General features: G+C 42.9%; 1 protein-coding gene across 2 annotated transcripts; it reads right to left on the bottom strand.

Annotated features, from left to right (window-relative positions):
* Positions 1 to 59,149: 59,149 nt before the first annotated feature.
* Positions 59,150 to 105,448, bottom strand: txnrd3 (thioredoxin reductase 3). 2 transcript variants are annotated; one of them, XM_034167418.1, is made up of 17 exons: positions 105,114 to 105,448; positions 99,837 to 99,897; positions 97,010 to 97,119; positions 88,201 to 88,299; positions 79,038 to 79,110; positions 78,834 to 78,953; positions 78,597 to 78,739; positions 78,081 to 78,196; positions 75,480 to 75,705; positions 73,185 to 73,277; positions 72,738 to 72,814; positions 69,420 to 69,576; positions 64,684 to 64,791; positions 64,368 to 64,463; positions 62,057 to 62,191; positions 59,891 to 59,986; positions 59,150 to 59,793 (listed from the first exon to the last, which is right to left on the bottom strand). In XM_034167418.1, exons 1-16 carry the CDS (start codon positions 105,228 to 105,230, stop codon positions 59,924 to 59,926), a joined length of 1,794 nt encoding a protein of 597 aa, XP_034023309.1. In that variant the 5' UTR covers positions 105,231 to 105,448; the 3' UTR covers positions 59,150 to 59,793; positions 59,891 to 59,923. The 2 variants fall into 2 exon arrangements, with proteins under 2 accessions (XP_034023309.1, XP_034023308.1); XM_034167417.1 differs by having other exon boundaries at positions 59,150 to 59,986; positions 105,114 to 105,447.
* Positions 105,449 to 144,179: the final 38,731 nt, after the last annotated feature.

Genomic DNA, 144,179 nt, shown 5'->3' with positions numbered 1-144,179 from the left:
AAGCCTTTATGCTTCTCCAACTCCAGAACTCTGTGGCCACGCAATGACATTGATGTGTGAGTGTGACCCTTTTAAAGTTCTCTGTCACGTTGTTCGGTACCTTAATGCAATTTACCACTGGAAGAGTAGCCTGTTCTGGATCAATTTGTCCCTCAATGAGCTCCATTTCTTTGCACAATCAACACATCAATTGCACAATCGGTACATACAATTTCCCTGCATGAATTGCAGGTCATTGAGTGGCTTTTTCTAACTCTGTGTTGCAAAGTTCGTCATATTTGTAGACTTTTCTGCCAAATATATGTAATCCATAATCAAAATGTAATCAGCAGGTGCACTCCAAAAACTATTAAAATATGACAGGAGAGGAAGGAATGAAAACGTAAAAGTGACCAATCGTGGCCTTTGCTGTCTCCTTCGTTTAGCAGGTGTGTATCAGGCTCCGGAGGAGGTTCGCAGCCATGCAGAGGGCTCTGATCTAAAGTACTTGTGTTTGTTTCGTCACACCCAGGGATGTGTGTGAAACTTAACACCGTATTACAGTGCAGACAGCAAGCAGCATTTTGTTAATAAACGCCAGCCTTGAATTACAGTCTGCCTCGTGAAAAAAAAAAATTTTTAAAATGGAAAAAAAAAAAAAACGGCCGGGCATTTAACCCTCTGGGGCCGACGCCGTCATATACGATGGCTAAGACCAAGCTTTAATAAATTATAAATATACTATATAATATAAATAAACTTTTTAATGATATGAGATAGAAACTTACTTTTTTTTTTGCTGAAAAGTTAACTCCGCGGACTTTCAAGCCAGCAATCTGTCATCTTTATACTCCTCATAGAAGCTGTGTGATGACGTGTGCAATGTGAGTGTCCAATCGCAATTGGTTCACCGTCACGTGGTTTTCCAAAATCCAATCGTAGGTCAGATTTACCCCACATGAAAAGCCAAAAATCGTTTTTAGGAGTGATATTTTACTAGTTGGCCCGTTTGAATAGCCCCCTGGGTGCTCCAATGAGTACATACTATTAGTACATACTCACACAGCAATCAGTGAAAGTGAAAATCATTACACACAGCAGTGAGTGAAAGCAGACGGAGAGCCTCTGATGACAATCTCACGTGAAAGCTGCTTTAGGAGCAGCACAGACGTGTAATAGCAGACAGAAATTGCTTTGAGATGAAGACAAAAAAAAAAAAAACGCATAGACCATTTTGTATATGTTGTTCAAAATATGCATTTGTGTTTATTGTCTGAACCTTTTTGTTGTACAGTCTTTCACACAAGACCTCAAATTACCTTTATAAAGTGTCAAAACAGTTGTTTATTATAGTTTGCTGTGTGTTTTGAATAAATGTGTGTGGAAAATTATTTTCTGCTTCTCTTTTTTCTTTCTTATTTTTGTTTGTAAACCTTTATTACACTTATAAAACACAACAAAAGCATATACAACCCCTGGCAAAAATTATGGAATCACCGGCCTTGGAGGATGTTCATTCAGTTGTTTAATTTTGTAGAAAAAAAAGCAGATCACAGACATGACACAAAACTAAAGTCATTTCAAATGGCAACTATCTGGCTTTAAGAATCACTATAAGAAATCAGGAAAAAAAATTGTGGCAGTCAGTAACGGTTACTTTTTTAGACCAAGCAGAGGGAAAAAAATATGGAATCACTCAATTCTGAGGAATAAATTATGGAATCACCCTGTAAATTTTCATCCCCAAAACTAACACCTGCACAAATCAGATCTGCTCATTAGTCTGCATCTAAAAAGGAGTGATCACACCTTGGAGAGCTGTTGCACCAAGTGGACTGACATGAATCATGGCGCCAACACGAGAGATGTCAATTGAAACAAAGGAGAGGATTATCAAACTCTTAAAAGAGGGTAATCATCATGCAATGTTGCAAAAGATTTGGTTGTTCACAGTCAGCTGTGTCTAAACTCTGGACCAAATACAAACAACATGGGAAGGTTGTTAAAGGCAAACATACTGGTAGACCAAGGAAGACATCAAAGCGTCAAGACAGAAAACTTAAAGCAATATGTCTCAAAAATCGAAAATGCACAACAAAACAAATGAGGAACGAATGGGAGGAAACTGGAGTCAACGTCTGTGACCGAACTGTAAGAAACCGCCTAAAGAACATGGGATTTACATACAGAAAAGCTAAACAAAAGCCATCAACACCTAAACAGAAAAAAACAAGGTTACAATGGACTAAGGAAAAGCAGTCGTGGACTGTGGATGACTGGATGAAAGTCATATTCAGTGATGAATCTTGAATCTGCATTGGGCAAGGTGATGATGATGCTGGAACTTTTGTTTGGTGCCATTCCAATGAGATTTATAAAGATGACTGCCTGAAGAGAACGCGTAAATTTCCACAGTCATTGATGATATGGGGCTGCATGTCAGGTAAAGGCACTGGGGAGATAGCTGTCATTACATCATCAATAAATGCACAAGTTTACGTTGATATTTTGGACACTTTTCTTATCCCATCAACTGAAAGGATGTTTGGGGATGATGAAATCATTCTTCAAGATGATAATGCATCTTGCCATAGAGCAAAAACTGTGAAAACATTCCTTGCAAAAAAGACACATAGGGTCAATGTCATGGCCTGCAAATAGTCTGGATCTTAATCCAATTGAAAATCTTTGGTGGAAGTTGAAGAAAATGGTCCATGACAAGGCTCCAACCTGCAAAGCTGATCTGGCAACAGCAGTCAGAGAAAGTTGGAGCCAGATTGATGAAGAGTACTGTTTGTCACTCATTAAGTCCATGCCTCAGAGACTGCAAGCTGTTATAAAAGCCAGAGGTGGTGCAACAAAATACTAGTAATGTGTTGGAGCGTTCTTTTGTTTTTCATGATTCCACAATTTTTTCCTCAGAATTGAGTGATTCCATATTTTTTTCCCTCTGCTTGGTCTAAAAAAGTAACTGTTACTGACTGACACAATTTTTTTTCCTGATTTCTTACAGTGTTTCTTAAAGCCAGAAAGTTGCCATTTGAAATGACTTTAGTTTTGTGTCATGTCTGTGATCTGCTTTTTTTCTACAAAATTAAACAACTGAATGAACATCCTCCGAGGCCGGTGATTCCATAATTTTTGCCAGGGGTTGTATATTCTGAAAGCACAGGTTGTCCTGAAAAAAAAGAGACATAAACTTGATGTGGGGATGCAGGTAGAGGCTGTTAACAGCAATAATAAAACATTTATGCCAGGCGAGTGAACTGTCCAAAAAATGCCCTCAGACCCAAGAGGGTTAATCAAGAAAATACGGTGTCACTTTTCTTGAATCGGCGAGTGTCAGTGCTGAACTTCATTTCGTACCTCGGTTACTGGGCACATCCAGACTGCTCTGTGCCGTACATGCGAGACGGGATTACAATGGGACGGGGACGTTTTGTCTGATGTGAGCGAAAATACGTCATACAAAAATCCGTTATATACAGTGGGAAACCATACAACAGCATTGGGACTTTTGCTTTTGTCCGGTGAGTGCGAATATCCGGTTTATACAATGATGGTTTCGGTGAGTTTTACTGTACTTTGAAATACAATCAGTTACTGAACACAAAACACAATACAATCAAAACACTTTTGAATAACTTACAATGTAATCTGAATACTTTTGATTTTCTTCTGAATCCATTCCTGAAAATGATCTAATTCATAGTAAAAATGGACACAGCCACAGATACTCATTTATCTGATATAATATTAATAAAATAAAAAGAATCTCACAACATCCATCCAATTTCTAAACGCTTACTTTGTTTTAATTAGAATTTGTAGTTGACAAAAAACATTTGTATTACACTTGCATCCATTCTTAGTATGAAGTGAATTAATCTGAGTTATTGATTTTCAAGTTTTCAAAAGTAGTAATTCGAAAGTATTCTGATTTTACTGTAAGTTTTTATTGTATTTGGGATTTTTAATGTGTGTTGCTCACCTGTCCTTGAGGTTGCTGTGGAAGGACAGATGACCATCAGAAAGCAGCCCAGACACAGAGCACAGACCACGCGCACGGGTTTGGGTTTTCCTCATGGTGACACCTCTTGCGCGCTGGGCTGCGTGGACTTTAGACTGAGGGCGGCATCGATCCCACGGCCTCACCTTCGTCTTCACGTGCATCCTCACGCGTGGACGAGTCTGCAGCAGGCACGCTGTAACAGCAGCAGAGTCCGGTTGGTGGCTCTGGAGGATCTGAGCGCTGAGACTCTTCACAAACCTCAACTCTCTCAGCACAGACAAGCTGGACAAACTTAAAACGATTAACATCCGGTACGGCATTTCAAAATAAGATCCAACGCGTGATCCTCACCTCCCAACAACCTCTGCGCTCCAAAAATAATAAATATAGAAATAATACAATGCTATTTTTCCAGGAACCCTCCTCAATCTGTAAGTATGAATTTTACTGAAATAAAACAAATGTGGCTTTAATAATAGATCACAGCAGACGTTTCATTATTTCAGTGTCAGAAACATTTAATTAAGCCTTTAATGGTCAAATCCACCTTTGCTTGAGCATATTGATACTATACAAATAATTAATGTTTATGAGTTCAATGGTACGAATATTTCATGAGGTGAAAGCTGGAACATACCATTCAACGAGGTCAGAGGTCAGGCTGATCCAGGAATGCAATTATTGAAAGAATGCAAAAACATTCATTATTTGTTTCATATAACGGCTAAAATAGATCCTTGTCATTTGATATTATATTAACTTATAAACAACAGTAAAGGGACTTACATTTTTGGTGCATCGCTTAACTGACTTTGTGTACTTCCAAAAAAAAAAAGAAAAAATGTTTGTGTACTTCCTCACCCCAGCAAAATATTACATCAGAAATTTGTCCAGTTTTGGTGCTTCACTGCTGCTCTGACATGCAAAAGTAATTCTGACATGTCATCCGCGATGCCATGCACCAACTTTGTGTACTTTCAATAAAAAAAAAGACTGTGTACTTCCTCAGTGCAGCGAAAAAAATCACGTCAGAAATTAGTCCAGCTTTTCATTCTAACTTCCTGCTAACAGCTCTTCATGCATCCAGACGGCTTACAGCGCAGTGGATTTGTTTTGTGTGTGTACGTGCGCACGTGTGTGTGTGCAGATGCAATGGTACCAAACATATGGAACCAATTGCACTCTAAATGCAACGCAACGTAAATGGGACAAATAATCCATGTCACATGAACATACAATCAATGACAAGGATCCACTCAGCCGTTATATAACTACTAATATTTAATAGTAATAATAATAATTTCCTTTTCCTTCTGGCGCCCAGGGACCAACTCCAGATGTAGAGGCTCTGCTTTGATCAGGGGCAGAGAAAGGAGCAGACCCTAAATAAGCATGTTTTTGATTGTGGGAGGAACCCGGAGTGTCCAGAGGAAACCCAAGCAGACACGGGGAGAACATGCAAACTCCACACAGAAAGGGCTGGAAGTGTCAGTGCTAACTACTAATTCACAGTGCCATCTACATCCATCCATCCATCCACCCATCTTCTATACCCGATTACTCCATTAAGGGTCCTGGGGGTGCTGGAGCCAGTCCCAGAAGTGACATCTACCACATTCTGTTGAAAAATGTGAGGATGTTAAAGGGTTAAAGTTCTACGGCCTGTACATGTTTTGAAGTTAAGTCAAAAATAATTTGCTTTGCCAGCACGATTTTATTCCTTTACAATGAAATAAGGGGTTCATTGCCAATTATGATCAAAATTTGTACCATCTGGAAACAATTTATAATTTTGCAGGTCAAAGTTCAAGTGATCAGACACAATGACCGACATTGGTAGTGACGTTATAGATCGCATGGGGGGCTTCCCCCCTATTTGGGAAGGAAACGGCGACTATCAATCTGAGTAAAGAAAGGCAGCGTGATGTCAGCTGGCTGCTCGAACAAAATAAACCGAGATGGTGGAAAACAATCAGAAACAGCTTATTTCTGATCTAATATATTTCTCATATATTTGGTCAAATTTAGTGAGAAATAAACACTCCTAAATCTAACAATGCTGGTAACTAGATAACACCTCTGAAGTGATTTACAAAACATCTTACAGATGTTAGCGTGCACGCCCCGGGAACATGCATCAAGCAGGTCAGGTCACAGATGATCTCAAAACCTCACACAGGCGCACATCTGCTTCCTCCTGCAGTTTTTCTACACAACAGCTTTAAAGAAAGACACAATGTTCACCATGAAATTCCCCCCAGATAAATATGTTCATTAAAATGAGCTACCATTTTTTAACATGTTACAAAATAACTGACATTATAATGCTTGGAATTCAGTAAAAAACAAAATTTTGCCCTTTTGTGAAATTTGAAAGGCAGTACAAATGAATGGCTGTAATATTAGATACACATAGACAAAATACATACTGAGAATACTTGCATAGTGAGTCTGAAGGACACGCAAAACATTTGTCACCACTCAGGAAACAGAATAAAACGTCAAATAAAGTTTACAGCTTGAAATACCAAAAGGTGATGTGTCCATATAAGAACACTTTCCAAAAAACAAAGTACTGATGGGTTTCCACTGGGTGCTCAGTTGATCATGGACAGGTTTTAGGTGTTGGAATCACTGTTCCTTTCGTGTATTTGTCTCCATCTAGTGCAGAGGTCTCAAACTGGTTCCGAAAGGGCCGAGAGGGTGCAGGCTTCTTTGCAACCACCCACTCCAGCAGGTGATTTCACTGATTAACTGCTGGAGTGAGTAGTTGCACAGAAAACCTGCACCCTCTCAGCCCTTTCTGGAACCGGTTTGAGACCTCTGATCTAGTGTCTGCGTGATGAGTTGGTCTGCATGTTGACACTGATTTTGCACAAGATTTATACACATAATCCTACATGCACGCACATGTGCCACACACACACACGTATATATATATATATATATATATATATATATATATATATATATATATATATATATATATATGTGTGTGTGTGTGTGTGTGTGTGTGTGTGTAGGGTGTCTCAAATAAATGCACCCAAAAGTATTTTGACAGCATAGAAAAACTTATGGTTAACTGTGCATTGTTCCTGGACTTGCAGAACAAACTTTAGGGTTCCTGAAATGAGATAAACACCATTAATTCCCAATAAAACCATTTCCAGGTATTCATATTTCAGAGAACTTTTGGGTACATTTTTTTTAAACACCCTATTGTTTTTGTTGTTTTTGTTTTGTTTTACAAGATTTTTTGTTGTGTGTGGTGTGTGGTGTGCTGAATAAATTCATTCATTCATATATATATATATATATATTCATATATATTGAACAGCAATATAGACAACACTTTCTTTTTGCTCCCATTTTTCATGAGCTGAACTCAAAGATCTAAAAGATTTTCTATATACACAATAGACCTATTTCTCTCAAATATTGTTCACAAATCTGTCTAAATTCAGCACCTTAATAAATTTGCGGCACCTATTTCTGTGTTGCACCAGCTGCTTTCTCTTTTACCTGTCCTAAAATCTGTGTTTGTGAGCACTTCTCCTTTGCCAAGATAATCCATCACACCTCATAGATGTGGCATATCAAGATGCTGATTACACAGAATGATTATCGCAGAGGTGTGCCTTGGGCTGGCCACAAGAAAAGGCCTGTATATATCAATTGAATACACCACAAAGGCAAGATATTAATGTTCAAACTGATAGACATTTTGTTTTTGTGCAAATACTTGCTCATTTTGAAATGAGTGCCTGCAACACATTTCAAAAAAAGTTGGGACGGGGCAACAAAAGACTGGGAAAGTTGATGAATGCTCAAAGAACACCTTAATTGGAAACAGCTGAGTGTCATGATTGGGTATAAAGGAGTTATGTTATGGGGTAACATATGTCACATGTCATTGAATCCAATGGACGTCGACCTTGTTTGGAGACCAAACATTCAGCACAATCAAAACTATTCTATTTATTAATCCTATTAGCTCAACCAACAATTTACATCTTTTTACCAAAATTGGAGTAACTTTAACTTTTGACCACTGTACAAACTGACACTGACCTTTGTCCACCATTTTTGCTGTTTTACTCCAGAACTCCTGATCAGTTCAGTCATAGATAGTCCAAACAATACCTTTTTGGAATCTTTACGATCAGACAAATAATGTGGTGTAGTTTTCAATGTGATCTGAGCATTTTTATTTTTGACCCCTGTGTAATTCTTCAATTGACCCCTACCTGGCCGCCTATTGAAAATTCAAGTGGCCAGTCGGTTTGTTCAAAGAGTAATGTCTAAGGAGTATTTGTGCCAACTTTGGTGCTTGGATCACCATTTGCACGATTGTTTCAGTGACCTGCTGCACTAGCAGGTTGAGATGAGTCTGGATAGGTGAAGATATGCTCTAGAGAGAAGGGGAATGAAAGTCAGTCAAAGCAAGTCAGAGTACATACCGTATGTGTGAATGAGAGGGAACCTGGTGGAAAAGTGAAGCTGCTAAGAGTTGAGGTGGTGAAGGTGCATGAGTTTAAATATTTCAGTCATCTGTCCAGCATAATGGAGTGTGGTAAAGAAGTGAAGAAGAGAGTGAAGACAGGGTGGTGTAGGTGGCAAAGCCAAAAATGCTGCAATTCTCTTTGGGAGTGATGAGGACAGACGGTCTGAAATGAACATATCAGAGGGACAGCACAAGTAGGATGGTTTGGAAACAAAGTCAGAGAGGTAAAAATGAGAGGGTTTGGGCATATGCAGAGGAGGGACCCAGGGTACATAAGGAGAAATGGTAAATGGACTGCATTTATAGAGCGCTTTTCCATCTGAATCAGAAGCTCAAAGCACTTTATGCCTCACATTCACCCATTCACACAGACACACTCACGTCAAGGTGCTGCCATGCAAGGCACTCACTACACACCAGGAGCACCTTGGGGATTAAGGACATTGCCCAAGGGCCCTTAGTGATTTTCCCGTCAGTCTGGTGTTTGAAGAAAGAATCCTCTGGTCTCAATCCCAACACTTAATCACTAGAACATCACCTCCCTGTGAGAAGGATGCTGATGATGGAGCTACCAGGCAGGAGGGGAAGAGGGAGGCCAAAGACAAGATTTATGGATGTGCTGAGGGAGGACATGCAGGTGGTTGTTGTGACAGAGGAAGATGCAGAAGACAGGGTGAGATGGAAACGATTGATTTGCTGTTGCGACCCCTAACACGAGGAGCTTAAAGAAGAAAAATAAGAAGAAACTGACCAGACGTTCATTGCAAAACACTTGTGAAATTAAAAAGTACAATATTTCTATAAATTAATGTAATTTGTTGCTTTGCTACACTGGTATGAATAAATGGCCCCTGGTATGAGTGTGACAGACGACTGGAGAAAACTGACTGATAAAAGGGAGCATAAAGTCCCCAGTCAACTTTAGCTATCTGGAACATCTGATTCCACTTTGATAAATATTCTCCTGTTGGGCCAAACTATGACAAGTTGCTAAAGTTTATGAAAAACTTGGTTCATAATTTCATTTCTTTGGTAATTTATTCTGCTGCATTTGCTTTCCAGCTGTCTGCGAGGGAAGCTCTTTGTGTCATGTTGAAATATAAAGGTCATTTGGATAAAACCAGGGGCCTCATGTTCAAAGCCTGTGCACACACAGAAACGTTGCATATGTCCTTCTCCACACTAATGTTCAGATGTATCAAAAGTAATATGACTGTGTAAATGTGCAGTCCGCCACGCCAAAGTTCTGGCTGGCGTACGCACGTTTCTACACCTATTGTTCTACTGCCGACAAGCCGAGGCACCTCTGGACTGATAGTATTGCACACCGGGCATTTGCCCGCTGGCCTGATGGCCTACTGGCCTGCGGATTGTTTTTTTTTTGGGTTTTTTTTTGTTTTTTTACGAAGTAAAGCGAGCTGTGAGCTTTTCATCTGCGTTTTTTTTTTTTTTTGTAGCAGCTGCGACTCGTCCTCACCTCCTAAAACACGGTGACAACAGCACACCTGCACTGAGCTTTACAAAGACATTTTTATGCTTTTTTCCTCCTTTATTTAGAATTCTGAGCTGATCCGCTCCGTATCTGCACGTTAAAACAGCTGATCCTCCGACGTATCAACAACTAACTCTATTTTCCACTCAAATGCACCTAAACTCTCTTTCTGGGGACCACATGATGTGAAAACACAATAAAACTTTCTGACCTATAAATCTGGTCATGTTTTCTGCATAAATAAATGTTATCCATTCTTTCTGCTCAAATGCCAAAGCAGGGGAGAATCCAGATGGAATGGGGGCGTGGGGCAAGGATGTGCCCCCCCCACAACACCCCTAGATTAAAGGTCCAGTTTTGAAGCCTTTTTTTTACTACAGCTACTAATACTACTTAAAATAATAATAATTTCGATAAGTAAAATGTTTAGAGAAAATTTAAATGTTAGAAAAATGTTAGAAAGAACTTAATAGTTACATTTATTAACAATGTAGGTTAGAAATTACAAGTTTTACTGTTACAGTGCTGTCAACAGTTAAATATGAGGTCAAGAAAGAGGTCTTTATTTTACTTTTTATAAAACAAGTATATATTTTCATTGAAGTCAAGAAAGGGTGACTATAAAATGAGTTTTGGCAAAACAAGTATTGTCATGTTGAGGTGGCAGAGGGTTGTTGTCGGCAGCTGGGGAAAGTAACTAAAAAGTAACTAGTAATCTAACTTAGTTACTTTTACAATTGAGTAATCAGTAAAGTAACTAAGTTACTTTTACAAGGAGTAATAAGTAATCAGTAATTGGATTACTTTTTCAAAGTAACTGTGGCCACACTGGATACCGGTATATAAACCCTCCTATTGGTGCATAAACTGGTAGATCGGCCCTTTAGTCATGACTGATTGTGACCTGGACCAATGAGGTGAGGGGCAGGCCAATTACCCCTCCATCTCAGGCCTCGGTTGGGCTACACAGTGTGCCAGTGCCGGACAGAGCGATAACGAGCGATATGGATGGTGGCAAGAAGAGGAAAGGTGGCGCTGAAAGAGCCAGGGATCAGAAGAGAGTAGCCCTTCAGGCAGATGCTGCAAAATGTCTTAAAATAACAGACATGTTTGCTTCGCGTGGACGCGGAGCATCCACATCTGCGGCAGGCAGCCTCAGCAAGTGGCGGAGAAGAAGTTCAACAGGTGGACGAGGCGGGGACCACTACGGCCATGACGGTAAGTGATGGTTAACTTCAGCTATTAATTGATGAACAGTAACCTAACTTGTTCATAAATCAGACATCTGTGTGTGAGAGAGACATTCTGATCTTCTGGTCCGAAGTAAAGTGCTGTCTAACTGGGTCACTCAGATATGAATTAAGGTTGGATATAATTTTTGTTCGTGCTAACTCTGCCAGTCACGTAACCTAGCCTAGCAATGTAACCTGTGCAAATGGTGTGCATGGCTAGCTACCATGCTGCCGCCGCCAGGTTGTTTCTTTATTCTATTTGTGTGACGGTCGTGCGTCGGTCATACGAAGTATGCTGTTTTGCACAGTCTGCGGTGCGGTGGCGTGGTATAACGGCGTCCTTGTCTAAAATGTACTTTCCCAATTCCTGGCATAATTTCACATACCTAACATTTTACTTTAAATTGAGAGTCATTCTGTAAGTTGATTAGCAACACAAATTGGTAATAAAAGAAATCCTTGATGTTACTTGTAGCTTGTAGTGAGATAGACAACTGTCTCCATCTTGTGGCCTTTTTGTGTATTGCAGCCTCAAAAGTTCAACCTTTGTATCCAGTCATTGGTCCAGTCATCCAGTCATTTCTTGCTTTATATGATGAATTGTATAACACAAGTAATGATATATTATTTATAGTATAGCCTACAGTATTTCTATAACAAATGTTTTTATATAATTTCTATTTCTAAATTTAAGTAACAAGGCTGAATGAAATGACGGCTTATTATGTCTAAAATGTAATGTGACCTACTGTCGTACGTATCATACTTTTATAAGCCTATGATAACTGTATTTTGGGAGAACTTTTCATAATGCTTCTTATAGTGTTAAAATGTATGTGTCTCCTGGTGCACATTGATCGGTTAAGGCAGTGATTCTCAACCGGGGTGCCGCGGCACCCTAGGGTGCCGTGATCGATAGTCAGGGGTGCCGTGGGTATTTTTCATATTCGCGATTACCGTGAATTATTTATTTTATCCACAAAGCATAAAACGACTCAGAATCTGATGTCAAACGTGCTGCAGCCTCGCTCTCATCTTAAGGCGGGACAATAACAAGGAGGCTGACGGCTGATTAAAACAGTGCCGTCTGCTTCAAAAGCCTTCTAAAATGCGGAGCTGTCGGTGTGTGTGTCAGTGCCTGTGTGTGTGCGCGCGCGGACTTAACAGGCTGCAGACTGCGAGGGAGGGGGGCTGGGTGAGGGAGATTCCTGAATGCAGGCGCGACACGTTCAGTGCACAGCGAGCGCGGAGCAGAGAGAGGATTGTACGAGGTCTGTCCGTAAAGTATCGTACCTTTTTATTTTTTTCAAAAACTATATGGATTTCATTCATATGTTTTTACGTCAGACATGCTTGAACCCTTGTGCGCATGCGTGAGTTTTTCCACGCCTGTTGGTGACGTCATTCGCCTGTGAGCACGCCTTGTGGAAGGAGTGGTCCCGCCCCCTCGTCAGATTTTCATTGTCTGGAAATGGCGGAATGAAAAGGACTTTTTTCCATCAGAATTTTTTCAGAAGCTGTTAGAGACTGGCACCTGGAAACCATTCGAAAAATTTATCTGGCTTTCAGTGAAAATTTTACGGGCTTCACAGAGAATAAGGACTTTAACTACAGGTTTAAGGACCCCTTTAAAGGATGGTCGTTTGCGCCGCGCTGCAAGCTGCGACGATGCGGCACAAACCACTGGATCATTTCTAAGCTGATGGCTCTGTGGATACGAGACCGTCGTGTGCTCTTTCTCTGGTTATCACAAGACCTGGACATCAGCCATTTTCCGGCAGATTTCACTTTTAACAAGAGATTTTGTCATGGAAAGCCGCGCGGAGGCTTCGCGCGTCACGACCGATTCGCTGATGAAGCGAGACAAAGGAACACCTCCGTTTCGGAGTGTTAGAGGACAAGTTGGGACATGTCTATCTCGGCTTTCAGTGCTTACCAGTCGAGTGAGTATAAAAGAACTTGTGGAGAGCTGGACATGTCCCAACTTGTCCTCTAACACTCCGAAACGGAGGTGTTCCTTTGTCTCGCTTCATCAGCGAATCGGTCGTGACGCGCGAAGCCTCCGCGCGGCTTTCCATGACAAAATCTCTTGTTAAAAGTGAAATCTGCCGGAAAATGGCTGATGTCCAGGTCTTGTGATAACCAGAGAAAGAGCACACGACGGTCTCGTATCCACAGAGCCATCAGCTTAGAAATGATCCAGTGGTTTGTGCCGCATCGTCGCAGCTCGCAGCGCGGCGCACCGACCGTCCTTTAAAGGGGTCCTTAAACCTGTAGTTAAAGTCCTTATTCTCTGTGAAGCCTGTAAAATTTTCACTGAAAGCCAGATAAATTTTTCGAATGGTTTCCAGGTGCCAGTCTCTAACAGCTTCTGAAAAAATTCTGATGGAAAAAAGTCCTTTTCATTCCGCCATTTCCAGACAATGAAAATCCGACGAGGGGGCGGGACCACTCCTTCCACAAGGCGTGCTCACAGGCGAATGACGTCACCGACAGGCGTGGAAAAACTCACGCATGCGCACGAGGGTTCAAGCTTGTCTGACGTAAAAACATATGAATGAAATCCATATAGTTTTTGAAAAAAATAAAAAGGTACGATACTTTACGGACAGACCTCGTAAACCCGAGTGAACGTTAACAAACCGGAAACATGAAGCTGCCTTTACTTCTCTCTGAACTTTCTCTAAAGGTGTGATTCTGCCGTTACCGTCCTGTTCACACCATGTGCGCGTCGTATGCTGAATTTATGAGATCATGAGATGAAATAAATGGTCAAATATCTTTACAAAATGAGAATATATGAATGAACTGAGCCACAAAAAAAAACAATGTTCAGACGCACAGATGAATGAATGAATGAATGAAAACTGTTTATTTCGAACATTTGATACAACAACAATTACAAGATAGATCAGTAAAGACAACAACAAAAAAGTTCCTACTGTGTACCCAACATGTCCGAAAAGGGGTAGGGTGAAGCATCAGCTTATTTATCCCTACCCCTTCTTCCCCACAACCAGTAATACCCTTTGCCACATATACACATAGATTCCTACACACCTAATATATATATATATATATATATATATATATATATATATATATATATATATATATATACACACACATATACATATATATACACATATATATACACAAACATAAATATACACCTACACATACCTACTTACATACAAAATACTATATATTTACAAGCCGAAGCAAAAAACAAAAACACCCTAACCCTCATTACCCTTCCTCCTCCCTATACCTAGAAAAAACCATATTTTTGTACCGCTGTTTGAACTGGTTCATGCTTGGACATTGCTTGAGCCCCACTCCCAATCTGTTCCACATCCTCACCCCACAGACAGAAATACAGAAACCTTTTAATGTTGTTCGTGCCCACTGATGCTTTAAATTAAATTTCCCCCTCAGACTGTAATCCCCTGATCTGTTAAAAAACATATTTTTAATATTTGGTGGAAGTAAATTGTTTATTGCTTTATACACAATTTGTACTGTTTGAAAATGAACCAAGTCTGTGAATTTTAAGAATTTGGATTGTAAAAATAGTGGATTTGTATGATCTCTATAGCCAGTATTATGAATAATTCTTATAGCTCTTTTCTGCATTACTGATAGTGATTGTGTTGTACCTTTATAAGTATTACCCCATACCTCTGCACAGTACTGTAAATATGGTAAAACCAGTGAGCAGTAAAGAATGCGGAGTGAGTTGTGGTCCAGAATATGTTTCGCTTTGTTTAGAACTGAAATGCTTCTTGACAGTTTACTTTGTATATGTTTTATATGAGTCTTCCAGTTTATCTTATCATCTATTATCACCCCCAGAAACTTATTTTCATGTACCCTTTCAATATCTACCCCTCGACTTGTAACTGAACCTGTATGTCTGTATTACAATAGCCAAATAACATGTATTTTGTTTTACTTAAGTTTAATGATAATTGTTTCTGTCAAACCATATTTTCAATTTTCCCATTTCTATACTGATCCTCCTCAGTAACTCCTGCAAATCCCCCCCTGAACAAAAATGCTTGTGTCATCTGCAAATAATACTAATTTTAATATTTTGGAAACATTGACAATATCATTTATATAAATTAGAAACAGTTTTTGGACCCAATACTGACCCCTGTGGGACGCCACAAGCATTGTCCAAGCATGATGATGTATGTTCCCCCAACTTAAACTGTTTTCTGTTACTTAAGTAGCTTCTCACCCAGTGCAACACCAACCCCCTAATCCCATACTGTTCACGTTTATTGATTAATATGTCATGATTGATTGTATCAAAAGCCTTTTTAAGGTCTATAAATATTCCAACTGAATGTAATTTGTGGTCTATGGCGTTTGTAATCTCCTCAACTGATTCTATTAATGCAAGTGATGTTGAACTATGTGCTCTGAATCCATATTGACTATCAGTAAGTAATTTATGTTTATTTATGAATTTGTCTAATCTATTATTGAATAACTTTTCTAATAATTTGGAAATTTGTGGAAGCAAAGAAACAGGTCTATAATTTGTGAAGTGGTGTCTATCCCCAGTCTTATACAGCGGCACAACCTTAGCTATTTTCATTTGATTGGGAAATTTACTGGTTTGAAATGATAAGTTACAGATGTATGTTAATGGTTCTACAATCCATTCAATGACCTGTTTTAACACCACCATATCAATTTCATTTAAATTGGTAGATGTTTTATATTTACAATTATTCACAATGTCTATAATTTCTTTTCCATCCACTGCTGTGAGGAAGCAGGTGAGAACTCTGAACTTTAACAGCTGTTATTTTCCAAAGGTATTTATTTGTTCAATCTTGAGCTTAATGCAGTGTTTAAGCACAAAACGCGACTGATGAGGAGAAACAATTTCAGAAATGCAACAGAAACAACCACAAATCAGAAAAAGTTGGGACTGTATGTAAAATGAAGATAAAAATAAAAATGTTGCACCCATTCCCAGTTTCTCCACTCACAGAAGCCAAACGTTCTTCCAGAGTTGTGTAATTATACTACAATAGTAGAATATAAAGAAGGGGAAAAAAGAAAAAAAAAAAAAGACAATATATTCGTCAATCGCAATTATTTGTCAGACAATTAATCGTCTCCAGAAATTCCTAATCGTGACAGCCCTACTTGAGATCAGAGTGCAAAATGCTTGAGGATTTCGAAATGCGGTGTTTTCTGTATCGAATTTCTATTGCGATAATTGGGGTTTTGCGCAAAACCAGAGGTAATAGCATTATAATATTATTTTGGTTGGTGGTGTGCTGCAGGATTTTGTAAATAAAAAGGGTGCCGCGGTTCAAAAAGGTTGAAAATCACTGGGTTAAGGGACCAAAAAAAAAAACCACACTGTCACAGCAGGCTTAATTTTTTTCCCCTTTGATACCTGGTGGTGGCCTGGTCTTGGTTAAAAATGCCGGCCTGAAAAATTTCCCCAGTCCAGCCCTGAGTAGAGGTCATGCTGGGGAAACTGTTAATAGTGTGAAAACAAGAAGTCCTCAGAGTGATGTGCACACCAGAGGACACACTTATAAACAATTACTACACTCACGTGTTTGCAGTTACAGTGGTCCATCGTTTTATCGCGGGAGTTATGTTCTAAAATAGCATGCGATAGGTGAATTCCGCGAAGTAGTCAGTGTTATTTTTTACAATATTATAGAGGTTTTAAGGCTTGTAAAACCCCTCACTACACACATTTTCTCACTTTTCTCTCCTGTGTAAATGCTCTCAAAGTTCAAACCTTAGTAGAAAATAAGTCCAGTATTATAGAATTAAACCAAAGATCAAAACCTGTTTTCAGGCCCAAACATTTGTTGAGAAATAAAAATAGAATGTTTTCCTATAAATCATTATGATGGCTTTTAGAACTAACAAATTTATTTTACGATCAACCTACGAGGTTGGACCCATAAGAAATTATAATAGTGACTGACCAGTATTTCACAGTTCTTCTGATCGCGCCTCTTGTCCTGATGCCGCTGCGCAGCGTGTTTTTCCACCTCGGTGCAGGTGTCTTTTTCTGAGTGAAGAACACAGTTATGGGTAGTTGCTGGCGCTCTTTTTTTCTTCTGAGCGAGAAGATTCTTATAAACAGACACACGCAGAACACAATGCGCGTGCTGTTTCTTTACTCACTGGACGGATGCGGGACCTGCAAAGAATCCAAGTCATTAAAAAAGATACAAACTTCTCTCAGTGGCCACCGAGACCATGCAGCGCTGCTGAATTCTATCCTTGCAGGCTGCTGGAGCGATCTGCATCAAAACAGCGAGTGTAGTCTCTGGACCTGTTGCCAGATTTTGGCTGCAACTAAGCACAGCAGACAGTTTAAAAAAAAAGAATGCAAAATTGCACTAAAAAAAATCCGTGAAACAGCGAGACCGCGAAAGGTGAACCGCGATATAGCGAGGGACCACTGTATATGGTGGACATAAAAACATGCACAAAGTGATGAAGAAAATGGCATGAACAATGGCTGTGTTAGCGTTGTTAGGGGACCTTGCAAATGGTGCAATCCAAGGTGAGCGTGTATTCAAGGAATGCAAGGATTTACTTGCAAATGATAATAATTGGCTCATAAGCCGATTTCGGTTACCAAGGCCACTGTTACTGGAATTGTGCTCAGAACGCAGCCGGGCCAGAACGCAATCCGGCGAGGAGCCAGGGTTGTCTGACCTCAGACAGGTGCTGACCACACTGGGCTTCCTGGCAACAGGGGGATTCCAGCGGGGACTGGCCGATCGGTCAGGAGTGTGCCAGTCAGCACTGAGCCAAGCTATGCCAGCTGTGTGGAACACAATCATCTGAATTACATCCAGGTCTCAAATGTAATCTGAGCTACTGACTGCAGACATATTGTCATAAAGGTGCCATCACATGATGAATTTGTTTTTGTTAATAGGAAACAATTTCATTCCATCAATGTACATATCATATGTGATGCACAAAAATGTTGGGCTGGGAACAGGCTAGGGGCTGGCAGGGTGCGCAATGTGTGGCTGCTTAGTGAGTACAGTGGTCCCTCCCTATAACGCGGTTCACCTTTCGCGGCCTCGCAGTTTCTAGATTTTTTAGTCCAGTTTTTGCATGCTTTTTTTTTTTTTTTTTTCCAGCACATTGTGTTCTGCGTCCTCATCAAGCAGGCCAGTCACGGCACCGGTCAGCATCACTGCAAAGGGAGAGCACGCGCATTGTGTCTGCGTGTGTCTCTTTATAAGAATCTTCTCACCCAGAAGAAAAAAGAGTGCCAACAACTACCCAAACTGTGTTTTTCACTCGCAAGAAGACACCTGCACCGAGGTGTCACTCAGTGTTAAAAAGACACTGACAGCGGAGCGATGCCAGGACACAGAGGCGCGGTCAGAGGAACTGTGAAATACTGGTGAGTTACTATTAATATTTCGATGTGTCCAACTCGTAGGTTGATCATTAAAATCAAATTTGTTAGTCCTAAAAGCCATCATAATTAATTTATAGGAAAACATTCTATTTTTTCTACTAAGGTTTGGAACTTTGAGTGTTTACACAGGAGAGAAAAGTGAGGAAACATGCCTGTTTGAGAAAAGTGTATAAAGTGTGTAATGAGGGTTTTACAGCCTTTAAAACATCTATAATAATTGTAAAAAATAACGCTGGACTACTTCGCAGATTTCGCCTATTGCGGGTTATTTTTAGAACGTAACTCCTGCGATAACGAGGGACCACTTATAGAGTTTATTCATGTAACATGCTCCGAACGGAAACCAGGCGGACACAATTGGCATGTGCGCATTCAATCTGTTTTTTGTATTTTATCAATGTCTTTGTTTTGCTTCATGGTGAAACTAGAGCTGCGAGCTTCTTAACAGCCCCCGATTGTTCCCTGTGTTCAGTATTTGTCCAATAAAGCATGTGTAAAATTTTGAATGTCACACACTGTCAGCCATGACACACCTCAGTTATTTTAACTTCAGTGTGTGTGTGCTGCTCACAGGACTGACAGGGAACCAATTAACTATCCTGTGTGTCTCACACATCATTTCCAGTCATCTGTAGCTCACACTCGTTATAATAATTTCTTTTGTGTTCATGTGGAATGATCAGACAGAGGGGAATCACACATTCCAGGGCTATTTACAGGAATTTGCATATTTAAAGAGAGGCGTGGTGAGGGTACGAGCAAATGGAGCATGCTTGGATCTACACTTGATACATCTGGATATTTTTGTGCATACGCCCTAGTTTCTGGGTTTTAGCGTACGCCACGTTTCAGTAGGAAATCCACACAATCTTTGTACATGAGGCCCTGGTGATTCTCTTCTTCTTCTCTCTAAGCCGCTGGCAGTACTCTTAGGTCCATATCTATTTAGACATTGACAGAGATGTGGTTATGAAGCCTTCTATTAGCTCATGATGTGCTTTATTTTAAATATGTTGTGATATTTAAAATAAAACAACGTACAATCTATAATATGGACAACACACTAGATTCATTACAAACATATTTCTGCAGACAGGGAGGAGGAGAAGGAGCCTGGAGTGGTTTATAGGGAACAGCATGTTCCAAGCAACACATGGAGTGATGCTTACCAGCACAAAGACAAAGAAAAAAACAAAACAACAACAACAAAAAAAAAAAAAACGGGAAATTAACACGGTGTCTTGCAGACATGCAACTGGTATTAATGAACAGAAAAAAGTTGGTTTAAAATCGTTTGAAAATGTGGCATTCCTTACCTTCCAGCTAAGTGATTAGAGAGTCTTTCTGTGAACTTTTAAACCTCTAAGCAGTGAGCACATGCTATGGTGTAACGTTTTATCAAGTTACACAGCATGTGATCTGCTTATTAAGAGGTGAAAGGTCAAAAGATCACATAAGCACAGCTGATTACAATGTTGAGAAAACCGGTCTCCCATTTCTCATTTTTGGCCCTGATTGACATCCTAATTCCAAAAATGAGGAAATCAACCCCGACTGTCCACAACAGCAGTCTAAAGTTGTGTCATAGGTATTATACATGATCATACACCAAGTTAGGGCCAATTACAACCAACGCTGAATCCAGCCCATGACATTAGTTTTTCAGTATGCTCATAACCATACTGTATGCAGTCTGTGGGCTGTCTGTGGTTTTCAACAAGAAATTACTACAAAAGCTAAAATGTATCCATACCATCTAAAAACTGTAAATGTGCCATGCCTTTTGGGGGGTTACAGACATGTATTGGTCCTTCCAGAGGAGATTTTAAAGAAGTCAGCAACCAGTGGCTCCTTGATCACCCACAACTTGCTTGAAAAATAACACATCCTGCATTGTATTTTAATTTTAGTTTACATTGTAGCTTGGCATCAAAATAACTGTGCAGCCAAATCCATATTCAAGCAGAAACAATTTATTTCCAGATGCACTTGTGGCGGCTCCAGAGATTTTTTTTCTGCAGGTGCTATGGGGGAGCTTGGCATTTTTATGAGGGTGCTATGGGCTTGTGTGTCGTGACAGGTCTCTGCGACACCTCTGCCACATTCACGGGCGTGCGTACACATAGCCACATTCTGATCTGCGACAGTCACTATAACATACAGAACGACCAAATCACATCACAACCCTAGGCTACTGTTTAATACAAATAGCCAAGACCTCTACATGTAGCCTACAGCCTCAGGGAAAATGCCAACAGCAGCAGAGAGAAAATCTTTCAACAACCATTGATGTCTTCATAACAGTACAATGTCCTGCCGTTATCGTAATTACCAGGAGTGACACCAGGTCATTGGTTTGTCTGTGCCTTCTGCTGTTCCTCAGGTAGTTCTTTAGGTGACACAAACTTCACTTCTTTCAAATTCCACTCATGGATATTTGGCAGCAAAAACTGAACCATTTCACAAATTGAAACTACACTCATGCAGTACGACGTCATCATTGATGCTGAAAAACTTGTCCATGGCCTTTGTCTCCTCTAGGTTTGACTACTGTAACTCCCTAGTTCTTTGGGATCCTCTGAAAAAACTTTCAAAGGCTCCAATACATTCAAAACAGTGCAGCTAGAATTCTGATGCGAGTACTTAAACAGGAACACATTACAATTATTCTCCATAACCTTCACTGGCTCCCTATCACCTACAGAATCCATTTGAAGATTGCTCTCCATCGCTCACCAATGCATCCATGGCAATGCCCCTACATACCTCAAAGACTCCCCACACATCCTCCTGTTCCCTCCCTTCATACAACACTAATCTTTTCCATCCCACTTTCACCAAACATCACAAACATGGGAAACATGGCCTTCTGTTCAGCTGCCCCTAATATTTGGAACTCCCTCCCTGACCACCAAAGGGCTCCACAAACTGTAGAAGCTTTAAAAAAGCCTCAAGACATACCTGTTTAGACAGGCCTTTCTCAGGTCTCAATAATTTGAATCTGTTGCATCAGTCTTTTTATTCTACTTTATTATTTATTTTTGGGTTTTATTCTATTCTGCTGACTGTTTTATCTTAAGATGTTCTGTTTTAATTTTAATATTTTTTTATTATTATTCTTTATCCTTGGGTTTATTTTATTATTTTTCCTGTAGCACTCTGAGATTTTATTAAATGAAAGGTGCATTATAAGTGAAATGTATTATTATCATGACATTGTGAAGGTGATGTCATTAAACATCACGTTACACTCATTTTGTGTAAAACAATATCTGTTGATGAATGTTTATTTTCTTTTATGAGTGAAATATTTATCTAGTCACATAAATCTGAAAAACGCCAGAAGTGTCTTACTGTGGAAAACACCCCGAAGGATGATGTCATCACCCCTGCCTCTGTAACAGTGTAATTTAACAGTCTAATTTAGCATATTTTGGTTTGTTTTTTTTTTCATTTTTGTTGGTGGTGGGACAAAGCCCCAGCATCCTCCAGCTGAGAAACTCACCCAGAGTAGAAGGACGCTGAGGGACTTCTTAAAAAAAAACAAACCCCTGAACAAGTAACTTCTGTCGTCACGAATTAACGCATTTCCAGACGTCATCTGCCAAAACAAGGGTGTCATGTGGAGAACAGTTTTTATCTGTTGATGATGCAGCAGGTCAGGTTTAAAAGAATTTATTTGATCTGTGAGCCGGTTTCTAAAGTTTTAGCTTCGTTGCTCCACTGATAGCTCCACGTCTTCTTTAATTTTTGTAGACGCATTACAACGCCACATACAGGCCTGGCATAGTACTACAGCATTTTCACGTGGTTTCACAGGATCTGTGAGAAAGGAGATATTTATTGAATGGAACACTTTTTGAAATCACAAAGAAAAAGATTGTATAGCAGAAGTTCAGTTTCAGTGTAGACAAGGCCTTAAAACATGGATGAAATTAAATTAAAATAATAATGAGGAATTATTTTCTTGGGGGTGCTATGGGGGGTGTTATGACAAATCCAGGGGTAGCTCTAGCACCCCCTAGTGCCCCCTGGTGCCGCCCATGCACAAACAATAAAAAAGCAAAGCCATCTGTAAGCTAAAAAGACACATATTACCCCCTATACACACAAATTGTATCCAATTATTCACTTTTGTTGAACATGTTCAAAATTTTCCTGACTGGTCACTACGTTCTAAAACACCACTATTTTTTTGCTTTCTGTTCTCTTCTTCAATATTTATTTCATTCATTGAAAAGAAAAAAAAAAAACAGAAAAGCAGAAATAAAGCATCTCAATTACCAGAATGAAAAGGAGCAGAGAGAAGAACAAGTCTTATATTTTCTGCCCCTTTTTACAATACAATCTTCAATATCCAGCGTCATTATGCAACATTATTTAACAAATTGTATTTCTTTAACTTGTCACCTACCACTGACTTATTTCATAATTATGACCATTATTAATAGATTACATCTCTGACAGGTTACATTTTTAAACTTAAAACATTTTAAACATTATTAACAAATTACCTTTTTAACTTCCTTCAGCCCACTGACTTATTTCATAGTTTCATACTTACTTAATACGTTTTTTAAATAATTTAAGCTACCTTAATTCTTTCATTTCTTTGTTGAGATTGTTCCATAATTTGACACCATTTACTGCAATACTCCGTTCCTTTACTTTGGTTCTAAATCTTGGTTTTTCTAAAGACTTCTATTCCTTTCAATTTATAACTAACTCTTTTCTAAAACATATTTTGAATGTTTGTTTGGTAAAGCATTTTATTAGCTTGGTACATTGTTTGTAATATTTTCAAATCGACCAAATCACGAAATTTAAGTACCCTATACTTAATGAACATGGATTAGATGGATCTCTAAAACCACTGTTACTATCACCCTTAAAAGCCCTTTTCTGCAGAATAAACAAATGTTGTATATAAGTTGTATATGTTGATCCCCAGATTTCTACACATAAGTTAAATATGGGAAAATCAATGAATTGTACAATGTTAATAAACCATAACTATTTAATGAATTTTACTTTATGCAAAACAGCAATGGCTTTCGCTATTTTTCCTTTATGTAATTTATGTGTGACTTCCATGTAAGATCTTCATCAATCATGACTCCTAAAAATTTCGTTCTTTTACCCTTTGTATATCCATTCCATCTATTTGTAATGACACGTTATTTTTATTTTTTTTGGTCTGTCATTAAACAATATGAAAGTTGTCTTATTAATATTTAGTGACAGTCCTGTTTATATCAAACCAATGTTTAACCTTTTCCAATTCTGTATTTATCACTTGTGCTACTTCCTGTATATCTGATCCAGAGTAAAACAGTGTTGTATCATCGCAAATAAAATGCTACCAAGCACATTAGATACATTCACAAAATCATTGATATACAAAATAAACAAGTACAAGTACCAATCCTTGTGGTACTCCATAAGTAATATTATACAATTCTGATTTGGTATTATTTATCTGAACAAACTGTTTCTGTTTTCTAAGTAGCTTTTTACCCACTGATGTGTAATACCTCTTATTCCATATTGTTGTAACTTGTGAAGCAATCTTGAGTGGTCAATAACATCAAAAGCCTTTTTTCAAGTCAATAAAAATACTTACAAAATAATCCTTATTTTCTATGGCTGTTGATATTTTCTCTATTAATTCCATAATTGCCATAGCTGTCGAATGTTTGTTCTGAATCCATACTGAGCATTATTAAAATATGATGTTTCTCATGAATTTATCCAACCTTGTCACAAAACTTTTCCATAATTTTAGAAAACTGTGGAAGCAATGATTACTGACCTGTAATTAGAGGAATTATGTTTGTCTCCATTTTTATATAATGGGACTACCTTGGCAATTTTCATTTCATCTGGAAAAAATCCTTGTTGACAGAGACAGATTGCAAATATAAGTGAATGGTTCAATAACAGTTTCTATTATACTTTTTACAGTCATCATGTCTAAATCTTCATGGTCAGTTGATCTTTTGCTTACACAGTTTTTTTACAATATTTCTTATTTCATCTTTTTCCACATTGACCAGGAAAATACTATCGACCGTAATTTACAAGTGTATGTAATGTATCTTCTAATATTGGTTTATTTCCCACCAGACTTGATCCTACATTTGAAAAATAATCATTAAACCCATTTGCCACTTCTTTTATGTCATATATCTCTTTATTTTCTTTGACAAAGTAATTTGGAAAAGTTGCTTTTGCTCCATCACTTTCAATCACAGTTTTTATAATTCCCCATGTTGCCCTTATATTATCTTTACTCTTATTTAATTGTTCACTATAATAATCTTTTTTTTTTGTTTCCTAATTATTGTCAATAGTTTATTTTTGACAATAATTAAGGTTAAAGATAAACATATATTTATATGTTTATCTTTAACCTTAATTTGTGATATTTGATATTGTTGATTCCCAGCAGAATATTGGAGTTTATAATACCTGTGAACGAAGCGCTGGCTGCAAAGGAAAAGACCGGAAGTAAAGAACCCCATGTCCTCTCGTGCGCAGCGCAACCTCAGCCCCCAAAATGAGAAGTGGGCATTCCATCGCTCTACTTCTATGGCTATACATAGCCCGTAACACTCAGAATTCAAACTTTAATTCAAATTAAGCATCATATTCAAACTAAAACATTATGATATCACAAAGTGCATCTGAGTGTTTCCGGTGTTTTACGTAGATTTTGAGGAAGTAAATGCAATTTTCCATCAAAACGAGTGGAAATTAAACAACAAAGTAGTCAACTTTCAGCTTTAATTCAAAGGGCTTAACAAAACTCACTTAACCATTTAGGAATTACAGCTATTGGAATACACAGTCCCTGCATTTTCAGGAACCATAAATAATTGGACAAATGCAATATCGGGATTACTTTTAATTTAAAAATCATCAGTTTCATGGCCAATTTTCTTTTGACTAGTCATATTTAACATCACAAAATTTATTTTCAGGACCTGGTTTGTTGTGTTTGTGAAATACCCATTTTAAAAAATGTATAATTTCATCTAAACTCCTCTGTCAAAATATTTTAGTCTTCTTAATCATCATTATTGAACCTGAGAATGTTTGAAACTGAGACCAACTCATTTTTGTCAGTTACAAAGTATAATGTTCTCATACGTTGAGGAGTTCTACAAGTCTTTTGTTTTGGCGATGTTGCTGAGGTACATCACTCATAAATCCTAAAAGAGTTAAATATCCAATTAACTGAAGGATCTGTGGTATTTGCTCTGATGAAAGGGTGACGTGTAAATGTTTGGAAGATGTTTCCAGACGTTTGGGAGGTGGTGTTGAACTCTCCTAACAGAATAAAATACAATAATAAATAGTATCAATCAATCAATTCAATCAATTTTATTTATATAGCGCCAAATCACAACAAACAGTTGCCCCAAGGCGCTTTATATTGTAAGGCAAGGCCATACAATAATTATGGAAAAAAACCCAACGGTCAAAACGACCCCCTGTGAGCAAGCACTTGGCGACAGTGGGAAGGAAAGTATGCTAAAATATTATAATTAAACTACCTAATATATAATAACACAAACGTTTCTGTGGCAGGAAACCTTTTTATTGCAGTTTAAGAGTGTCATTGTACAGCAAACACCTGTGTGGGTGTCAATGTGACCAGCAGAGGGCGCTGCTCACCTTCAACCACAGCTCGAACTGAAACCTTAGATTTCCAGACAGTAATGACTCAGCTACTTTTAACTTCCTGTGACTCATTAACCATCTCAAGTACTGCAATTGAACATTTAATCCCCGTGTTCAGCACTCACACGTGTACCTGAACTCGTTCTCTTTCCTGGGGGTCAGTTAATTATTTCCAGCGGTGCTGGATTACGTAAAACGCAGTTTCACTGTGACATTGAAAACGGCAAGTCATAATGAAACAGGGCCAACCTTTGACCTGTGTCTCAGCAGGCGTGAACTTGCTTCTGGAAAACTACAGCTTTTCCACAGATCCTAGTTCCTGAATCACAAACAGAAGGCTTTGTTTCAGCATAAACATCTACATCATGTGTCAGAGGGTTGGTGTTTGTTTTAATTTTGGGTTTTGTTTGTTTGTTCCATACATGTTCCAACATTAACCGTCTCGTGTCAATTCCTAATTCCAGGATTGTGTCACTGCAGCAGTTTCAGCTTTGCTCTCCAAAGATATTCTCTGAAACAAGGAACAATAAAGGAAGAACTGAAAAGTTCTAGTTTAACCAAATGATATCAGAATCAATAACCCCTGAGCGTGGGTGCATTAATTCACACAGTCACCACAAAAATATACACACTCTCTCTGTCTCTTTGGACAAGCAGACAGTTGGACACGTGATGTCTGGGTTCTACAATTTATTTAAAGTGATTTTATCCTCTCAGAAAAAAAAAAGTTTCAGGACTTCATATTGGTAGAAAACGTGATACTATTAAAAATGTCATCAAATTTCACAAAACTGACAAAATTTCATTTCTGCTAAATCCAAGTGTCATAAAGTCAGTTTATTTTGCCATGCATTGCAAAATTAAAGCTCATTTTAATGAAGAGATGATATTTAAGGGGGGGGGGGGGTTACAGATTACCTTTGACCTTGCGTGATGCATATAGAATGATTGAGGGAAGTCTGCTCCCTTGTAACTCGGCTAATTAGCTCCACTGAACAGAACAGCGCACAGTGACTAACACTCCTCACGCACACTCCCGTAAAACGTTCCTGTCGTAAAACTGTCTTGTGAACCCATATATGACATCTTCCCCCCTTTTATGTTATTTCCAATAACACAAGGCTCATATAACAGCCTCAAATATTCTATGGCAACCAATACATCCGCCAGGAAAATATGCTAAACGGACCTTTTGGGCAAATGTAAAAAATATCTTCAGCACCTTAGTTAGTGTTACTTCTCTAATAAACGCATTTCTCCTGTAACTGAAATAGTTCTGTAACCACAATCAAAGTGTAATCAGCTGTAATCGCATCTTTTCAAACACAAAATGTAATGTCTTTAACTTAGAACTAAATGAACATTGCAACATTTACGTAGGTCACTCTTAAGCTTAACCAAGGCATCGCAATATTAGTGTCACAGTTTTCACAAGGATTCCAACAATACTGTCAGCATACATCTTTCCCCCTCACCCCCCTTTTTTTTAACTCTCCACCCAACGGGCACATGAAAATATTTTGATGCCAGTCTACAGGTCTAGCCTGTCAACTGGTTTGCACACCCGCGCAGCTCTGGTGCAAAATCGCCCAGCTGTCTGTGCCGGGGTGCGAGTGCGACCCGTGACCTCACTCAGGGTAGAAAGAACCTTCTCTGGGGTGGTGACTCTGGCAGATTGAGAAGTCTCTCCCACACTCTCAGCTGATGCAAGAAGGGTGTCTTGCACAGGCTGTGGAGACAGCTCTGCCGCAGGACCGTACCTTGTGGTGTGTTGATCAGGTATGACCTTGGAGTAACACTTTCCTTTGAAACGACCGCTGGTGTCACCCAGGCCTTTCCCTCATTTAGCTTGGTGACGACTGCGTCTCCGGTTGAAGTGGCGGAAGGGGTCTGGTTCTGTGGTGGCGGTTGTAGTAGAAAGCTTGTTTTGCTTTCTCACCGCATCCTTTTGTTCATCCATCTTTTTGTTGGGCCACTTGGGCTGAAGATTCTTCTCTAATATAGGGAGCGTTGTTCTGATCTTTCTCCCCATTAAAAGTTCTGCTGGACTGACTCCCATGGTGGTGCAGGGGGTTGATCTATAGCACATGAGGGCTATTACTCAGTCTTCTTGTTGGAGGATTCTCTTTGCAGTCTGTACTGCTCTCTCCACATGACCATTCCCTTGAGGATGGTGAGGACTAGGTGTGATGTGTCTGAAATCTGTTTTGCCAGCTCCTGAAATTCTGCGCTGGAGAACTGAGGACCATTGTCACGCACTACATCATCCAGGACCCCGAACCTGGCAAAGGTTGCTTTAAGTCTCTGAATAACTTGCGTGCTGGTAGTGGACGGTAGGTGCAGCACCTCCAGGAACCGTGAGTAGTAGTCTGATATGACAAGGTAATTCTTTTTGTTGTGTTCACAGAGGTCCATGGCTTTTCTTTTCCACAGGCGATCAGGCAGGGGCGTAGAGTTGAGTGGCTCTTTTTGTTGGGATGGCTTTAGTTTTTGGCAAGTGTGGCATGACGCCACCGTGGTCTGCCAAAAGTCCTGGCCACCAAACTGATGAGTTTACCCTGTCTCTACACTTCGTGAGCCTCTGATGTCCATCATGTATTTTCTTTAAGATGTCGGCTCTCAAAGGCTGTGGGATGATGATCCTGTTTCCATGTAAGCGCAAAGCATTAGCTTTGGATAGTTCATTTTTCACCTTTATGTAGGCTCTGATATTCTCGGTAGGACATTTCCACTGTATTCCAGCCATCCTCTTCTCACAAGATTAATGACAGACTGCAACTGTACCACTCAAAGCTTTGTTTCCAGTTCGGCCATTCTGTCGACTTATCAAAAGGAAAGTTTGCTGGAGGATTATACGTTCCCATTTGGTGCCGCCCGTCTTCAGTCTGTGTCACTTTGTGTGTTGAAACACTTCTGACACCATGTAGAATGCTTCCTTGTAACTCAGCTTTTATTATTAGCTCCACTGAACAGAACAGCACACAGTGACTAACATTCCTGCTCCGTTCCTCATGCACACTAATTTATCCTTTCCTGGTGCAGTTACTGAAGAGATAAAACCAGGAACTTCCGGGTGAGTCCCGACATTGGAGAAGAATGAGGAAGTGGCATCAGCTCCGGAACCATTATCTTAACAGTCCCATGAATTTATGGATTTTTACAGGCTACTGACAGCCCTGTTTCCACTGAGTGGTTCGGGTCGGAGCTGCACGGTGTTTTCGGTGTCAGACCAGTTAATTCTCGCTGGCAGAATCCTTTTGATTGGCAGGTGGAACACATGTTGACAAGCGCGCACGCATGGTGTCTGCAGTTTCTCCACTCCACACGGAGGCAAAACTGAGTATTTTTGCATTATTTTATTTTATTGTTATTGTTTTGTGGATCATGGGATAATTTCGTTGCGTGCAGACTGAGACGTTATGAGCAGATGAGTCTTTTAACTTATCGACTTTTATTGTTCGGGACATTTAAAATAAACATTTCATCATTTTTTTGTGATTATTTGTGCACATTTTTAGGTGTCACCTACACTTTAAAGGCTAAAGACAAAATTACAGTGGTGCCAAAGAATACTTTAAGGATATCACTATCAGTTTTTACTTTGGTGTAACACACAGTGGGACAGCTTGAGAGTTTGGTGAAAGTGTAGAACAGAAAAGTGATTTCTAACACAGCAGCAGTCATGTGACTTATTTCAATCACTGAAATAATTTCTTATTTAAGAATTGTTCTTACATTTTCTGTGTGTGGCTTCTTACCAGTTGTAGAAAATTCAGTCAAAGATGTGAATTATTTAATGTTGCCAGTATGATGTCAAATGTCAACAGATCACTTCTCATTTGGCCTCCTTGTGCATCACTCATGCATGAGCCCACAGCCACACAGCGGGGTTGAACAGCGTGGACAGTAACAGCTGATGGTTTCCAACCCAAAAACTGACAATGTATCATCAAAGATTAGATCTATATATGTTCAGTAATCCATCAATAATGAACATGCAGATTGCAAAAAAATGATAGAGGAAATCTGAGCTCAGATTCAGCACCCCAAAATTACCCTAAATCAGTTAAAGTCCATGCAAGAATTTTTGACCAGTGTTATTATTATTACTGTTATTATTTTATTATTACTTCTATTTTGTCATTTGATTTTTAAATGGACCGCAATGGAAATAAGTGTTTTCACTTGCTTGTGTCATCCATGTATTTTTAACATATTTACAATTATATCATGGGTTAAAGCAATAAATTTTCATCCTACTGAAATTTTTTCCTGGCTACATCAGTACCAGTAATTCCCTAAAATGTGGCGCAGTGGGGGCACACACTCTTTTTTCCTCAATAAATACAATAAACACATTATACAGTATACAAATCTATTCTAAATAGCCTCTAAGGAGAGACAGACAAAGCATAAAAAGAATGCAACACCTGAACATAAAGGTACATAAAAGGGTGGTGGGGGGTGGGGTGTAGTCTTGATTCTGGGGGGAGGGGGGGTTCCCCAGAACATTTTTATAAGTGTAATTCAAATTTTGTGTATTCTGGTGAATTTTAATAGGTATGAAGCCCTCTGAAACAAAAAAAACTCACTTCAAACTGTTAAGTAAAAACACATTATTGATTATGGGGGGGTCTGGGAGATCTCCCACAGAATTTTTTTAAAAGAGCAAGTCAAATTTTGTATATTTTATCCATCCATCCATTTTCTTCCGCTTATCCTAGGTCGGGTCGTGGGGGCAGCAGCTCAAGCAAAGCTGCCCAGACCTCCCGATCTACACACACCTCCCCCAGCAACTCTGGGGGAACCCCAAGGAGTTCCCAAGCCAGCCGAGAGACGTAGTCCCTCCAGCGTGATCTGGGTCTTCCCCGGTAGTGAATTTTAATGGGTATGAAGTCCTCTGAAACAAAGAAAACTCACTTCAAACTGTCAAGTAAAAATTCTTTGTCTTCTGCAGTATTTTGATCAGTTCTAATCTGGTAGATGCGCCAAAAGGGTGCTGTATCGCTGGTTGTACAGTCAGTAAAATACAAAATTAGGGCCTAAACCAATTGACAACATTGTTCTGCTGTGCACAAAGTAACACTGTCACCCGTTTTGAAAACGCATGCACACTGAGAAACTCAAAACTGGCTTATTCACATTTAAATGGTAAACATCGGTCAAACAAAGAACCAATGAAGCACTGCTTCATTTTTCGTGGGTCATGGCAAGCAGTAAAACAGAGTGGAGAGGAGTGAAAATTGACACAGTCCCTTCCCCCACGGTGCGGCACCATCCACGTTGACATTGCTGCTGCTTTGATTAGCGCTGAATGGGATGTTGCTTTGACAGTGAGAGGATCATATTTCAGCCACAAAACACACATGACAACACGTGTTTTGGTGCACGTGGTGCGCGCACGTGTGGTTAAATTTTCCAAATGACAGAAATCTGTCGTGGTGACGGAGAACTTTAAACCATGAATTATATTATGTATTTACATTGAACTTACAAAATCACACACGCAGAGCTTTTTGTCTTTTCTGCATTCTACTGCAAGCAGGTGCTTTCATTTTACACACTCACAGAGACGGTGGCGGAGGCATCAAAAGCGCTACAGTTTTCACTCATGGTAACGGCAACAGGACACTTAACTGCAACCCCAATTCCAATGAAGTTGGGACGTTGTGTAAAATGTAAATAAAAACACAATACAATGATTTGCAAATCCTCTTCAACCTATATTTTAATCAAATACACCACAAAGACAAGATATTTAATGTTCAAACTGATATTTGCTCATTTTGAAATGGATGCCTGCAACATGTTTCAAAAAAGCTGAGACAGACGGCATTTCTGGATGTTGTTGATGTATGGCTTTCACTTTGCATGGCAGAGTTTTAACTTGCACTTGTAGATGTAGCAACGAACTGTGTTAACTGACAATGGTTTTCTGAAGTGTTCCTGAACCCATGCAGTAAGATCCTTTACACAATGATGTCGGGTTTTAATGCAGTGCTGCCTGAGGGATCGAAGGTCACGGGCATTTAATGTTGGTTTTCGGCCTTGTCACTTACGTGTAGAAGGTTCTCCAGATTCTCTGAATCTTATGATTATATGATGGACTGTAGATGATGGAATCCCTAAATTCCTTGTGTAACCCAGTCAAATTTTCCAGTTAACCTCATTTAACAGTTTCTATTATATTTCCTATGTGCTGTTTATCTATGTACTTGAAATTCCATTCCCGTCCACTAGGGGCAGTAGTAACACTGTTGGGAAGGGAGATTAGTAGATGAAGAGCACTTGTTGCTGTGAACAGAGCGAGATCCCAAACGTGAAGGAAAACGTTTGCATTGAAGAATAGTGGTGAAGCAAAGACTACTATGAGTTAAATTATTATTTTATTTTCATGATTCAGTTAAAAAAAAAACTACTTTTGTTTTGAGTGATTAATCCTGTGAGAACCAAGATTCGTGCAAGAAAAGACCCGGACAGCATTATGGTGTATATACTTTCCTTTGCTCCGGTTGTTTTTTTTCCTGAGAGATTGATTTCGTCAGTGAACTTCCCTGGATGCACGCGCGGCTAGTAGAGAGAAGAGGAGCGTCTTGCCACTTGCCTACTTCCCGTTTCTCTATCCAAAGGCTCCAGATAAGGAGATTTAACGCACACACCCGCACGTGGGACACATTAAAAAACAAACAAACAAACAAAAAAAAACATACTACCCGGGTAGATGAACATTGATGGACTTTGGGGTTTATTCATTTTATTTTATTTTATTCAGAGCTCTGAGGGGTTTTTTTTTTTCTACTTTTCTATTTTTCCTATTTCCCTCTTTGATGATTCAAAGGACAATTTAAAGAGACTATATAGAAAAAAAAAAACCAAGATAAGAGTTTTCATGTGTTCTTTATTATTTAAATAAATGCCGGCAATGTTTTTCAACTTTACTTACTGGTCATAATTGTATTATTCTCCTCCTTGAAAAGAACCTTAGATCAAGGGAGCTCAGTTAATATCTCTGATAACTTCTAAAGAGCCATCCCTTACCTTACATAATTTGGCGAGCCTGCTGCCAGGAGTAGTATATGTTTATTGTTGACTATTTTTATTGCCGGTTTGACTGATAAGATACATTGTACTACTTTTTTTCCATTTTCAATAGTTTGAAGTTTATACTGTGAATTGAATTTACACTTTATGGGTTACCAAGGATACTGAGAATGCATATGGTGTTAACTTGAGAAATGCTGTGTATGTTAAGGGTATTACATTGCATGACACTGACGAGCAGATTACCAAATTTTGTTCCACTTATGGAACGGTGAAAAAGGTGCTATGAGTTAGATAGACAGGGCAAGCGAATGGTGTTAAAGCCCTTGTGGAGTTTGCATCAGAGGAATCAGCTAACCTACTATCTGAAGCAGCTGAATACTTTTCCAGTCCTAGAAATTCTGAGATATTGTGGCATGTAGATAAGGCTTATAGAATGACTCCCACTCCTCAGAGAATGACCCCCACTCCTCCGAAACCCCCCAAGGCCGAACCCCTAGAGTTAAGTAGCGACAATAGCTCTAATAGCGAAGCTGACTCTGATGACAGTAGCACCCCCCTAGTTTGTAAAAAACACATCAGTGCATGCCCACCTCATTCCCTTGAACACACCCCTAAAAGCAAGTACACTACAGGGCATTCATTCCAAACTCCCCAAAGAGTATTCAGTGAAGACATTGTCAACCCACCAGATGTGCAGAAGATAATAGTAGAGCATGTCATTAAAAACAACAAAGTTGATACTTCAAACCAAGGATTCAATCGCCTTTGTCCATTCTCAGGCAAACTCCCCAAGCCTGCTAACGAAGCAGATTTTCAGACATGGTCTCTCCACGTGCAACTCATGATTCAGGACAAAACCCCCCGTGACATACAGCGACGTAAAATCCTAGAAAGCCTCCTCCCCCCAGCCTCCGATTTAGTGAGACAGTTTGGCCCAGATTCAGCCCCCTCTGACTATGTGAAGCTTCTCGAGTCAGCTTATGGACTAGTGGAGGACGGGCAAGAGATTTTTGCAAGATTTCTCAGCACTCATCAGAATGCTGGAGAGAGAGCCTCAGAGTACCTGCAGCGACTGCAGGTGTTGATCACTACAGTCATAAAGAGGGGCGGTATTGCCAAAGCTGAAGACAACAATCAGGTGCTGCGGCAGTTCCAACATGGATGCTGGGACCAGTCTCTCATTTTGTCCTTGCAGTTAGGCCTGAAAACAGAGACGCCCCCAGATTTTTCTGAATTACTGCTTCAAGTAAGAACAGAGGAAGACCGCAGAGCGGCCAAGCAAGATCGTATGCACCGCCATCTAGGCAGCACAAAGACCAGATCCATGAACATGCAGCTAGTGGAAGAAGCATCTTTCTGTCATGACCCGAGCCCTAATGTTCTCCAGACATACATTAACGAAACTGAGGCTTTACGTAAGCAGGTTGCTGAACTAAAAATGCAGCTCACAAGCAAGAGAGAACAACGAAAGCAAAAACCCCCAGACTACAGTTACTGGAACCCCTTCAGCTAGTGCTGTAGCTGCAGTTCACTCCCAACAGACACTTTCAAAGCCCATGCCAAAGGCTTGGTTCTGCTTCAAGTGTGGCAATGACGGTCACTTGGCCAGACAGTGTGAAAATCCCCCCAACAAACCACTGGTGGACCAGAAATACAGAGAACTGAAGACAAAACAAGATCAATGGCAAACTCAGTATGGGCATTTAAACTGGACAGCGTTGCAGTAGAGGGACTCACTGCACCCCCACAGGAACCAAAACGTCCCCCAGAACACCGGACAAGAGAAACTGCATTATGTGAAAGCCATTCCCCAAGCCAGCCACTGGGTGGTGCTCTTCCAATAGGTTTAATAGGGCCAAAGTGTACCTCTGCTGTTGTCATTGAGGGTGTTCAGTGTGATAGCCTCCTAGATTCAGGTTCTCAGGTCACCACAGTTTCCCAATCCTTTCACAAGACACACCTCTCACACCTGCCCATTTACCCCATTCAAGATTTGTTAGACATAGAAGGGGCTGGTGGTCATGAAGTGCCCTACTCTGGTTACATCCAGGTTAGCATTGATTTCCCAGAGAACATCATGGGGAAACCTGTGAAGATCTACACCCTTGCACTTGTGGTGCCTGACGACAGAACCAACATGCATGTCCCCTTCTTGATTGGCACAAACGCTCTGGATCCTCTTTACGAGAACTGTGCACCCACCCAGAATGAGAAACACAGAAGCGACAGTGGCAACTGTTCCCCACTTGTAAAAAGTTTGTACAACAGATTCAAGATAAACCAGCAGAATGGATGAGTAGGGACTGTGAAGTTACAGAGCAAAAAGTGTGTCATCATTCCTGCAGGAGAAAGGTTGGCTTTGAATGGATACGCCAGACATGTCCCTGTATCAACTAACGCCACCCTCTTAGTTGAGCCCCCTCAGTCCAGCCTACCTGCCTGCCTCCTGTTCTGTAGCTATGTCATGACAAGTCCCTCAGTCCCCTCTTTTAAGTTGCCTGTCCTAGTTAAGAATGAGACCGCACATGACATCAGGCTTTCCAGAGGCCATGACATAGCAAAGCTTTCATTCCTCGCGGCTGTATCATGCTTACCTGCACAGGGCAACAAAGTCACCCAGAGTGAGCCACCATGTCTCAGCTCAGCCTCTGCAACTTGCAACACCATGCATGTGTCTGATGGTGGCAAACTCACCTTCGACTTTGGTGACTCTCCTCTGTCTGCAGAATGGAAGGACAGAATTACTAAGAAACTCAATTCAGCATCCGATGTCTTTCCATTCAATGACCTCGACTTTGGTCACACAACTGAAATCAAACACAAGATATACTTGTCAGATCCAACTCCATTTAAACAGACACCCAGACCAATCCATCCTTCCGACTATGAGGCTGTTCGGAGACACCTGAAGGAACTTCAAGATGTTGGTGTGATACGTGAGTCCGAGAACCCCGTCGCGTCTCCAATCGCTGTGGTTAAGAAGAATGGTGACATCCGACTGTGCGTAGATTACAGGAAATTGAACAGACAGACAATCAAGGACGCATATGCTTTACCCAACACTGAAGACGCCTTCTCAGTCCTCACCGGGTCAAAGTGGTTCTCAATCATGGACCTCAAGTCTGGCTACTATCAAGTTGACATGGATGAGGATGATAGGTGTAAGACAGCGTTTGTGACACCAATGGGGTTCTGGGAATTTAACCGGATGCCTCAAGGGGTTACCAATGCCCCCAGTACATTTCAGAGAGTCATGGAGAAGTGTATGGGCGGAATGAACCTGAGAGAGGTCTTAGTCTTTCTCGATGATGTCATTGTGTTCTCAGAAACACTTGAGGAGCATGAAGACCGTCTACTGAGAGCTCTTCAGAGGTTGAGAGAATTTGGCCTAAAACTCTCGCCAGAGAAATGTCAGTTCTTTAGAACATCTGTGAAGTACCTTGGACATGTTGTGTCCGCAAATGGAGTAGAAACTGACCCCCAAAAGATTGCTGCCCTGACCACGTGGCCCCGACCTAACAACATCAAAGAGCTGAAATCATTCCTTGGATTTGCCGGATATTACCGGAGAGTCATAAAAGACTACTCCAAAATCGCAAGGCCTCTGAATGACTTGACTGCTGGGTACCTGCCGCCAAAGAGAAAGCTGGTCTCCCCACACAGCAGCTCTCATCGCCCCTCGACTGCCGACTACAAAAAGTCTTTTGATGAGAAATGGACACCAGTCTGTGAGGATGCATTTAAAGCTCTCATTCAGAAACTCACCTCAGCTCCAATCCTTGCCTTTGCTGACATGAAAAAGCCCTACATAGTAAACACTGATGCCAGCACTCATGGACTTGGTGCCGCATTATACCAAGAACAAGAAGGCAAATTGAGAGTGATAGCCTATGCGAGCAGAGGACTGAACCGTTGTGAGCGAAGATACTGTTGGGTATTTTCTCCTCCAAACATTCTTAAAACCTTTAGCAAGACAAACAGAGTCAAGAACACCAGTGAGACAGAATATCAATTGAAGCTCGCGAGGAGTGCAGACAGTCCGTACGCGTAGTACCACTGAGAGCACTCAGGACTGCTGCATGCTCACTCTTTTTATTAGGAGAAGCCCTACCCACATTGTGAAACTTGTCCTAAGGGTGGGGGGAACATCGCATGACAAGTTTCCTCCCGTAATACAAAACATCTCATGGCACGTATGCCAATGATTGCAGCTGCGTGGAGAAACAGTTTCGTTTCCTTTTGTTTAGTCTATCAGTGGCGGTCAGCACATCCTGTTCTTTGTGGTTGACCCAGCCGTTAGTTGGGTGTCGGCTGCACATCTTGTTCTTACAGGCTTGTCTGGTTGCACTTATCATCTGTTCTGCATCTGCTTGGAAGTTCCTGTTTGCACAGCACTTGCACAGCATAAGGTCATAAAGCCACAACAACCAAAATAACGGTGTCACAGATACCACACAGCAGGCCTGTACAAATAAATGAAGAAAGAGTTGTTTAACAGTGATAACTTATATACACTATACAAAATCTTTAACATTTCCCTCCTGTTTATCGCCTGTTAAACATATAGTAGTCATCACCTAGCTTAGCACTTCTTTTTTGTGAGATTTTCACTAAGAGGTTCATCATGGTATGTTCTACAGGCTTACACCCCAGAGGTTATGTCATCGTCTTCATCATCATCGGTGTCTGGGTCATCATACTTAGTTTGGTCAGGGAAAAGTTCAGGAACTCCTTGCTCCCAGTCATCATTGTGGCCATCTTCATCCTCGTCATCGTCCCCGGCTTCGGGTCCGAGGAGAGGGTATGCAGCTGAAGTGGGCATTCCTGGCCCTATTGCTGTTGTAATCATTCGATTAATAAGTCCACGTATACACAGAATACAACAACATCCACACAATGTCAGAACCGCAGCAAACACTGCTATAGACACTAATAGTGAAGAAATCAAAGACCTCCATTTTCCCATCCCTTCCAGCCACCAATCCCAGCCTTCGGTGTTTACTCCACTGTGCTCTTTCATCTTCCTGTTCAACGTCCTCAGACCGTCGATGGCTTGAGTGAGGCTGCCATCTGCAGCTGTGTTGTTGGGAATATATGTGCAGCATTGTTCTCCGAACATGGCACAAACACCTCCTTTCTCTGCCAACAACATATCCAGAGCAATCCGGTTCTGGAAGGCCATAAGGGATGTGGCTGCTAACTGTGAATGGACAGCCTTAAATCCTTCCTCAGTCCAATTTCCTAATTTCTGTACATTGTAGTGGATGTAGTTTATTCTGTCTACGTTCTTATTAATTGAACACCACCAACAGATGGAGGATTCGAATCCAGCTGCTATCTGATCAGCCAGTTTATACTCATCAGGCACTCCTCTGGGGACTCCTATTGCATCAATATATGTTGGATCCCCCACTCCTTTCCAATCTCTTTTTACTCTATGCCAATTTCAGGCACCACAGACTGTAGGTGCGACAGCAAGTCCTTAGCTAAAATGGGAATGGCTTTTACTGGGAGGAGCAGGGACACTAAGGCACAGTAGCCCGACACATTCCTAGGCAATCTATCAAAAAGCCTATTATCTCCACACCACCACCACACGTCACTTCTGCTTACTGGCTTAAAGGGCATGTTGGTTTGGACGGTGTTTTGGCACCAGGTACTGTAATTCAACAAACCCAACTGTTTTCCCGTTCCTGGGAGGTTTACACACGTATAATTTCCTAGTGCCACTTTTTCAGAGAACAGCGGTTTGCTCCGTGACATGGCAGACAGTGGATAGATCTTATCCCACTTTGAGCAATTATGTTCGGGTCTAATTGATGTACTAGTCATTACCAGTAGTACACAGCTTTGTTCTAAGGCTGCTGGTATGACTTGCAATATAGGTCTTGGACCCATGCATACTATGCAGTCCTGTTTTGTGGAATTTCCTGCTTGCTCTGCCATCAGGAGCCAATTATTATTCTGTCCGCTAATTCCTGTGGTTACTAGGAACCAGTCGTCTGCCGATAGCGGCCCTTTGTGTAGACGAGCCTGCTTTGCTCTTACTGACCCTGGTCCTGGCAGAAGATCGCCCGGTACTGTTTGATCGAAGGTGTTTCTTGAAACGTTGGTGTTCGGTGTTTTTGGACACAGCACAATCTTCCAGCAGGGATCATATCCCACTTTGTAGGCGCACAGTGCAAATGTGTGGCAGACATGCACTGGGTTACTTATCGGGACTGCTAATGAATTTATTGTGAATGTCACTGTTTTGGTTCGGCCGCTGACTGTTAAATTTGATATGATATGTTTCCACTTAACTGCATCATCTGTCCACCCATAAGAATTTTGCACCCAGTGGCCATTTGTTAGAAAGGTATTTCCCCACCAATGACTGGCTCGGGGAAAACCTGTAGTCATATAAAAATCATAATGCAGCCATTGTTCCGGGTCGCTAACCCAGCTGCTCTGCCTGAGGGCCAAAAAGGGTATCTGTACAACATAATAGATTCTGGGCGTGGTGTAACAGGCATAAACCCATTGGTAGGATGTTTCCTGGTCCTCGCAAGGATTTAGGCCGTATAGTATCTGCCTCCCATGATTGTAGCAGGTTACTCCATTTGAGGTAACCACATATCGTCTACCGCGGTGGATTGCATTACCAATTGTATTTCATCTGTTCTGGTTGTGGTGTTCTCTACGTTCCCGTTGTCAATTCCCTTTTTCCACACATGCATTCCCCATATAGTGACCGTTATGGCTCCCAACACTAACGCCCAGCAGCACAATGCTGTTTTCATCCATAATGGTGTATGGCGCCCCATAGTCAGGATCTCCCTAAAGCCAGTGTCCTAAGGTTCTGGTCAGTGGCTTGTAATTGCTTCTGCTGATTTTCGTGTCTGCTCTGGATCTTAACACCCGAGCCACACACTATTATCAGACTTGCTCACTTCCCGTACTTACACTGGGTTTACAGAGATCACTTTCTTACAATGTGTTAAATGTATCCACGTTTGTCTCTCTCCTATTTTTAAGGCTGTGGGTGTAGTGAGCAGTACTTGGAATGGACCTTCCCACTTGGGTGAGTGCCAGTGTTTCCTCTTGATGCTTCTTATCAGTACCCAGTCTCCAGGTACCACTTTAGGGTCGTCCTGTGGAGAGATGGGATCATCAATGTTTCAGGTCCTGTCCTTTTGCTTTTCCAGCATTTTTCTCATATAATCTGCCAAATTTGCCCATAATGTGGGAGACGGTATCTTCTTCCGAACAGCGTTTCATATGGCGTCAGTCCTGTCATACTGGTAATGTTTATGTACATCTTCACCAAATCTATACAGTGTGTCCATGGTCTGCCTGTTTCGTCCATAGTTTTCTTTAATCTGTTCTTGACCATACCATTCATTCTTTCCACTAATCCGGCACTTTGTGGATGATAAGCACAGTGATTCTTAAGGTTAATCTGTAGCGCTTCTCCTACATGTTGCACCATAGCGTTAACGAAGTGTGCTCCATTATCTGAATAGACGGTTTCTGGTATTCCAAATCGTGGAATGATATCTTTACACAACGCTTTTGCTACTGTAAGTGCATCTGCATGCTTGGTAGGGAACAATTCTACCCATTTTGAGAAGGCATCAATTATGACTAAACAAAATCCTTTCCTTCATATTTATTTAACTGAATGTAATCCATGTGTATTACATGAAAGGGGTATTGTGGTGTTGGAAATTTGCCTCTCTGGGGCCTCAAGTGGCCTTGTGAGTTGTGTTTTGCACATGTCATGCATGCTCTGCAATACTGCTTTGCAAACACATCAAACCCATAAAGACAAAAAATAGGCTGTAATTGGGATATCATACCCCCTGATGAGACATGAGTGACGCCATGGCTCATAACTGCCGCCCATTTAAACATGTTTTTTTGGCAATATGGGTTTCTTTTGTGGTCACGTGTACAGATCATTCGCGAACGTAGCTCCTTTGTTTAACCACATTTGTTTTTCTCTCTCAGGTGCCTGCTGCTGCATCTCAGTGAGCAGTGTATGATCCAAATTCGTATCTAAAGTGGTCTCTTGTACAACGAAAATAGAGGACACTGCAGCTGCTTTTGCAGTTCTGTCAGCGAAGTCATTTCCTTTCGAGACTACATCTGAACCTTTGGTGTGAGCCGCACATTTACATATAGCAATCCTCTGTGGTAATTGGACAGCTTCCAGTAAGGCTGTCAAAAGGGTGGCGTGAGTCACAGGTTTTCCTGATGATGTTACCATACCACGCTCCTCCCATACCTTTGCAAACACATGTACTGTGCTGAAAGCATACTGGCTGTGATGATGATAGTTCATGCCCTAAATATTTCACTTTATCCCTACACAACTGCACTTTATTTTTGCTCACTTTATGACCATTGTCAAATAGAAAACACAGCAGTGCTACTGTGTCAGTGATGCAGTTTTCACGTGTATCAGAAGCAATTAAGATGTCATCAACATACACTAACAATTGGCTGTCTGCGGGTGGAACAAAATTAGCTAAGCAGGCTGACATGACTTGGGAATAAATGGTTGGACTTTCTGCATAACCCTGTGGCAATCTGGTAAATGTATATCGTTGCCCTTTGAAGGTAAAGGCAAACCAAAATTGACTATCTGGATCTACCGGTACAGAGAAAAAGGCATTACTGATGTCTATTACAGAAAAACAGCTGGAATTTGGTCTCAATGAATTCAATAAAGTGTGCGGATCTGGAACACATGGTGCTCTTTTAACCACAGCAGCATTTACAGCTTGGAGGTCTTGAATCATTCTCCATCCCACTGAGGGTGGAGCCTTTTTAACATATTTTAATATCGGTGTGTTACATGGAGAGTCTGGACATGGAATTATTACTCCTGCTTCTGATAGATCATCGATAACTGGTCGTATTCCTTCAATTGCATCTGGTTTTAATGGGTACTGTCTTACACATGGTCTGTATTCTGTTTTTGGTCTTATGACTACAGGCTGTGCATTCTTAATTAGTCCTACATCTGAAGGACCTGTTGTCCACAGTCCTGAAGGTACTGAAGAAAGGAGTTCATCTTCTTCAGGACTCAACTGAAACACTCAGGACTGTGAAGTGGACACATCAATATGTATTCCTGCCTTCAGCAATATAGACACGTTAACTGGGACCTTGTACAATTTTGTTGATGGGCTAAACTCAGTGTGTGGCCCAACTCTGCCCCAATCAGTTACTGACAATGCCGTCATGGTCATCACTCCTAGATCTTGCCATTCCGCCAAATATGGCTTACAGAGTGACACATGTAATGGCATGCCTGTGAGTCTTAATTTCAATATATCTTCAGTGGCACCTGTCACGGTTATGACAGCTGTTGAGTTGCCGTCATGAATCAAATCTGTCATTTCCATCTTTACAGGTGAAATACCATTCAATTTGTTTTCGTAGTCACCATCAGGACCTGGAGTGTCTTTGTGCCACATTGTGACATGCAGGTCAGGTGGTGACATCTTTTGTTCAGGTTGTTTCAGTAAGGCTATAGTTTGCAGGACAATATCTTTACCCCATCCTGCAGCATCTTCTTCAGAAATGTCAAATGTATAATAATAATGTAATATGGAGTCCTCACTTTCTTCTCTGACCATAGTGACGTCCCCTACACGTTTGACAACTAGTTTCCCTTGTTCTACAATTATGGACAATCCCAATGCTGTTAACCCATCTCGTCCCAGGAGATTTACGGGACACTGCGGCATATTCAGCAATGGCATTGTACACGTCATTCCAAATGGATCTTCCAGTGTTACTGGTTTGGTAATAGGGACGTCTGATGTCTGTCCATTTGCAGAACGAACCCTAAAGGTTTCGCTACTTAATTTATGAACAGGTATGTTGTCATTACATGTAGTTCTGCACGCACCTGTGTCACAAAGAAACACCACTGGTAGTCCATCCAATAACAAAGTCACTTCTGGTTTTGGTACTGGATTTCCCAGTAGTGCACATAAATCCATATCACACTCAGGATCACTCACCGGTGTGGTATTGTGGATTATGGAATCTAGTCATTGTGGATACTGTGGTTGTGGAGGGTTGTTTCCTTGTGGGAAGCCTCCCATTGCTCCCTCTGCTGGTGGTGGTGGACACTGTCTTGCAATATGTCCTTCTCTGCCACAGTTTCAACATATCAGGGGACCACGTGGTGCCCCTCCTTGTCTATTCCGTTGTTGCGGTCGGAATGGCGGCTGACGTTGTTGTGGCTGTCCACCCTGTCTATTTTGCCATGGCTTTTGTGGTCGTTTCCACTGTTTCTGCTGCCTTAGATTGCCCTGTTGGTAATATATTTCATCATCTCCTTGTGCCACATACACTCCTTTAACACTGTCTCCCTTTTTCTTTTGTTTCAAAACTTCTTCTGCATGACAGCAATGAGTGTGTGTTTCTTCCAATGTGCCTGTTGGCAGCCCAATCCAATGTTTCTGTATCCAAGCTTTTATATCTTTGTTAGAGTGTTGGATCAGAGCATTCTTTAATTGTTGTTCATAAACCGGTGTTACTGGCAAAATGCCACTATGGACCCTAAATACACTTTCCCAAAATGCCACTAAGTCTGCTCCTACTTTCTGCTTCTTTTTCTCATCCCCTTTATGTTCTTTTTCCAGCTTCTCCTTCAACTTCTGAATACTGGTCAAGTTTAGTCGTCCGTCAAAGTCATGTTTATTAATCCAGGTCTCCAATTTTTTTGTTGTTTTTGGATTTTTTGCTTCCATAAATTTCCAGTCGTCAGTTGATAGATGTTCTTTCTTTTTAGACGTCTTTCCCCCCATTTTTAATATTCTTTGTTATGATTTGGACTTCAGACGGGGGCACACCTAGGGTGTTCTAAATCTGAAGTTTTCACTTTCTTTGGACGTGACAATTAATATTCCGTCGTGTGGTTGATTCCTTTCACCTCCCCGTAGGAAGCGGAATCACTTGCCTCTGCTTCCACACACGGTTGCCACTCCCTTGTCCAAAGTATTACACTTTCACACTTTTATTCTCTAACCGGTATTTCCTTTTAAAACAGAGGAGTCCGTACCCTCCTTCGGAATTTAACTACGTGCGTTCCTCGCTACCGTAGAGGAGTCCGCCCTCCTCGCGGAGTTTAACTGTGTTTCATTAACAGACGATTCCACGCCATCGTTTACGGAGTTTAACTGTTTTATGTGATCTGCTCACCACTCATTCTGTACTTTTACAAAGAAATTCTACTCACTGACTCGACTTCCTGCCTGTCTTCTTCGGGAAAATCTCGTCAACCAGACGGTGCCAACGGCGGTCGACAATTGCAGACACGATCAATCGATCGGACCTTGGCCAAGGATTTACGTCTGGACTTGACGACCTCCGCCGGACACCTCCGGTGTTGTTGAGATCCCGGACGAACCCCCAGTCAATGTTGGGTATTTTCTCCTCCAAACATTCTTAAAACCTTTAGCAAGACAAACAGAGTCAAGAACACCAGTGAGACAGAATATCAATTGAAGCTCGCGAGGAGTGCAGACAGTCCGTACGCGTAGTACCACTGAGAGCACTCAGGACTGCTGCATGCTCACTCTTTTTATTAGGAGAAGCCCTACCCACATTGTGAAACTTGTCCTAAGGGTGGGGGGAACATCGCATGACAAGTTTCCTCCCGTAATACAAAACATCTCATGGCACGTATGCCAATGATTGCAGCTGCATGGAGAAACAGTTTCGTTTCCTTTTGTTTAGTCTATCAGTGGCGGTCAGCACATCCTGTTCTTTGTGGTTGACCCAGCCGTTAGTTGGGTGTCGGCTGCACATCTTGTTCTTACAGGCTTGTCTGGTTGCACTTATCATCTGTTCTGCATCTGCTTGGAAGTTCCTGTTTGCACAGCACTTGCACAGCATAAGGTCATAAAGCCACAACAACCAAAATAACGGTGTCACAGATACCACACAGCAGGCCTGTACAAATAAATGAAGAAAGAGTTGTTTAACAGTGATAACTTATATACACTATACAAAATCTTTAACAGATACCCTGCACACAAACTTGAATTTCTCTTTTTAAAGTGGGCTGTCACAGAAAAGTTCTTTGACTATCTTTACGGAGCGAAGCTCACTGTTATCACAGACAAAAACCCATTGACGTATGTTCTGACATCTGCCAAGCTCGACGCTGCAGGCCATCGCTGGCTAGCAGCCCTCTCAAGTTTTGACTTCAACATCCAGTACAGAGCTGGGAAGAAAAACCAAGATGCAGATGGCTTGTCAAGACGACCCTATCCTCATGACCACTGCCACCCTGATCCCACTTCCGACGATGAGGAGAATCGTATCCAGCGCTTCCTTGCACAGTTCCTCCAGGAAGACAAAGGAACTGAGTTCCCATCTGAGGCTGTGAAGGCAGTTTGTCAGAGGCACCAGCACTCTTCAGTGCCAGACAATGGGTCAGACTCCATACATCGACCTGTGCCAATCGAGTGTTTGGTAATGGAGGCTTCTGCTATCCCCGAAGAGTTCTCTCAGACCGATGTACCTGGATCCTGTACGTTGCCACGGATGTCTCTTGAAGATTGGGCCCGCGAGCAAAGACAGGATCCAGCCATCAGTAGAGTCATCAACATCGTGAAGGCAGGGAAACAACTCTCCTACAGAGCAAAGTGTTGTGAAGACAGAGAAGTCCAGTTGATGGTGAGGGCAATGGACCAGTTCATCTTTTCAAGTGACGTCCTGTACAGAAGACGAGTGAGCCAGGGTGAACATTCTCATCAACTTGTCCTCCCAGTCAAGTACAGAAAAGCTGCACTGGAAAACCTCCATGATGCTGTCGGACACATGGGCATTGAAAGAACACTGGACTTAGTCCGTGCCCGGTTCTATTGGCCCCGTATGTCCGTTGATGTGAGTGAGAAGATCCGCACATGTGAGCGATGCATCCGAAGGAAGGTGCAAGCTGAGAGAAGTGCTCCCCTTGTGAACATTAAGACCAGTCGTCCCTTAGAGTTGGTCTGCATGGACTACCTGTCATTAGAGCCAGACGGAAGAGGCACTAAGAACATTCTAGTGATAACAGACCATTTCACTAAGTACGCAGTGGCAGTTCCTACAGCTGACCAAAAGGCTAAGACTGTGGCAAAAGCTCTCTGGAACAACTTTTTCATCCACTACTTATTTCCTGAACGGTTGCATAGCGACCAAGGACGTGACTTTGAATCAGCTCTGATCAAAGACCTCTGTGCATTGCTCGGCATCAAAAAGACGAGGACAACCCCTTACCATCCCTGGGGGAATCCCGTTGAGCATTTTAACAGGACACTGTTAGAGATGCTTGGAACGCTGGAAGAAGGAGATATGGTGAAGTGGAAGGATTTCGTGCAACCTCTTGTACATGCATATAACTGCACTAAAAACGACACCACAGGCTACTTTCCTTACCAGTTGATGATTGGCCACCAACCAAGGCTTCCACTTGACATTGCATTTGGACTTACCCCAGAAGGTCCCAGTAAGATATCCCACACAGAGTATGTCAAAAAGCTGACAGAGAGTCTAACAGAGAGCTACAGACTTGCAACCGAACACAGTCTGAAAACAGCAAGGTGAGAGAGTCCACACTGTTACCCGGAGACAGAGTCCTTGTGCGCAGTGTTGGCATCAGAGGGAAGCATAAAATTGCTGATAGGTGGAGTGAAACCATTTACAAGGTCGTCAAGCAAATTCAAGACTGCCCTGTCTATGTCGTAGTCCCTGAGCACACAAATGGACCTGAAAGAGTCTTACACAGAGATTTACTTTTGCCATGTGGGTTCCTCCCATCCACTGTCAACGACAAACAACCTAAGAAGAATAAGTCCCAACAGAAACCTGACAACTTACCTGCTCCTGAACCCGATCAACCTGAGGATGAAGAAGAGGAATCTGACGATGACGAAGAGGAGTATTATTCCCTCTATGATCAACTCTTGAGGGAGTCAAGAAATGTTCAAGCTGAACAGAAAAGACAGATTCCACAAGTTGAAAGACCTGAAATTGACCAGTCAGCCAAACGTGACACTCAGTTGAGAATTGAACCAAGTCCTGAGAAACCAGACCTGAGTTCTGAAAAGTCTGTGCTTGATCCCGAAGCTCCAGCATTCTACGAATGATGAAGCAAGTCTGTCTCAGAATCTGTCTGAATCCGAGTCCGTAACAGCTGAATTTCCTGCAACAGATCCCAGTGAGCGTCATAACCCTGGAAGTGAACGAGAAAATGCATCACCACGGAGGACCAGTGGAGATGTACTGGAATGGATGGAGGTAGAAGACGCTGAAGTTGCCCCCGACAGTGAGGTGCCACTGAGAAGATCTGCTCGAGAGCGAGCAGTCCCCCAAAGACTTACGTACTCCACTCTAGGGAACCCCCTACTCACTGTAATGCATTCCATCTTAGCTGGTTTAGACCAAGCTTTCTCCCAGACCCTAGTCAATGCCCCTTACATATACAACTTGACCCCTTTACCCACTGATATAGTGTAGGGTACACTTTCAGTGTAGTGTAGAACATGCAAGGATGCATGCAGATTAAGGAGGGGAGGATGTAACCCACTCAAATTTTCCAGTTAACCTCATTTGACAGTTTCTATTATATTTCCTATGTGCTGTTTATCTATGTACTTGAAATTCCATTCCCGTCCACTAGGGGCAGTAGTAACACTGTTGGGAAGGGAGATTAGTAGATGAAGAGCACTTGCTGTGAACAGAGTGAGATCCCAAACGTGAAGGAAAACGTTTGCATTGAAGAATAGTGGTGAAGCAAAGACTACTATGAGTTAAATTATTATTTCATTTTCATGATTCAGTTAAAAAACTACTTTTGTTTTGAGTGATTAATCCTGTGAGAACCAAGATTCGTGCAAGAAAAGACCCGGACAGCATTATTGTGTATATACTTTCCTTTGCTCCGGTTGGTTTTCCTCCTGAGAGATTGATTTCGTCAACGAACTTCCCTGGATGCACGCGCGGCCAGTAGAGAGAAGAGGAGCGTCTTGCCACTCGCCTACTTCCCGTGTCTCTATCCAAAGGCTCCAGATAAGGAGATTTAATGCACACACCCGCACGTGGGACACATTAAAAAAAAAAAACAAAAAAAACATACTACCCAGGTAGATGAACATTGATGGACTTTGGGGTTTTTTCGTTTTATTTTATTTTATTTTATTCAGAGCTCTGAGGTTTTTTTTTCTACTTTTCTATTTTTTCCTATTTCCCTCTTTGATGATTCAAAGGACAATTTAAAGAGACTATATAGAAAAAAAAACCAATATAAGAGTTTTCATGTGTTCTTTATTATTTAAATAAATGCCGGCAATGTTTTTCAACTTTACTTACTGGTCATAATTGTATTATTCTCCTCCTTGAAAAGAACCTTAGATCAAGGGCGCTCAGTTAATATCTCTGATAACTTCTAAAGAGCCATCCCTTACCTTACACTTGCAATTGAACATTGAGAAACATTGTTCTTAAACTGTTGGACTATTTTTTCATGCAGTTGTTCACAAAGTGGTGATCCTCACCCCATCTTTGCTTGTGAATGACTGAACATTTTGGGGATGCTCCTTTTACACCCAGTCATGACACTCACAATTAGTGTCGTCAGTTCCCAAAAGCTTATTGAGTGTTGTTAGAAGGAAAGGTGATGTAACACAGTGGTAAACATACCACTGTCCCAGCTTTTTTGAAATGTGTTGCAGGCATCCATTTCAAAATATTTGCACAAAAACAATAAAGTTTATCAGTTTGAACATTAAATATCTTGTCTTAGTGGTGTATTCAATTGAATATAGGTTGAAGAGGATTTACAAATTATTGTATTCTGTTTTTATTTACATTTCACACAAAGGCCAAACTTCATTGGAATTGTGGTTGTATTTATAGGCTCTTTATTGCTGGAATCCACACATAGGCTGAAGCAGAAAGCCAGAGTTAAAGCCAGTAATCACCAAGTTTTGTTGGGCCAGCTCAGCCCCCTACCCCCAACCACACAGAAATTTCACAGAACCTGCAGGAAATGTTTGGGTCTGTTCTGAAACAGAATCATTTTGGTACTGACCTTGAAAATTATTTTGTAAATTAAAAGGAGTTTTCATCAACTTTCCTTACATTACAGGTCAGGCTATATCAAACTTATAATGCTATGAATAGGACAATTTTACAGATAGGTTGCATAGAAGGATGCTGCGTTCTCTTCAAATGTCCTTCTGCTGCAGATGCTGAGACGTACAGGAGGGTCTCAGTCAGAAAAACGTGTGTATGCATGTTTCACTTACTATAATGCATCATTTGAGTCTTAGGTTGCAAAAATGGGCCAGTCATGCATCTTGTTTTTCAGCCAGGATGACAAAGGTATTATTACGGAGAGCAATGAGGAAAATAAATACGTAGATGCAAAGTGAGGCAGAGATGTAACCCCAATCTATTGGTAAAAGTTAAATGAAACTCTGGCTTTCTTCTCTTAATTTGACTAAAACTAACTGATGAGCATCACTTTGGCTCATCATGTTACACACCTCTGAGACATATGTTTAATTCAGAGATGAATCTATGGAGTTTGGAACAGATCTCGAGTTGACTTGTCAGCTACAAAACACATTATTATTCTAAATTCATAATAATGATAAGCAAAATCATAGATTGTTTGATACTGTGGTGAGACTTACAGTAGTGTTCAGAATAATAGTAGTGCTATGTGACTAAAAATATTAATCCAGGTTTTGAATATATTATATATATTCTTTATTGTTACATGGGAAACAAGGTACCAGTAGATTCAGTAGATTTGCACAAATCCAACAAGACCAAGCATTCATGATATGCACACTCTTAAGGCTATGAAATTGGGCTATTAGTAAAAAAAAAAAAAAGTAGAAAAGGGGGTGTTCACAATAATAGTAGTGTGGCATTCAGTCAGTGAGTTTGTCAGTTTTGTGGAACAAACAGGTGTGAATCAGGTGTCCCCTATTTAAGGATGAAGCCAGCACCTGTTGAACATGCTTTTCTCTTTGAAAGCCTGAGGAAAATGGGACGTTCAAGACACTGTTCATAAGTACAGCATAGTTTGATTAAAAAGTTGATTGGAGAGGGGAAAACATATGCAGGTGCAAAAAATTATAGGCTGTTCATCTACACTGATCTCCAGTGCTTTAAAATGGACAAAAAAAAAAAACCAGAGACGCATGGAAGAAAACGGAAAACAACCATCAAAATGGATAGAAGAATAACCAGAATGGCAAAGGCTCACCCATTGATCAGCTCCAGGATGATCAACGACAGTCTGGAGTTACCTGTAAGTGCTGTGACAGTTAGAAGACGCCTGTGTGAAGCTAATTTATTTGCAAGAATCCCCCGCAAAGTCCCTAAGCTAAATAAAAGACATGTGCAATTTGCCAAAGAACACATCAACTGGCATTAAGAGAAATGGAGGAATATTTAGTGGACTGATGAGAGTAAAATTGTTCTTTTTCTGTCCAAGGGCCGCAGACAGTTTGTGAGATGACCCCCAAACTCTGAATTCAAGCCACAGTTCACAGTGAAGCATGGTGGTGCAAGCATCATGATATGGGCATGTTTCTCCTACTATGGTGTTGGGCCTATATATCGCATACCAGGTATCATGGATCAGTTTGGATATGTCAAAATACTTGAAGAGGTCATGTTGCCTTATGCTGAAGAGGACATGCCCTTGAAATGGGTGTTTCAACAAGTCAATGACCCCAAGCACACTAGTAAATGAGCAAAATCTTGGTTCCAAACCAACAAAATTAATGCCTCGCAGATGTGAAGAAATCATGGAAAACTGTGGTTATACAACTAAATACTAGTTTAGTGATTCACAGGATTGCTAAAAAAAAGCAGTTTGAACATAATAGTTTTGAGTTTGTAGCGTCAACAGCAGATGCTACTATTATTGTGAACACCCCCGTTTCTACTTTTTTTTTTACTAATAGCCCATTTTCATAGCCTTCAGAGTGTGCATATCATGAATGCTTGGTCTTGTTGGATTTGTGAGAATCTACTGAATCTACTGGTACTTTGTTTCCCATGTAACAATAAGAAATATACTCAAAACTTGGATTAATCTTTTAGTCACATAGCACTACTATTATTCTGAACACTACTGTACCTGTACTTTCATTTGCTCCACAGTAGTTTCACTATAAACTTATGGAGGTTTCATAAGCATCTGAAAGGCTTCCACAGTCCACTCACTTATATTCACATTAATGCAGTACTAATGAACACCAGCCAAAAAAAAAAAAAAAGACCATCAAAGGTGGGTTGCCATGGCAGCCACTGCAGGTGAGGGTTTGTTCAGGTGGAACTCCTCACACAAACAAAAGCTTCACACCAGCTCACACGCTATTGATGATTAATTGTGACACAGAAATAGACACCTGGAGGAGATGATGTCATGTTTCGTGCACAGCCCTCTGATGTGCATGAGGCCGTGCACTTCAGCATCCCAATATTGATCCACCTGCATAAACACCTTTTTATAACCTCCTGCCTTGACTCAGTGCTGCAGACCAACAAGGCGGCTTCACTCTGTACAGACAATATTCTCTGTTCAAATACAACTTTCATACTCTGCAACAATACATCAAGAAATTTTAACTGCAACATTTAAATATACACTGCATGCACAATTTTTAGGCAAACGAGTATTCAGACCTGTTTAAATCCAACACGTGTTCAGGTTTATGCAGCTTGGAGTTGGAAAATGAAGATTCTCAGGTGATATGTAATGAGGGAGGGTGTGGCCTAAAGTGATTAACACCATATATCAAGATATACATAATTACTTGGCAATCTTTAACTTGCGAAAAATGCACCAAAAAAAAAAGCTACTGAAAATTCAAAAATTGTAACACTTGAGATAATGAGGCGTGATCACAGACCAAGCAAACATTTTGTATAAAAGCTGGATCCAGTTGACTGAGTCAGCGGGGTCGCAGGAAATGCCTGAAGACAAGATTGAGAAGAACTAATGTGACACTATCAAGAAGCCATTATCCTCCACTGCCACCATGACCTACCTACCAACCAACCAAGGAGGTGACAGTCCAGTGGTTAAAGTAATGAACTTGAGACCAGAGAATGCCTGGTTCTATTCCCTGTCAGACTGGAAATTCAGTGAAGACCCTTGGGTAAGGGTGGGCAGCTTATTTGGGGTTTGTTCAGGCCCTCCGGGTGGCAGTGAGGTATTGTTACCACAGCAATTTAACTTCTGATACAAATGCACTTCATTAAGCTGGAGTGTCCCGTGCTCACAGGCAGGTAAGAAGACGGAAACAAGACTCAACGTTGAAATGTCAAGAAGACTGGGCCAATAAATATCTGAAGACAGAATTCTTTTTCAAAGGTTTCATGGACAGATGAAATGAGACGGACTCTTGCTGGACCAGACAGAAGGTTCCTGCAGTTGGATCACCAAGGCACAAATCTGTTTCAATCCACGTTTGTAGGTAGTTTCAAATGTGGTCTGGATTTTCAGAACATGTTCTGTGTGTTTTATTACTCTTGTGATGTTCTACACCACGTGAGGCTTCCCCTATGAAATTACGCAGACAAGTTGGACTCACCGCCGTGTCTCATAGGAAAAAAAAAAACAAAACAAATACAAGCAAGTGCCCTGAGGTACGTGATAGTTGATTTTCAGCCAACGCAGGTTCCTTCCCCATCTAAGGCCATTACCCATTTATGGTTCTGTGAGCTGAGATGATGCAGATAAAGTGACAAAGATGGGCAGTGACCAGAAAACTGAACACGGGTATACAGGTATTGGTAAGCCTGCTCCTTATCCCACTGCCTGCTCTACAACCTCCTCTGGACTACGCAGCTCTCATAAACCTGAGCATGCAAGACACCTTTGACAACTCAGTGTCATAGAAGCTACAGAGCCTGAGGTAGGAAAATCTGTACAAAATGCATCTTTTGTGTGTTGCACCAACAGTAGCAGCATCATCATTAAGTGTTACGATTTTCATACATGAAAACCAATGAAATGTCGGCTCGAGCCCCATGTGCCTTTCTGGCAAACTGCCGCTGAAACATCACAGTTTAAGACTACAATTGTGCGTGACTCGTCTAATTAAGGCTCCAACTAACTACTTTCATCATTGATTAATTGGTCAATTATTTTTCCTATTAGTTGTTAGATCCACAATAGGTCAAAAAAGAAAAGAAAAAAAAAACACCCACACACAAAGAACACATTCAAATGCCTTGTTTTGTTCACAACCTAAAGATATTCAATTTGCTGCCAACGATCTAAAGCAGCTCGCAAAATACAAAAATCTATGAATCTGAATTCAAAGAATTTGCATGTTTTTACAAAGTGACTTACCACAATACTTGTCAATTAATTTAATAGTTAAGCAATTGATTAATCATCGCAACGATTTGCTATTTATAATCTTCACCTTCTAACTGTAACCATAACGTGTGTTCAAATGTTAACCATGACACCCCCCAAAGGACTCACCCCCTTTCACCCCACATTTTGTGCCCTATGTCACAAAATTAATTTGTGCCCCCATTAGGAAAAACACCCCATTTTCGTACTGAAACATTTGGTGACTCGAGGCAGTATTTAGCACAGCTCTCAAAATCAGAGATGCTGTGTTAAAACTGGCCAATTCCTAAATGGCTCAGGTATTAAACCCCTTAAATTATAGCTGAAAGTCAACAATACTCAGAGTATAGAGGCAAAAAAAAAAAAAACCCTCCGACTACTTGTGATCTGACAGTACACTTGCCATTTACACAATGAATCACAAAACCACAACGTACTCATGTTCCAGAGTGTGGGTAGTGTACAGTTTAAAAGAAGAAGCGTGAAACACTGTATTGTGACATTTGTTTTTAATGAGATTACACAAGACAAAGTCAAAACTTTCAAGATGTGGAAACTGTAGATCCTCAAACCACCTGTTGAACATTTCAAGTTATAGGATTTGATCGAAGTGTGTGAAAGTCTTTTATTCTGTCCCAAGGACTTTGAGAGGAACGTACTATGATTTGAACCACATCACAATACCAAAACCACAGTTCATGCGGAACTGTGAGGGAGGTGTGCTGTCGCTCTGCGAGTGAATCAGTTAGAAACCAGCTGTGACGTTTCCACCACTGTATGCAACAAGAGGCCTACAGTCCCGCCTTTAATGCAGCTGTTAGGGTCATCTTGTTCAGAATTTCAGTGCATTCTTTCAGACTTGCTCAGACATTTTTTTTTTCTGTTCATTTCAGATCATCTCTGAAAATCAAGGATTCTGGATTGTGCAGCACTTCTCTTTGTAAGCTTCCGTCACAGCTTTCGAGCCGCGTTTGGCATCAGTGTCCTGTCCAACTCAACTGTGACGGCATGTCAACGCTCTGAGACGGAATCATGACAATCCTGTATAAATACATTTCTACTCTGGCAGCTGTGTGTACTCATTCACTATTAAAGTAGAACTTCCAGAGTTACTTTGTTGTGTTGCTGGTGTTCTAAAGTGCGTTTCCCCGGGTGCTGGCCGAGCTTTGGATCCTGTGTGGTTCCAAGAGTCTTGTATTTTGGCACGGTGTATAGTTTCTTATACTATCTTTAATCTTTTGCAAACAGATTTGGGGGAGGTGATGGTCTAGTGGTTAAGCATCAGCTAGAGACCAGAGGATCCTCTGTTCAAATCCCAGCCTGAATGGAAAAGCACTAAGGGTCCTTGGGCAAGGTCCTTAATCCCCTAGTTGACTTCAGGGTGAATGTGAGGCATTGATGTGTAAAGTACTTTGAGTATCTGAACACTATAGCACTATATGAATGTAGTCCATTTAAATAGTTTCAGAGGAGCAACCTGACGAGATTAAAATTTTTCACCTGATGTTTGGTAGTTTAGATTCATTCATATGCTCAATACAAAAGTACCCCAAGTAACAATTAGCCACTTAGAAGTTCACAAAAGTAATATACCTGTAATTTCAAAGAGGCTGCTGATTTTGTGAATGCAAACCTGTGACCAGTGAAAACCCAAAGAAGAAAAAAATCCACAATTTGTTCAATAAAAGTCACATTTAATTATATGTATTAATACATCAAGTGTGCAGAGCTGCAGAAAGTGTTTTGACTGTTTTTAAGTAAGGTCACTGCTGATGTCTGGCCTGAACTTTAACTAGTGATCTCTCATTGATAAAAGTGGGAAAATTTAGGAAATGACAACTCCAGGATGCTGGGATCAATTTTTCCTGAAAATCAGCTCAGTTTCAAAGTCTTAGAATTCACCACCAACCTGACTTTAGCGTACACCAAACCACCTACACACACAGGTAACCTTAAGCCCCGGGCACACGGCACTAATGAGGGACTCCGAAGCCAAAATGAAATCTGGACCCACGTTGGCATCGTTTAACCGCTGCCCATCTTTGTTCCTGCAGCTAGCGTTTTGCTGGATTTTCAAACTGTTGAAAAATGTGAACAAATCCTGACAACTTCAATTAATCCGTATTTCATTTTGCTTTCTGTCTTGACAGTTCTTCGTTGTTTGCATAGTTCCCGTAACGTTAGCATTTCGTTTGACTGTCATCCTACGTCTTGCACGACCGTTGACGTTATCTGAATGGATCAATGACTAAAGATCGAATGAGCCGAACGTAACATCCTCCTATTGCTGATGACTCGAACCATGTGTGGGACAAAAAGCAATGTTGTCATAAAAGACAATAGCGGCAAGAACGTTTTACCAACTACTTTAACTATTGACACAGTGTTAAGACAACCAGACCCCGCACCTGCAGGATCTGTGGACACGAGCACAGGGCTGGCTGAGCTCGGTCTCATACCCGCTGTCAGTCAAGTCATGAAAATTCAGTAAGGTACAGTAGTGTTCAGAATAATAGTGCTATGTGACTAAAAAGACTAATCCAGGTTTTGAGTATATTTCTTATTGTTACATGGTAAACAAGGTACCAGTAGATTCTCACAAATCCAACAAGACCAAGCATTCATGATATGCACACTCCTAAGGCTATGAAATTGGGCTATTAGTTAAAAAAGTAGAAAAGGGGGTTTTCACAATAATAGTGTGGCATTCAGTCAGTGAGTTCGTCAATTTTGTGGAACAAACAGGTGTGAATCAGGTGTCCCCTATTTAAGGATGAAGCCAGCACCTGTTGAACATACTTGTCTCTTTGAAAGCCTGAGGAAAATGGGACGTTCAAGACATTGTTCATAACAGCGTAGTTTGATTAAAAAGTTGTTTGGAGAAGGGAAAACTTATACACAGGTGCAAAAAAATAGAGGCCGTTCATCTACAATGATCACCAGTGCTTTAAAATGGACAAAAAACCCAGAGACGTGTGGAAGAAAAAAGAAAACCACCATCAAAATGGATAGAAGAATAACCAGAATGGCAAAGGTTCACCCATTGATCAGCTCTAGGATGATCAAAGACAGTCTGGAGTTACCTGTAAGTGCTGTGACGGTTAGAAGACACCTGTGTGAAGCTAATTTATTTGCAAGAATCCCCCGCAAAGTCCCTCTGTTAAATAAAAGACGTGCAGAAGAGGTTCCAATTTGCCAAAGAACACATCAACTGGCCTAAAGAGAAATGGAGAAATATTTTGTGGACTGATGAGTAAAATTTTCTTTTTGGGCCCAAGGGCCACAGACAGTTTGTGAGACGACCCCCAAACTCTGAATTCAAGCCACAGTTCACAGTGAAGCATGGTGGTACAAGCATCATGATATGGGCATGTTTCTCCTACTATGGTGTTGGGCCTATATATCGCATACCAGGTATCATGGATCAGTTCCCTTACCAAAAAAATAGCACTTATGGGTGATTCTTTAACTACGGGCACTATTGGCCTTGTAAATGTAATTTCCACCACACCATTGCCTTACCTTGTGGTGGAAATTAGTGTGGGACTACATTGTTTAAAAAAAAAAAAAAAAAAGCAGTTGTATGACACTGTATATCCCAATTATGTTTTGATTATTTTACTGATATTTTCAGATATTTTAAAACATTAGAAAAACGTTTCTTTACCATTCATTTTTATCATTGAAGATCAAAAGTCTGGGTGTGGGACAAGCACAAAACGGCAATATTTGCATATGATGCTGAAAAAAGGTGAAAAAGCCAGACTACTAGAACAAATTTCTTAACACACGTTCATTGTAAAGATAACTATAAAAGTGTGAAATTTCCCTTTTTGTTTTTCATACAATATGATCCAAGGGAATAAGTGTCCGTAGTCTAAGAATCACCCGTATATAGCGCCAAATCACAACAAACAGTTGCCCCAAGGCACTTTATAGTGTAAGGCAATGGTGTGGTGGAAATTACATTTACAAGGCCAATAGTGCCCGTAGTTAAGGAATCACCCATAAAAAGTAAACTAGAAGTATACTTGAAACATACTTGCATATACTACTTTTTGGTAAGGGTTTGGATATGTCAAAATACCTGAAGAGGTCATGTTGCCTTATGCTGAAGAGGACATGCCCTTGAAACGGGTGTTTCAACAAGTCAATGACCCCAAGCACACTAGTAAACGAGCAAAATCTTGGTTCCAAACCAACAAAATTAATGTTTTGGAGTGGCCTGTCCAATCCCTGGACCTAAATCCAATTGAGAACCTGTGGGGTGATGTCAAAAAAAAAAAGAAAAAAAAAAAGCTGTTTCTGAAGCAAAACCAAGAAATGTGAATGAATTGTGGAATGTTGTTAAAGAACCTTGGAGTGGAATAACAGCTGAAAGGTGCCACAAGTTGGTTGACTCCATGCCTCGCAGATGTGAAGAAATCATGAAAAACTGTGGTTATACAACTAAATACTAGTTTGGTGATTCACAGGATTGCTGAAAAAGCAGTTTGAACATAATACGTAGTTTTGAGTTTGTAGCGTCAACAGCAGATGCTACCATTATTGTGAACACCCCCTTTTCTATTTTTTTTTTTACTGATAGCTCAATTTCAATTGCTCTTAGCCTTAAGAGTGTGCATATCATGAACGCTTGGTCTTGTTGGATTTGTAAGAATCTACTGGTACCTTGTTTCCCATGTAACAATAAGAAATACTCAAAACCTGGATTAATCTTTTTAGTCACATAGCACTATTATTCTGAACACTACTGTACATCTATTATACATTCCAATTCTAAGGTAGAACTCTACCAGTGTATACATAAACATCCAAAAATAAATAAATAAATATATATATATATAGATATATATATAGATATATATATAGATATATATATAGATATATATATAGATATAGAGAGAGAGAGAGAGAGAGGAGCCACTTAGGTGCCTGGTCTTGAGAACTAGGGATGGTAGGTTTTCATGAATGTTTCATTTTGATTTAGTTTAAAATGTCAAGGTCGACAGTCGCTTTGTTTTTCTTTCGTTAGTTTTGGTTTCGTTCCTTTTTGTGCTCTTGATTCACAGGCTTTTCTATGATGGGAGAAGTGCAGGATCATTCGTCCACCTTTTCTCGACAAGTTGTGACCTTACAATGACAGACGTACGGCAGAGTGTGGTGGCACATTTCAGAAGAAATAACATTCCACAGTACTTTATCACCATTATTCCAGTCAGACAACTGAAGAGCAGCTCACTTCAGAATGAAATCTCACTTCCTCTTGTATTCTATTTTATTGTACTAAAACCTTAGAGTCAGGTGTACTGCTTGAAGTACCACTTCCAGTACTTGAAAAAGTTTTCCTTAAGTACAAAAGTCTGACAATTGCAGTTGCATTAATCCTTTATTAAGTCTTGACAGAATTAACCAGTGGTTTGAAACAAACACCATTTATAGTAACGACTGTACGTCTGACAGAACACCAACACCACGCAGACAGGAAACCATACAAAGCAAAAAAAAGAACCTTAATATAGACAATTCAGTACAAACTGTTTTATGAATATATTTTAAAAAGACATTCAGGAAAATTCAAGTTGTGTTTTGAGTTGTAGTTCAGCAAACCAAACGTTTGGTGATGAGTAGATGTTTAACTCATGCACTCAATGGATGAATCTGTGGCTCCTGAATCAGAACCCCGAGCCCTGCACCCATTCAAACCCTGGCTGTGAACCAGGTTAAATCCAGAATTGGGGGGGGTCCTTCGGCCTGGGGAAATATAAGTTTGATGGTAGGGGGTTGGACGAAAGCATCAGGTCACCATCAGGTGCGTCTGCAGAGCACATCGATCCTCAACCACCCAGCATGTTGGGTTACGGGTGAGGACGTCACAAACAGCCCAAAAACCACACACGCACGCACTGTGCGCAGTGCGAGTGTGTGTGCTGGTGCTCCTCTAACAGACACACCGGTAGAGTCCAGGAGAAAAAGCAGCAGAGTAATCCCGCTGTTCAGCAGACTGCCCACACGCCAAACAACCTCAGAGCCAACTTCACCCAGTCACCTCTCAACTCCCACGGACCTCACCGAGTCAGGACCCGTGAGCCAGAGGCGGCTGGACTCAGACCAGAGGGCGGTCCGCTAAACCAGCAGGGTTTAACCTCAGCAACCCGCCTGGGCCATGTCTGCACCGGAGCTCTTTGTCACCTCCAGAGTGGTGAAGACCTGAATGCACCAGAGAGGGAAAGCAAAGAAAATATCAATGTCCAAAAATCACATGGGGTTTTTTTTTTTTTTCAAGCCACAATGCTCATTTTAATAGACCAATAATATTGTATAATTTATTTAAAAACATACAAACTTCTCAGACTTATCATGATGCAAAAACAAGTCAATATGAGCTGCTGAATGTCCGTTAAAAAAAAACAAAAGCATTATTTTAAATGTTTGAGTATGCACATAAACTTTATATAGTGCCTTTTACAGACAGGGGTCACAAAGCGCTTTACAAGGTAAAACAATAAAAATACAGTAAAACACTCAGTACTAAAAGATTATTGGCCATGAAAAGCCTGTTTAAGAAGTAGAGTCTTTAGTTGCTTTTTGAACATCTCAGAGTGCACGCATACTGAAAGGCAAAATTTAAGACACCTCACGTCCTTTTATGCTATAAAGAAGCAAATGATGCTCAGAGAGCAGAGTGATGGTTTTTAAGACCTCGTCCACGGCAGACACATCTCATGCAGTCTGATCAAAACAATGTCTGGCACAGCAAGTCACTCGGACAGCGTTAATTAACCACGTGAGCGAGCAGGAAACACGAGGCAAAGCTACTGACTTCTGATCGCCCGTTTGGAGACATTTGTGTGTAGCAGAGGGGCAATCCGTTGGCACAGTCAATAACATAAATGCGTCGATTTAAACAACGTGCAGACTTGTCACAAGAAGGGAGTTTAACTGCACTCAGTCAGTGCATGAACTCCACAGACGCGCTGAAGCACAAAACCTCACTGGCACGCATCTCAAGTGTGGGAGGGACGGACACCCAAACCTGACGTCTGGCACTAATCTCAGTACTGGAGACATTAAAACAAATATATACAAGTTGACAGTTGCTATTCCCAGAAGAGCTAGCCCCCCCCAACACTGTGTGCAAATTTAATAATGAGTTCACATTACTGTGATGTGAAACATGTTTTACACCTCCATGAGATGATGTTCAGACTGAAGGCTCTGAAGCACATTTAAGTGGGGAAAGAACAAATGAAAGAAAGTCAACCCCACAGAACATAAGTGACAGCAGAAACAAAGAACCAGAGTGTTCTGAGAGCACAGTATCCCCCGCTGGAAAACGCTGCTTTGGTTCAGTGCTCGCTGCATTCCGATGACATTTCAAGGTACGATGGCTGATTTCAGAACACAGACACCAACTCCTGAAACTGGCAGTGTCCAAGTTTGTTAATCAAATGCCACAACTCTGCCAAAATTTGTCAATCTTGTACAATATTACAATATGCGCAATACCAACCTACACCAAGTTTCAGGAAATTCCTCCTAAAAAATGTGAGTTGATTTCAGAAAGCTAATTGTAATGGTGTTTTTTTTGGTCCAATTATGATGTCTGTTTTGTCACTGTTAAGTTTGAGAAAGTTGTGATTCATCCAGGTTTTGATCTCTGTAAGGCAGTGAGTGAGAGTGGACTGTGTTGTGGTGTTTATGGATTTTGTGGAGATGTACATTTGTATATCGTCAGCGTAACAGTGAAAGTGGAGACCATGTCGGTGGATGATGACACCAAGGAGAAGGATGGAGATAATGAACAGGAGAGGGCCAAGCACCAAACCCTGTGGGACACCTTGTAGCAGAGGAGGAGGAGCAGTTTATATGGACGTATTGTTGCTGGTTTGTGAGGTACGACTTAAGCCAGGCCAGAGCAGTTCCAGTGATGTTATACCGCTTTTGAGAGGAAGGGACAGACAACACCCCCCCCGCTCTCTCTTTTGGGGAGATTTATAGTCTGCTTAAAAAATAAATTACCATTTCACACTGGGTTATTGTTTTTATAATGTCTAAGTGATTTTTTTTTTAAAGAAACAAAAAAACTGAGTATTGAAACAAGAGTATAAAGAAGAAGAAAGTGACAAATTTTTAAAGTGTAATGTGGGTAAATAAGCTACATTAATGAATAAAACTAATGGTTAAATGATGTGAAAATAATTGTGAGATTAAAAAAGACAGATTAAATTGATAAAAACCAAAAATGGTTCGGTGAAGCCCTGTGTGTGGTATTTTTACCTCAGCACAAGTGGGGTGAATGCCGATGGTGCCATCCAGCTGCTCTTTGGTGGCGCCACATTTCATGGCGGCACCGAAGCCCTGCGTCACCTCACCAGCATTTGGACCAAGGTAGTGGAAGCCAATTACTCTGTCCTGCAGTATGACAACACCAGACACAAAAATAGCAACACTGCTGCCTACAAACATCATGTGGACTGTGGTTTTCATAACCATTTGCTTTGGTGTAGGCATCAAAAATTATGACTAGTTTTTCCTCAGTAATCACACAACTTAAGCTACTGAAAGAGCCTAAAATGCTAACATCGTTAGCATCCTAAATAAAAATAAAAAGAAACTCCACACTATAATTTCACTCAACACAGGGATGCACAAACATGTTAAATTATCAGACTTAACCACACAACAAGCCACATTATTACAGATAACTGATCAAATAGTCAAAAGGACAGACAGCGGTCCAAGTCTGAGCTCTCATCTCAGCAAGCTGTCACTCAAATAGGCCACACCCCTAATTATGCATAACAGTCTTAAAACATCTTAAACTAGGAGAAAAATAAATAATCACCCTCATACAATCGTCATAAAGGGAAAATCTATAGAAACCCAACGCGACCTTTTTCCTGTAAATGTTTGTTTCTGGTCTAAAGTTGGACATTTTTGCACAGGCTTCTGTGGGAACCTGCTCGTTTCGGGAGTCAGCATCAAGCAGCCAGTCAAGAAACTGCAAAAGTTATTCTACCACGACTGTCACATTTGGGATCAAATTTTAGTGCTCGATTTCACCAGAATTATCAAAACAGTTAATCAGTGCTCCTGAAATTCTACCATACAAGGAATTTATTTTAGTTTAGATAAACTACCCACACTTTCAACATGCACACAATTATTAGGAGCACAAAAAGCAGCTCAGAACCTGACTAGTGTGAAACCTTTACACCTTTGAAACGTAATGGTCAAAAGGTAATTTCCTTACAACAAGCATGAGTAAACAGGCGTATATCAGTCATTAAAATTATCAGACCTTGCACTTTGCGAAAAGTCAACAGAACAAGAGTCAGAAGGATTTATCATTAGAGGAAAATAATGTGCACAAGTAAGCATGAACTATTATTACCTCCGCCAAGGAGGTTATGTTCTCGGTTGAGCCTGCCCGCCCAAAAAGTTTTGAATGGATTTTGATGAAATTTTGTGGAGTGGTTGGAAATGATAAGAGGAACAAGTGATTAAATTTGAGTGGTGATCCGGCTCACAATCCGGATCCAGGAAATTTTTTTAAAGGATTCTTCATCATTGCGGGATAGGGGGAATTTTGACATTCTAGTTTCTAACTCCACAAAAACAAGGCAGAAAGGCTTGAAAAAAATTAGGGTGTAACAGTCAAATGTTCTATCAAAGTTTGGTGATGATCGGATCTGGATTCCGGATCTGGTGATCCAGAATATGCAAAAATATAGGGAAAATAGAAAATGTGTCAGTGTGAGGTGACAAATGAAGCTGGAGATGCACAACTAACACCAAATTGTAGCTGAATCTGTACTGATTCAGTAAGGTGTCATCAGATTTGATGTAGCTTCAAATGCTATGGAGTTAGATCCAGAAGAAAACCGCCATTACCGAAAAATCGTTTTTATACAATAACTTTTGAACTAATAAAGACATAAAAGTGATTCCATGTTCTAGTGGTATGTTTTCATGGTCAAGGATGTCAAATAAAGGAAAAAAGTGTATGTATCAGTTTTAGTTGTAACACTGAACTGTTGCATAGATCACTGTGCCAAGGAGGGAATCTCTTTAGGGTCAGTGACCCTATGACCTTGTGTGACACATGCAACACTTAAAAAAAATAGTTCTTTTTCAGAATTTACTGTTATTTATTTAGGGAAGTGTTTTAGAAATGTTAAAAAAATATATATTTGCAGTTTAGTTGATAATAAATTGAATTTTGTCTTATTTTTTTTTGTCTATAAGCACATGCAATATCATTATCAGTGCTCAGATGACAGTAGCTTCTGGGAAAGGTGCAAGTTGCAATAAACTTATGTCAAGTGCTAAGGATACATGCTATCCAGTCACAGCAGATGAAACTTTTTTTTTTTTTTTTTTTTTTTTTTACTACTGAGCAAACATCGTTAGACTTTTTTAGGTTCAGTGATTCCACGGCATGGCCTTGGCGGAGGTTTGCACTCTCCGAGTGCTTCTAGTTAAACATTTAGTGGCAGTAACGTCACGACTTTCAGAGTGAAGCTCACTGCGGTGTGTGTGAATCTTGATCAGCTTCTGGAACAGAAGCCAAAAAAATCAAACTTACACTGTCCAGTTTATTGCAGATGATCTTGGCATAGCATTGGTTGTTGTCACGGCTAGGAACAGTGAACTCCAGAGGCCAGAACAGACTGTGGAACACCTGACCATAGAGAGAAAACAGATAGCCTTTTTATATGGAAGATTGTCATGAGTACAAACTTTGTTTTGATGCAAACCCTCCAATGAGAATAAACCTCATTTCTGACTGACCAGGTGCAACATTTTAGCTGTTCCACCTACATGTTCATGTCTGGTTGGAGGACTGAAGCTATAACCCACTGGTTAAGTGTACAGGAAACAGGTCACCAGCTTAAACTCACAACGATGTTGTCCTGCCCGTAAATCTCCAAAGCTCTTTCCTCTGAGAGTCCACAGGAGCCATATTCCAGCGGGGTGAACACAGTGGTGGGCACGTTGATGTAGTCACACTGCAAACAGAATTAAATACAGTTTATGTGCCATCATCTCTCGGACTACCGGGGACAACTGAATGTGTTTTAATTAAGCAGTGATCCATGTGTTGAACGCTTCAAGAATGTAAAAAGTTAGACTTCACCTATCAGGTGCGACACTTGCAGGGAACTAACAAATCACATGCAAAACATTTTTTTGTACAAATACACATGGATGCATACAAAACAAGGCAACGTGTGGCTGAATATCCCCCACCAGTTGTGAGAAGCACCAGCAAGGATTTCTACCATTTAGGGTGTGTGATAAATATAATCGCCAATAATATTGGGATTGTTGTTTCAACAGCGGTGTGCAATCCGAGTTATAAAGTATTTAAATGAGCTCACCAAAAGAACGCCCCCCCCCCCCAAAAAAAACAAACATATCGAAAGTCCATGCATTCACTGGATCACAGGTGTGTGCAGCAGACATCCCCAATTTATAACAGCTGTGTTGCCAGACTGGGCAGTTTCCCACCAAATGGGGTAGGTTTGAATTTTATTTTGGGGGAGGGGGTGTAAAAATAATTCTGTGGTTCCCAAACCAGAACCCCTCTACTTCTGTCCATAAAGGTAATGAACAGAACCGGTGACAAAGGGCAGCCCTGGCGGAGGCCAACGTGCACTGAAAACAGGTTTGACTTACTACCGGCAATGCAAACCAAGCTCCTGCTTCGGTCATACAGGGACCGGATAGCCCTTAGCAAAGGACCCGAAACCCCGTACTCCCGGAGCACCCCCCCACAGGGTGCCACGAGAGACACGGACGAACGCCTTCTCCAGATCCATAAAGCACATGTGGACTGGTTGGGCGAACTCCCATGAACCCTCAAGCACCTGATGGAGGATGTAAAGCTGGTCCACTGTGCCACAACCAGGACAAAAACCACACTGCTCCTCCTGAATCTGAGGTTCAACTATCGGTCGAATTCTCCTCTCCAGTACTCTGGAATAGACCTTACCGGGGAGGCTGAGGAGTGTGATCCCCCTATAGTTGGAACACACCCTCCGGTCTGCTAATCCAGAGGCACTGTCCACAACCGCCATGCGATGTTGCAGATGCATGTCAACCAAGACAGTCCCACAACATCCAGAGACTTAAGGTACTCAGGACAGATTTCATCCACCCGAGGAACCTTGCCACCAAGGAGCTTTCTAACCACCTCGGTGACTTCGGCCTGGGTAATGGATGAGTCCGCCTCTGAGTCCCCAGTCTCTGCTTCCTCTTCGGAAGACATGACGATAGGATTGAGGAGATCCTCAAAGTATTCCTTCCACCGCCCGAAAACATCCCCAGTCAGGGTCAACAGCTCCCCACCCACACTACAGACAGTGTTGGCGGAGAGCTGCTTCCGCCTCCTGAGGCATCGGACAGTTTACCAGAATTTCTTCGAGGCTGACCGATAGTCCTCCATGGCCTTCCCAAACTCCTCCCAGACCCGAGTTTTTGCCTCTGCGACCGCACAGGCTGCAGCATGCTTGGCCTGCTGGTACCTGTCAGCTGCCTCCGGGTTCCTACTTAACAAAGACAAGTAGGACTCCTTCAGCTTCGGGAATTGCTGCCGCGACAGGCACCAGAGACCTTGCGACCACAGCTACAAGTGGCCGCATCGACAATGGAGGTGGAGAACATGGTCCACTCAGACTCCATGCCTCTAACCTCCCCCGGGATCTGGGAGAAGCCCTCCCGCAGGTGGGAGTTGAAAACCTCGCTGACAGAGGGTTCCGCCAGTTGTTCCCAGCAGACGCTCACGATACGTTTGGGCCTGCCAGGTCTGACCGGCTTCCTCCCCTCCCAGGGGATCCAACTCACCATCAGGTGGTGATCGGTTGACAGCACAGCCCCTCTTCACCCGAATGTCCTAGACACGTGGCCGAAGGTCAGATGATACAACTACAAAGTTGATCAACCTCCAACTCAGGGTGTCCTGGTGCCACATGTACACCCTTGTGCTCGATCATGGTGTTCATGATGGACAAACTGTGGCTAGCACAGAAGTCCAACAACTGAACACCACTCAGGTTCAGATCAGGGAGGCCGTGCTTCCTGATCACCCCACTCCAGGTCTCACTGTCGCCGCCCACGTGGGCATTGAATTCCCCCAGGAGAACAATGGAGTCCCCAGTTGGAGAATTATCTAGTACCCCTCCCAGGGTCTCCAAGAAGGTCGGGTACTCTGCACTGCCGCTTGGCCCATAGGTCAAGACAACAGTGAGAGACCTGTCCCCGACCCGAAGGCGTAGGGACACAACCCTCTCATTCACTGAGGTGAACTCCAACACATGGCGACTGAGCAGTGCCACACCAGCTTGCTGCCTCTCTCCGCGGGCAATGCCAGAGAAGGAGCGCCCAGTCCCTCTCCAGGAGTTGGGTACCAGAGCCCAAGCTATGCGTGGAGGTGAGCCTGACTCTAGTCAGTACCTCTCAACCTCGCGCACAAGCTCAGGCTCCTTCCCCCCCAGTGAGGTGACATTCCACATCCAAACAGCCAGAGGCTGTGAGCGCGGACTGGGCCGCCGGCAACCTGCCCTCGACTGCCACCCAGTCCTCTCTGCACCTGACCACCATAGCCTCCTCTGCAGGTGGTAAACCCACAGGAGGGCGGGCCCACATCGCTCTTTCAGGCTGAGCCCGGCCCCACGGGCTAAGGGCCAACCACCAGGTGCTTGTGCACGAGCCCCAACCCCAGGCCTGGCTCCAGGGTGGGGTCCCGGCTCCGCCATATCGGGCAATGTCTCGGTCCTTGATATCGCACTGTTCATAGGAGAATCATCTCTGCTGTTTGCGGACGATGTGGTCTATTGGCTTCATCAAATCAGGACCTTCAGTGCACACTGGGGCAGTTTGCAGAGTGCGAAGTGTCCGAGGTGGAAATCAGCACCTCCAAATCCGAGGCCATGGTTCTCAACCGGAAAAATGTGCCTTGCTCTCTTCAGGTAGGTGGAGTGTCCTTGCCTCAAGTGGAGGAGTTCAAGTATCTCGGGGTCTTGTTCACGAATGAGGGACGGATGGAGCGTGAGATTGAAAGATGGATCGGTGCAGCATCTGCAGTGATGCGGTCACTGTATTGGACAGTCGTGAAGAGAGAGCCGAGTAGGGGGGCAAAGCTCTCGATTTACCGATCAATCTACGTTCCGACCCTCACCTATGGTCATGAGATTTGACTCATGACTGAAAGAACAAGATGGCAAGTACATGCTGCTGAGATGAGCTTCCTCCGCAGGGTGGCTGGGCGCTTCCTTAGAGATAGGGTGAGGAGCTTGAAGTCGAGCCGTTGCTCCTCCACGTCGAAAGGAGCCAGCTGAGGTGGCTTGGGCATCTTTTCCGGATGCCCCCTGGACTCCTCACACATTGGGAGGAGGCCCTGGGTAAGACCCAGGACGTGCTGGAGGGACTACGTCTCTCAGCTGTCTTGGGAACGCCTCCAGGTTCCCCCAGAGGAACTGGGGGAGGTGTGTGGGGATTGGAAGGTCTGGGCGGCTTTGCTTGAGCTGCTGCCCCCGTGACCCACCCCTGGATGAAGCAGAAGAAAATGGATGGATTGATAGATGGAGTGTAAAAATAGAATTTAAAAACTGTGCCAACCTTTGAGAAAACTGGAAAGCTTTGTGGTCAATTTTATCCAACATGGCAGATGTCACTAGTTGTACTAAACCCTGCTTAACCCAAGAAATCTAGTTATACCTAATTTTTTTGGGGGGGGGGGGGGGGGTGTAATTAAAAAATGACCATATTTCCTTGGGGAAACACTGGAGAATTCTGCAGAATTTAGGTTTACATAAGTGCCCATCTTGTCAGTTCTGTTCACAGACCTGTGACTTCATTGGAGAATCCATCTGAAGTCTTTCAGATGACCATGTGTTTAGTGCCCCACATTAAATGTGGCCATATTTCAAGAGAAGACACTTGGAAATCTGCACACAATTTAGATGGACAGCTGACAACTCTGAATGTGGTGAGGGATTTCTTCAACAATCAGAACATAGTCTTAAGCAACAACTAATATTAATGAGCCACCATTACCTAGCTATATGTACACATCACACTTTGACAAGCAGTCATATGTCAGACAACAGCAAGGACACTGACATCTGATATTTCTGCTCAGATTAGAGTAGCCATACTTATGAAAAATAGAAACCATGAATGCAGAAACTGTTTGGTACAAATATGTTTGGACAACTGAATAACTGCAGTGGTGCGGCAGCAGCTGTTAAGGTTACTAATGTCAAACACTTGCATTCTCAAAAGGCCCTGGTTTGTGCAGTTTTATGGTTCCAGAGCACACGTGTGTGAACAGATACACCTGAACAGTGGGGAGGTAGCACAGAGTGAGGGTGCTGACTTACAGAAAGCAAGTGCAAGATGCTTTGCTGAAGCGCAACTTTAGAGTTCTGTCATCTTGTTACAATAAGAGTATAAGAATCTTCAAGGCCATTATGAAACAGGTACAAGACAAAGCGCTACAGCGGACCACCTCTGTCCAGTTAATGGGAAGCACCATGTGTTTGTAAAGATATAAGATGAAGTTCACTTTGTAAAGCAACCATAAGTTGCCTGTCCACGGTACCATCCTCTACTGGAAAACATGAGGTCTGTGCACCTTCATTTTTGAGCCTCCATAGAGACGACGCGCCAACATCTTGCCAGCCTGAATGGCCACAGGTGTCAGCTCCCACTTGCCATCCAGAATATCACCAATGGCATAGATATGCGGGACATTTGTCTGCTCCTCATCATTTACTGGAATTTTGCCATTCCTGAAAGACAAAGCAAAGTTAGAAGGACCAACTTAAACACAAAATAACCTCTTACATTAAAATGAAATGCAATTACAATCTGTGGAGAAATGACTAAACACCAAAACAAAATGGTCAATTGCCTTTTATAATTTATTACAATGTGAACATTAGCTATAGAGCAACATGCAGCAAGCAAACAAAAATGTTCTCATTTCCTTCTGTGAAGCAGGGGGATGAGAGTCCCAAACATATTTCGGATTTGGTTCACGGCACCAGACTGTGGCAACCCACTGCTTGTAGTGGTTGGATTGTATCCAATTCTAATTAGGATGGGTTAAATGCAGAGGACAAATTTCATTGTATACATGTAAAATGACAGGCTCTATTCTAAAACTGTTGCATTTTCATTTCTTCTTATGAAAAGAAATTAGATAATGTATCTGTAGTTATGTTTATTATAGATGTAACATCTCGTCAATCCAATTTCAGGTTCAGATGCCCTGCATGCACTGACATGCAGTGTTTTCGAATAGGTTGCACAATGCTCATGACTTTCAGCAAGTGGCACAAAATTTATGTGTACCAGAAATCTTGAACGTTTCAAAATTTTTCTTTGCGCACTGGCATGCAGCCACGGAGTTTACAACAGTTTATGATGCATTTACTCGTTGGTACACAAGATTGCATGTCAGTGCGGGGATCAAATTGGTGCAAGTGAGGTGGCTTTATTCTGCTCTGCAGTGGCTTCTTATAGGTTTTAATGCAAAAGGTGGAAAAAGCTGAGCGTTCTCTTCTGCAGGAGGATGATTATTTCAGTAAGCTTACAACCTCATGATTAACCACTGCTGCAGTTTTCTAATGGAGCCATCATACTGTAGAAAGTCTGACCTTTTATTCAAACAGGCCAGACCAACAGTATTTTAAAAGGACTGCTTTTCAATAGTCTTGCCCCCCCCAAAAAAACATCAGGACCTCACCATCCAATATCCATGGATTTATAAGAAAGCATCGAGCTAAGCTGAGTAAAATCATGCAAGTTTATTATTATTAACAGCGAAAGTTTCAAATGATTGTGAATGTGGGGCAGATGTGCAGCATGGAAAAAAGTGTTTTCACTTTGTGTCAACCATGTATTTTTAACGTATTTACAATTATATTATATACTTTTATATAATGGCTGAGTGGATCCTTGTCATTTGATTGGTGCTTTGCATGTCATGTGACATGGATTATTCATCCCATTTGTGTTGCATTGCATTTAGAGTGCAATCTGGTTCCATACTTTTGCTACCATTGCACTCTGCACATGCACACAAAAATTCACTGCGCTGTAAGCCGTCTTGAGGCTGTTAGCAGGATATTGGAATGAAAAGCTGGACTAATATCTGACGTGATTTTGTACAGTTTTTAAATGGAAGTACGATGGACTCCCATTTAAAGTTTGTGTTGGACTTTTGCAGTAGTGAACCACCAAAATGTAAGTCTCTTTTCCGTTTATAAATGAATAAAATATCAAATGACAAGGACCTTTAACTGTTATATTAAAAAAATGAATGTTTACATTCTTTCAATGATACGAGTATTTCATGTGGTGAAAGCTGGCACATACCATTCAATGAGGCCACCCCTCCAAACCACAACATGGATTTATAAAAAACGCAAATGCACTTCAGTTCAGCAAAATACCGTATTTTCCGGACTACAAGTCGCACAAGCCACGTTATCCATTATAAAGAAAAATAAACCATAAATAAGTCGCACTGGACTATAAGTCATATGGACATACAGGTATGTTAACTTGACATGAAAAGTTCAGATGATAATATTGTGACGGCTAACGTTTTCGGATACACATTTCACCAGTTGCAACTTGTAATCTGTAGTATGATTTTCTTTTTGGTGGCATTTTTTTCAGGCCTTCTCCGTTGTCTTGTTATCAGTAATGTTGAAATTTTTATTTTTCTATGGTAGTCAGAAGTCGCAGGAACAGTCACACAAGCCTTGAGCGCCCTCTCGTGAGCGGCATTTTACCTACGGATATGTTTGTATTTTGCGGAAAACCTTGCGAGCCGAACCATAACCTGCACTATCGCTGAACGATTCTTTTCTAACATATTACCCCCATATTACCAGCACCTACCTGCGCAGCTCATGACCTCCCATGGTGTCAGAACCAGCTCCTTCAAATTGCAGACACTAATCCTCTGCAGTCGCTCACCCAGTGCTCCCATGCAGCTCTCAGCGTCAACTTAAACACTGCTCACACTGATATCCAAGGGTTGAAGCTGTTTTGTTAGCCTTCCCAGACTAACAGCAAGCACCGTGTTCATCTGCTTCACAATCATTGTCTGGGTGAGGAATACGTGTCCAATGTTCTGTTCTCTGATTGGTTATCACGACCAGCGTGACCTATAGGGCAGCTGCCATACTATAGTGCCCATGATGCATTGGATTTCATTTCCATTTCCGGTGGCCATTTTAAAACAGAGTGTCACGTAAAATTGTTTATTACGGTAATTCATTGAGAATCTTTCGGTATATTTTTCATTTATAAATCGCTCTGGAGTATAGGTTGCGCCCCCGGCCAAAACGTAAAAAAAAAGTGCGACTTATAGTCCGAAAAATACGGTACATAAACTCAATAACCCTAGCACACAGCAGCGGGCAAAATAACGATTAAATATCAAATTAACTGGGTCAGCAGTTGGTTTTACATAAATCACTGATTTTCCACACTATACAGGACATGTTGGTGAACCACTAACAATGAGGTTTTAATGAAATGGTACAGTCAGACTGCAGCATTTCACTCGTGCACTTTAAGCTTGCCTTAATCTTATTTCCTGTGCCATCAAGCGCAGAGTCAGACAAAAATGTAAAAGCTCAGCCTCTCATACCATGACAAACCAGGACACTCTTATAGCAGTACTTTTCAGTTTTTGTCATTTTATAAAGCTTTCGTATACAGTGCCTTAAGTGTATGGGGGGGTTGGGGGGGAGAGAGACTGGCATTTTGTATTAGAGACTGCGCCTCCTCTCAGCTTCATCCGATATCTTCTCACCCTGAGGCACAGAGCTGCTAGACAGCAACAGTGCTGAGTCACCGTGACTGCTGCATGCAGCGTTCAAGCTGCTAAATGACTCTAAACCTACTGGGAGGGAGCGCCCAGTGAACTCACTTGGCGTTGACTTTAACCCCTGCCTTGTCCAAAGCGATCTTGTCTGTGCACGCGTCTCGGCCCACAGCGATCAGCACCTGAGGAAGAAACAGCTTCATTCAATTTACTGATCAGTGTTCAGTCCTCATATTATTCATACAAAACAACAACTTGAAGTTTAAAGGTAAACTAGAGGGCGCTGCAGCACACTGACAAGTGTTAAATCATTAATTGCCAGCAGACCATCTTACAGTTTGGCTTCAATACTTTGTGCACACTAGACAGACTTTACACGTTTTCAAACCTGGAACAAAACCTGGCATTTTACTTGTGATTTTCAACAATTTGTTCACACTGAATAAATTTACCCATAAAAAACACAATCAGCGAAAACTGCAACAGTTACTGCACAACACAGACACCAGTGAACAGCTGAGTAAAGGACAAACTGGACAGAGCTGCACATACAGTGTTGTACTCTCCCTCGATGATCTCATCTGTGTCTGTGAACTTTGCCATCACCTTCAACCTGCCAGGAGTGCCCGCTTCCAGCTGCTCTATCTGACAAATGGAGACAGAGCAGTAAGGAGAAGAAAAAAGCAACCTCTGCTCACGTCTTATGTGAAATACACAACCTGTTACCCGTGGGGATCCACGGGCTGTAGATTGGGTAGTGTTTATAAAATAGGTAGCTGGCATTCTTCAAGGGTGGTAATAAACTAAGCGATGATTTGGAACAGCATGTCAGTCCAGAATGTTTTTAAAACTTTAAATCTCAACAATTTTCAGAAGAGGAAATCAAACCGTTTATTTCCTGTTAATTATGTAAATTTAAGGTTAATTTACTGTCTTATTGTATTTGTAAACTGTTTAGGTTGTTATATACACACACACACTATTATATGGCTACAATGGCTATATAATGTCTTACCTTATTCGCCCAACCGTGATCGTGTATTTGACGTTTTGTGTATCTAAACTCCCTCTGACTGATATGTGAAAATATCAGACCGGAAATCAGCCAAACAGTTACCATGACAAATCGGTCCAGATCACGTATCAGATTTGTGACAGTTTACAATTTTCACAGGGCAAAATGAAAAGTGAAGAAATTATGAGCAACAAAGAGGACAATTCTCAGAGTGAATTTTATTATACTAATGATTTTGAATTGGGGGAATTAATAGCAAATGAGCTTAAAGTGGACATGCAAAATGAAAATGGAGCTCCGAACATCCATATAATAAATAATTAACCTCGCTTGCTCGCTCTGTACAGGAATACCAGACCTCTGTTTTTGTATGGACTGAGCACAAAAATTTTTTTTATTTTTTTTTAAATGGACCACAGTGGAAATACAGTGGCTTGCAAAAGTATTCAGCCCCTTGGTATTTCATGCATTTTAATTGCGTGAAATGCATGTTTGAAGCCCGGTTGGTGTAGAAAAATACAAACCCTCCAATTATGAGATAACAGTAACGTGATTGTGATGAAGCACAGTTTGTTCACTCCTCACTAAAGAAATTATCTTCGTACTGGTAGCTCATTTTACAAGTGAAAACTCTATTTCTGTTGAAATTTGCTAAATCCCCAACCATGTGAAAGCATGCATGAAACGCACACATTCACCAACACAGAAACTGTACCTCAGTATCCATGAGGGAGTATTCCAAAGGGAATCAATAAAGTTCTACCTAATCTAACTGTTGCCATGACAATCACATGCACTGGACAACCACCTTAGATTTTACTTATTAAATAAAATTAAGTACATAATAGAACTAGAAATACATGGATCGCACAAGAAAGTGAAAACACTTATTTCCAGTGTGGTCCATTATGATTTCACCTGTTCAGTAGAAATCAGACAGAAAACATTCAGCTTCGACTCATCTTGCACCAGTTGTTGCAAGATGAGAATTGACATTACTGCCCGAGCATCATTTAATCAAATCTATGATCTGAATGTACACGTAACTGTTTTAGTTTCAATAAATGTAGTGAGCTCATGATTTGGGTGCTCAAGTGCCTGATTTGTGGAAATTAAATACCTATTTTGTGAAAATGTATGTAAAAGGTAAAAATATTATGGTCTAATTAAGTTAATTCCAGAGTTATTTGATACATTTAGAGTGTAGATTGTTACACATTGTGCAACAAGTAACATTCTATCATAAGAAGAACTTGGTGTTAGAGATTTTATCATGTCTCTTAAGTAACATTCAGATAAGACTGAAGTTGCAAGAAATGGCTTGCATTTCTAACTGAAAGTCAACATGCTAGAGCAGGGGTGGCCAAGTTCGGTCCTCGAGAGCCACCTTCCTGACACTCTTAGTTGTCTCCCTGCTCCAACACACCTGAATCCAGTGAAAGGCTCATTAAAAGTCTGCTAACGAGTCTCAATGGATTCAGGTGTGTTGCAGCAGGGAGACAATTAAGTGTCAGGAATGTGGCTCTCGAGGACCGAACTTGGCCACCCCTGTGCTAGAGTCTCCTACCTCAGGTGGTAACTACAGAGAGAGACAATTGTTTGTGTGTATTGCATCCTTATGAAAATTTTTGGGATTAATTTTCAAAACCTTTATTTTGAAGTCATCACTATTACACAAGATGGAACATTCTCACCTGCCAGCTTCGACAAAGATGAGTCACTCTGCATTATACAAATGCCCATCTCTAATGTGTTCACGGGGGAGATATAGGAAAAACAAATAAATTATATACAAGTGGTCAGAGATAGTGAACAGATTAGTCAACATTTACCTTTAGCGGGATGCATCTGTGTAGGAATTTGATGCCGTGCTCTTCCATGTGTTGCCCAGCGCGGTTAGCCATGTCTTGGTCAAAACCCCTCAAGAGAATGGACCGAACCATGATGGTGACATCAAGACCCAGTCCGGCCAGGAAACCACCACATTCCAGAGAAACATAAGAAGCCCCAATCAACAAAGTCTTTCCCGGACAGTACGGCAATGAGAACAGGTCATCACTGGGGGGAAGAAGCACAACATGACAGCATTTAAGGGTCTGCCTGCAGAACCCACATCTTGTGTTTAAGAACAGATTTGGGGGGAGATTAAATGAATAGACCATTGTTACATTCTCAGTGTGTAAATTCCCACGTGATGAAGTTGTGAGCTCCCACCTCTACTGTCAGCATGGGGGTGGGCGGGGGGTGCGACTTGCCTATTCATCCAAAACAAGTACGAGTAGCGGCTCTCGCAGTTTATTCCACAGAGTGCTGTTGTACGATCCAAAAAAAAAAAAAAACAAAAAAAAAAAACCACAACAGGATGAAACTGCTTAATCCAGTTTGGCTCCTAACAGGCTGGTTCATGAAGTGCAGACTTGGCAACCCACCTCAAAACGAAAGTAAACTGCGCTCTCGGCCAGAGGTTCAGCTGCTTTCAATGCGCGTTTTACTGTTTCTAAACGCTTGAAAAATATTGAGTTGGTGTTTTCTTTTCATGAGAACTGGAACAGTTCACTTTATTGTTGTTGATGAATGGAACATTTCCTTTTTAGAACATTCACAGCACTTCCTGATGGGAAAGTCCACTGTTTTGCTGGGTTTCCTCTCAAACACAGCTATTATTTGTGCAAAGCATGTTTGAATCAAGACATTAAATGTAGTTCCACACAAGCTGTTTTTACTGTTGTAATACTGAATGGTTTTTACAAATAAAGCCATGAGAAAAAGGCAAAGGCTATTTGCACAACCGTTGGGCAGATAAATATAATGTCTTACTTTTATCACCCAACCGTGATTGTGTATTTGACATGTTTTGTGCATCTAAACTACATTTTTTACACCACTTTTTTAAGGCTCTATTGCGGCGTATGTCTGACATTTAAATGGCACCTGTCAATGACGACAAAACAGTTTTTATGAACAAAATACCGCTTGTTGCCTGTAAGATGGTGTTAGTTTGACAGTTCCTTGGGTGTGATGAGCCAAACAGAACCGCTTTAGAACACACCCCCTCCACGGGCTACGAACCCTCCTGCAGCCAGCAAGAAAATATCCGCCCTTTTAATGTTTGTTGAAAACAGAAGCGAACTTACAAGCTCACTCACTGGTTGGGTGTATATGCTCGCGTATTTGCTTTATTGAACCAATGGTTGGGCATATAGCCACTCCGTAAGAAAAATGTACACGCTGTGCGTACAGATTTACAGCAGATGGCACCAATGTTATCGATTAAAAATTGTGTCATTGTCACATCTGGGACATGTTTAAGGGACTTTGTTCACCCTTCTTTGGGAATGTTACAGGCATTTGTCACAGTATTATCCATAGATTCAGTTATATCTGTATTTATACGGAGCCTGCATGCCCACATTAAAATGCACTGCTCCCACCAGAGTTCTACATGAGAGACTTGTGGATTACTCAGTGTGCATGTGCCAAACAATGTAACAGTCTATGAAGTTAAGGCTTAGAACTATTTTGCATCTTCAAAAGTCAGATTCAAACTTAGGAATGATAAAACCTTTATTTATTCTAAAGACCCAATAGAAACTAAGGAACTGATCAGAGCATCAGAGACATGATTGCATTACATTCTGAAGCAGAGAAGCATCATCTCTGTATAGCTGCTTTCAAGACCATGACTTCATCTACCACAAACCAATGCAGGCTCTTTACCACAGCTCAGCTGTGTGATCAGCTATAACTGAAAGTAAATAAAACCAGCAATTAACACAAATGACAGAAAGCAGGTTTGTGAGTCTAATTCTGACCCATTTGGCCTTCGGCATAATTTCACCAACTGTCAGAGAACTAAATTCAATGGTAAATGCATAGCGGTGCAACAGTTTACCATCAAACCACTGTCTCCTATATTCTATTTTAAATATAAACTTGTCTCTGCACCTTACAAATCATCTACTGTACATGTGCCACATTTTTATGACAACCACAAATCAAATACCTTTACAGTTTCAACAGCCTTGTAAGACTGTATTAGAGAGCCATGTATTCTGTCAAAGAAGTGAGCTCATATCAATGACATCATGCTAAACTGATGTGAATTTAAAAACAGGGTCTGATTGGCAGTGAAAGCTCTGTAGAGAGAGCAGCACTCACTGGAAGTTGCCAAAACAGCAGCTAATCACCAGGGACAGAGGATAAACTTGCACAAACACAGCTGGCAGACTTCACAACATTTACGCTCCAAGACAAATTAGTCTGAGCAGGAGACAAGAATCCAAATCATTTGAGGGTGTGGACGTATACAGATCAAGCTTTCAGGCGACAGCTGAACACACTCGATGTTCTTTAGCAACAGCATACAATTAAACAGGGTTGTGCCATTTTTTTATTTATTTTTTAAAAACAAAGTAGTTATAATGGGCACTAACCTAGTGATGCAATACTCCTTGTCTCCAGGGATTCCAAGGTAGCGCGGCCTCTCACCTGTAGCCAACACAAACTTAGCTGCTGTGTGAAATGTCTCCTTCCCCTTCTTGTCTGTTGCCTGTTAGGAAAAACAAAAGCAATACATCAAACTCTAACCCATCTGTGCTACATGCTTAGAAAGCAAAAGCCAACTCTGATTTGGAGATAAGATCCAGATTTTCAACGTTCAAGTTTAAGGTTCAGATTTTGTTTTGTATACAAGTGGTGGTTGGCTTTGATATAATGGAAAGCAGCCAGTAAAGCGAATGCAAATGTTTCAACTTGTTCCCATTTCAGCTGCAGGACTTTAATCATCGTTTATTAAAACACATTTTCTGTAGTTATGAGGAAGTGCCCTCATTTATCCCGCAACTGCTTCCAAGGAAGCAGTTTGTGCAACTTCCAGTTATCTGTACCGGTACGTACAAACATTAAAGACTCCTTGAAGTCGTAAGTCTTAGTGTAGTCAGAGTATTTACTTTGATTTTGTGTGGATCAACAAACTCTGCATAGGCGTTGACATAGTTGACCTTCTTGTTTCTCAGTGCAACCTTGTTGGCCCAGTTCAGGGAGCTAATGTAGTTATTGATTGCAGTCTTCATTGTCTCCCAGTTGTGTTTCACTGTGTACAGAAACAGACCATCAGTAGAAAACCCCTGTGATTTTCCACTGTAACATGGCATGACTCCTCTGCAACCTGTGGTCTAAAGTCTCACCTGTTTCGTCAAACTCCCAACCAAACTTGCGCGCATCCTGCATGGCTATACTCAGCAGGGCCGTCTGGTGCATCAGCTTCTTTGGAATGCAACCAACATTCACACAAGTTCCACCGAGACCTGAAAGCGACAGCAGAAGCGAACAAGTGAATAAAGCTGAGGCAGCGTCCAACAACAGCCTCAATAAATAAATAAATTCATTACCCCAGGTGGTTCCTTTCGGCGTGGGTACAACATAATCCAACACCATGACTTTCTTTCCCAATGTGGCGGCTTCCTGTTGTGTACAAAGGTACAGCAACATCACTTACAGAACAGTGTAATGTGTGTGCGTGCAAAACCAACAAAGTGTGAACATGTTCACATATTACCACATAGTCAACAAAACCTTTGACCAAAGGCCATTCAGAGCCCCACCCCTGAACTGAAACTGTCAGACAGCCGCAAGGGTTATAGCTTAAGGATGTAGAATGGTGCAAGGCCGACATGCAACAGTAACCCAACTTGAGGTGGCTAATGAAGGTGAGCACAGTGTGTTGTAGTCAAGATTTAGTGAGAAAACCACCTCCTGCAGGCAGGTATCTATAGGAAGATATACTTACCTTTGGTTTGTACAGCTAACAAGGTTGGTCATGTTTTTGTGAAGAGACACTGGAGACTCCTGCAGAAATGCAGGGTCTACAAAAGGTGCCCAGTTTGAAAAGTGCAATCAGACTTGTTTCTTCTTTTGAGAAAGATCTGTGAATATCATCCCGATAACTTGGAAAGTCACCTAGATAGACATCGAGGTGTTCACTTAGATAATGGCTTAGCTGGGGAACCCATATTAACTAGCTGGGGTACCTGGTGCTGCCCGAGTTAACCTGTTTTAGACATAAGCCAAATGCCAATCACTTTAATCAAAACAATTGCCCAACATTTGTTTTTGTAATGCTGATGTCATAAATAATAGTTAACGGGTTAAAGTTTGTCCAGTAGAACTATAAGAGGTGGACTCCCCAAACTAAGTGGAAATACTTGGTTAAAAGACGAACACATTTGAAGTCCTTCATGCAGACTGTTTTGCAGTCAAATTTATAACAAAATTACAGACAAGGTAGGTAACAGTAAATGTAAATATCAATAAATCAAAATTGAGGTAGTGGTGTATTTCACTGTTTTTACATTGCAATTTTACTAACAAAATGAATGTATTCACACAGGAAGGCAAACTGGGTTGTACAGGACAGTCGGGTGCTTAATAGTTGAGAACATAAAGTTTCTGAAGAAAGGGATTAAATAAACCAGGGCTGTGAGGTGAAAACTGAAATCTGAGGAAAATTTGCAGTGGGTCTGGGGGTCTAGGGCCCTGTGGGGCCCCAGAATTAAATTTTTATCTAATGATACTTTTTCAGCATCTCCTGGAAGAACAAATCTCAAAATTAGTGAATATTTAAATGATCCTATATTCAACCTTTTATTTGACCTGTCAATGATGTTGAAATAACAGAATATGACATGGAAGTAGGACCTGGAATGATTTTCCTTTTAATTGTAAACCAAATTATGCATTAAATAATTAAACTACATGAAATTTATGAAGACTTCAAAAACCACAGCTAAAGCTTGTAGAATATTTGGAAAATCATGGTAAAATATCAATACATACCTTATACTTATAGTAAAAAGTCACTTATATTCTTGTGTAAATTCATGCAGCCTAAATCCATTCAAAGCCACAATGTCTTTTTTACAATGAAAAAGTCTAGATTAGTGAAAAAAGTCACAATCCTGTCTAAAATCCTGTTTGAACAGCAGAATGTTTGTTTTCCAGAGAAAAATTCTTAGTGTTTCTTGATGGCACAGTTCCCTTTTCCTGTTTCTTTTATCTTTCAGGTGTGTTGATGAAGCCAGCGACGATTCCACGAATTCTTGTCCTAATCAGACTTTTTCAAACTGTCTCTCGCCATCTTCTCTGTGCGACGTCGGTCCGTGACATACATGCTGCATAAATCTTTTAAAAACTTGAAAGATTTAAAAGGTTGGGATGTCCACATGCTATGTTTAGCAGTGCGTCACCGCAGCAACTAACCAGTCCTGCTTTACGACAACTGTCATAACGGCTACGCTTTGAGTGACATCTTTCCTCCGTGAAACTCCACGGATCCGAGGAAACTGATTTGTATCAGCAACACACAGATCAGTGTCCACGGACTTATAAAGCTTAAATGTCGAAAAAAAAAAAAAAAAAAAAAAAAAAACGCTTTGCGATAAGCATTTTAAAAACTTAGTGATGTTCACGATTAAAGAGTACATCACTAACCCCCCCCCCCCCCATGATGAAATCCGCGGAATCCCGTGGATCCACTGAGTTTTCACAGCCCTGATAAACAGATGGCCAACATATACAGGGCTGGAAATTTGAATCTGCCTGGTCATACCCACAGCCAGCTATTTTGGGGTCATTTTTAGTTCAACTTAAAAACAAACAAAATAGTACCAGTTTGTTCCCCTTGTCATGAGGATTCAGAATATATATATAGTTTTTAGGGCTACATATTATAGTTTGGGAGTTTATCCCGGACAGACAGACAGACGTAGCCCTTTATGTATATAGATTTGTGTGCATGTGTACAGCAAAGAATTTTTTTTACGTCAGCTCACAGTGCTTGGTGTTGTCCAAAAAGTTATGTTTTTATTTTCTAGGGCGGTGTTGGAGAGCAACATGAGATACGGGATGGCAGCATGGTATGGGAAGTTTTCAGTTCAGTTAAAAAAAAAAAAAAAAAATCAAAGCTTTGTCTGGCGCAGACTGCCACAAAGGTTATGGGAGGACTGAAACTCTTCCCCTTCAGTCCATCTATGAGCAGTCTGTCTATAGGCAAGCACAGAAAATATGTTGTGATCCGTCCCACATCCTCCATTAGGAGTATGAAGTTTTACCATTTGGTAGATGATACAAAGTCCCCAAGTGCAAACTGAACAGATACAAGCACTCTTTTGTTCCTACCTCAATTAGAATCCTGAATGCTACAGGCGTTATGCAGAAGCAGTGTTAAGGGCTTTGTGCACGGATGTGTATTCTCCCACTTAGAAATCATGGAGGGGTCTGAAATTTTCATCTTAGGTGCATGTCAACTGAGAGACAATCTTAAAAAAAAAAAAATCCGGAAATCACAATGTATAATTTAATAATTTATTTGTATGTTACTGCTGCAAATAAGCATTTGAACACCTGTGAAAATCAATGTTAATATTTGGTACAGTAGCCTTTGTTTGCAATTACAGAGGTCAAATGTTTCCTGTAGTTTTTCACCAGGTTTGCACACACTGCAGCAGGGATTTTGGTCCACTCCATACAGATCTCTAGATCTTTCAGGTTTGGAGTTTCAGCTCCCTCCAAAGATTTTCTATTGAGTTCAGGTCTGCAGACTGGCCAGGCCACTCCAGGACCTTGAAATGCTTCTTACAGAGCCCCTCAGTTGCCCCGGCTGTGTGTTTAGGGTCATTGTCATGCTGGAAGACCCAGCCATGACCCATCTTCAATGCTCTTACTGAGGGAAGGAGGTTGTTTGCAAAAATCTCACAATACATGACCCCATCCATCCTCCCTTCAATACGGTGCAGTTGTCCAGTCCCCTTTGCAGAAGAGCACCTGCAGAGTATGATGTTTCCACCCCCATGCTTCACGGTTGGGATGGTTTCCTTGGGGTTGTTATCCTCTAAACATGGTAAGTGGAGTTGATTCCAAAAAGCTCTATTCTGGTCTCATCTGACCACATGACCTTCTCCCATGCCTCCTCTGGATCATCCATATGGTCACTGGTGAACTTCAAACAGGCCTGGACATGTGTTGGCTTGAGCAGGGGGACCTTGCTGCCCTGCAGGATTTTAAACCATGACATGCACTCTTCAGGTTATTGACCAGGTCCTCCTGTGTAGTTCTGAGCTTTCTCAGAATTTGTAGGTGTTCAAATACTTATTGCAGCAGTAACATGCCAAAAAAAATACAATACACTCACACTGATTTTTGGATTATTTTTTTTTTTTAAGATTATGTCTCTCACAGTGGACATGAACCTAAGATGAAAATTTCAGACCCCTCCCTGATTTTTAAGTGGCAGAACTTGCAAAATCGCAGGGTGTTCAAATACTCATTTTCCTCACTGTATATGCACACACACATGGGTGCATGTGTACAAGTAAGTTGTGTATTTTAAATTCCGTTTTATTATGCCGTTTTAATTGTATATTATGGGTAACGTGCAATTTCCTGATGAATTTTCCATAGACACACAAGCCGTATACCGTTTGTTGTTGTATTTGTTGATTTTTGGGACAGAAATGTTTGCAGAGCACTTGGAGACCAAGACAAATTTCCCCTTGGGGACAAAGTATCGTATAAAGCATGGCTTGGTGTTAGTGACAATTACAGACTCAAAGAATTGACAAAGGGAACTGAAGGAACCGAGGGGAGACAAGGAGATGTTTACTGCAGCAATCTGTTAAGAAATAACTCATCCTGTAGTTACTACACCTCATGCAATCATGACAAGTGATGGTGCAGTCCAGAGAGATCACTCAGCAGAGCCACCTCACCGGGTCAGGTCCTTTAAATATCTGTGCAAGACCGACTGTCCTGGCAGGGTGTCTTCCAAAAATAAATAAAAATCTCACTGAAACACTGGCTTAGTATGAACTGATGCTGGGCAAGCTTGTGAAGTCCACTGAGATGGAGTCATTTGTCTGAGAAACAGGGTGATATGCTGTGCTCTGTGCAGTTAACTGATGACCTGGTGTCCAGGCTTGTGAAAGTTACAGATCAAGTTGAGGCTTCCAGGAATCACCCATCTGCAGAGTGTGTGGTGAGAGTGCTGAACCCACTGAGCAATTTGACTGCCTTAGCAGTTGGTAGGGCTCCACCAGGTCAGCCTATAAATTTGGGCTGCTGGTACAGATATCTGGCAACGCAGATCCCTCTGCAAGAGGATGGACTGCAATTATATAGCAGTTTTCCACCTGCATGAGACGCTCAACGCGCTTTACAATAATGCCTCACATTCACCCCAATGTCACTGTACCATCAGTCAACCTCCCTGATAATTAGTGCTAAGCCTGCTAACATGTCACTCAAAGGAAATACAGGAGCACAAACTTCTATGATGGTCTGTTAGTACAATTAACCACACAGCAAGCGATCTCATTTGTAATAAAATGCTTAGAAACGACAAACTCCACAGCTGAGAGTAGTAACTGCTAGCGGAGCTAACACCGCCATACTGCTGCCACTCAAAGCAACCACACCCCTGATTATTCACAACTTTATGGCTTATAAATTGAGTTTTTAAAAAACAGTAATAATAATACACACACACACCATACAGTTGTCAAGTAGAGGAAAACTATCAAAAGAGATCAAAGCCTTTTTTGTACCAGGATGTAAACACATTTGTGCCATGAAATTGGAGATTTTAACATGGGCTTGTATGGGGAGTAACTTGGAGCAACCCACAGAACTGTAAGATTTGCCACTTCAGAATTTGCTTCATTGAAGACGATGGTGATTGAAGTGCTTGAAAATGACAAGTCACTTGAACCCGCTCTTAAAGGCAGAATCACACATGCAGTATTCTCTGTGCGTCCTACTGTCAGAATTTTATCGGCACAAATTTTCAAATCTGCAGATAGCTATTAAGGCTTCATCAGTGATTAGCAATGTTTCCCCGATATAATCATCATACAGTTTATAATCCTAAATATTTTATTCACTTTTTTTTTTTAAACAAATCATTCTTTTAGCATAAACTACACAAAACATACACACAGAGGTAAACTGAACAGTTTCCAAAATGTGGCCGTGCACTTATGGGTTTAAAGTCTTCTTCTGGACTTTGACCTTAATATTTCTCCACAACCTTTTGTCACCTCAAATAAAAGGTTTTCTACAGTGGTTTCTCTTTAACTCACTAATGACATGAGACTGAGGGACACATGTCCATTTCTAAAGATTTATATGAGAGAGAGACAGACATGGGTAGGAATACAGAAAAACTCACATAATGGATTCGGGTGGACCAGCGAATTTTGCCCGCTATAACTGAAATCCGCTATGAGTACATAATGGACAAAATCGATTATATGTAGGTAAGGAATTAGTCAGGAGGCGCGGCTCAATCTACGGAGAACCCCCAGCACCAATAAGCGAAGTGCGCAACGCATCTGCGGGTCAAAAATCCCAACTACCAAACTCACACCGCTCCCATTGAATTTCATATACAGCAGCATTAGCGGACTGTAAAAGTTAAGGCTTACAGGGATTGTTTCAAAGGCTTTAAGCCTTAAGCGACACATACAATCATGTCAGGGGCGCATTGTGCCGTTTTCAAATGCTCGAACGGAATTTATAGTAGGGATGTGAATCATTCAACAACTCACGATTCAACTCGATTCCGAATCGATTTTCGATTCAAAGAGCTCTGAGAAAGTTATATTAAAAAGATGTTTAAGAAAATGCAGCTTTACAAGGTTAATCAAGTGATTCTAGATGTAAATTTACTTACTGGCTTTGCTCGTTCGGAGTTGGCTGGCAGTTTAGCGAAGTGATGGTCAGTAGTCTGCAGATACCGCTGCGCCGCTTCTTTTAGCTCCGGGTGATAGCGTAGCATGTGGGCTTGCGGAGTTGAAGTGTTTCCGAAGTACTTGACTTTCATTTTGCAGATTTTGCACACTGCATAAGTCATGTCAAGCTCCTCCTTATGCAGCAAATAATAAAATCCAAAATGCGCCCAAACATTAGCCTTCAGCAAAGACAGTGCTGGCTGAATTAGCTCTTCCTCCGCCATGCTAAACTGCAGCTCACGAATGTTTGAAGCACGCCGGACCACCACCCAACGCGGGGACGCTGTAGTACGGAAGCCGTTGCCTGACAAACAGTACAGTAAAAATCGATTCTTGGACATTTTGGATCGATTCGGAATCGTAATAAATAAGAATCACGATTCGGACGCGAATCAATTTTTTCCGACACCCATAATTATAGGCTTGAAAGGTGGCTGAAAACACGATTGCAAAGCTCCGAGTCCACACAAAGACGGAAAGAAGAAATGTGGTCGTACACATCCGTTCATTCTACAGAATTTCGTATACAGAAAAGAAAGATCCAGGCGGACGTAAAAGACGGACTAAAACTAAGTTTCTTGCACACATTTTGTCAATATCCTGAAACCGTGCTGCCGTTTTCGTGCATCGGCTTATGACTAATGTCACGCCATGAATGACGTGGCACGTAATATTGTAAAATTGACATGTTCTATAAACAAACTGCATGCATGCACATATTGTATGTCTGTCAACTTATCAAAACAAACGTGACACCAAAGACGTTATATGTGAGACCCACCTTCATTATCGTTATTATAAAGCTGGCGGAGTCGTGACTTCTCATCCCTACTTAGCAAATATTCTGCAATAGCCACAGTTTCAGTCTCTGGACTTTGTCTAACCATCCGTCAGTTGCCTTCAAGGGGTCAGAAATTTGTTTGTCTCCAACTATCAACAAGGACCGGTCATTTTCGATGGTGGCTCTCTTCGGCACCAACAGTAGTTTCTGTAACAGTGCAGCACACGCAAGCACAGCCAACTCTTCTTTCCACTTACGTCCACTTCCGTACATAGTCCTGGTTGTAACAGGCAATCCGCGGAGCTTACAAAAACGCTTTAAGTCGTCAACTTTCCAGAGGTTGAAATGATCCAAATCACAGCACTCCTCACTGCTTTCTGCCACCATAGCTTGTGGGTTGGTAGATGAAAAATTTAGCCTACCCATAATGCACCGCGCGGCCTTAAATGCGCACTTCACTTATAAGGCTTACGTAGTTCCTTGATTAAAGGCCTGCCTCATTTAATGACCGGTGTCACAGAACAAACAGTCCAAATCATCAGGGTCCTAGTGTTTCCAGACTTTACTGAATGACAGACATGGACCAGTGACTTATGAGTGCTGCCGATTTGCACTGTAGGGTCAAGCGCTGCATTTCCCTGAGCACAATCCAGCATAATGCTTACTGCCGACGACCCCAACAAATAGATGAGGCCAAGGGAATGGCAAACCAAAACTTGGCAAGGGCAGATACATGGTTAAATAAGTGAAGTGCGCATCTCAGGCTGCGCGGTGCATTATGGGCAGGCTAAAGTTTTCAGCTACCAACCAAGCTACGCCGGCGGAAAGCAGCGAGGAGTGCTGTGATTTGGATCATTTCAACCGCTGGAAAGTTGACGATTTAAAGCATTTTGTAAGCTCCACGGATTGCCTGTTACAACCGGGACTACGTACGGCAGTGCACAGAAATGGAAAGGAGCTGGCTGTGCTTGCGTGTGCAGCATCTGTACAGAAAGTACTGTTAGTGCCGACAAAGGAGGAAGAGCGCGCTGCTGTCGAAAATGACATGCTTGATAGTTGGAGAAAAACAAATTTCTGAACCCTTGAAGGCAACTGACAGATGGTTAGATGAAGTCCAGAGACTGAAACTGGATATTGCAGAATATTTGCTAAGCAGGGGTGAGAAATCGCCACTCCGCCGGCTTCATAATGACGACAATGACGGTCTCACATATAACCTCTTTGGTGTCACGTTTGTTTTGATAAATTGACAGACATACAATAATATGTGCATGCATGCAGTTTGTTTATAGAACATGTCAATTTTACGCGCCATGTCATTCATGGTGCGACATTACAGTCATAAGCCAATGAACGAAAACGGCGGCACGGTTCCAGGATAGACAAAATAAATGTGTGCAAGAAACGTCCGTCTTTTACGTCCGTATGGAACTTTTTCTATGGCGAAATTGTGTAGAATGAACGGCGGTTTATGACCACATTTCTTCTTTCCGTCTTTGTTTGGACTCGGTGGAGTCGTGTGTTTTCAGCCAACTTTCAAGCCTATAAATTCCGTTCGAGCATTTGAAAACAGCACAATGTGCCCCTGCCATTGTATGTGTAGCTTAAGGCTTAAAGCCTTTGAAACAATCCCCGTAAAAGCCTTAACTTTTACACTCCGATAATGCTACTGTATACGAAATTCAATGGGAGCAGTGTGAGTGTGGTAGCTGGGGTTTTTGCCCCCGTTTGACCCACGCATGCGCAGATGCGATGTGCACTTTGCTTATTCAGGAGACTGACACCAAATGTGCCCGGCACATTGCAAAGTCAGATTCAGAGCAGCTCCATGAGAATGTAAATGCAGAAAAATGTACCACATGCTCCAAAACATGACCTAAATGCTTTCTTTTTTAAAAACCTAGCAAGCAAATGCACAAAAGACAGAAGCAACCAATACAGAAAGTAATATTTAACAGTTAAGCTGAAGAATACAGTTTCTCCTGTCACCTTTGAGCAGGCCAAACCTCCAGATCCTCCTCCAATGACAATCAGGTCATACTCATAGTCTTCAGTCAGTAGTTGTTGCAGGCTACCATCTTCATGCGCCTAACAAAAAGAAAGTAAACCTGTCATATTTATGGTACAAAAATTATCAGTGGTGGATATGAGTAGGCATATTTTGGTCACTGGTGAGTCCACCAAAAATACATAATTAAAAATCACCAAGATCATGTGCGTGAATACATGACTGAGTGAAGCTTGATATGTTTGAAGCAGTCTTATTTTATCTAACTCAAATCTGACAATATATAGTGACATGTTCACTGAATGTGAAATTACATCTTTTCATTTGACATTATACACCAAGTTTTTTTTTTTTTTTTTTTAAATAATATAGACTTTTGGAAACAAATTTTTAAAACCAAAACAGCAACAATATTTTCACTTCTAAAAAGGCTTTGTATATTTAGAGCCAAATTCAATCTTGGAGTATTCAAGAAATACTCACATTCAGACAGCTGAGACTGGTCTGATCATTTCGATATGCAACAGACTGGCATTACGCTATATACAAGTATCTTAAAAAGGGAAATTACTAAAGGTATGGTTAAGAAGAAGAAAAGCGCGGGGGAGATTAGAAAATATCCTTAGGTCTCTAAGGGTTAAAGTTAAAATACCGCTCTAACACAACTTACAGGAAGCATTTTTACAGATGTCGCCTACTCTATGCAGCACTTTGAGAAAGGTGAATCCAAATCATTCAAGATTGTTCACTAACAGCCCTAAATGATTTGGATTCCCCTTGGAAAGATGTGGTCATGGAAATAACCAAAATTTAACAGTGGGAGATATGTGACCCAGCTGACTGCCATGTGAGCACAGAGATGTAGGTGCATCAATGTCACTCACACGCATGGATGAAACGGGGCCGTGACCATGTTACATTTGTCCTGCAGGTCCATCAACCCCAGAGGGTTAATGACAGTCGCCTTCTCCATTCATACTGTAGTTTCTCTCGCTTACTGAGCTACTATGAATGAGGTGACACTGTTCATAGAGGGATGAAGAGGATTTAGAGAAAGCAGTGAAATTTGCTCCTGTGGTGAAGGTCTCGCATACTGAAGGTGATTGACGTCACATTTTCCCAGGCAATTAGCTTCCAGGTTGAATACAGCTTACTCCATTGTACTGGTGAGTACACTAAAAACAAACTCCATACCAAAACTTGTACAGTGCAGCCAGAAAGTATTCACATGCTTCACTTTTTCCACATTTTGTTGCGTTACAGCCTTATTCCAAAACGGAGTAAATTAATTTTTCCCCTCTCACTTCTACTCAACATCCCATAATGACATCCAAAAAAGTTTAACTTTTTGCAAACTTAAAATAAAGTAAATAAAAACCCACTAGGAAATCACATGGACAGTATTAAGTATTCACACTCTTTGCCAAATACTTGATTGATGCACCTTTGGAAGCAATTACAGCCTTACGTCTTCATGAATATGATGCCACAAGCTTGGCACATCTATCTTTGGGCAGGTGTGCCCATTACTCTTAAGCTCTCTCAGGGTCACAGATGAATGCTGCGAAAACAAAGTTGATAGGAAAAATATTGAGAAATTAGTAAGTTCAGCTAGCCAGCAAACAATGGATGTTGTGCTGCAATGCACCATGGGTGTTTGGTGTTTTAAATGTTATTGTGGTTCATGTTAGTTTAGTAGTGTTAGGGTTATCGATTGTGTTTTTGTAGTTCAATTGGTTTAGTCAGTTTAATCAAGTGTTATGTTGCTGTTACCATGACTGACTTTCTCCAGAAAGAGGGTGTTGTGGAGGGCACGTCCTCCCATAACACCGTCTGGATATACCTGTGGTTTGCAGTCTGAGCAGGAACAATCAATCATTTCTGTATTTATGTGGATAGTGCAAGCTGATTGAGAGGTGAGGTTTTATGAGTGCATTTTATACTAGGTCTCTGACAATTTTAAGAGTACTATTCTGGAAGGGGAAAAAAAAAAAAAAAAAGGATTAGGGTTTGTTGTTATGCATCGCAGGTCTACAGCGGTGCTTGTAGTTTAAGTACAGCGAGAACACTCAGACATCTAGAGCAGACTTTGAAAGAAAAGCTCTAAAGTATTTGTAAAATTATGCACTCTGCTTGCTATATCAATTCAATTCTATTTATATAGCACATTTAAACACAGCTGCAGCTGACCAAAGTGCTTCACACTAATAGCAATACAAAACTGTAAAAATATTAAAGGAAAGAATAAAAATCTAAAAATACAGAGCAAAATAGCAGAGCAAAGCATATACCACTTAACCAGTGTTGAAAGCCAGGGAGAAGAGATGGATTTTCAGTCTGGACTTAAACTGTCCCACACACTGAGGACATGACAGTCAGCGGAAGATTGTTCCAGAATTGTGGCGCTGCCACACAAAAGGATCCATCACCTCTGGATTTAAGCCTGGCTTTAGGAACAGCCAGGAGAAGCTTGTCAGCTGACCTCAGATCCCTATGTGGAGTGTACGGCTGCAAGAGCTCACTCAGATACGTTGTGCCTATACAGTGCAGACACTTAAATATAAAATTTTGCTGATTTTTTTATTTTTATTTTTTTTTTTTATATATACACAAAAGCTGACGGAGCCAGTGTAAGGTGGAGCGCACAGGGGTGATGTGCTCATGCTTCTTTGTTTTAGTCAAAAGGCGGGCTGCAGCATTCTGTACACTCTGCAGGCACTGCAAGGAGTGTTGGTCCAGCCCAACATAGAGAGCATTACAATAATCCAGACATGATGTTATAAATGCATGGATAGCTCTTTCAAAATCAACTCGAGTAAAATAAGATTTAATTTTAGAAAGAGCCCTCAGTTGGAAAAAAAACTGGCCCTGATGACAGAGCTGATGTGGTTATCAAATCTAAACATTGGGTCAACCACCACCCCTAGATTTTTTACAAAAGGGCGACAAAAAGTGGACAGAGGACCAATAACACTGGGCAAAGTAGCCCTCTACAAGGACAAGACAAACACTAAAATCTCAGTTTTATTTTTATTAAGATTCAGAAAATTAGCTCTCATCCAGACTTGTACGTCATTCAGACAGTCCTATAGTATTTTTACAGCAGCCTGGATATCCCAGGAAGTTAAATCTGAATGTTGTCTGCAAAACAATGAAAACAAACTTTGTGCTTTTTAAAAACAGACCCAAGAGGGATCATGTACAAAGCAAAGAGAAGTGGTGCTAAAACTGAGCCCTGGGGCACGCCGTATTTAAGAGGAGACACAGAGGAACAGTACTGTCCTACATTGGAAAGATAGGACCAAAACCAATTTAGCGCTGAACCCTTAGTACCTATGTGCGTCTCAAGGCGAGTCACAAGGACACTGTGGTCCATTGTGTCACAGGCTGCAGATAAATCTAAAAGCAGAATTCTCTGCATCAACAGTTAAAAGAAGGTCATTAAAAAAATTTTTGTTTCTCATGGTCAGAGTACTTCAGATGCCTTTTGGCAAACTCCAGACAGGCTCCCATGTACCTTTTACTAAGCCTCGGTCCCACCGAATAATGAAGGCTGAAGAAGGAGCCACACATGGGTGTGGGGTGATTATTTAAAGAATGACCCACGTTTTGATCTATCACGTATCCACTATGAAGGTGCCACTATGTGCCTCTGTACCCCGCATGTGCCGCATAGCAGCCTCTAGTGAGCCACGACCAACCTGTCATTACAGCCTCGAATGGCTCGCATCAGCCACACTAATCCACGTAGTGCCATGATCGCGTCATAACGCCATGTTGGCGCACGTTTAGGTATGAGTTTGGTCCAAACCTCCAGCCCTCCCACACCTGGTCTCTTCAAAGTGTGGGTTTTCAATTCACAGTAGCATTTAAAGGTCCCTTTTTTTTTTTTTTTTTTTTTTTTAAACGCAGTCCAAAAATAGACACTCCAGCACAGTTCCGCAGTTGTGCGCCAGGCTGCTGTCCACCTGTAATGCACCAGACCAGCTAGACCCGAACCACGGGTTCTTGGAGAGCCGCCTCTGTGCTCCTTGCTGGCTCCGTAGCTCTGGATTTTCTTCTGCGCTTTAAACACACAAAACTGTTTGTCCGTTTATTTCTGCAAAAATCGCTCTTGCGTGCGGTGCCGTTCTGCATACAGAATGAGGTGGCCGTTTTATTATACACACACACATACATACATACACTGGCAATAATTATGGAATCATCGGCCTCGGAGGATGTTCATTCAGTCGTTTAATTTTGTAGAAAAAAAAAAGCAGATCAGACATGACACAAAACTAAAGTCATTTCAAATGGCAACTTTCTGGCTTTAAGAAACACTAAGAAATCAGGAAAAAAAAAAATTGTGGCAGTCAGTAACGGTTACTTTTTTTAGACCAAGCAGAGGGAAAAAAAAAAAAAAAAATATGGACTCACTCAATTCTGAGGAATAAATTATGGAATCACCCTGTAAATTTTCTTCCCCAAAACTAACACCTGCATCAAATCACATCTGCTCGTTAGTCTGCATCTAAAAAGGAGTGATCACACCTTGGAGAGCTGTTGCACCAAGTGGACTGGAAGGTTGTTAAAGGCAAACATACTGGTAGACCAAGGAAGACAAAGCATCAAGACAGAACACTTAAAGCAATGTCTCAAAAATCGAAAATGCACAACAAAACAAATGAGGAACGAATGGGAGGAAACTGGAGTCAATGTCTGTGACCGAACTGTAAGAAACCACCTAAAGGAAATGGGATTTAGATACAGAAAAGCTAGACGAAAGCCATCATTAAATCCTAAACAGAAAAAAAAACAAAGTTACAATGGGCTAAAGAAAAGCAATCGTGGACTGTGGATGACTGGATGAAAATCATATTTAGTGATGAATCTCGAATCTGCATTGGGCAAGGTGATGATGCTGGAACTTTTGTTTGGTGCCGTTCCAATGAGATTTATAAAGATGACTGCCTGAAGAGAACATGTAAATTTCCACAGTCGATGATATGGGGCTGCATGTCAGGTAAAGGCACTGGGCAGATGGCTGTCATTACATCATCAATAAATGGATAAGTTTACGTTGATATTTTGGACACTTTTCGTATCCCATCAATTGAAAGGATGTTTGGGGATGATGAAATCATTTTTCAAGATGATAATGCATCTTGGCATAGAGCAAAAACTGAAAACATTCCTTGCAAAAAGACACATAGGGTCAATGTCATGGCCTGCAAATAGTCCAGATCTTAATCCAATTGAAAATCTTTGGTGGAAGTTGAAGAAAATGGTCCATGACAAGGCTCCAACCTGCAAAGCTCATCTGGCAACAGCAATCAGAGAAAGTTGGACCCAGATTGATGAAGAGTACTGTTTGTCACTCATTAAGTCCATGCCTCAGAGAATGCAAGCTGTTATAAAAGCCACAGGTGGTGCAACAAAATACTAGTGATGTGTTATGATTCCATAATTTTTTCCTCAGAATTGAGTGATTCCATATTTTTTTCCCCTCTGCTTGGGCTAAAAAAAGTAACTGTTACTGACTGCCACAATTTTTCTTCTTGATTTCTTAGTGTTTCTTAAAGCCAGAAAGTTGCCATTTGAAATTACTTTAGTTTTGTGTCATGTCTGTGATCTGCTTTTTTTCTACAAAATTAAACAACTGAATGAACATCCTCCAAGGCCGGTGATTCCATAATTTTTGCCAGGGGTTGTGTGTGTGTGTGTGTGTATGTATATATATATATATATATATATATTTTTTTTTTCTTCCGCAGCTTACAAGTTATCATGATACAACTTAACTTTGTGTTATGTCTTCAAAATCGGTCTTTTGCGCGCTCTCCACCTGTGTTGCCGCACAACTCCTGCTCTTAGCTGCTCCACTGGAGTTATCTTCCATGGCTTTAAACACACATCCACTTTCATGCAGTCACCCAAATTTTAACTTTGTTTTCATCCAATATTGAATGAAACATCACTCTTGTGAGCTGGCGTTCTGACTAAATGCTTGTTTGAAGCGTGATGAGTCACTGCGTCAGTGCACACACAGCAGAGCTCATGTGATCCATTAACAAGATATTAAATCAACATACAGACATGCTTTTACAGCTAGGAATTGTTTTATCAAGCTATAAAAAAAAAACATTAAAAATAATTACCTTAAGCTGTTCAAAATACATTCCACATGGAGCAGGAAAGAGGAAAAAAAGTGTCCAGATGAAATAGTCCTCTGATTCTAGAAGGTGTTTTCAGCATCCAAGGTTTGGCAGAAAATGATTAATCCACTACAAAATAATTATTTTATATAGAGTCCAGCGCACAGAGCAGGTGGAATTGTGTGCGCAAGAGGAGAGCTGTTCCAAAAATAGCCTCTCAGGTCCTGCGAAGGTGCCAGGTGTACGGATAATGGACTTTTTGCAGACTCCACCACGCAAATGCCTCTAAGCCGTCGCAGTAACTCGAACACAAACTGCGCCACGCTGTTGTTGCTAAATTTTGAACATCTTGAAATTAGCGCCACGCTCAGAGGAGCCTCAACTGAAGATAATGCCTCTAAGAGCCACTCTGAGCCACTATAGCTCACGAAAAAATTAAAAAAAAAAAAAACAGGGTGCGTGGCTCCTTCATTATTCGGTGGGACCGTGGCTTAAGGAGTGGTTTCTGTCTGACCACTCCACTACACAGGCCTAACTGGTGGATTGCTGCAAAGATGGTTGTCCTTCTGGTAGGTTCTCCTCTCTCCACAGAGGAATGCTGGAACTCTGACAGAGTGATCATTGGATTCTTGGTCACCTCCCTGACTAAGGCCCTTCTCCCCCGATCGCTCAGTTTAGACAGGCGGTCAGCTCTAGGAAGAGTCCTGGTGGATCCAAACTTCTTCCATTTACGGATGATGGAGGCCACTGTGGTAACTGGGATCTTCAAAGCAGCAGAAATGTTTGTGCCCTTCTCCAGATTTGCGCCTAGAGACAATCCTGTCTTTGAGGTCTTCACACAATTCCTTTGACATCCAGTCAATTGTGGGATCTTATACGAGGTCTGTTAGAAAAGTATTGTACCTTTTTATTTTTTTTCAAAAACTATATGGATTTGATTCATATGCTTTTACATCAGCCAAGCTTGAACCTTCGTGCGCATGCGTGAGTTTTTCCACGCCTGTCGGTTGCGTCATTCACCTGTGGGCAGGCTTTGAGTGAGCACTGGTCCACCCCTCTCGTCGTTTCATTGCGAGGAAATGGCGGAATGATTTGGGCTTTTTTTCCCCCATCAGAATTTTTTCAGAAACTGTTAGAGACAGGCAGCTGGAAACCATTCAAAAAAATTTATCTGGCTTTCGGTGAAAATTTTACGGGCTTCACAGAGAATAAGGAGTGTTACTACAGCTTTAAGGACGGCCCACAATGGCGCACGGCGCGCCTCCATCGAGAGGCAGAAACCACCCCATAATTTCTAAACGGATGGCTGTGTGGAGCCGGGACCGTCGTGTGCAATTTCTCTGGTTATCACAAGAGCTGGACATCAGCCATTTTCCGGCAGATTTCACTTTTGACAAGAGATTTTGTCATGGAAAGCCGCGCGGAGGCTTCGCGCGTCACGACCGATTCGCTGATGAAGCGAGACAAAGGAACACCTCCGTTTCGGAGTGCCAGAGGACAAGCCCAGCTCTCCACAATTTCTCTTATACTCACTCGACTGGTAAGCACTGAAAGCCGAGATAGGCATGTCCCAACTTGTCCTCTAACACTCCGAAACGGAGGTGTTCCTTTGTCTCGCTTCATCAGCGAATCGGTCATGACGCACGAAGCCTCCGCGCGGCTTTCCATGACAAAATCTTGTTAAAAGTGAAATCTGCCGGAAAATGGCTGATTTCCAGCTCTTGTGATAACCAGAGAAATTGCACACAACGGTCCCGGCTCCACATAGCCATCCATTTAGAAATGGTGGTTTCTGCCTCTCGATGGCGGCTCGGAGCGCGGCGTGCGCCATTGTGGGCCGTCCTTAAAGCTGTAGTAACACTCATTCTCTGTGAAGCCCGTAAAAAAATTTTCCACTGAAAGCCAGATAAATTTTTCGAATGGTTTCCAGCTGCCTGTCTGTAACAGTTTCTGAAAAAATTCTGATGGAAAAAAAGCCCAAATCATGCCGCCATTTCCTCGCAATGAAACAACGATGAGAGGGTTGGACCAGTGCTCACTCGAAGCCTGCCCACAGGCGAATGACGCAACCGACAGGCGTGGAAAAACTCGCATGCGCATGAAGGTTCAAGCTTGGCTGACGTCAAAACATATGAATCAAATCCATAGTTTTTGAAAAAATAAAAAGGTCCGTTACTTTTCTAACAGACCTCGTATGTAGATAGGTGTGTGCCTTTTTAAAATGATGTCCAATCAACTGAATTTACCCCAGGTGGACTCCAGTTAAGCTGTAGAAACATCAAGAATTATCAGAGGAAACAGGATGCACCTGAGCTCAATTTTGAGCTTCATGGCAAAGACTGAATAGTTATGTACATGTGATTTGTTAGGTTTTTACAGTTAATAAATTTGCAAAAATCTCTAAATAAAAAATAAAGAATTACTTAGTCATTATGGGGTATCGTGTGTAGAATTTTGAAGGGGGGGGAGAAAGAATTTCATCCATTTTGGAATAAGGCTGAAACATAACAGTGGAAAACATGCCACGCGATGAATACTTTCTGGATGCACTGTACTATATATACACACACACACACACACACACACACACACACACACCTTTTCACCTACCACATATAACAAGTCATTCTGTTCCTCAGCGCTGGCTCCCTACCTGCATCGTTTTGTCACAGCCACCGAGATGTTTCTTGTTGATGAAGACGTTGGGAACACTTCTCTGTCCACTCATCTCCTGCAGTAGATCCTGGTAGTTAGCTCCATCCTCTGGACGGAAGGATTTTGGTTGAAAAGAACATCAAAGCAAGACAATATGGTTTTGGTTAATAGGACTAAACTATTTTCTTTCAGCCTCTCCTGTATTTATTCTGGGTCACTACAACAGATCTGCATACTGACCAGTGGACCAGTTTGTATCCACCAGGACGTTTCATACCAAATGCCCTTCCTCTTCCTCTGACTCTAACAGTACTTGCTTGTGCCACAGTACAGCCCCTGCAAAGGATTTACTTTGAGGGGTGAACCCACCTACTATGACAGGCCATGTGACACACCCAGACAAAGCCTTTTCCACAACACACCCAGTCACATTTGTCTCGTAGCCCTGTGACTTAATTAGGTGGAAGTGTGTTAGTTTAATAATAATAATAAAAAAAGTTTATGACAGAGCACTGCGGTGCCCAAAAGAAAGGGCTTCATTTTTCTTTTTTAAATCATAAGGTTTCTCATTTGCCCCCAGTAAAAATGCCAGAAATAGAATTGCTCATTTTGGGTGTGCGCATGCACACACTAGTCTGGACCATGCCATATTGCATTATGAATGCAAAATCTGATATGTTAACTAGTGTTTGCAACCTGGACCATGCCTGTGTGCCAGACCAATAAAATCCATTTTTTTGTCTAGTGCTTCCTTGGAAGGGGGTTTTCCCCCCATAAACAAAATCCATCTGACTCCTGTGTGAGCACAAACATGAAGTTACACAGATGTCACAGACACGACTGCTCAGCTGAACAATATACAAATAATGAATGTTTATGGGTTCAATGGTGGGGACATTTCATGAGGTGAAAGATGGAATGCTCAAACATCATGATGTAAAATAAATAAATAACCATGGAAAACAGAGGGAACACCCTAAATTTGAAAATCTGCATGATGGTGCAGTGCCATTGCTGCATTTCCAAAGCCCTGATGATGGTCATGATACTTGGCAAATAAGCTATTTAGATTCTCTCAGGCCTTTATGAAGCAGACAGCTGAACCTTTTACATGCTGACAGGGTGATGATTTAAAAAAAAAAAAAAAAACCCAAAAACAAACAGACTCTCTTTGGTGGTGCAGACAAGCACCACATCATGTAGCCGTTTTGTGTTTTTACACTCAAGTTAAAAACCATGTTTGGGTGGAGCCAGAACTTGTCACTACACTTTCATCTTCTGTGGTGCATTGCACCAAGTCCAAAAATGAGTGGTGTTTCCTATTTCATCACAGAGTGCAGAGCACCTGCAGCTGCACTGTGTCCCCCAGACAGCCTAAAACAATGACAGAGTGGCTCTAGCAAAGCCGTATGCCCAATGTACTGAAATTAAAGAGGACATTTCTGGATTAAAAATTACTCCAGTGTAACTAGAAATACAGGTTTACGGAAGGGTGTTAAAAAAGTGCTTGTTCAAAGCGGCCTGCACCCACATTCCAAAGCCCGCAATTAACATTTATAAATATAATTTAGTGCTAAAATGCCCTCGGCTGTATGAGCATTGTCTTCTTTATACTTTGCAGTCATTTAATTAAGATCCTATTGTCTTACGTACAATAAAGCCCCTCTATCAATCATTTTAACAGCGACTGCAGGAGGACGTGCGCATGTGTGTACCTGAGCTTTTGACAAGAGCAAAAGTTAGCGAGATGTCTTCCAAATCATTTTAGAGGTGTTAACAGGTTCCAAAATCAGTTTCCAGTTTTAGAAGTGTTTATTTCTCACTAGCTTCTACATTAGATATGATAAAGGTGTTTAAAGTTAGTCAAAAATGGAGAGAAGTTAGCGATATCACCACGATAACGTCTGCAAGATCATACCATAAAAATAGGAACAGAATGTGACTTTTTAGCTTCTTAAAATAGGTCAAGGTTAGCCATCTTTGAACTTGTCCAAGGTCTGTGTCCCAAGAATGTTCCCTGTGAATTTGAAGACTCTGGCAGTAATAGGACTTGGCTTAGGCTGAGCACAGACAGATGGACAGACAGATGAAAAGCCTTCGCAATACCCAATCACCATATTTAATAACTGAGTAAAACTCAGTTGACATTTGTGAATGGATTTAGAATAGTTGACATCACAATGCGTCTAAGAATTACATTTTTTTTCCCCCCACCGCTAAAAACTCTTCCCTTCTCAACAAGGAGCTTGCATGACTGTTTACATTATCTACAATAAATTAAGCCTTAAGCCCCTTTCACACCGGACCTGCGTAGAGTTGCATTGTGCTGCGTATCCATTATGCACGAATGGCTGCGTATGTTGCGCACATGGGGAGCTTTGTCCCACCCCCTCTTCTGTGGTTTTGAAGCTTCACTGCGAGCAAAGTTCAGCAGAGCCCAGAAGGGATGAACAAAATGTACCAATGCAGGTATGTACTGATTAAAAAAAGATTTTTCGTCATACTGGCATAGGGTAGCGTACAACTGTGGAGGCTTGACGTACATTCATGCAGTGCTACACAGACTTTCACACAGTAGTGAAGTGTTGCATAGTGCACTGAATGCTGTATTTTCGCCAAATGGCCATGAAAAAAAATTTAACATGTTTAATTTTTGCATTCATTTCGCGGACTCCTTTGCGTCCCTCAGTGTATTGCCACGTAGGGCTGCATAAGCTCGGTGGGTGTAGTCTGTACGCCGCATTATGCAACTCTACGTTGGCCCAGTGAGAAAGGAGCTTTAGCAGCTAGCATGATGTCAACACAGCCAATGACCATTATCTTACCGATGAGATCCAACTCCACCACTTTGCAGTCCACTTTCAGCTCTGTGAATAACTTCTTTACCTAGAAAGAGACAAGTTTGATAACTAAGATTTCACAGTATGCATCCTCAACAAACTGAAAAACAGGTCTATAAACCCTGAGACAGCAGGGATGGGCATCATTTGTTTTTGTTTCTTTTTTTGCATTAATGGCACCTGAACAATTGTTTTTATTATACAGAATCCTTTTGAAGAGGGGGGTCAATACACTGCATTTCACTTGTAAAGAGACGATCTTTCACAACAACAATAATAAATGAAACATACCACCTTTGTGCCAGTCTCTCACTTTAGAAATCATTTCCAGACTTCATTAGCATTAACACACACACACACAAAATAACCTGCTTTCAAAGTGTGAGTATTTTAAGCAGAGACTGAACAATACGGCGCTCTGAAAATTAGAAATGGCTCATCACAGCAGTCAGACCACCACTCGAGCACTTAAACTGAAGCCTCTGTGGGGTTTCTTAAAACAGAAGCAGTACAGTGCCATCCTGTTTACTTTTTGTTCCCAAATTTGCTGCTGCTGTTAAAATGTTACACCGCTTACAGTGATTCATATTTCAGTGTGGCCCACGTCAGTGGCATTTATTTTTAAAAGCATGATCTGTGCATGTGAGTTTAATGCCGCTCACAGCAGGCCAAAATGTAAATTAGCCAAATACAAAAGTTGACGTTTTATACAAATTGGTTTAAGATTTCACAGATGGAATAGCTGCCAAATAGTGACGCTGCCTACAATTATGTTAAATCTGCACAGAATGAAGTTGACAACCCAACGCAAACGAGAAAATGTAGCCCAATTCAAGAATGTCTATGGGGGGGGGGGGGAATTCTGTCAGTTGCGTGAAGAGAAATAAAAAGCTCTCTACAGCACTTGATTAAAGCTACTGTATGCAAGTTTAATACAGCAGCAAATCCAACGTCGTTTTAAACTTTTTAAAATTGCTGTATTCATTTCTAAAAAAGGCACACGTCTAAAGGAGTAGAGGTAACAAGTTAGTTAATGTCACTACAAGGGCACAAAATGCAAGTAAACTGCTTCTTTAAGCCACTGAACAATCGTGTGAGGTGAATGTACAAGGTAATTTAAACTCCTTTGATAGTACATTTATAAGGGCCCCTTCACACATAGCGCGAATTTGGTTGAAGTCTGCATGAAGCAGAATTCGTAGCTTCCTCCAACGCCTTGTACACCTGTTGCTACAACTATTTGCGCACACCAGCGGCTGAAAGAGAGCGTGCGCTGCGCGAGCCCATCGAACCCTCTCGCAGCAGGTGTCGGCCAAATTCCAGGTGACACGCACAAACATCCAACACCTCTCGTTTGGCACTTAGAAAATGTGTGGTCATTCTCACAAGCATCACGAAAACAGTCAATCACAGGCCGCCCCAGGTGACAATGGACCGTCAGATCATAACACGCAGGGGGCAATCTGACTGTCATGTCACCCACGTGACCTCTGTTCCATGTGGACACACGTGTGGGGCCGGCTGGATGCACAAGACCAGTAGATGTGGACTTAACAGCACACCGCTTCATTAATGTCATTTCATGACTGTACGCTTGTGACCATGAGTCATCTACAGAGGAATAGACAGTTCATACTGGATAAGGTTTTTTTTTTGTTTGATTTTTTGTTTTAAAATGGTGTGTGGTTTAATTAATTTTTTTTATTTAAATACATCCATCTCATTGATTTCTGGCATTGTCCCGCACCATTTACAGGCCAACGATGGTGGCGCAGTGGTAAGGTTTTGGCCTGGCAATCAAAGTGCAGGTTCGAATCCCATGGGTGGCATGTATCCCCCCCCCCCCCCCCACACACAGCAGCGGCACGATGTGGTTACACATGCTACAGTTGCTCATACAGTGTTCGTGCACAAGTGTGCATGAAATCTTCGCATCAGGATCGTACACGCCTGCCCGTCGGTGCAATGTTTTTGTGGTTCGCTAAGTCGAACTGTTTTGCACTGTTTCACCGTAATTTGACCAAATTTGCACTACGTGTGAAGGGGCCCTAAAATAAGCTCACCATTCATTTTCTTCATCTTGTCAGAAGAGCTGTCCTTGTATTTCCATATTAAGGATTCTTTCATCCTTCGTCTTTCCTTCTCTCTTATTCTAGTGGATCTGAAGTCTCAGATTTACACCGCACCACAACATCTGGTGAGAAGTGGGCCTAATAAGCCTGTACTGTGGCAGGGGCAGCAGTTGCCCCATCACCTCTCCCCCTCCAAGTGGCTGGAGGCATGGACCGGCGGGCCCACCTTAGAGGTGGCATCTCCCTCTGGAGTTCTGACAAAGGGACCACCAGGTTCACCTCCGACTATCCTTCTCCAGATTGCTCAGTTTAGATGGGCGGCCAGCTAAGAAGAGTCTGGTGGATCCAAACTTCTATTTACAGATGATGGAGGCCACTGTGTGCAATGGGACCTTCAAAGCAGCAGAAATGTTTCTACACCCTTCCCCAGATTTGTGCCTCAAGACAATCCTGTCTTAGAGGTTTACAGCAGTTACTCAGGTTCCCTTTGACTTCATGCCTGGTTTGTGCTCTGACATGCACCGTCAGCTGTGGAACCGTATACGTAGACAGGTGTGTATGCCGTCAGATCAGCACCAAAACCACACTTGTGTAAAAAAAAAAACATTCACGTGCAGATATTCACTATGCGTGAGGACCAGCCCCCCCCCTCCCCCCCGAAATTGATTTCTGCTTGCACACAGAGAATTCCTGCTCTCTCGCTTCAAATTTATGATACTATGGGGGAGGGAACCAGGTCGGCACTGGCTCTGCTGTGATAGGTCATCTCTGGAGTGTGACGTTTGATTGACAGCCCCCCTTTCTAATGCAGAAGTCAGTCGCCGATAACGGCGTTAAGAGATGATCACCCCGTCTCCTCTTAAAACTTCATTCCAGTCATCTATCTCAGCAACAGATCTCTGAAGCTTCTGTGCAACAATCATTTCCACATAAAAAAAAAAAAAGACATTCTGTGGTTTTGAACTCATTTTATTCAGTAAAACTTTTTAGTATGATTATTGCTAATACGCGAATGTCGCTGTTTAACAGTCTTAACAGTTGCTTAAGTATTTGGACAATGACCTACCTTCTCTGCTTTAAGTTTTGCCTACTCTAAATGTTTAGCTTTAATTCAAGGAGCTGAACAAAAATATGGAACATTAAACAGTAAAGTCTTCAGTTTTGATTTTGAAGGTCATAAGAGCTACAGTGAAGCAAATATTTTGATCCACTGTCAATTTTCCAACTTTTGCCACCTACAAAGAATGGAGAGGTCTGCAATTTTTATCGAAGGTACACTTCAACTGTGAGAGACAATCTAAAAAACAAAAATCACATGGTATGAATTTTAAATAATTTGCATTTTATTTCATGAAATAAATATTTGATACAATAGAAAAACAGACCTTAATATTTGGTACAGAAACCTTTGTTTTCAATTACAGAGGTCAGACATTTCCTGTAGTTCTTGACGAAGTTTTCACCCACTGCAGCAGGGATTTTTTTTCCATGCCTCCCTACAGACCTTCTCTAGATCTTTCAGCTATCTCCAAAGATTTTCTATTGAGTTCAGGTCTGGAGACTGGCCAGGCCACTCCAGGACCTTGAAATGCTTCTTACGGAGCCTCTCCTTAGTTGCCCTGGCTGTGCGTTGTGGGTCACTGTCACGTTGGAAAAACCAGCCACGACCCATCTTCAATGCTCTTACTGAGGTAAGGTGGTCGTTTGCCAAGTACTCAATACATGACCCTATCCATCCTCCCTTCAATACATTGCAGTCGTCCTGTCCCTTTTGCAGAAAAGCACCCCAAAAGTATGTTTCCACCCCCCATGCTAAATTCACGGTTGGGACGGTGTTCTTGGGGTTGTTCTCATCTCCCAAAACAGCGAGTGGAGTTGACCACATGACCTTCTCCCATGGCATATCTGGATCATCCAGATGGTGACTGGTAAACTTCAAATGGGCCTGGACATGTGCTGGTTTGAGCAGGGGGACCTTGTGTGCCCTGCAGGATGTTAAGCCATGACAGCGTAGTGTGTTACTAATGTAATATTTGTGACTGTGGTCCCAGCTCTCTCCAGTTCACTGACCAGGTCCTCCCGTGTAGTTCTGTGCGTTCTTGTAATTGTCCTTACCCCACAAGGTGAGATCTTGCATGGAGTCCCAGACTGAGAAAGATTGACAGTCATCTTGTGTTTATTCCATTTTCTAGTAATTATGCCAACAGTTGTTGCCTTCTCACCAAGCTGCTTGCATATTGTCCTGTAGTCCATCCCAGCCTTGTGCGGATCTAGTTTTGTCCCTGGTGTCCTTAGACAGCTCTTTGGTCTTGGGCGTGGTGGATAGGTTAGAGTGAGATTGATTTAGTGTGTGGACAGGTGTGTTTTCTTTGTTTTTAAACAGGTAATGAGTTCAACAAGGTGTAATTAATACAAGAGTGCAGAATAGGAGGGCTTTTTAAAGAAAAACTAACAGGTCTGTGAGAGCCAGAATTCTTGCTGGTTGGTAGATGATCAAATACTTACGTCATGGAACAAAATGTTAACTAATTTTTTTTTTAATTATACAATGTTATTTATTTTTTGATTCTGTCTCACAGTTGTAGTGTATCTACGATAAAAATGACAGTCTCCATTCTTTGCAGGTGGGAAAACTTGCAAAATCGACAGTGGATCAAATACTTATTTGCCTCACTGTATATGAGTACTTCGGTTTTAGCCAACTGGGGAGAGAGTGGCGTCAAGAAGAAGAGTTTTAACGTGAACACACTCACCTGTCCAAGTTAACGATTGTAAAAGGTTTGTCATAGACTAATGCATGACGGGTAGAAGACTAGACGTTGATGGTTTCGTGACAGTAAGTTCCCTTGTGCGTCCAGAAATCGCGTCGATTTCAGGAATTAGACACAGCCCGTGTGTCCTTCGCGGGAGAAGTTTCGCACCGGTATGTTACAACAAATTCTGTGACCCGTCACATTTGATACCTGACTAAGTTTTTGGCTTCATTTCTTCATCAAACGATAAAATAGTTTACTGCGCTCAAACAGCAAATTGTTATCACAATTTAAAAAATAAATAAATAAAAGAGAGAGTGCCTCCAAGTATTTCAGATAAGGGCACTTTTTCTAATGTTCGTAGCAAGGCAACACATTTGGATGAATCACATTTTATAGTACAACAGTAGTTTCTCTTTGAAAAGACACGCACTTACCGTGACACAATACGGACACTGGCTTTTGCTGAAAACTATCACTTGATTGGAGTCAATAAGATGCTGTATCCGAGATCTGAGTTCATTTTTTACGGCGTCATTTTCGATGGGAGGCATGTTTTAAGGTGCCGTCTAAGTTTAGCTCGCGCCGGGCGAGCTTCAGCAGACGACTGACCTGAAAATAACAGGAAACCTCCCCGATTAAAAAAAAAAATCACAGACGCTCAGTCGGTACCGGTAGATCTACAACTGCTTCGTCTCTTTGATCCAAGACGGAGGAAAAATTAAGCACGATACACTAACCGGGAGCGCCACAGCCCTCTGCAGCTTATCCACCCAACGCGCCAAGCGTCTTCCAGCGTTTATCACTCTTCACCACTTTAGGAGCGCTCGATTTGTATCACTTTATGCACCGCATCCCCGTCGCCCATTACAAAGAAAGACGAATAACTCCGCCCACTTCCCCAATATTACATTACGAAACGTACCCAATTTAACAGGGTCGACTATTTCCATGCCGGAACCTCCAAAAGATCTACAAAGAAATAACAAGCAATCTTTAAGGAATTTTATTTTTCATACAAATATTCTATTTAAAATAAAAACGTTTGTGAACTGAATGGAAACGCAAACGAAGCGGAGAGCGTCATGTTTGGTCGTCAAGAGAAAGGAACGACAGGCACTTCTAAGACAGCTAATCCCAAGTCACTCAATGAATTCATTTTTTATTTAATAAACATGGAAATATGTATTGCATTACTGTCGGAGTACTACTGTACTTTGCAATACTATATTACTGCAGTGTGAGCTTTCGAAATTTGAATAATCTGCCGAACGATTGAATCAGCTAATAATCGGTATACTTGCGCCATCTGCTGGTGGTCTTTATATATCACATATAATAGGGCAGCGCAGTCTCGTTTGACCCCACCATGGAAATAGAGACTGGAATGGACGTCACGTGACAAGCAGCGTGCTGCAAGGCGGCCATTACTAAAGCTGGAGAGAGCACCTTGAGCCTGTTAAACTGAAGCAAAATGAGGAGAAAAAAGGCAGCTAGTGCTTCACCATCAACTGCACCAACTACAAAAACAAATTCTCCAATACTAAAATGAACTGTACAAGAGCCTTAATGTAATTATGTAAAACAAATGTCTATTTAAAGTCGTTATGTCACAATTTAATATCAATATACTGAGACTATAACTCAACGCCTAAGTTCTTTTCATTAAGCTGCATTCACATGCATACAGATATGGAAACAAAAATGTTTAAATATATTTCTGTCTATATATATACTTGCAGTATTGTTTAATATGATATTTACATGGTGGTCACAGGTGGCATTTAAGTTTTAACAGTGTGGTTGGAGGGGATGGAGGAGGTACTTTTTTACCCTGACTGAGGGTCAAAAGTCATAAATTCTGAATGGCTTTATATCTACTTGGAATAAAATGCTAGTAAAAATCATATATATGTTGTTGTCATTAAAAGACTAGCAATAATATTACAGTGGAAAAAGCAGCAAGATAAATTAGCACAATGCCAAGGCATACTTCAGATTTATATTTTAATACATAAGGATTTTTTATCCAGGCATGTATGGGTTCATTAGAGCTTTTAATCAGCTTGAATACAACTTACAAGGATTCATTTATAAAAATCCATCGAGAATTATGATAACAGGAAAAAAAAAATCACAGTAAATGAACAGAATGGCATATTTTCCCCAAATTTCCACACTTTACATAAAACATTTTTTTTGTACCCAGACATGTATGGATTCATTAGAAAGAGCAATTAACAGGCTTTAAAACAAGCCTACTTTTATTAAAATCTGTTAACCAATAACGACAATAGAGAGAGAAAAACAGCACAGTTTGTCATAATTTCCCAAAATTTCTGCATTTTACATAAAAGTTTTTTTTTTTTCACCCACACATGCATAGGTTCATTGGAAAGAGCTTTCAAATGGCTTTAAAACAAGCCTACATTTATTAAAATCTGTTAAATAAGGACGCTAGTGCAAAAAAAAAAAAAAAGGTCAGTTTATTATTGATGATCGACATATCTCCAACCTTAGTAATGGCACCTTCCTGTCCTGAGCGACACGAATAGATTGAGGCACGCACGTCCATTCCAGTCTATATTTCCATGGACCCCACACTATCATGAGCGCCACTAGCTTAGCTTATGACAAGCTAAAAGTGGACGCTCTCATTATGGCCAAACAACTTTCCACAGTTTCTGGGGATTCTGTGTTAGTACGTGCCTGCAGCCGATGTGCTTGATGAATTCCTGCGCAAAAAGTAGTTCCCATATAATTATGATATACAAGGTCTGTTAGAAAAGTATCCGACCTTTTTATTTTTTGCAAAAACCATATGGATTTGAATCACGTGATTGCATCAGCCAAACTTGAACCTTCGTGCGCATGCATGAGTTTTTTCACGCCTGTCGCTTGCGTCATTCACCTGTGAGCAGGCTTTGAGTGAGCACTGGTTCTCCCCCCTCATCAGATTTTCATTGTGAGGAAAATGTCTGAACGGCTGGAGCAGCGCTGCATCAAATTTTTCCAGAAACTGTGAGAGACAGCCAGGTGGAAACCATTCGGAAAATTCAGATGGCTTTCAGGGACGATTTTATGGGCATCACACAGATTAAGGAGTGTTACAGCCGGTTTAAAGATGGCGCACAGCGGCTGAGGGCGCGCCGCGCTTCGAGCGGCGATCGACAGGCTGAAACGACCAGATCATTTCCAAACTGAATGCTGTGTTGATCCGGGACGTCGTCTGACTACCAGAGAAATGGCAGAAAAGGTGGACATCAGCACTTTTTCGGCACATTCCACTGTTAAAGGAGATTTTGTCATGAAAACAGGAGCGGAGGAATTCGCCACGGAGCCGTTAATGGTGCGGAATGAAAGCACCTCCGTGTTGGTCTCACAGGACATGTGACATGCCCAGATCTTTGACAATTTCTCGGATACTCACTCGACTGAAAAGCCACCCAAAGCCATCTGAATCTTCCGAATGGTGGAAGAGCTGGGCATGTCCCGTGAGACTTCCAACACAGAGGTGCTTTTTGTTCTGCGCCATTACGCGACTCCGTCCTGACGCGCGAATTCCGCCGCACGTCTTTCATTACAAAATCTCCTATAACAGCATAATGTGCCAAAAAAGTGCTATATCCACCTCTCTTGCCATTTCTCTGGTAGTCAGACGACGTCCCGGATCAACACAGCCTTCACTTTGGAAATCATCTGGTCGTTTCAGCCTGTCGATGGCCGCTCGAAGCGCGGCGCGCCCTCAGCCGCTGTGGGCCATCTTTAATCTGGTTGTAATGCTCCTTAATCTGTGTGATGCCCATAAGATCTTCAGCGAAAGCCATCTGAATTTTCCGAATGGTTTCCACCTGGCTGTCTCTCAGTTTCTGAAAAAATTTTGATGCAGCAAAGCGGCAGTCGCTCGGCCATTTTCCTGACAATGAAAATCCACCGAGGGGGCCGGACCACTCCTCCCACAAAGCCTGCTCACTGGCGAATGACACAACCGACAGGTGTGAAAAAACTCACGCATGCGCACGAAGGTTCAAGCTTGGCTGATGCAAGCGCATGTGATTCAAATCCATATGGTTTTTGCAAAAAATAAAAAGGTCGGATACTTTTCTAACAGACCTCGTTTTCCTGTGAAATAATGAGTATGTCATCTAAATCAATTCTAAAATTTACCAGTAATAAAATTATAAAGAGAACTGAAGTTTTAAGAGTGGCCATAATAAATATTTAAGAAACTTAAAAGTTTATGAGCATTGTAAACACTGACACTATGGAGTTTGATGCGGAAGAGTACAGAAAGATACGATTGGAATGTTTTATTATCATTTACAGTTGGCTGTAAAGACGATGTAAAGATGATGGAGATGAAAGACTTGGGTGCTAACTTCGTGTTAAATGAGCTGCACTGAAAGATCTATCTGGGAAGAGACACATTCTGTGTGTTGTTGCTCCAATGAGAGCGGCACGCTGAGTAGTTTCGAGAAAGTAGTCCGGCGAGTGCAATCTGTGGGCGAGCTATCCCACAATGCTAAAATAGCAGAGATGTCAGTCCAGTGAGAGCGGCACTCTGAGCAGGGTGGTTTGACCCCTGCGTGATATCGCGGGATTTGACCACTATGACCACAACCAGGCCGGCTATGAATTGGGCCGGATACTGGCCTCCATTTTTGAGTGAGATTTCCCCCTCCTAAATGACCAATAGGAGAGCAACGCTCGCTCCACATCAGCGTGAGGCTGACACATGGGCTGACAGCAGTGTCTTGACTGCCAACCAATCACAGGCTAGGAAAGAGAGGCCAGTATCTGGCCCAATTCCGGGCCGGTTGTCAGGCTATTATGGGGACAGCCGCTTCCGTTGCACAATATATACGCAGCATAACTTCACGCGGGAAAGTGGTGTACCGTTTTGTTTTTGGCTGCAATCACTGAAGCAGTCGCAAAAAGTGCAGTTTTTTCAGCTCCCAGTGGAGAAGGGAAGACGAGGCAAATAGGAGAGGACATGTCGGTAAGTGTTAGACAACACAACTAGCTGGAGCAGATACGTTCTCTTGCCTGCAAAACCGCCTTGACACGTTTGAGCTCATAAACAAACCACAACACATGTCCACTTTCCACTACATTGTCACTTTTTTTTTTTGTATTTTCACTTTCTTTGTGTGTAATTTGCCCAAAATCTCAAAGAAATTGCTATGTTTCTGTCCCCGGATGTAGAGAAATTACATCATATTTGTCATATCTTACCCCTTTAGTGCTCGCCCTCAAACAAGACTGCACTGCCAAATAATAATAATAATGATACGAGAAGGGAAATTAAGGTTCCATTTGCAGCACAGCACTAATAACAACAACAGTAAAAAAAAAAAAAGCAAAACCAAGACATTGCACTGGTCATATTACAAACAAAAAGACTGTTCTGATCATGTTACAATAATAATAATAATTACACACTCATCACTTATCTTCAATCACTTATCCGGGATCGGGTCGCAGGGGCAACAGCTCCAGCAGGGGATCCCAGACTTCCCTTTCCCAGGCCACATTGACCACCTCTGACTGGTGGATCCCGAGGCATTCCCAGGCCAGATGTAATCTCTCCACCTAGTCCTGAGTCTTCCCTGGGGTCTCCTCTCAGGTGGACGTACCTGGAACACCTCCCGAGGGAGGTGCCCAGTGAGCATCCTTACCAGATGCCCGAACCACCTCAGCTGGCTCCTTTCAATGTGAAGGAGCAGTGGCTCTACTCCAAGCTCTCCACGGATGACCGAGGTTCTCACCCTATCTCTAAGGGAGACACCAGCCACCCTTCTAAGGAAGCCATTTCAGCCACATGTACCTGTGATCTAGTCCTTAAGGTCATGACCCAACCCTCATGACCATAGGAGAGAGTAGGAATGAAGACTGACCAATCGATCAAGAGCTTCGCCTTTTGGCTCAGCTCCCTTTTCATTACAACAGTACAGTAGAGTGAATGCAACACTGCCCCTGCCGCACTGATTCTCTTGCCAATCTCATGCTCCATTGTCTCTTCACTCGTGAACAAGACCCGAGGTACTTGAACTCCTCAGTTGGGGCAAGACCGCATTCCATACCTGGAGTAGGTAATCCATCGGTTTCCTGGTGAGAACCATGGCCTCAGATTTAGAGGTGCTGATCCTCATCCCAGTTTCTTCACACTCGGCAGCAAACCGATCCAGTGAGTGTTGGAGGTCACAGGCCAATGAAGCCAACAGGACCACATCATCTGCAAGAAGCAGTGATGAGACCCTGAGCCCACCAAATTGAAGACCCTCCTCCCCCCTGACTACGCCTCGATATCCTGTCCATGAATATCACAAAGAGGATAGATGAAAAGGTGCAGCCCTGGCAGAGGCCAAAACCACTGGAAATTAGTCAGATTTACTGCCAAGCACCCGAACACAGCTCTTGCTTTGTGAGTACAGAGATTGGATGGCCCTGAGAAGGGACCCCTTCACTCCATACCTCATAGCACCACCCACAGTATCTCCCGGGTTACGCATCATGCACCTTCTCCAAGTCCACAAAACACATGTAGACTGGATGGGCATACTCCCAGGCACCCTCCAGGGTCCTTGTGAGAGTGAAGAGCTGGTCGGTTGTTCCACAACCAGGACGGAACCCGCATTTTTCCTCTTCAATCAGAGGTTTGACTATCGGTTGAACCCTTATTTCCAGCACCCTGGTGTAGACTTTACCAGGGAGGCTGAGCACTCTGGTGCCCCTGTAATTGGCATACACTCTGGTCCCTGTTTCTTAAGTACCTACTGTCCCAGGCCTCAAAAACAATGTTGAAGAGACATCTCATCCAAGACAATCCCTCCACACCCACAGCCTTCAGCATTTCTGTACGAATTTCATCAATCCCCAGGGCCTTGCCATTGCAGAGTTGTTTGACTACCTCAGTGACTTCCACTAAGGAAACTGATGATAATCGTCCATCGGCTTCCAGCTCTACCTCTACTATGGAGAGCGCCCCGGTCTGATGCAGGAGTTCCTCAAAGTGTTCCTTCCAGCAGCGGATTACATCCTCAGTTAAGGTCAACAAAGTCCCAGCCTTACTGTAGACAGCTTCGATGGTTCCCAGTTTTCCCCTCCTGAGGTGCCTCACGGTCCTCTAGAAGCACCTTGGTGCTGACCAAAATAAAAATGATAATAGTAATGATCTTGCATAATAATAATAATAATAATTTTAAACTAGGCAATAGTACCCATTGGCATGAAGATACAAGGAACTTTGGTAGAGGGGTAGGGGAAGAATATTGTACTAACTAGCGTGTCGCCCATGGGGATCCATGGGCTCTAGATTGGGTAGTGATTATAAAATAGGTAGCTAACATTTTTGTGTTAAGGATGGTAATAAATTAAGCAAAGCTTGTATAACGAGTTGGAATGGTGGGTGAGTCCAGAATGTTTTAGAACCTTAGACCTCAACAATTTTTCAGAACAAGTCAACCATTTATTTCCTGTTAATTATGTCATTTTGTTAAATGTTAATTTATTGTCTTAATGTATTTATAAATTGTTTAGGTTCTTCTACTTCTATTTTGTCATTTGATTTTTAAATGGACCACAACGGAAATAAGTGTTTTCACTTTCTTGTGTCATCCATGTATTTTTAATGTATTTACAATTATATTATATACTTTTATATAATGGCTGAGTGGATCCTTGTCATTTGATTGGTGCTTTGTATGTCATATGACATGGATTAATTCATCCCATTTGTGTTGTATTGCATTTAGAGTGCAGTTTGGTTCCATTTAGAGTGCAAATTTGGTTCCATACTTTTGGTGCCATTGCACTCTGCACACATGCACGCACACACATGCACGCGCCATACGTGCCCGTGCACGTGCGCATTCGTGCCCACACATGCTCGTACACACGCCCCCACGCATGCTTATGAACGCACATGCACACATGCTCACACATGCGCGTGTGCACACGCACACACAAAACAAATCCACTGCGCTGTCTGGAGGTTGGCAGGAAGTTGGAATGAAAAGCTGGACTAATTTCTGATGTGATCTTTTTTTTCACTGCACTGAGGATGTACACAGTCTTTTTTTGGTAGTACATGTGCGCACAAGCGCTGAGCCGGTTGCGTGTGTGTGTGTGCATGCGGGGGACAATGACACGATGATTTGATTGAGCTAACTGACGCTGCTAATTCTTGTAACACACATGCACACACAAACAAATCCACTGCGCTGTCTGGAGGCTGTTAGCAGGAAGAAAGAAGGAAAAGCTGGACTAATTTCTGTCGTGATTTTTTTTCCCACTGCACTGAAGATGTACGCAGTCTTTTTTTTTGTAGTACATGCACACACAAGCACAAATCTGGTTGCGTGTGTGTGCATGCGCGTGCGGGGGACAACGAGCTAACTGATGCTGCTAATTCTTGTAACACACACACAAAATCCACTCTGCTGTAAGCCATCTGGATGCATGAAGAGCTGTTCAAATGAAAAGCTGATGTGATTTTTGGCTGGACTGAGTAATTATACAGTCTTTTTTTTTATGGAAGTCCGAAGTCAGTGCACAGTATCACTGGACTACACATTACAATTTGTACTTTACCAGCAGTGGAACACCAAAATGTGAGCCCCTTTTCTGTTGTTTACAAATTAATAAAATATGAAATGACAAGGATCTATTTTAGCCATTATATAAAACAAATGAATGTTTTTACATTCTTTCAATGGAACAGATATTTAATTCAGTGAAATATTCGTATCATTGAACTCATGAACATTCATTATTTGTATAACATTGAACTTAAAATCACAAAAATGACTTACCACCCCCTGCTGGAATGGCGTGAGTCCAGAAAGTAGTTAGCAGCAAGCATGCACGCACGCACAGCTGCTCTAAGCAGGTGGTTTTAATTTGACAAACAAATACAGTGGCTGAAGATATTAAAACCACTAAACGTTTCACTCATGGTACCAACATGAAACTTTAGTCACTCATGGTAATTGGAACATAAACACTTAACTAAGCTGACTAAATCAATTGAGCTACAAAAACACAATAAATCAATAACACTAACCATACTGTTAAACTAACATGAACCACAATAGCAACATTTAAAACCTCAAACCCCTGAACTCCCATGGAGCATTGCAGCACAGCATCCATTGTTTATTGCTTAGGTAAAATGGCTAATTTCTCCAAAAATATTTGTTCTGTCAACTTTCTGTTATCACAGCGTTCATCCTTCACCCAAAATACATAAGCATGGCAAATGTCAGCTCTCACCAGTTTTTGTGATTGAAGCCACGTACACACACACAGAGGTTACTTGGGTATTATAATATAGATAAGGATGTGACCACAAAGGAAACCCTCCACATCACATCCATAACTCTATATGGATTTTGGGAACAAGATTTGAAGCCAGAGTATGAACCTATTACAAGTATAAATGAGGGGGTGGGGGGGGTCAACATACAGGAACATCTCCCATTGCGCCCCAGTCTCTTCATGGGAGAGGTGGAAACCAAGGCCCTGTACTTCTTCAGAGGAACTACACCAAGCCATTGGTTCAGATATGTGGACAACACGTGTCAAAATCAAACCACAGGAAGTGAAGAATTCAGCTCGGTGGATAACAACATCAAATTCACACGAGACGATGTGAAGAATAACAGCTTGCCGTTTCTGGACTGTGATGTTCACATACACGAGGACAGGAACTTGCACGTTGGAGTTTAAAGGAAAAAGTTTTCTTGAGAAATGTCAAGGGATGAAAATATGAATATTTCCAAGTCACTGAATATTTCTTAGACTTCATTTACATCAGTCATTTAGAAATACAAAAAGTGTGGTACTTTATTGTAAATCTGTGTCAGGTAAGCAGTTCTCAAAAACTAAATGTCTATGCTGGAAGGAGACAAGTGAGGGAAGCCACCAAGACACAACTCTGGAAGAACGTTTGGCTTCTGTGGGTGTGAGTGGAGAAACTGTCTGTTTTCTGTTGCATTTCTGAAATTACAGAACTGCTATAAAGAAAAGTGTTAACATTTTATTGTTTTATAAAACTTTGCAGAATGAATGTAAACACCAAACTCTTATAAAAAGGAAAAAATACACACGTGCAGGAAAACTTTGATATAAACTGAACAGACCAAAGCAGGCTGATTAGACACCCCATGGTTTTTAAAAAAAAAATAAGAATAAAATAAGAAGTAACTTACTTTGAAATGAATAAAACACACAGCTGCAGCCTAATAACTTTGAAATATAACAATTAGCAGCTTGTATTTTAATTCTGACTGTGTTGTGTGGGCCGCTGAAGAGGAGGTACTGCTGGCCCACCACCACCAGATGGCGCCCTGCTTGGAGTGCGGGCTTCAAGCACGAGAGGGCGTCAGAGCCGCTGGGAGTGACAGCTGCCACTTATCAGCACCAGCTGTCACTCATCCAACTCATCACCATAAAGGCCGGACTGCAACTCCACCTCCTCGCCGAGAAATCAGCTACCACTCAAGGTAACCTTCTCTGCGGTGATTTTCTGTGACTAAACATTGTTCTGTGTGCAGCCGTTTTTCTGTGGCTACAGTCTGAAGCTGGATTGGTGGATAGTGTGAGCGCGACGTCTTCGCCTCTCACTCCTTCCAGGGAAATGTGTTGTGTGGGCCGCCAGAAGAGGAGGTACTGCTGGCCCACCACCAGAGGGCGCCCTGCCTGAAGTGCGGGCTTCAGGCACGAGAGGGCGCTGCCGCCACGGACACTTCATCATCCCACTCCATAAAGACCAGACGTCATCTCCACCTCGTTGCCGAGATATCGTCTACCTTAGGAGGTAACCTTCTCAGCCTGCATATCCAGATAAGTGGTTACTCAGACACTGCACAAGTGTGTGTTAGAGGTGGAGGTGGAATTCCCACCGTTGTTGTTACTGGGTGTTCACACACCCACATCTGATTGTCTCTGCGCCTCGCCAGCAGTACCAGATCCGACACGCGGAGACAGTGGCCACCTGGGGTGTTCGGGATTTGACGGCTCCCGTATTCTCCAGGTTCGGTGGCAGAGGAAATCGTGTGGTTCCGGTCCTTCTCAGGACAGACGTCCTCTATCCTCGAGCCTGCCCACACGTCACCTTTGCTAATTGACTATTGTACATATTCTGTAATCTGCTGTGTTTGGTTGTGCTTTTCACAACAGTAAAGTGTTCATATTTGACTCTTTCATTGTCCGTTCATTTACGCCCCCTGTTGTGGGTCCGTGTCACTACACTTTCACAACAGGATATCTCGGCCAGCGTCATGGACTCCGAGGGGCGTCACCCAGCCATTGAACGGCCAATGGGAGAGCAGGGTGCACAGGCGTCTGCAGGAGGCGTGATTGGTGAGTTGCAGCACATCCTCACCGCCTTTACGGCTCTTTTGGATCAGATGACCGAGCAGAACATCCTCCTGAACCGCAGGGTGGAGGCTCTCTCTGCACAGGTGGCAGCGAGTGCTCAGGGCGCTGCTGCAGCTCCTAGACAATCGGTTGGAGGAACGCTGTCAGGAGCGAGACAAAGGACGTGGCCGGGCACGCGCCGTCCCTCTCCCTTCCGGGTCTGAAAAGGTTCCGCCCTCCCCATGCTCCACAGCCGCAGCGCTCCGTGGGGCAACAGCACCCCCTGCTGGTGTTGCTAGGGAACCGCGCAGGGACAATATAAGATCAAATGACAGAATGAGGAGGCTGGTCCATGGGGAGTGTTTTTTCTGCAGCTCAAAGGAGCATATACAGAGAAACTGCCCCAAACGGCCAAAACGACAACACTCGCCTTTAGAGACTGGGCTAAAGGGGGGTCATAACATGCACATGGGACACACACGTATTGCCACACGACTCCCAGTTACAATCCTGAGTGGGGATTTAACCCTTCAAGCCCCAGCACTGGTGGACACGGGGTCAGAAGGGAATCTGCTGGATAGCAGATGGGCTAGGGAAGCAGGGCTCCCTCTGGTGGCGCTTCCTTCACCATTGCAGGTGCGGGCACTAGATGGCACCCTTCTCCCTTTAATCACGCACAAGACACAACCAGTAACTCTGGTAGTGTCTGGGAATCATCGGGAGGAGATCGAGTTTTTTGTGACTCCTTCTACCTCCCGAGTGATTTTGGGCTTCCCTTGGATGTTGAAACACAATCCCCGGATTGATTGGCCGTCTGGGGTGGTGGTTCAGTGGAGCGAAACCTGCCATCGGGTGTGTTTAGGATCCTCGGTTCCTCCCGGTTTACAGGCTAAGGAGGAGGTCAAAGTCCCTCCCAATCTGACAGCGGTGCCGGTTGAGTACCACGATCTTGCTGACGTCTTCAGCAAGGATCTGGCACTCACCCTTCCTCCGCACCGTCCGTACGATTGTGCCATTGATTTGATACCAGGCGTGGAGTTCCCGTCCAGCAGGCTGTACAACCTCTCACGACCTGAACGCGAATCAATGGAGACCTACATCCGGGACTCATTAGCTGCTGGGTTGATCCGAAATGCCACCTCCCCGATGGGTGCAGGTTTCTTTTTTGTGGGCAAGAAAGATGGCGGACTCCGTCCATGCATCGATTACAGGGGGCTGAATGAGATTACGGTTCGCAATCGATACCCGTTGCCCTTGTTGGATTCCGTGTTCACCCCCCTGCATGGAGCCAAAATCTTTACAAAATTGGATCTTCGGAATGCGTATCACCTGGTTCGGGTCCGGAAGGGAGACGAATGGAAGACGGCATTTAACACCCCGTTAGGTCACTTTGAGTACCTGGTCATGCCGGTCGGCCTCACTAACGCCCCCGCAACGTTCCAAGCTTTGGTAAACGATGTCTTGCGGGACTTCCTGCACCGATTCGTCTTCGTATATCTGGACGATATTCTCATCTTTTCCCCGGACCCTGAGACTCATGTCCAGCATGTACGTCAGGTCCTGCAGCGGTTGTTGGAGAACCGGCTGTTTGTGAAGGGCGAGAAGTGTGAGTTTCACCGCACTTCTTTGTCCTTCCTGGGGTTCATCATCTCCTCTAACTCCATCGCCCCTGATCCGGCCAAGGTTGCGGCGGTGAGAGATTGGCCCCAACCTACAAGCTGGAGGAAGCTGCAACAGTTCCTCGGCTTTGCAAATTTCTACAGGAGGTTCATAAGGGGCTATAGCCAGGTAGTTAGCCCCCTGACAGCCCTGACCTCTCCTAAAGTCCCCTTCACCTGGTCGGATCGGTGCGAAGCCGCATTCAAGGAGTTGAAACGACGGTTCTCAACTGCACCAGTGCTGGTGCAGCCCGACCTTAGCCGCCAGTTTGTGGTCGAAGTGGACGCCTCTGACTCAGGGATAGGAGCCGTGCTATCCCAGAGCGGAGAGACCGATAAGGTCCTTCACCCGTGTGCCTATTTTTCCCGCAGGTTGACCCCAGCTGAACGGAACTATGACGTCGGCAATCGAGAACTCCTTGCGGTGAAAGAGGCTCTTGAGGAGTGGAGACACCTGTTGGAGGGAGCGTCTGTGCCGTTCACGGTTTTCACTGACCATCGGAACCTGGAGTATATCAGGACCGCCAGGTGGCTGAACCCCAGGCAAGCCCGCTGGTCACTGTTCTTCGGGCGTTTTGACTTCCGGATCACCTACCGCCCCGGAACCAAGAACCAGAGATCGGATGCCTTGTCCCGGGTGCATGAAGATGAAGTCAAGACTGAGCTGTCGGATCCACCGGAGCCCATCATTCCGGAGTCCACTATCGTGGCCACCCTCACCTGGGACGTGGAGAAGACCATCCGGGAGGCCCTGGCACGGAGCCCGGACCCCGGAACAGGTCCGAAGAACAGACTCTACGTCCCACCAGAGGCAAGAGCTGCTGTCTTGGATTTCTGTCACGGTTCTAAGCTCTCCTGTCATCCGGGGGTGCGAAGGACCGTGGCAGTGGTCCGGCAGCGCTTCTGGTGGGCGTCCCTGGAGGCCGACGTCCGGGAATATATCCAGGCCTGCACCACCTGTGCCAGGGGCAAGGCAGACCACCAGAAGGCACAGGGACTTCTTCAGCCACTTCCTGTGCCTCATCGCCCCTGGTCCCACATCAGTCTAGATTTTGTCACGGGCCTCCCGCCGTCCCAGGGCATGACAACCATCTTCACGATAGTGGACCGATTCTCCAAGGCGGCCCACTTCGTGGCCCTCCTGAAGCTCCCCACGGCCCAGGAGACTGCAAACCTCCTGGTCCACCACGTCGTCCGTCTGCATGGGATACCTACCGACATCGTCTCTGATCGTGGTCCCCAGTTTTCCTCACACGTCTGGAGGAGCTTCTGCCGGGAACTGGGGGCCACTGTGAGCCTCTCGTCCGGGTATCACCCGCAGACCAATGGACAGGCAGAACGGGCCAATCAGGAATTGGAGCAAGCCCTGCGCTGTGTGACGTCCGCCCACCCGACGACCTGGAGTGAACATCTGGCCTGGATCGAGTACGCACATAACAGCCAGGTGTCCTCTGCCACCGGCCTCTCCCCATTTGAGGTGTGTTTGGGGTATCAGCCCGAAGAACGCTCCTGGGTGAAGAGGAGCTTCATCCTGGACCCGGCCCTCCTGGCCGATTTCTACCGCCGTCACCCGGACAAGCCTGGTCAGGCGCCAGGAGGCGCCCGTTGAGGGGGTGGTCCTGTTGTACTGCTGGCCCACCACCAGAGGGCGCCCTGCCTGAAGTGCGGGCTTCAGGCATGAGAGGGCGCTGCCGCCACGGACACAGCCGGGGGTGACAGCTATCACTCATTATCTCTTGACAGCTGTCACCCATCTACACTTCATCATCCCACTCCATAAAGACCGGACGTCATCTCCACCTCGTTGCCGAGATGTCGTCTACCTTAGGAGGTAACCTTCTCAGCCTGCATATCCAGATAAGTGGTTACTCAGACACTGCACGAGGGTGTGTTAGAGGTGGAGGTGGAATTCCCACCGTTGTTGTTACTGGGTGTTCACACACCCACATCTGATTGTCTCTGCTCCTCGCCAGCAGTACCAGATCCGACACGCGGAGACAGTGGCCACCTGGGGTGTTCGGGATTTGGCGGCTCCAGTATTCTCCAGGTTCGGTGGCGGAGGAAATCGTGTGGTTCCGGTTCTTCTCAGGACAGACGTCCTCTATCCTCGAGCCTGCCCACACGTCACCTTTGCTAATTGACTATTGTACATATTCTGTAATCTACTGTGTTTGGTTGTGCTTTTCACAACAGTAAAGTGTTCATATTTGACTCTTTCATTGTCCATTCATTTACGCCCCCTGTTGTGGGTCCGTGTCACTACACTTTCACAACAAAATGACTGACAGGAGCTGCACGGGTGAATCTGTTTCTGGAGGTGGAGGTTCTCCCTCCCGGAGAAACTGATCAAGGAAAGATTACTGGGTGTGTCTTCACACACCCACCATTAACTGTTTCTGTTCCTGCCGGCAGTACCTGGTCTGACAGCTGGAGACGGTGGCCACCTGGGACTCGGGACTTGGTGGCTCCGGTGTTCTTCAGATCGGCTGGCGGTGGAAGCCGTGTGGGATCCGGCTCTTCTCTGGACAGACGTCTTCTATCCTCGAGCCTGCCCACACGTCACCTTGTATATGATTGACTGTACTCCTCTATTGTTATTGTCTGTATTCCATTGTGCAATTCACAACATTAAATTGTTAATTTTTGGCTTATCCATTGTCCGTTCATTAATGCCCCCTGTTGTGGGTCTGTGTCACTACACTCTCCCAACAGGATTTCTCGGCCAGCGTCATGGATCCCGAGGGGCGTCAACCATCACTTGAACAGCCAATGGAAAAGCGAGGTGAACAGGCGTCAGCAGGAGGCGTGTTAGGTGAGCTGCAGCAAATCCTAACCGCTTTCACTGCTCGGTTAGACTTAGTCACCGAGCAAAATGTTATTCTCAATTGGAGGATGGAGGCTCTCACCGCCCAGGTGGAAGCGCATGCTCAGGGCGCTGCTGCAGCACCTCCTCCTGCTGACCGGAGGCCTGAAACAGACATTCCGCTGGTCGTTCAGCGACCCCCCCCACCATCCCCTGAAGTTACATAAGCCCTCCGGAGCCATACGGAGGCTGTGTCAAGACGTGCGCGGACTTCTTAATGCAGTGCTCGCTCATCTTTTCACAGCGTCCCATCATGTACGAGTCAGACGCCAGCCGGGTGGCTTACGTAATAAATTTGCTTTGAGGAGAGGCACGCGCCTGGGCTACGGCACTCTCGGAGCAGAATTCATGGCTCCTAACGACGTACACTGGGTTTGTGAGGGAGTTCAAACAGGTTTTTGATCACCCCCATAGAGGCGAATCTGCATCAAACTTGCTGCTGTCAATCAGACAGGGGCGTCGGAGTGCAGCGGAGTACGCAGTCGACTTCCGCATTGCGGCAGCGAGGTCCGGCTGGAACAACGTTGCGCTCCGCGCCGCCTTCGTTAATGGACTGTCTCCGGTCCTGAAGGAGCATCTACTGACGAACCGCGGACGAACCGCGGGATTTTGATGGGCTTGTTGATCTGGTTATACGATTAGATAACCGATTAGAGGAACATGGTCGGGAGCAGGGCGGGGGGCATGGCCGGGCACGAGCCGTCCCTCTTCCTTCCGGGTCCGAAAGGGTGCCGCCTTCCCCACGCTCCACAGCCCGTGACTCCCGTGTGGCAACAGCTCCCCCTGCTGACGAAGCTATGGACACGAGCAGGGCCAAAGTTAAAGCAAATAACAGACAACGGAGGCTGGCCCGTGGGGAGTGTTTTTTCTGTGGCTCGAGTGAGCATCTACAGAGGAAATGCCCCAAGCGGTTAAACGACAACGCCCGCCCTTAGAAACTGGTCTAAGGGTGGGCCATAACACGTACGCGGGGAAACCCCGTAAATCAGCACACATTCCAGTTACTATCCTGAGTGGGGATCTGACCCTTCACGCACCAGCACTGGTAGACACGGGGTCAGAAGGGAATCTGCTGGGCAGCAGATGGGCAAGGGAGGTCGGGCTCCTTCTAGTGGCTCTACCTTCACCTTTGAAAGTACAGGCACTAGATGGCACCCTTCTTCCACTAATCACACACCAGACACAACCAGTGACATTGGTGGTGTCTGGTAATCACAGGGAGGAGATTGTGTTTTACGTAACACCTTCTACCTCCCGTGTGATTTTGGGTTATCCTTGGATGATAAAGGACAATCCCCGGATTGATTGGCCGTCTGGGGTTGTGGCTCAGTGGAGCGAAACCTGTCACCAGGAATGTCTCGGATCCTCGGTTCCGCCTGGTGTGACGGCTAGTGAGGAGGTCAAGATTCCCCCCAATCTGACGGCGGTGCCGGAGGAGTACCATGATCTTACTGACATCTTCAGCAAAGATCTGGCACTCACTCTTCCCCTGCACCGACGGTACGATTGCGCCATTGATTTGATCCCGGGCGTTGAGTACCCGTCCAGCAGTCTGTACAACCTCTCACGTCCTGAGCGAGAATCAATGGAGACCTACATCCGGGACTCATTAGCTGATCCGGAACTCCACCTCCCCGATGGGTGCAGGTTTCTTTTTTGTGGGCAAGAAAGTCGGCGGACTCCGTCCATGCATTGATTACAGAGGGCTGAACGAGATCACGGTTCGCAATCGATACCCTTTGCCTCTGTTGGATTCAGTGTTCACGCCTCTGCATGGAGCCCAAATTTTCACAAAACTGGATCTTAGGAATGCGTATCACCTGGTTCGGATCCGGAAGGGAGATGAGTGGAAGACAGCATTTAACACCCCGTTAGGTCACTTTGAGTACCTGGTCATGCCGTTCGGCCTCACCAATGCGCCCGCGACGTTCCAGGCTTTGGTTAATGATGTCTTGCGGGACTTCCTGCATCGGTTTGTCTTCGTATATCTAGACGATATACTCATCTTTTCCCCGGATCCTGAGACTCATGTTACTCATGTACGTCAGGTCCTGCAGCGGTTGTTGGATAACCGGCTGTTTGTGAAGGGCGAGAAGTGCGAGTTCCACCCTACTTCTTTTCCCTACTTTTCCCGCAGGTTGACCCCGGCTGAAAGGAACTATGAAGTCGGCAATCGGGAACTTCTTGCGGTGAAGGAGGCTCTGGAGGAGTGGAGACACCTGTTGGAGGGAGCTTCGGTACCATTCACGGTTTTCACAGACCATCGGAACCTGGAGTACATTTGGACCGCCAAGCATCTGAACCCCAGGCAAGTCCGCTGGTCACTGTTCTTCAGGCGTTTTGACTTTCAGATCACATACCGCCCCGGGATGAAGAACCAATGGTCTGACGCCCTGTCCCGGGTGCACGAGGAGGAAGTCAGGACCAAGCTGTCAGACCCAACAGAAACCATCATCCCCGAGTCCACTGTCATGGCCACCTTCACCTGGGACGTGGAGAAGACCGTCCGGGAGGCCCTGACACCGAACCCGGACCCGGGGACTGGACCGAAGAACAAGATGTACGTCCCACCAGAGGCCAGGGCTGCAGTCCTTGACTTCTGTCACGGTTCCAAGCTCTCCTGCCACCCAGGGGTGCAAAGAACCATGGCAGTGGTCCGGCAGCGCTTCTGGTGGGCGTCTCTGGAAGCCGAAGTCCGGGAGTACGTCCAGGCCTGCACCACCTGCACCAGGGGCAAAGCCGATCACCACAAGACCCAAGGCCTCCTCCAGCCTCTGCCCGTGCCTCATCGCCCCTGGTCTCACATCGGCCTGGACTTCGTCACAGGCCTCCCTCCGTCCCAGGGCATGACTGCCATCCTCACGATAGTGGACCGGTTCTCCAAGGCGGCCCACTTCGTGGCCCTCCCAAAGCTCCCGACGGCCCAGGAGACTGCAGACCTCCTGGTCCACCACATCGTGCATCTGCATGGGATTCCATCGGACATTGTCTCAGATCATGGTCCTCAGTTCTCCTCCCAGGTCTGGAGGAGTTTCTGCAGGGAACTGGGGGCCAGCATAAGTCTCTCGTCTGGGTACCACCCCCAGACGAACGGGCAGGCAGAGCGGACGAACCAGGAACTGGCGCAGGCCCTCCGCTGCGTGACCTCCGCGCACCTGACGGCCTGGAGCAACCATCTGGCCTGGATCGAGTACGCTCATAATAGCCAAGTTTCATCTGCCACCGGCCTCCCCTCGTTTGAGGTATGTTTGGGGTATCAGCCCCCATTGTTTCCGCTAGTGGAGGGAGAGGTCGGGGTGTCCTCGGTCCAGGCCCATCTGAGGAAGTGCCGTCGGGTGTGGCGTACCGCCCGCTCTGCCCTGCTCAAAGCCCGGACGAGGGCTAAGGCCCATACAGACCGCCGGCATGCCCCGGCCCCTACGTATCAGCCCGGACAGGCGGTTTGGCTATCTACAAAGGACATCCCCCTGCAAGTGGAATCCCAAAAACTAAAAGACAGATTCATAGGACCCTTCACCATCACTAAAGTCCTCAGTCCAGCCGCAGTGAAGCTGAAGCTGCCAGCTTCACTGCGGATTCATCCGGTCTTTCATGTGTCATGCCTCAAACCCTGCCATACCTCTCCGCTCTGTACCCCTGGACCAGCGCCGCCACCTGCCTGGATCATTGACGGGGAGCCGGCTTGGACTGTGCGCCGGCTCCTGGACGTCCGTTGGAAGGGCCGGGGGTTCCAGTACTTAGTGGACTGGGAGGGATATGGACCCGAAGAACACTCCTGGGTGAAGAGGAGCTTCATCCTGGACCCGGCCCTCCTGGCCGACTTCTACACCCAGCACCCGCACAAGCCTGGTCAGGCGCCAGGAGGCTCCCGTTGAGGGGGGGGGGGGGTCCTGTTGTGTGGGCCGCTGAAGAGGAGGTACTGCTGGCCCACCACCACCAGATGGCGCCCTGCTTGGAGAGCCGGCTTCAAGCACGAGAGGGCATCGGAGCCGCTGGGAGTGACAGCTGTCACTTATCAGCACCAGCTGCCACTCATCCAACTCATCACCATAAAGGCCGGACTGCAACTCCACCTCCTCGCCGAGAAATCAGCTACCACTCAAGGTAACCTTCTCTGCGGTGATTTTCTGTGACTAAACATTGTTCTGTGTGCAGCCATTTTCCTGTGGCTACAGTCTGAAGCTGGATTGGCGGATAGTGTGAGCACGACGTCTTCGCCTCTCACTCCTTCCAGGGAAGTGACTGACACGAGCTGCACAGGTGAATCTGTTTCTGGAGGTGGAGATTCTCCCTCCCGGAGGAACTGATCAAGGAAAGATTACTGGGTGTGTCTTCACACACCCACCATTAACTGTTTCTGTTCCTGCCACCAGTACCTGGCGGTGGTACTGACGGTGGCCACCTGGGACTCGGGACTTGACGGCTCCGGTGTTCTTCAGATCCGCTGGCAGTGGAAGCCATGTGGGATCCAGCTCTTCTCTGGACAGACGTCTTCTATCCTCGAGCCTGCCCACACATCACCTTGTATATGATTGACTGTACTCCTCTATTGTTATTGTCTGTATTCCGTTGTGCAATTCACAACATTAAATTGCTACTTTTTGGCTTATCCATTGTCCGTTCATTAACGCCCCCTGTTGTGGGTCCGTGTCACTACACTCTCCCAACAGACTGGGGTACATTTAGTGTGATGCTGGAATTCATTCTGTTTTTTTCTCCTCCTCAGTCACGTTTTGTGCTTGAACATAAAACAACGACATTAACTCACGATTTAAAATAAATGTGATTAATGCTTCTTGCTCCGCAGTCCTGGCGCCAGAAAAAAAATATTAAGGGGGCGATGAGTTTATCACGCACCCGTGTGCCTATTTTTCCGCAGGTTGACCCCAGCAGAATGGAACTATGACGTGGGCAATCGAGAACTCCTTGCGGTGAAAGAGGCTCTTGAGGAGTGGAGACATCTGTTGGAGGGAGCGTCAGTGCCATTCACGGTTTTTACTGACCACCGGAACCTGGAGTATATCAGGACCGCCAGGCGGCTGAACCCCAGGCAAGCCCGCTGGTCATTGTTCTTCGGCCGTTTTGACTTCCGGATCACCTACCGCCCCGGGACCAAGAACCAGAGGTCGGATGCCTTGTCCCGGGTGCATGAAAATGAAGTCAAAACCGAGCTGTCGGATCCACCGGAGCCCATCGTACCGGAGTCCGCTATCGTGGCCACCCTTACCTGGAACGTGGAGAAGACCGTCCAGAAGGCCCTGGCACGAAGCCCGGACCCCGGAACAGGGCCAAAGAACAAACTTTACGTCCCACCAGAGGCCAGGGCTGCCGTCCTGGACTTCTGTCACGGTTCCAAGCTCTCCTGCCACCCGGGGGTGCGAAGGACCGTGGCAGTGGTCCGGCAGCGCTTCTGGTGGGCGTCCCTGGAGGCTGACGTCCGGGACTACATCCAGGCCTGCACCACCTGCGCCAGGGGCAAGGCGGACCACCAAAAGGCACAGGGACTCCTTCAGCCGCTTCCTGTGCCTCATCGCCCCTGGTCCCACATCGGTCTGGATTTCGTCACGGGCCTCCCGCCGTTCCAGGGGTACACCACCATCCTCACAATAGTGGACCGGTTCTCCAAGGCGGCCCACTTCATGGCCCTCCCGAAGCTGCCGTCGGCCCAGGAGACAGCGGACCTCCTGGTCCACCATGTCGTACGTCTGCATGGGATACCAACAGACATCGTCTCAGATCGTGGTCCCCTGTTTTCCTCGCAGGTTTGGAGGAGTTTCTGCCAGGAGCTGGGGGCCACCGTGAGCCTCTCGTCTGGGTATCACCCACAGACGAACGGACAGGCAGAACGGGCTAACCAAGAGCTGGAGCAGGCCCTGCGCTGTACGACATCCGCACACCCGACGGCTTGGAGTGAACACCTGGCCTGGATCGAGTATGCGCATAACAGCCAAGTGTCCTCTGCCACCGGCCTCTCCCCATTCGAGGTGTGTCTGGGGTACCAGCCCCCTTTGTTTCCTGTGGTGGAGGGAGAGGTCCGTGTGCCCTCGGTCAAGGCCCACCTGCGGAGATGCTGTCGGGTGTGACGCACCGCCCTTTCGGCCTTGTTGAGGGCCCTGACGAGGGCGAAGACCCATGCAGACCGCCGACAGTCCCCGGCCCCCGCATATCAGCCCGGGCAGGAGGTGTGGCTATCTACGAGGGACATCCCCCTCCAGGTCGATTCCCCCAAACTCAAGGACCGGTACATTGGGCCCTATAAGATCCTCAAGATCCTCAGTCCCGCCGCAGTGAGGTTCCAACTCCCGGCTTCACTGCGGATCCATCCGGTGTTTCACGTGTCGAGACTTAAACCACATCACACCTCACCCCTCTGTACGCCCGGCCCGGCGCCGCCTCCTGCCCGTATCATAGACGGGGAGCCGGCTTGGACAGTGCGCCGGCTCCTGGACGTCCGTCGAATGGGCCGGGGTTTCCAGTATTTGGTGGACTGGGAGGGGTATGGACCCGAAGAACGCTCCTGGGTGAAGAGGAGCGTCATCCTGGACCCGGCCCTCCTGGCCGATTTTTACCGTCGCCACCCAGACAAGCCTGGTCGGGCGCCAGGAGGCGCCCGTTGAGGGGGGGGTCCTGTTGTGTGGGCCGCTGAAGAGGAGGTACTGCTGGCCCACCACCACCAGTTGGCGCCCTGCCTGAAGTGCGGGCTTCAGGCACAAGAGGGCGCTGCCGCCCCACAAGAGCGGCCGGGGTGACGGCTGTCACTCAGCGGCTATGACAGCTGTCACCAATCATCTGCTCCTCACCCCTAATAAAAGCAGGACGACACCTCCACCACGTTGCCGGGATATCGTTCTACCAAGGAGGTACCGTTATCACTACTAACGTTGTTTCAGTGAATACGTTGTTGCAGCTGTTTTCCTGAGGAATCGGCGTATGCCGTGACTGCTTCGCTCTGCATCCCGCCAGTTAAGTGATTGACAGTAGCTACACGAGTGTGGATTATAGGTGGAGGTGGAATAACCACCATACTTGTTACGGGGTGTACACACACCCACACCTGACTGTTTTTGCTCTTCGCCAGCAGTACCAGATCCGACACGCAGAGATGGTAGCCACCTGGGGACTCGGAACTTGGTGGCTCCAGTATTCTCCTGGTTCGGTGGCGGAGGAAATCGTGTGGTTCCGGTTCTTCTCCAGACGGACGTCTCCTATCGTCGAGCCTGCCCACACGACACCTTGATTGATTGATTCTGTATTTGTTCTGTAATCTGCTGTGTGTAGTTGTGGCATTCACAACAGTAAAGTGTTCATATTTGACTTCTTCTATTGTCCGTTCATTTGCGCCCCCTGTTGTGGGTCCGTGTCACTACACTTTCACAACATATCGCATGAAACCAACTTCTGTTGCAAGGTTCTGTGTTGCATTGGCCACTCCAGACACCCCCAAAGTTGAACCTTTTTTCTGGTAATTGCCACCAACAAATGATACCACAACCCTTTGATACCTAATGGATGAAGTCCTTAGAATGGGTAATAGGTGGCAGCCTTTTTCTATAAAAAGGGTCACCATCTTGTTTCGAAACAATGAACAAGTGATTGAAATTTCATTCCATTTCCCTTGTTATTCTCTTATGGATTGAGGTAAGTAAAGCACATATATGTATGTAACTATAAATAATGATCTCCACAAGGAACTCCATTAAAGAGTGATAAAATCCTGTATTGACATGAAAGGAAATGTTGGTCAGATAGCACTATTTAATCGCAATGGTGTAAGCATGTGGACAAGTACTGGCCAAGGTATATGTAGGCTATCAGCACACATCTGCTATGCTACATAGAAGCGCTGGTGTGTAGAAGATGTTGGACTCAATCAGTGTGATATTTTTTCTGTATCTATTGATGTAAAGTGGAAAAAACATGAATATAGGCCTACCGCTGCATAATAGCAGTCTCTCTAGCAGGCCCAGAGCAATCGTCCAGACAGACATGTCAGAAGTTGCTTCAGAATGGAATTTTCAAGGAACAGCTCGCACTGTTTCTACAAAGAGAATGGCAACAGAATCACTATGGACCAATCCTTGGAAAAAAAAATGCTTGTTGTCTCCTATGGTGGCAATTGTGTTAAACTTCTGTTTTCCTCCACCGACCAGAAGATGGTTGTTGACCAGCCAGACCATCTCCAAGGAAGCCATGAGGAAGCGGATACATTGCTGGCATTTCATGCCTCCAGTGTTCATGGGAATATTGTCATTCGTGCCTCAGACACTGACGTCCTAGTCATCCTCCTTGGAATGGTTGGGAGGGACCTGTTGAATGGCAGAGTTCGAGGCTACCGAAAGGTCATAATGGACTGTAGGTCGGGGAATATCCATCGCCATATTGACGTCACAAGCATTGCCACAACCCTTGAGTCAAAACAGAAAGGACTTGCCGCAGCTCTCCCTGGTCTTCATGCCCTCACTGGATCAGACTTCACTACCTCATTTTACAGGAAAGGGAAGATCAAACCTCTAGAAGTGTTGGAAAAGGACACAGGAGGTCGCCTTATCCAGTTCTTCATTAGTCTGTCTTGTAGAGATGCCCCAGACCAAAGCCAAGCTGAGAAGTTTGTCTGTTCCTTGTATGGTATTAAGGATGCAGTGAAGAACATCAGTGAAGCAAGATATGTGAAGCTGTGCCAGATGATGGGAAAGTAGACAAGGTAACCTTAATGGCTTATGACCATAGATATTTTTTTGGTATGCTAAAAGTACATATAAAAGATACTTTCAATATTTTGCCACACATTCTTAATACCAGTATGTATTGATGTAAAAAACAGAGACGTTCTATTAGATATATCCACCATCCAACATAAGAATATATTAAAAACTGAGTTTATCTTGAAGTGAATATTTTTCCATGGGGGAAAAGTTAAGTGTCTTTTACATTCCGCTTCAGGAAAATCCAATGTCCAAGGTGCACTTCTACCTCCATGTGCAAAGACAACTACAACGAGCACACTATATAAGCATTCTCTGGGGAAATGCGGACACTGCAAATCCTGGTGATAGTTTGGACCCTCTGAAGTATGGTTGGAAATAAGAACAAGGATGCTACACCCCTGATTGGCACACCGGCCCTACTATGCCAGATAATCTTTTGAAGGTAATTGAACAAGAAGATGACAATGTGTGCGAGGTTGAAAATGAGCTGGAAGTTGCTTGCCCAGAAGAGGAGTAGGATGATTCCAATACAGAAAATGGTTGGAGCGATGATTCTGACAATGAGACTGATATGTAACTTTCTGCGTAATTTTTCTGCAGACAAAGCAGTGGACTGTTCATAATACCATTCCAAGTATTTTGTTTGAAGATGACATTTCATTTGATACAATATGTACATGTACTTTTTTGGCTAAGGGCTCAATTTAACAACAGCAAGGAGAAAGAGTCTAATTGTTTTGGTGTCTCAATGAGGGCTTGTGCAATGAAAAAAATTTTCATTTGCTTTGCATATTTTATAAATTGTGACTGTTGTTTCAAACTAGGCTCCAGGTCGTGTATTTTATGTCTGGCATAGCTCTTATTTCAGAACCCTTTTCAGCAGTTTTGTTGTGAAGGTGTAGGAACACGGACCCACAACAGGGGGCGTTAAATGAACGGGCAATGGATAAGCCAAACAGTAACAATTTAATGTTGTAGTGCACAACGAAATACAGACAATCACAGTTTAGGTACCACCGAATTACAGATTTGAGTGACGTGTGGGCAGGCTTGAGGATAGGAGACATCCGTCCTGAGCCGAGCCGGATCCCACACGGCCTTCACCGCCAACGGATCTGAAGAACACCGGAGCCGCCAAGTCCTGGGTCCCCAGGTGGTCACCGTCTCCAGCTGTCAGACCTGGTACTGCTGGCAGAGAACAGAAAAACTATTGATGAGTGTGAGTTCGCACACTCAGTAATCCCACAGTCTGTGTTCTTTTGGGAGGGAGCACCTCCACCTCCAATCACACACTCGTATAGCTCCTGTCTAACCACTTATCTGGATGGAGTGTGGAGCGAAGCTGTCGCTGATCACACCTAACGCCAATCCAACAGATAAGGAACACCACAGGAATACGGCTGCAAAAAGAGTCCAGACTATAATGCAGTTTCACGTTCAGCAGAGAAATTACCTCTTCTGATTGCTGATTTCTCGGCGGGGAGGCGGAGTTGCAGTCCGGCCTTTATGGTGGTGGTGATGTGATGTGGATGAGTGACAGCTGGTGCTGATAACGAGTGACAGCTGTCACTACCGGTTGCTATGACGCCCTCTCATGCTTGAAGCCCGCACTTCAAGCAGGGCGCCATCTGGTGGTGGTGGGCCAGCAGTACCTCCTCTTCAGCGGCCCACACAACAGGTTTAGTAATGGTTAATGTCACAGGACCCAATCAGTGTGGTGTATGTGTGTAGGATGTATAACCATTTGATTACCTTCAATGATTAATGTAACCATCAAATAGAAGCTGTGTGGGCTTATTTTAGTAGTGTCTGACAGGTCCAATGCAGAATTGTGTAAGGTATCCTATGTCTTAAAAATTTCTGGCAAAGATAAAATCTAAATATTGTATAATACACATATTCATTTGGTGCAGCTTCTTTGTGGTACTTTTGAAGTTTAATCTAGCACAATTTTACAATTGCCAGAAGAAGGGTTCATTTTGGGGGGTGTCTGGCAAGGCAAATGCAGCAGAAATTTTGTCTGGCGTTGCTCATTATACATTATGTGCATAATGAAGATTCATACAAACTTGGTTTCATGTGGTATCTTGAATGTTTAACCGAACCCAAATTTTGGGACCCTTTTAGGACTGTCTGGCACACCCCTTGCAGAGGACAAAATGTCTGGCAAAGGTAAATTTAAATATTGTATAACACACATATTCATTTGATGCAGCTTTTTTTGTGGTACTTTTAAAGTTTAATCTAGCCAAATTTTACCATTGCCAGAAAAAAGGTTCATTTTGGGGGGTGTCTGGCAGTGCCAATGCAGCAGAAATTTTGTCTGGCATTATTCATTATACATTTAGTACATAATAAGATTCATACAGACTTGGTTTCATGTGGTACCTTGAATGTTTAACTGAGCCCAAATTTTGGGACCCCTTTAGGGGTGTCTGGCACCCCCCTTGCAGAGGCCAAAATGTCTGGCAAGGGCTGTTTCAATGACTGTGTACTATGCCGGTTCAGACTACATTGGTATTTTGTGGTACCTCTTTCGTTTGATCCAGCGTATATTTTGACCCCCCTATTTGGGGTCCCAGGGGTCAGTTGCAGCAGGGGATCCCCGGGAGACATTCATTTCTGCATGTCATATAACACAAAGTACAAGATCCTGACCTCAGATATTGGTACCTCGTTCGTTTGACCAAAATGCTCTGGGCTGCCAGTCTAGAACTGGTGCAGGCCTGACCTGCCCCCAGTAGAGAAGGGACCGTCAACAAATTACCATGCCACATTTATGGTTTGAAGTGCCACCACACTAATATCACACATCAATGAGGCCCCTTCTGGATGTACTACAGCACTTAGATTGGTAAAAGATACTATTATGTCATTTTGGGGATTTTTTTAATTGAAATTTGAATAAAATCTCAATAACTTTTTATTTATATCTTATAGTGCCACCAGACTCACATGGCACATCAATGACCTCACTCTGGTTGTACTATAACACTTAGATGGGAAAAATAAACTTTTATATAATTCTTGGGATTTTTTATTCAAATAAAAATGAATAAAATCTCAAACTTTTTATTTATTGCTTGTTGTGCAACCAAACTCATATCACACACCAATGAACTCCCTCTGGTTGTACTTGTGTGGGGAAAAAAGGTTTTGGTCGGTTGTAGTTTGTACTTCTAGCAGTTTGTAGTTCTCCGGAATGCACTAGACTGCATGATTTAGGGTCTATTTTTTCAAAATTTTCAGCTGGGATGGGTGGGTCCAATGGTCCAGGGTACATAGATGGCAGTGTTCTATGCATTTTGACCCAAAATGCATAAAACACTGAGTCAAAATGCACTAAACACTGCTATTTACTGGGTAGGAGTATGAATACCAACCAACGATCATGGTTGCTATTTGTTGCGCTGAATCACACTTAACAGAATTTTTTTTTTTTACAAATGCCTTTTTTTTTACGAATGAAAAATGACATATTTACAAATACACATGTATTATATGTTACAGTAACCTGTGTATTTTTGCAAATAAACCAACCAAACAATAATGAGAGGAGGCTCATTTTTCCATAATGCCTTTTAGCATCTGTGTGTGTTAATGCTCAAACCTTCACAATTAGCGCATTACTTTAAAACTAAAATATATGTGCAATGTTTTCACTTTGTAAAAATGACGGAGTTGACGTTAATGTCCATAAACTGTCTGGAATTAGTTTTGTTTATAAATCAAACCATAAGTCAAAACTGCCTTGCTTTTGATGTCTCTGCCACACGTCTGTGCTGTTCCATGTTGAAAGTAAATGACACTTCCTTATAGCAGTGGGCAGGGCCCACAAAGACAGACGGTCTGACTCGTTTTTATTGGGTTTGTGATTGCCGTTGATTTTACTCAGAACCGTCGGCGGTGATTAAACTTAAAACTGGCTTGTCAGTAGCTGCAATTGTACTGGAGTCAATCTTTAGAGTATTGAGATATCTCTGGTACATGTTGGTGTAGAGCGTGAAGTGCTATAATCAAGTTCTTGTGATAGATGCAAGTGCAAACTATCAAACTATCAATTAAATGTCCCACACAATATCTAATCTGTGAACATCTTCCAGTTGTGTTGTCAGGTACGGCAAAAAGACTATGACTACATATCCACGGAACGCCTTTGCTTCACCAACAGACAGGAAATGAACTACTGTTGCGCTATCCAGCACTTTTGTCTCAACAGGTGGGGAATGGTAGATAGTGGAGGACTCCATTTCCAGACACTCAGCAAGGTCAGACTTCTGACCCGACCTCATTCTTCCAGACTGGGATAGCGATGGAGGATACTTTTGGTTTTCACGATGGAAAAACTCCTGAAGATCACAATTTTGTCTCTAGCTGGCGATGTAAAGTCTTGAAAATAAGGCACAGTCACTTTTCAGTTCTGATATTTTCAGCTTGTCCTTTGATGGATGGGACTTATTTGGATGAACTGTGGAAGAGAGTTTCTTAGTATGGGAGCACTCACAGGTTTTTGATTTGTCACTAAACGTTCCTCCACGTACAACTTGTACTGATTTTCTCCAACTGTCTTTATTTTCTGGATACTGTCACTCATGCTAACAGACATGATATCCTGTATGTCAATAGTAAGGAGGTCATGGCTTTCTTCAGAAAATGGATTTCCCAACTCTTCCATCTTTGCCAAAAGGGCATTCTGGCAAATGCCCATACTTGTGATTTGTTCATGGTGTTTGTTTCCTTCGTCTTTTCAAAGCTTATATAGTTCCTCGAAATCCACAACTATTTGTGAAATCTCAGGAACAGCTACCATCCACCATCTCAATCCACTTGGATTCTCTGTTAAGCCAACAGCCCCACCATCTCCTTTCAAAACAGCATTAACTTATGTGATAGGTTAGAAGGGTAGCACGCCTTTAAAAACTATGCTCAGCACCAATAAATAGTGATTAGCTCTCTGCCAATAAACAATGGTAACTCATAAGGTGATGTCATTAAAAACAGTAGGGAAAACAATGATAACTCATAAGGTGATGTCATATTAAAAATAGTAGGGAATAGAAATAGTTAAAAATAGGAAAGTGCGTAAAACGTTAAAAAGGTTTGTAATAAATATACATTTACATAAAAGCCTCAGAACAATATAAATACAGTTAAGAGTTGGTTAAAAGTATGTTATTCTTTATTTTTTCTAAATGTTTTGTAATTCAAAGGAATTGTGACCGCATTCTCGGAAATCGTCTAGTAATCCTGGGATCCTTTATTTTTGCAACTTGTAATGTCTTCCCTCACCACTGGCGGGATTTCGCGGGGTTTCTCCTCATTGCAATAAACCTCTGCGTGAGAGAAACAACCAGAAATAACTCGTGATTATTTCCTCATATTTTCAGGTAAATGTTTCCCAGTGTTATAAATATGTTATTTGCATTGTTAAGGTATTTTTCTGTTTATATTGCATGTTAGAATGAAGCTAAAGAAACGTTTTCATGCATGTTTTAAGAGTTTAAAATACGTTTTTCTGCACGTGAACTTAGCTTGAGTCTGCCATTTTATGTTAAGAAAAAGACGAGGAAATAACGATTGGTCATATTTTGCAATAAACCTCTGCGTGAGAGAAACAACCAGAAATAACTCTCGTGATTATTTCCTCATATTTTCAGAGGTACTGCAGCACATTACCCCATATTCAGGGGTATGACATCTGGAGGCACCGCTGGGATTGCCGCTTAGATGTCCGATGTCCACAGCCTGTACATCGTAGTCTGAGCCTGCTAAATCCCCCACATCACCCAGGCAGCCTACAGTGAGGAAGGTGTTGCTGTTAAGGAGAGCTGGCAGCTGTGTTTCAGTCCGCGCATCCTGAGTCTGACCAGAGATCATCAGGAGCTGCACAGACCCCACAGCTTGGCCTCCCCTGTACCTGCAAAAGTTCCTCCTGTCTACTGCCAAGATGTCAGTGCTGGAACAGCAACGAGCACAAATCGTGCATGAAGTGCACATCTTGCCTAAAGAACAGTTAGTGTCCATCTGTGACTTTCTTGGTATAGCAGGGAAAATAAAGGCTGACACAAAATCACACCTGTCCCTGCTGACGCACATCCAGATGCATATTGAAAGAGAGGAAATGAAAGAATTGGAGGATGAAGGGATGACTGAACTATTGTCACTGAAGGATAAGATTGCTGAAATAATAAATGTTGAAAATGACTTACCTGAAGAAAATGTAAATGAAAGAGGAGACTCAGGGCGAACAGACCAGCCAACTACTACTTCACTGGTAACAGAGACAGTTAGTACAGTGAGCAGCACAGTGGCGAATATTCAGGCCCAAACAAGTAACCGCCCTGTGAGTTGTGTGCCCAGTCAGCAGCAACCAGGCACCTATTGGCACAAAGATTTCAAAATATCAGGCCAAATAGGCGAGTCAGGCCAGAAGGATAAACTGACATTTTCCAGTCTTGCCCATCAGATTGAAAATGGACTGAGCAGAGGCTACTCGGAGTTTGACATTGTAGATGCTGTCATCAGGGCTATCTTGCCAGGTCTACAACTGCGCAGCTACCTGGAGGGGAAAGCCCAGCTCACTTTGCCCACCCTACGCCACATTCTTCGCTCTCATTTCCAGGAGAAGAGTGCCACCGAACTCTACAAACAACTTGCTTCAGAGGTACAGAACCCTAAAGAGACTGCCCAGAATTTCCTGATGAGGATCCTCAATTTAAAGCAGAAAGTCTTATTTGCATCACAGGAGTCAGAGTCAGGTCTTAAGTATGACCCAGCACTAGTTCAACGTATGTGCTTACACGCCATACTGACAGGCCTTCAGAGTGACAGTGTCAGGATAGACATGCAGCCACTGCTCTTAGACTATGATACTCCTGATGAGCTCCTGCTAGAAAGATTAAACATAGCTTGTGCTAATGAAGCAGAGAGGAAGCACAAGAAAAGGTGTTTAGCCTCACAGTCAGCCACTAGTGTGAGTGCAGTTCAGTCAGAGGATGCTGGACCTGTTAAAAATTCAGTAAAGGAAGTTAAAGCTAAAATCCCTCTTGAACTAGTCACAGAACTAGCAGATCTTAAGACAAACGTAGCCTCCCTGAAAGGTCTCAGTGCAGAGATAGCTCAAATTAAAGAGACACTACAACAGCCAGTGTCTAGTGCTCAGTTATACGCTCAGCCACCAGTTATGCAGTATGACCGGGACCCGCAGCAGTTTCACTTCTATCAGGGCCCCCGCCAAAGACCACCACCCCCTCAGTATCCACCACAGCACTACCAAGGTCACCCAGCTCGTCCAGAAAGGAGGTGCCACGCCTGCCAGCAGTCCGTAGCTAATGAGCGCTGCACCCACTGCTTCTTCTGTGGGAGTGAGGAACACTTCCAAGCTGGATGCAAAAACAGAGGCACAAAACCACCTCGAGAGAGACATTTAAACAGGCAATGGTTACCACTGAGGGACGAGTGTTAACCATCGCTCACAGCAACATGTCCCAACAATGTGCCCACTGCAAACAAGAAAATCCAGACATGAGCTTGAGACGGTATTCAGCGTGTAAAAAGACATTTTATTGTTCTAAAGCATGTCAGAAGCAACACTGGATTGAACATAAGAGACAATGCAACAAGTCTAAGATAAACAATGAAAATGAGATGGTCCACATCCCACTGCCACCGGCCCAGGTGAACACCCCTCACAAGGTCACATCTCTGGTGGGCAGACAGTGTTTGGTCGAGTGTCTCCTGGATGGACACCGACTTCAGGCTTTGTGGGACTCAGGCTCACAAGTGTCAGTCATTGACGAGAGATGGAAAGAGGATTACTTGCCACACCTAAAGCTGAGAGATGTTGCCGAGATTATGGACTCCACTGAACTGAGCCTCACTGCAGCCAATGGGACCAGCATGCCATACCTCGGGTGGATCGAGACTACATTCCAACTTGTTTCTGGGGCAGAACCACCTGAGAAAATGATCATTCCCATGTTGGTAATGAAAGGTTGTTACCTGTCGCACCCCATTATAGGTTACAATGTCATTGAATGCATCTTGAATAAGACTGAAAAAGCTAAAGTATTCAGTACAGTGAGAAAAGCATTCCCCAGCCTCAAAAGAAACAAGGTGAAAGCTTTCATTCAGGCTGTCAGTGCAAATACAGCAGATGAGTTTCAAGTGAAAACAAAAAAGGACTGTATTACTGTTCCTAAACAAAGTCATATCCAAGTGGAGTGCCGTGTAGCAGCACAGCCGTTTAAACAAGACATGACTGTTATTTGAGCCAGATTGAAACCCTCAGTGGCCAGACAATCTTGAGTTCTTCGACACTCTGGTCAAAGTTAAAAAGGGCACTTTACCTGTCATAACTGTGGATGTCTCTAAACCCACTGACCACGACATTGTTCTGGTAGGTCGCACTTTCGTTGGAACGGTACAGACTATAACAGCTGTTTTACCTGCCCAGATGTTTGAAAAAGCCACTGTAGCTACAATTAATCCCACCAGCACACAGCCTTCATCTCACTCTAATGAGAAGTGGGATCCTCCTGTACATCTTGGCCACCTCAGTGAAGAACAGAGGGTCATAGTTAAGCAGATGCTCAGAAAAGAATGTGACTCTTTCTCTAAAACAGACAATGACATAGGCTGCATTGAAAACTTGCAAATGACTATTTCACTCAAGGACAATGAGCCTGTCAAACGCACATATGTCAGTACCACGCCCCCTCTATCAGGAGATGAAAAGTTACCTGCGTGATCTAATCGCACAAGGCTGGGTCAGAAAGTCAAACTCCTCATACTCCTCACCAGTCGTGTGCGTTAGAAAAAAGGATGGCACTTTGAGACTGTGTATAGATTATAGAGACTTGAATAGAAAAACCCATCCAGACCGCCAGCCCATCCCACGTGTCCAGGACATTATGGACAGTTTAGGTGGTAACTCCTGGTTCTCACTATTAGATCAGGGAAAAGCATACCACCAGGGGTTCATGTCAGAGGAAAGCCGCCCACTCACTGCTTTTGTGACCCCCTGGGGATTGTATGAGTGGATACGCATCCCCTTTGGACTCATGAATGCCCCTGCAGCATTTCAACGCTGTATGGAGGAGTGTTTGGAGGGACTTCGCGACAACATATGCATCCCCTACCTGGACGACACACTGGTCTACAGCAAAACTTTCAAAGATCATGTGGAGGATGTGAGAAAAGTCCTCCAGCGGCTAAGAGACTTTGGTATTAAACTTAAGTCAAGTAAGTGTGACATTTTTAAACCTGAAGTGCGCTACTTGGGTAGAATAGTGTCAGCAGAGGGCAGCAAAGTTGATCCTGCTGATTTTGAAGCTGTAAGAGCACTCAAGGACATTAAACCGCAAACTGTTGGTCAGCTCAGAAAGATGTTAGGCCTTCTATCATACTACAGGCAATACATAAAGGACTTTTCCAGAAAAGCAAACTGTCTATATGAACTGTTAAAAGCAGACAAGGACAATGAAAACTTGACCACAAAAGTCACAAAGCAAAAGAAGACAAGTCCCGTTGTGCCCTCATCCACACAAATAATGTGGACTGACAAACACCAAAGTGCACTCGAGGAACTAATTGACTGTCTGATGAACCCACCAGTGCTCGGCTTTCCAGATTTCACCCAGCCATTTATTGTACACACTGACGCCTCACACGAGGGACTCGGTGCAGTGCTGTACCAAAGACAAAATGATAAGCTGCGAGTTATTGCTTATGGCTCGCGCACATTAACAGCAGCTGAGAAAAACTACCACTTTCATGCAGGCAAGCTAGAGTTTTTAGCTTTAAAGTGGGCGATCACAGACAAATTTCGAGACTACTTATATTATGCCCCGTCATTCACTGTGTTTAGTGATAACAACCCATTAACTTATATTTTGTCCACTGCCAAACTGAATGCAACAACATCAAGATGGGTCGCAGAGCTCGCTGACTTTCATTTCACTATTAAGTACAAACCAGGAAAAGAAAATGGTGATGCTGATGCTTTGTCGAGAATGCCCCTTGATGTAGAGACTCTAATGAAAGACTGTTCTGAGGAACTCCCTCCTGACTCTTGCAGCTGCTATCCAGGCCATAGAGGCACAAAAGGAGACCCCTGCCACATGGTCAGTGTTGGCCACAGCTTTGTCAGTCACAGCACAAGGTGTGTCAGCCGAAGCATCACTCGCACCCATCCCAAAAGAACAGCTAAGCCAAGCACAAAAGACTGATCCTGTTACTGGCCCTGTATTACAGCGCAAAATGTCAGGTTCAAAGCCACTGACCAGAGAGCTAAGAACTTGCAGTCCAAAAACAAAATGCTTATTCAGAGAATGGGACAAGCTAGTGCTAGATAATGATGGCATTTTGTACAGAACCACTTCTGCCCGCAAACAGCTGGTACTGCTTTCTTCATCTTGACAAATGCAAAGGTGGTTTTGAATATATTTTAGTGATTGTTGATCACTTCACACACTTTGCACAAGCCTATGCCACTACTTCAAAGTCAGGGAAAACTGCTGCAAACCTCATTTTCAGTGACTATGCCCTGAGATTTGGTTTTCCTTGTCGCATTCACCATGACCAAGGCGGTGAATTTGAAAATCAGTTATTCACTCAACTTAAGAAACTCAGTGGCATGGCCGGCTCAAGAACAACTCCATATCACCCGATGGGGAATGGTCAAGTCGAGCGCATGAACAGGACATTGTTACAAATGCATAAGACACTGAAACACAAAAGTCAAACTGGAAGGACTCTATCAACAAGCTGGTGTACTCCTACAACTGTACTCGTTGTGATGTGACTGGTTACTCTCCATTTTATCTACTGTTCGGGCGCTCACCCAGATTACCAGTAGATATGCTCTTTGGACTGTATTCAGATTCTGGTTTTAGTGACCACAAAGACTATGTTGAAAAATGGAGAAAGGGCATGGATGAAGCATATGCCATTGCAAATGAGAATGCCAAGAAAACAGCTGACAAAAGCAAAAGACATTATGACACAAAAGTAAGGAGTTCTGTGTTACAGCCTGGCGAGAGAGTCTTGGTCAAAAACCTGACTCCAAGGGGAGGCCCAGGGAAACTCAGAGACTATTGGGAGGACACTATTCATACGGTAGTCAGACAAATGGGGCCTGACCTTCCAATCTATGAAGTGAGACCAGAGAGAGGCAAAGGACGCTCTAGGGTGCTACACAGAAACTTACTCATGTCATGTGACCACTTTTTGAACCAGCTCCAGAAAAAGACAACCCTGTAAAACAGAAGAAGAGAGACAAAACTGTCCCAGATGCTCATGTGTCTGATGATGAGGAGAGTGGTGATGAGTTCAGCTTTTACTATGCACCACCTCAGCCGCCTATTTCCCAGCCATCAGACCCTCCTGAAATGGAACAAGAACCTGCTGCAGTGAGATATCAACCTCCAGCACCAGCCCTTGCTGCTGTTCCACCAGAGCCCCCTGGTGGAGATCATCTGGAAGCACGTCATCCTGCTGCTGAGGAGGCAACTCATGAGGAGACGGATTCAGCTGCTGGTGATCCTCCAGCCCCTTTGTTGCCTGCTGCATCTGAGGGAGCAGAGGAGACCACGTCCCAGCGCCCTCAACGAGAGAAACACCGCCGAAACGGATGACCTACGACTACCTAGGGACCCCATCCTACTACAGTGTCCAGCCTGCACCACCTATGCTGCCTGTGTACCCAGGTCTGGTCCCATGGTTCCCTACGCTGCAGCCATACTACACTCAGCCCTTTGGTATGCATGGACTACAGTAAACAGGTACTGCAGCACATTACCCCATATTCAGGGGTACGACACTCTCCAGTGATGTATCTACAGACTGTCATCGAGACTTTTCCTTCTATGGTTATAAACACAGACAATCGACTGCTTATTGACTCCTTAGTCTTCAGTCTTCAGATCTGGACTGTGGTGAAGTGATGGTTAGAGCCCACAGATATGGTTTGCTTTCAAGTTAATGGACTAATGGGTAATCATAGAATGTTAATCATTTTGACATGTAGAAGTAAATGTTTTTGATTATAATGTCGGGACGACATTTTTCAAGTGGAGGAGAGTGTGATAGGTTAAAAGGGTAGCACGCCTTTAAAAACTGCTCAGCACCAATAAATAGTGATTAGCTCTCTGCCAATAAACAATGATAACTCATAATTAAACCATTACTTAAAAAGCCATCACTTGACCCAGCTATCTTAGCTAATTATAGGCCAATCTCCAACCTTCCTTTTCTCTCAAAAATTCTTGAAAGGGTAGTTGTAAAACAGCTAACTGATCATCTGCAGAGGAATGGTCTATTTGAAGAGTTTCAGTCAGGTTTTAGAATTCATCATAGTACAGAAACAGCATTAGTGAAGGTTACAAAAGATCTTCTTATGGCCTCAGACAGTGGACTCATCTCTGTGCTTGTTCTGTTAGACCTCAGTGCTGCTTTTGATACTGTTGACCATAAAATTTTATTACAGTGATTAGAGCATGCCATAGGTATTAAAGGCACTGCGCTGCGGTGGTTTGAATCATATTTATCTAATAGATTACAATTTGTTTATGTAAATGGGGAATCTTCTTCACAGACTAAGGTTAATTATGGAGTTCCACAAGGTTCTGTGCTAGGACCAATTTTACTCACTTTATACATGCTTCCCTTAGGCAGTATTATTAGACGGCATTGCTTAAATTTTCATTGTTACGCAGATGATACCCAGCTTTATCTATCCATGAAGCCAGAGGACACACACCAATTAGCTAAACTGCAGGATTGTCTTACAGACATAAAGACATGGATGACCTCTAATTTCCTGCTTTTAAACTCAGATAAAACTGAAGTTATTGTACTTGGCCCCACAAATCTTAGAAACATGGTGTCTAACCAGATCCTTACTCTGGATGGCATTTCCCTGACCTCTAGTAATACTGAGAGAAATCTTGGAGTCATTTTTGATCAGGATATGTCATTCAAAGCGCATATTAAACAAATATGTAGGACTGCCTTTTTGCATTTATGCAATATCTCTAAAATTAAAAAGGTCTTGTCTCAGAGTGATGCTGAAAAACTAATTCATGCATTTATTTCCTCTAGGCTGGACTATTGTAATTCATTATTATCAGGTTGTCCAAAAAGTTCCCTGAAAAGCCTTCAGTTAATTCAAAATGCAGCTAGAGTACTAACGGGGACTAGAAGGAGAGAGCATATCTCACCCATATTGGCCTCTCTTCATTGGCTTCCTGTTAATTCTAGAATAGAATTTAAAAGTCTTCTTCTTATTTATAAGATTTTGAATAATCAGGTCCCATCTTATCTTAGGGACCTCATAGTACCATATCACCCCAATAGAGCGCTTCGCTCTCAGACTGCAGGCTTACTTGTAGTTCCTAGGGTTTGTAAGAGTAGAATGGGAGGCAGAGCCTTCAGCTTTCAGGCTCCTCTCCTGTGGAACCAGCTCCCAATTCGGATCAGGGAGACAGACACCCTCTCTACTTTTAAGATTAGGCTTAAAACTTTCCTTTTTGCTAAAGCTTATAGTTAGGGCTGGATCAGGTGACCCTGAACCATCCCTTAGTTATGCTGCTATAGACTTAGACTGCTGGGGGGTTCCCATGATGCACTGAGTGTTTCTTTCTCTTTTTGCTCTGTATGCACCACTCTGCATTTAATCATTAGTGATTGATCTCTGCTCCCCTCCACAGCATGTCTTTTTCCTGATTCTCTCCCTCAGCCCCAACCAGTCCCAGCAGAAGACTGCCCCTCCCTGAGCCTGGTTCTGCTGGAGGTTTCTTCCTGTTAAAAGGGAGTTTTTCCTTCCCACTGTCGCCAAGTGCTTGCTCACAGGGGGTCGTTTTGACTGTTGGGGTTTTTACGTAATTATTGTATGGCCTTGCCTTACAATATAAAGCGCCTTGGGGCAACTGTTTGTTGTGATTTGGCGCTATATAAATAAAATTGATTGATTGATTGATTGATTGATAAGGTGATGTCATTAAAAACAGTAGGGAAAACAATGATAACTCATAAGGTGATGTCATATTAAAAATAGTAGGGAATAGAAATAGTTAAAAATAGGAAAGTGCTTAAAACGTTAAAAAGGTTTGTAATAAATATACATTTACATAAAAGCCTTCAGAACAATATAAATAATTCTATTCAAAGGAATTGTGACCGCATTCTCGGAAATCGTCTAGTAATCCTGGGATCCTTTATTTTTGCAACTTGTAATGTCTTCCCACACCACTGGCGGGATTTCGCGGGGTTTCTCCGCATTGCAACAAACCTCTGCGTGAGAGAAACAACCAGAAATAACTCTCGTGATTATTTCCTCATATTTTCAGGTAAATGTTTCCCAGTGTTATAAATATGTTATTTGCATTGTTAAGGTATTTTTCTGTTTATATTGCATGTTAGAATGAAGCTAAAGAAACGTTTTCATGCATGTTTTAAGAGTTTAAAATACGTTTTTCTGCACGTGAACTTAGCTTGAGTCTGCCATTTTATGTTAAGAAAAAGACGAGGAAATAACGATTGGTCATATTGGTTGCAATAAACCTCTGCGTGAGAGAAACAACCAGAAATAACTCTTGTGATTATTTCCTCATATTTTCAGAGGTACTGCAGCACATTACCCCATATTCAGGGGTACGACACTTACTCACGGGCTTGATCTAAGCCTATTGCTGAAAAGACATTTCCCATTTTGTTCGATGTGAATGCACCTTGGGAGAATTCATCATAAACATCTGGACTCGTCTTGGGTAAGGCAACCAAAAATATGGGGGTAGGCTCTGGAATCAAACTAATATCTTGTTCCAAACTCAAAATATTCACGAAAAAGTGATGGATATGGTGGCCATTTTGAATTTCAAGATGGCAGCCACCAGGGTCCTCTTTTGGGGGGGGGGT

The sequence above is a fragment of the Thalassophryne amazonica genome, chromosome 3 (genome assembly GCF_902500255.1).
Source record: "Thalassophryne amazonica chromosome 3, fThaAma1.1, whole genome shotgun sequence".
In the NCBI taxonomy this organism is placed as follows: Eukaryota; Metazoa; Chordata; class Actinopteri; order Batrachoidiformes; family Batrachoididae; genus Thalassophryne; species Thalassophryne amazonica.
Note: the sequence above shows the minus strand (reverse complement) of the source record. Positions and strands in the feature narration are given on the sequence as shown.

Bases quoted from the DNA above. Each gene is read 5' to 3' on its own strand.
- txnrd3 (XM_034167418.1), bottom strand. From the start codon at position 105,230: ATGCCTCCCATCGAAAATGACGCCGTAAAAAATGAACTCAGATCTCGG. The intron at 64,464-64,683 runs GTGAGTTTAAGC...CTCTATGGTCAG, and splicing joins ACGGGCAGGACAACATCGTT to GTGTTCCACAGTCTGTTCTG. The intron at 59,987-62,056 runs GTAAAAATACCA...TGGTGCATTCAG, and splicing joins TTCACCCCACTTGTGCTGAG to GTCTTCACCACTCTGGAGGT.